General features: G+C 47.3%; 4 protein-coding genes and 1 non-coding gene across 27 annotated transcripts in view; 4 read left to right on the top strand and 1 right to left on the bottom strand.

Moving 5' to 3' along the window:
• Window positions 1-1552: 1552 nt before the first annotated feature.
• On the top strand, window positions 1553-41856 carry MECR (mitochondrial trans-2-enoyl-CoA reductase). 6 transcript variants are annotated; one of them, XM_040229814.1, is made up of 11 exons: window positions 1559-1769; window positions 18162-18259; window positions 18708-18839; window positions 26870-27013; window positions 29174-29276; window positions 30515-30617; window positions 31890-31963; window positions 34476-34536; window positions 34666-34738; window positions 39825-39952; window positions 40055-41856. In XM_040229814.1, the coding sequence occupies exons 1-10, from the start codon at window positions 1591-1593 to the stop codon at window positions 39923-39925; spliced, it is 1068 nt and encodes a 355-aa protein (XP_040085748.1). In that variant the 5' UTR covers window positions 1559-1590; the 3' UTR covers window positions 39926-39952; window positions 40055-41856. The 6 variants fall into 6 exon arrangements, with proteins under 6 accessions (XP_040085749.1, XP_040085746.1, XP_040085748.1 ...); XM_040229815.1 differs by lacking the exons at window positions 39825-39952; window positions 40055-41856 and adding an exon at window positions 36082-36440 and having other exon boundaries at window positions 1553-1761; XM_040229812.1 differs by lacking the exons at window positions 39825-39952; window positions 40055-41856 and adding an exon at window positions 36082-36440 and having other exon boundaries at window positions 1554-1769.
• LOC120855269 lies at window positions 3016-3119 on the top strand. Its single transcript, XR_005719231.1, has one exon. It is a non-coding gene; the product is annotated as a U6 spliceosomal RNA (small nuclear RNA).
• Window positions 41857-42556: 700 nt separating the features above from the next.
• On the top strand, window positions 42557-68382 carry SRSF4 (serine and arginine rich splicing factor 4). 5 transcript variants are annotated; one of them, XM_040229799.1, is made up of 8 exons: window positions 42667-42904; window positions 53286-53469; window positions 54132-54296; window positions 58760-58902; window positions 59788-59900; window positions 62765-62979; window positions 66513-66602; window positions 66862-68382. In XM_040229799.1, the coding sequence occupies exons 3-8, from the start codon at window positions 54232-54234 to the stop codon at window positions 67673-67675; spliced, it is 1440 nt and encodes a 479-aa protein (XP_040085733.1). In that variant the 5' UTR covers window positions 42667-42904; window positions 53286-53469; window positions 54132-54231; the 3' UTR covers window positions 67676-68382. The 5 variants fall into 5 exon arrangements, with proteins under 5 accessions (XP_040085731.1, XP_040085733.1, XP_040085735.1 ...); XM_040229801.1 differs by lacking the exons at window positions 53286-53469; window positions 54132-54296 and adding an exon at window positions 59222-59370 and having other exon boundaries at window positions 42671-42904; XM_040229797.1 differs by lacking the exons at window positions 53286-53469; window positions 54132-54296 and having other exon boundaries at window positions 42557-42904.
• A 27555-nt stretch (window positions 68383-95937) lies between these two features.
• On the top strand, window positions 95938-100351 carry TMEM200B (transmembrane protein 200B). The gene is made up of 2 exons (XM_040229825.1): window positions 95938-96000; window positions 97979-100351. Exon 2 carries the CDS (start codon window positions 97999-98001, stop codon window positions 98920-98922), a length of 924 nt encoding a protein of 307 aa, XP_040085759.1. The 5' UTR covers window positions 95938-96000; window positions 97979-97998; the 3' UTR covers window positions 98923-100351.
• EPB41 (erythrocyte membrane protein band 4.1) overlaps window positions 99767-123200 on the bottom strand; it is a 183549-nt gene continuing 160115 nt past the window's right edge. For 8 of the 14 annotated variants that reach the window (XM_040229750.1, XM_040229735.1, XM_040229736.1 and 5 more), the window contains 5 exons: window positions 115004-115132; window positions 107529-107630; window positions 106316-106396; window positions 103393-103497; window positions 99767-102754 (listed from right to left, as the gene is read on the bottom strand). In XM_040229750.1, coding sequence (XP_040085684.1) covers window positions 103399-103497; window positions 106316-106396; window positions 107529-107630; window positions 115004-115132 — 411 coding nt within the window. In that variant the 3' untranslated portion in view covers window positions 99767-102754; window positions 103393-103398. Of the gene's footprint in view, window positions 102755-103392; window positions 103498-106315; window positions 106397-107528; window positions 107631-115003; window positions 115133-116266; window positions 116717-123200 lie in introns of all 14 variants that reach the window. The other 6 variants (XM_040229739.1, XM_040229743.1, XM_040229731.1 and 3 more) reach the window with 1 other exon arrangement.

Below are 123200 nucleotides of genomic sequence, written 5' to 3'. Positions count from 1 at the left end.
CATCATTCCTTCCAAAGAAATCCCAGGGCTGATCTCCTTCAGAATGGACTGGTTGGATCTCCTTGCAGTCCAAGGGACTCTCAGGAGTCTTCTCCAACACCACAGTTCAAAAGCATCAATTCTTCAGCGCTCAGCCTTCTTCACAGTCCAACTCTCACATCCATACACATGATGTTAATTTCTGGGGAATCTAGATGAAGGTATAGAGACAATGTGATTATTTTACAGATCTGAAATTATATGAAAATTAAGTTAAAATTTTAAAAAATATGTTAAAAATGTAGTTTCCTGGATCCCTCCCCAAGATTCTAATTCAGGTCTGAGATGGGACTTCAGGTGGTTTTCATACATATTGAAGATTTTGAGTCACAGGACTGTCTCCAACACCACCTCCTCCAAGAGCCCCCGCCCCCACCTCAGTCCCAAAACACCTCTCTCCTTCAGACTCCAGAAGTGCCCTCTGTCATGCCCTAATATTCAACTAGGGTTTTAGTTATGCTTGTGTCTTCCTTCCACAAATAATGTGATAAGCATCTTTCTTGGGTTACACCTCTTTACACCACATTTCCACAAAGGTCTGCTTAGTCAAAGCTATGGTTTTTCAAGTAGTCATGTACAGATGTGAGAGCTGGACCATAAAGAAGGCTGAGCACTGAAGAACAAATGTTTTCAAGGAGACCAAAACAGTCAATCCTAAAGGAAATCAATCCTAAATATTAACTGGAAGGACTGATGCTGAAGCTGGAGCTCCAATACTTTGGCCACCTGATGCAAAGAGGTGGCACTCACTGGAAAAGACTCTGATGCTAGGAAAGAGTGAGGACAGGAGGAGAAGGGGACAACAGAGGATGAGATGATCAGATGGCATCATTGACTCCATGGACATGAGTTTGAACAAACTCCAGGAAATAGTGAAGGACAGAGAAGCCTGGTGTGCTGGAGTCTATGGGGTCGCAAAGAGTTGGACAGGACTGAGTGACTGAACAACAACAAGGAATGAGAAAGCTGTCTCACAGTTTCAATCGTTTGCCCGAGGTGGCCAAGCTAACAAGCGGCAGGTCTAGGATTTGAACCTGTCATCTTAACTCCAAACCCAGTAATCGTACCTCCAACATCTACTTACATCTACTCTACTTAGTGTAGGGAAGTAAGGTTTGCCACCAGACGCTGTTAGAAGACAGCTGGGATTAAATGAAATAACGCCTCATTTGAACACAGTGAGCGCTATGTTCACTGTGAGGAGAAACTGAGGCCAGGGGAGGGGAAATTGTCTTCCCCCAAACCAAACATCAATTGCAGACTTTAAGCCAGTCCCAGCTGTAAGCCAATTTCTAACGTTCATTGTTAGGAGTTCAACCCTGGGAGGCTCAGAGTCCCCGAGACTCCCCTAACTCCCTCCGCCGACTACTCCTGGTTTCCCAGGGAGTTTTCACCTAGCGCCAGCGCCAGCGCCAGCGGCGGAGGACCGCGACAGCCCTTTAAAAGGAGCGAGGGGCGTGGTCACCCGGGGGGCGGGGCCAGGTGCAGGCGAGCGGTCGCTGGAAGATGACGCATCTCGCAGCGTCTGGCTCTGAGTTGACTGGAGGAAACATGTGGGTTTGCGGGGCGCTCTGCAGGGCTCGAGCCCCGGCCCAGCTGGGGCAGAGGCTGCTGCTCCCAGAGTCCCGCCGGCGGCGGCCTGCCTCCGCCTCCTTCTCTGCCTCTGCCGAGCCTTCCCGGGTCCGGGCGCTGGTCTATGGACACCACGGGGACCCAGCCAAGGTCGTCGAGTAAGACACGGCGCCAAAATAGGGGAAGGGGACTGGGGTTGGCAGGTGGGTATTAAGATGGGCTGTGGGGAAGGAAGACTGGAAAGGGAAGGAGGGTCAAGGCCAGAGGAGGAAGGCAGAGAATAATAGGAAACTGTTGTCCAGGTGTGGTAGCTCAGAAAGTCCGTGCTTGAGGAAGTTGAAACCCTGGCAGGCACAGTTACGGTCACAGTGGCTGACGTTCGCTGATCCTGTACTCTGTGGGCCAATCTGTATATAAATGGATGCTCTCATTTAATCGTCACAACAACCCTTTGGTGCGGATACTTGGTTTAGCCCCATTTTGCAGATGAGAAAATGGAGACATGAGAAGTAAAATCACTTGTCCAAGATCACACAAGCCAGTAAGTGGCAGAGTCAGAATTTTTGAACCCCAGCTGTCTGACTGGCCTACGTGAATTCCTATGCTCTATTGTTTTATGGAAGAATTTTCAGAATACTTTTTTATCCATTTGGATCTTCACTTCTCATAGTGAAGTAGATCAGAGATCATTGCTTCCCGTTGCAGAAGGCAAGGGACTTGTCCAAAGTGATTTAGCTAGTAAAAATTGGAACAGAGACAGGAATTCTTGGCTTCTGAATCCTGTCTCATGTGATTTCCTCTCCAGTACACTGTGTGTGTGCCTTTAGCTAGTTAAAAAGAGCTCCTGTTTTGGAGCCATACAGACCTAAGATCAAATACAGGCTTGGCCTCTTAGTAGCTGTTTGATCTTGGACAAATCACTCAGCCCCTCTGAGCCCTTGTTACTTTTGTGATTATATCCTAAAATTCTGTTGGATCTTAATCCATGATTTTTGCATGTGGCTGAAAAAAACAGTATGTGAATTTTCAACAATTATACATCCGCACATAAGTGCTTATAGCCATGCAGAAGACCTAGTGAGGTCCACTAGTGGTACGAGGGTAGAAGCACGGATCTGGAAATGAGAAGACTTGAGGTCAAGTTCTTGCCCTCCCTGTCCTAGCTGTGTGTGTTTAACAAGTTACTGAGACTCCCTGAGCTTCAGTTTCACCACATTTAAAAATGTAGTTATAGCTCATAGTGCTAATCAGCTTCAATAAAAGGAATGCTCTTCACCAAAAAGTACCTGCATACTCTCTCGTAGTCCCTTGTTTAAAACTATTTGATTCCCAGCAAATGGTTTGATTGCTTTCCAAATGACAGACAAACAAGGAATTATTTTTATGATTCAAATTCAGGCTAGAGTGCTGGCTTCAGCAGCTCAGATATTAAAATTGAAATGATACAGAGATTACCATGGTCCCTGCACAAGGGTGACACGCAAATTTGTGAAGTGTTCCATATTTTTACTTAAAAAATACAAGCTAAATGTTTTCACAGCTGAAGAGGATAAGCCTCAGATATCAGTGCATGGTCATGTACTCGATTAGAGCAATTGAACTTTTGAGAATATACATCAGTCAGTAAACCCCAGTTTGTATGTTGATCATAGGTGATAAATCACCATGTTGGGAAGACATCCACTGAGGACTGCTGTCATGAGTTGGTAAAGCTCTGATGAACACTCTTTTTCCAGGAACACACCCCTAGTGAGAACGAGGTAGTGCCTCTCACAGGCTTGCAGTTTTTATGTGTCTGCTTCAGGGCCTGCCACAGAAAAGGAGCTCCAAAAATGTTAGTTGAATCTGAATCTAGTTTCTGTAATAAGTGTACCTTTCCTTGAGTTCTGTGGTGATGAGGCAGGTGTCTCTGATGTTCAGGGACCCTGAGAAAGGCATGGGAAGGTTAGGGAGCCAAGCGCAGCTGCCTCCTGATAGATTCCCACCCCTGGAGAGCCAGGGAAGCTGTTATAGAACAGACTGATCTGGTTGCAGATACCACTTAGGAAAAAGAGCTCCTCTTATCTCCTTGTGTGGAACCCTGATCATTTCCCAGAAGTCCAAAGCACGGTCTTTCCACGAAGCATTGTGTTATTTACCTGGCTGTGTTTGGTCTTAGTTGTGGCACATGGCATCTTCATTGTGTCATGCGAGATCTTTCACTTCAGCACACTGACCCTCTAGTTGTGCCACATGGGCTCTGGAGCGTACAGCTTCAGTAGTTGGCAGTGCATGTTCTTAGTTGCTCCATGGCATGTAGGATCTTAGTTCTCCAACCAGGGATCAAACCCACATCCCCTGTATTGCCAGGCAGATTTTCAACCACTGGACCACCAGGGAAGTCTCCATCATCTGAGTTTTTAAGGCGACTCTGATGCCCCAGCCAGGGTTGAAAACCATTGTCCTGTGGGTACAGACTGAGGCAGGCAGTAATTCTCTCTGCCCCTAAAGGACAGCCTTCCCTTCTGACCCAGATTCAGGCGACCTAAGCATGGACTGAGGCCAGAGACTGGGATTCTCCTCCCCACTGCCCTGGCAGGTGGTCTGGGGTCACCACGCTGCCACGGAGTCAGGGGTCCTTTAAACGTCCCGGTGACTGGATGTGTCAGGTCACACTGAGTGGGGTCACAGTGTCTGAGCAGAGTCCCAGCAGAGTGTTCCCCGACCTGATGTGACTCATAATGCTTACCCTGTGGGCCGAGTTCTGGGCACAGCAAGGAGGAAGAGTGTGCTCAGGTCTGAGTCAGGGGCAGGACTCCTCAGAATGAGGCCTCCAGGGACCTCCTGTTCTGTCAACATTCTGAGTGTCCCTCTCTTTATTCCTCTTGCCCCCAAACATTCCAGTTGTTCTCTGCCAAGGCCTTTTCCTTTAGTCTCTTAGTAAGTTTCTTTTACCCCCAAATGAATCCCCTAAATAAGCACTTGGGTCTTTTTCATGTAAAGAATTAAACTGCTGATCTAAATGAAATAAGACTGTGGGAGAAAATGACAAACATGGGAGAATTACAAACATTCCAGAAATTTCAGAGGTCCCCATGACCATCACCGCTTGTGCAGAGTTCTGGATTCTCTATCAGATAATTCCCAGAAACTCCCGTGGCCACTTTCCTTTATTTCCTGCAAGTCCCCTTTTAAAACTTGCCATTCTCTGGATCTTGTGGTAATGACAGCTCTCATTTACTGTGTACCTACTAAGTGGCAGGAACTGAGCTAAGTTCCCCACATATGTTATGGATTTTTAAAATCACAGTAACCCAGTTTTGGCCATTGCTATCACCATTTTACAGGTAAGAGAAGTGAGGCTCAAGACACTTGAAAGTCACTTGCCCAAGATCACACAGCTAGGATGTCACTTTACGAACAGCCCATGATATAGACATAGACCTGAAGAAACAGTGACCGTCATCTCAAATGCTTTTTGAGCATGAGATGGAGTATAAAGTTGGAAATAAGATCAGAAGAGAAGGTGAAATTATTGGTCATTCAGGTGACCCCAAGTCTCTGCTCTTCATTGGAAGGACAGCACCCTCCTCCGCACCCCATCCCTGGGGAAGATGGTGGGAGTGCTGTTCTCTGTCTCATCCGCTTTTCAGGATCCTGAAGCTTTCATAAAACAGCATCGTAGTCATCATGGCTTTCTCACCTGCCTGCTGCTAGCACAGAATGAAATAAAGCTGTGAAGCCTTTGGACAAATACCCATTCTGTCTTAGCCAGATGGAATTAGGGGGAGCAGGTGGTGGGGACCCAGGCTGTGTAGGTAGTGAGTTCTCACTCTAGGGCACTGTTTACTCTCAGGGGATTTCTTCTTTTTTTACAGTTGATGTCAATGTTTAAAACTGAAGCTCTATGCAAGTGACTTGGTTTTTAAACCAGAATTACAGTAGTTTGAAAAAAAATTTAGCATTCTCATTTGGCACCCTGTTGAAAGAACTTGGATTTGTTTGCTTGTTTGTTGGTCTCCTGGAGCTCTTCACTGTGGTCGTGAGTGAAGACGGAGGGGACAGAATTCACTGTGCGCCTACAGTGTGAGCCAGCATTTGTTCTTTGAGAGCCTACTAAGTGCTGGGTACTGAGGTGAATAATCCGTAGACTTTGCCCTCCAGGAGCTCACACTCCAGTCCAAGAGATGGTCCAGGGGTAAGTGCTGTGATAGAATCTATGGACGCACAGAAGAGGAACACCCAACCCTGTCAGAGTGCTGTCTCTGGAGACACAAGGTCTCAGCTGAGTCCCCCAGAAAATCTGGGGCCGTATACACGGAGTGAAAATAGAGGAGCCTGCATGGGCAGAAGCCCAGAGGAGAGAGAAAATGTGGTGTGTCTGACTGATGACATGCCTTGAGTGCACTCAGTACGTGGTCCTTGAGGGAGGGGTCTGCAGAAGGAGGCCCAGAAGGGACGAGCCTTGGTCACAGGATTCAGACCCCAGCTGGATTTCGTATCCTGTGACGCACCCTACATTACCTTCCTCTGGACTTCACCCCACGCAGCCAGGTTTAGGGCCCAGTCCTTCCACCCCCGTCTCCTCACTCCTGCCTCTGACAGTCAAAGGTGGCGGCACACCTCCAAGGAACTGTCCCTAGACGCGGCCCGGGGAGCGCCGAGTTCTTCTTGTCCGGCCTCTCCTAGCAGCTCCTGTGTGGTCCAGGCCTCTCCCAGCCTGAATGGTGGGAAGTGTCTTCGTTTCAGAGAAGCAAGAGCAGAGATAACAGGAGGCCAGCCTGTGGCTCGTGGTGTGTCTCCGGGACCACTCTCGAGAGCACTAGTCCCAACCCCGCCACTCACTGGTAGAGTAAGGATGTCACGCCAGTCTCCCTTCTTTTCAGTTTTGTTGTTCTTGTTTTGCTTTTGTCTCGGGGCGGGGGGGGGCGGGGTTGGGTTGGTTTCTTTAATTGAAGTATAGTTGATTTAAAATGTTATGTTAGTTTCTGGTGTACAGCAAAGTAATTCAGTTTTATATATATATATCTATCTTTTTTCATATTCTTTTCCATTGTGGTTTATTACAGGGTATTGAATATAGTTCCCTGTGCTATTCCTTTTTTTTTTCCCCAGTTATTTTCTGATAAAAGAAAGGGATTGACCAAGGTCAGCTGTAGTAAACATGGGCCTTCATGGGACTACCCTGCGGTCCAGTGGTTAAGACTGAACTTCCACTGCAGGGGGTGTGGATTTGACCCCTGGTCAGGGATCTAAGATCCCCACATGCTATGCCATGTGACAAAAAAAAAAAGGCATGAGCGCCATCCCCCCACCCTTGTCTTCTGTGTCAAAGCCAGTGACAAAGCTTCATAGCTCCTTTTCTATGTACCTCAAAACCTACACTCCTCTTTGCCTCATTCTCCCCAAACAACACTTTTTTTCTGCCAAGACAAGACAAGGCCTCAGCATCCTTTTCAATGTAATCCTGCATCCATGGAAATGATTATGAGGCTGGAGTCCTCTGATTCAACAATTGTCCAGTTCTGACGAGTCTGGGAAGCTGAAGCAGACAGCCTGCTCACCAGGATTTGCTCCGGCACCCGTCCTGGGAGCAAGGGTGTGGCTTGAAATAAGGGGTCCTGGGCACAAGATTTCACCAAGGGGCCCCTTTGCCACCAAAGTCAGCAGCCCACCAGGCAGGGGTTGTGTTGTCATCATACCCAGCAAAGAGACAAGCGGCTGCAGGCTGTGGCCCCATCTTCCTCTCTGAGGCAACACAGAGAATTGTTCTTCAGTCACTCAGTCATGTCCGACTCTTTGTGACCCCATGGACTGCAGCACGCCAGGCTTCCCTGTCCTTCACCATCTCCTGGAGCTTGCTCAAACTCATGTCCATTGAGTCGGTGATGCCATCCAACCATCTCATCCTCTGTTGCCCCCTCTCCTCCTGCCTTCAGTCTTTCCCAGCATCAGGGTCTTTTCCAGTGAGTCGGCTTTTCGCATCAGGTGGCCAAAGTATTTGAGCTTCAGCTTCAGCATCAGTCCTTCCAATGAATGTTCAGGATTGATTTCCTTTAGGATTGACTGGTTTGATCTCCTTGCTGTCCAAGGGACTCTCAAGAGTCTTTTCCAACACCACAGTTTGAAAGCATTAATTCTTTGGCACTCAGCCTTCTTTATGGTCCAGCTCTCACATCCATACATGACTACTGGAAAAACCATAGCTTTGACTAGACGGACCTTTGTCGGTAATGTCTCTGCTTTTTAATACACTGTCTAGCTTGGTGATAGCTTTTCTTCCGAGGAGCAAGCGTGTTTTAATTTCATGGCTGCAGTCATTGTCCACAGTAGTCTTGGAGCCCAAGAAAATAAAGTCTCTTCCCATTTCCCCATCTGTTTGCCATGAAGTGATGGGACTGGATGCCGTGATCTTAGTTTTTGGAATGTTGATCTTTAAGCCAGCTTTTTCACTCTCCTCTTTGACCTTCATCAGGAGGCTCTTTAGTTCCTCTTCACTTTCTGCTGTAAGGGTTGGTGTCATCTGCGTATCTGAGGTTACTGATATTAGCCCTCAGCAAACTAAGCAGCAGACCCTCTGCAGCTTCCTTCAGGCAGATTTCCTGATGTTAGCAGGTGTAGAATATTGGAGGCCTGCAAGCTATCTGGTAACCTTAGTGGAGGCAAAGAAGGAGTTTGAGAGGATAGAGAGAGGATTTCTTTGTCAGTCCTGAGTAGAACCTTCCAGAAGCTGCCCTCAGTCTCTGATTCCCTTCCATTCAAAGTAATTGTTCTTCAGAAGAAAAGCCCTGAACGGTGGGAGGGCCAGAGGACTCTGAGGTGGGATCACCAGAAGAGGCACAGGGAGGCAGGCGGGAGTGCCCGCACACCATGGAACATGGTGAGCTTTGCCCCCTGAAAGGCAACTTCCCTGAGAGCCCAGGACTCCATCCGAACCCCACCAGCTGCAGCCACCAGCATCTCCTGCTGGGGGGCAAGCTGGAGAACTTCATTCCTCCACGGTGGCCCAATTGTGCCCTGCTTATTAATGGTAAAATCAAATCCCACAACAGTGTACCCAGAACGCCTAGCACCTTACTAAATCACAGAAGGTGGCACGCGTGTGACTATGGGGATTGGAGACAGACCCGGGAGAGCCACAGAAGACATTGGTCACCTTCACTCAGCGCCCTGTGATGGAGCGCACGTTCTTGGCTCTCTGTGACGAGCAGAGGAGAAAGTCTCCCTGACCCAGGACAGCTCTTCCTGCAAAGCACTTTGAGGTGATGGAGTGGAAGATGCAGGGTAAGGACAAATGGTTGCTAATTAAATGCAGAAGGCGGGAAAGATATCTTAACAGAGCTGGCTGGTGCCCATCCAACACAGCCAGCATAACCGAGCCAGTCCCCAGAGTACTGGCCTCTTTTCCCCGCCTCTCAAAAGGCTCTTTCTTCTGCCTGCTTTTGTTTCCCTTGTAGTTCATATGGCATCACAGGTGTACAGCCTTGGCCTCAAAGGAGCCATTGTGAACTTATCCCGTCTGGGATCTGTCAAGTGAAGGCCGAGGCAGCGCTCTGAGTTGCGTGGCGCCATCACGCTCGTGGGGGACGGCACTGAGCAGTCTTGGGAAAGTGACTTGAGATCCAGCCAGGCTATGTTTGGGTGCCTCGCTTGCACTCCATAACACAGCCACCCACTCCTTTGGTGAGTTGAAAGATGAAAAACAAGGAAGAAATTGCTATCATTACACTCAAGGTTCAACTCCTGGAATTCAGACCCAGCCCGGTTTTCCTTCCTGTCTCTGCAGAGCGGTGTCCTTGACGACGCAGTTAGAACTGTCTGCAGGAACAGCAGTGTCTGGCATTGATGGCATTCCGTGGAGCAGGCTGGGGCCGGTCTCCCCGGTGCGCGGCAGCTGGACCAACACAGCTCTCCCCCAACCCCCGCCTTCCCCCTGGGTGAGCAGCCTGTGGCAGGCCCGTCCCCGCCCTCAGCCACCTGTGTTTGCAGCTTCAACTTTCCATCTCCTGCCCCTCGCCCTGCCCCTCCTGCCGCACAGCTAGGCTCCCACAAGACAAAGAAGAGAGCTGGGAGTGGGTTGCAGCGCTTTTTAAATTGCCATTTGGAGGCAGATGGTTCCCCTGTGTGCTGTGAGGGTAGAGTTCCCGTCCAAGCTAACCCTGGAACACAGGAGGACGCAAAGCCATGTGGGTTTCTTCCCAGGAGGACTTTTCAGAGCCTTCGTGACTCTAATGTGCAGTCTGAATCTTATAAAGGGAGTTTAGTAGGCAGCGTTGCCCAAAAGTATTGTGCCCCAAGGAATACCTATAGTATCTCCCAGGACAAAGATTCCACAACCACGGTGTAGGGAGTACCGGCTTAGCGTTGGACAGTCTGAGCTTTGGGGTCAAGCTTAAAATCAAGTCTTGCCACTTACTGTTAAACCTTGGGCAAGTTACCTAACTTCTCTGACTTGCAGTTCCCATCTGAAAATTGGGGTGATAAAACACTGTCCAGATATTTTAAGGACTAAACATTGTCTTGTATATAAAGCTAATAAGCACAGTATCTGGAGCTCAAGAAGCTGTTAACATTGTAGTTTAACTGTCCAGACAGATCACCCAGAATAAGTTTATCTACTACCCTAGGTTCCACATACACACAGCTGCCTCCCAGGCCCAGGCAGCCAGCACAGAGTACCTCTCCTCCACAGCACACTTCTGGCCACCTGCTTCAGGCTGCAGATGTAACACCTTCCTCCTCACTCCAAGCCACTCTTCCTTGCCCCTATCTCAACATCCGGTTGCCCAAACCAGAAGTCTGGGAGCCCTGAAAGATCCTCAGCCACTCCATGGAATCAGTCACCCAGTGACATCAATGCTGTTTCTTATTAAAGGGATTCCAGGTTATCAAATTCTTCTCTCCATTTCCACAGCTCCAGTCCAGACTGCATCTGGGCCTGGCCCACAGTCAGGTTAGACTCTTTGCCACTCCTACTGGCAGGAATATTTCTTTCAGTCCACCCCATAAACTTTTATCCTTGAAGTTCCTGCTAGGGTGTCACACCTTCCAAAGTCCCTTTGCTAACCCTTTGCTCTTCCTCCAGCCAGTCCCAGTGTTTTCAAACGTTGAGTCCCCACGCCATCAAGCTCCTGGGCAGGAGATACTTTTTTTTTTTTTTCATCTTTAAAGCCCTTGGCACAGTACCTGGCACTTAGTAGGACCATCAGTAAATATTTGTTGAATTAAATTTACTCAGATTTTCCAAAAAGTTGCCTTCTTCCTTTGAGTGACTCGGTGATTATTTTTCCAGAGGTATATAGCCAGCTTTTTCAAAGATTTCCTTGGATGTTCCCACAGCTGGCAACAGCTGCCATTTATTGGCCTCTGCTGTATATCAGGTAGTCTAGCAAGTGCTTTATGTCTGCAACTCATCTAATCTGTGAGCTGACTTCTAGTGTGCTCCCATTCCACGGATGACTACTGTGAGGTTCAGCCGCTGCTGCTGCTAAGTCACGTCAGTCGTGTCCGACTCTGTGCAACCCCATAGACGGCAGCCCACCAGGCTCCTGTCCCTGGGATTCTCCAGGCACGAATACTGGAGTAGGTTGCCATTTCCTTCTCCAGGAAGGTTCAGCTAGCCAGTCAATAACCAAGGTAGGGTTCACACCCAGAACTGCCTCTTTAACTCCATATCCATGTTCTACCCTTCATCTAGGAACTGAGATCTCGTTGTTGTTCAGTCGCTAAGTCGTGTCTGATTCTTTGTGACCCCATGGACTGCAGCAGCACACCAGGCTTCCCTGTCCTACACTGTTTCCCAGAGTTTGTTCAGACTCGTGTCCATCGAGTCGGTAATGCCATCTGATCATCTCGTCCTCTGCTGCCCCCCTTCTCTTCCTGCCCCCAAACTTTCCCAGCATCTGGGTCTTTTCCAGTGAGTCAGCTTTTCACCCAAGTTTTGGAGCTTCAGCATCAGTCCTTCAATGAGTATTCAGGATTGATTTTCCTTAGGATTGACTGGTTTGATCTCCTTGCTGTCCAGGGACTCTCAAAAGTCTTCTCCTGCACCACAGTTCAAAAGCATCAATTCTTCAGTGGTCAGCCTTCTTTATGAGATCTACTTATATTCTTATCTATGGTCATCTAGATTTTTAAGAATTACAGTCTTAGTACAGATTTGATCTGCACTTTCCCTTGAGGAAAAGAGGTGTGGGGTTTTGCTTAGATTGAACTCCCTTAAGGATAATATCCATTTTTATTTGTACCCATCCTACACCAGTATTTTCCTAAACAGCCCAGGACTAAAAAGAGTAAATACCGCCTTAATAGCTAAGTCCCTGTGCTGTGAGCTCTGCCCATGATTCCCTAAATGTCTGTTACCTTTACACTACATTTTCTCACTTAAGAGGAAAATAAGATTATTTCTTTAAGAAGCATTCTCCACTGTTTTGGTCCCAGACACTGCTAAAAACTGCATGAGCTTAGTTAAGCTCATGCCCCCCATGAGCTCACAGTCGAATAAGGAGACAACATATATTCTGACTGTAAAACTCAGTGATAAGTGGAAAGAACCCTGAACTGAGTCTAAAAGACTTGGATTTGCATCCAAATTCATATCCGCATTCCAAAATTCAGAAAGTTCTGAAAATCAACAGTTTGGTTTTTTTTTCATGACTCTTTTGGAGGCAAAAGCTGATCTAAAGTGAAGTTTTATATAGCCACTATTTGACCCACTTCACGTGCATATGCCTACGTTTTGCTGCAGAAACAATGTCTGTTGGGAGTGCTGCCCATCCCCCAGGGTGGGTTGCAGATAACACCTGAGCCTGAGCTCTGGAGGATGTCTAGCCCCAGAAGTTGGAAAAGGAATGTGAACTTACGCCTTGTTGTGATGGGTTAAAGAAAATGCTTGAAAAAACTTCGTAAAGTAGAAAGCAATGAACTTGTGTAAGATGGTCTTAAATGGTATAGACAGTCACACCATCCATGTAATGGGAGCACTCAGAGTGGAGCAAGTGATTTTTATTGCTGCTGAGCCTAAGAAGAGGGTCAAAGACGGCTTGAAGGAAGTAAAATTTCCTCCAGGTCTTAAAGGGTGAGTTGAATTTCTCACTTCGGAAAGAAGCTGTGGAAAAAAGAATCCTGGGCTGAGGGAGAAACATGTAGAAAATGTGCAGGAAAAAAATGTATTTAAGTGGCTTGAGTGCACAGACTCTGTCAGCTTACAGAAAAACTCTGATTATTTGTCACAGTGCAAGAGAGAAGCAGTGTGGATAATACAAAAGGACAACGAGGCCACGATCCATTTGCTCTGGGCAGGATTTTTCTCTGGAATTCAGATTTCTACATGTGTTCGGGCTGAGGCCTTCCTGCTTATCCTGGGAGGGGAGGCTGGCCCCCTTCGTCTCCCCAGGCAAGGATTGAAGACACCTACCACTCCAAACTGGTGCTCCTCCTACAGCCTCCTCTGCCTGGTCTGGGGTCAGCCCTTCATCAGCTGGCTTCTCCAATCTCACATTGCCAGGTTCAATTCAGATCAGCCACTTACTACTTCAGGGGGCCTTAAAAAAGTTATCTACCTCTTTGGTGCCTTTGTTCCTCAGCTATACAGTCAGAATAATAGTATGAAAACTCGCATGGAAAGCACTTAGCTGAGCGCCTGGCTGGTGCGCACTCGAACAGTAGTTATTATTGTTACAAGGACTCTCCCTCCTCCAGATATGTATAAATACATACATTTCTTAACACTTAACCTACAAGGGGGAAAAAAAGCCCTTTCTTTATTCTCTCTGCCCTAGTCATCAACTTCTTCTTAGTTAACTATTTTCTGTAGAGAGTGTTTCTACATTATTTTGATAGATCGCAGCTGTTTTTCAGTCATGGTAATAACCATCTGGTGATGTCCATGTGTAGAGTCTTCTCTTATGTTGTTGAAAGAGGGTGTTTTCTATGACCAGGGTGTTCTCTTCGGCAAAATTCTGTTAGCCTTTGCCCTGCTTCATTCTGTACTCCAAGGCCAAATTTGCCTGTTACTCCAGGTATCTCTTGACTTCCTACTTTTGCATTCCAGCCCCTTATAATGAAAAGGACATCTTTTTGGAGTGTTCTAGAAGGTCTTGTGGGTCTTCATAGAACCATTAAGCTTCAACTTCTTCAGCATTACTGGTTGGGGCATAGACTTGGATTACTGTGATATTGAATGGTTTGCCTTGGAAATGAACAGATCATTCTGTCATTTTTGAGATTGCATCCAAGTACTGCATTTCAGGCTCTTTTGTTGACTATGAGGGCTACTCCATTTCTTCTAAGGGATTCTTGCCCACAGTAGTAGATATAATGGTCATCTGAGTTAAATTCACCCATTCCAGTCCATTTTAGTTCACTGATTCCTAAAATGTCGACATTCACTCTTGCTATCTCTTGTTTGACCACTTCCAATTTGCCTTGATTCATGGACCTAACATTCCAGGTTCCTATGCAGTATTGCTCTTTATAGCATCAGACTTTACTTCCATCACCAAACACATCCAAAACCGGCTGTTGTTTTTGCTTTAGTTCCATCCCTTCAGTCTTTCTGGAGTTATTTCTCCACTGTTCTCCAGTAGCATATTGGGCACCTACCGACCTGGGGAGTTCATATTTCAGTGTCCTAACTTTTTGCCTTTTCATACTGTTCATGGGGTTCGCCAGGCAAGAATACTGAAGTGGTTTGCCATTTCCTTCTCCAGTGGACCACATTCTGTCAGACCTCTCCACCATGACCCATCCGTCTTGGGTGGCCCCACACAGCATGGCTCATAGTTTCATTGAGTTAGACAAGGCTGTGGTCCATGTGATGAGTTTGATTAGTTTTCTGTGACTGTGGTTTTCGTTCTGTCTGCCCTCTGATGGACAAGGATAAGAGGCTTATGGAAGCTTCCTGATGAGAGAGACTGACTGAGGGGACACTAGGTCTTGTTCCGATGAGCGGGGGTATGTTCCCTCCCTGTTGTTTGAACTGAGGCCAAACTATGGTGGAGGTAATGAAGGCAATGATGACCTCCTTTAAAAGGCCCCGCACACGCACTGCCATACTCGGTGCCCCGACCCTGCAGCAGGCCACCCACCCACGACGGGTCATGGATCACCGTGGATCATGGTGGATGATCATCGTAGATGATTGCTGGATCATCGAAAAAGGAAGAGAGTTTCAGAAAAACATCTACTTCTGCTTTATTGACTACGCCAAAGCCTTTGACTATGTGGATCACAACAAACTATGGAAAATTCTTCAAGAGATGGGAATACCAGACCACCTGACCTGCCTCTTGAGAAATCTGTATGCAGGTCAAGAAGCAACAGTTATAACTGGACATGGAACAACAGAATGGCTCCAGATCAGGAAAGGATTACATCACGGCTGTATATTGTCACCCTGCTTATTTAACTTCTATACAGAATTCATGATGCAAAATGCTGAGCTGGGTGAAGCACAAGCTGGAATCAAGATTCCTGGGAGAAATATCAATAACCTCAGATACACAGATGACACTACCCTTATGGCAGAAAGTGAAGAAGAACTAAAGAGCCTCTTGATGAAAGTGAAAGAGGAGAGTGAAAAAGTTGGCTTAAAGCTCAACATTCAGAAAATGAAGATCATGGCATCCGGTCCCATCACTTCATGCCAAATAGATGCAGAAACTGTAGAAACAGTAGCTGACTTTATTTTTCTGGGCTCCAAAAGCAGATGGTGACTGTAGCCATGAAATTAAAAAACACTTGCTCCCTGGAAGAAAAGCTATGACCAACCTAGACAGCATATTAAAAAGCAGAGACATTACTTTGCCAACAAAGGTCCATCTAGTCAAAGCTATGGTTTTTCCAGTGGTCATGTATGGATGTGAGAGTTGGACTATACAGAAAGCTGAGTACCAAAGAACGGATGCTTTTAAACTGTGATATTGGAGAAGACTCTTGAGAGTCCCTTGGACTGCAAGGAGATCCAATAAGTCAATCCTAAAGGAAATCAGTCCTGAATATTCATTGGAAGGACTGATGCTGAAGCTGAAACTCCAATACTTTGGCCACCTGATGCAAAGAATTGACTCATTTGAAAAGACCCTGTTGCTAGGAAAGATTGAAGGCGGGAGGAGAAGGGGACGACAGAGAATGAGATGGTTGGATGGCATCACCAACTCAATGGACATGAGTTTGAGTAAGCTCCAGGAGTTGGTGATGGACAGGGAAACCTGGTGTGCTTCAGTCCATGGGGTTGCAAAGAGTTGGACACGACTGAGTAGCTGAACTGAACAGTCATGTTAAAGCATGTCCTCCCTTGTGTGTGTGCTGTGCTCAGTCATGTCTGATTCTTTGTGACCCCGTGGACTGCACCCCACCAGGCTCCTCTATCCATGGAATTTTCCAGGCAAGAATACTAGAGTGGGTTGCCATTTTCCTCCTCCAGGTGGGGTCTTCCCAACCTAGGGATCGAACCCACATCTCTTGCATCTCCTGCATTGGCAGGCAGATTCTTTACCACTAGCACCACCTGGGAAGCCCATGGCCCCTCTTACTTTGGTCATAATCCAGTACAAGGATTCCCAGGGTGGGTCCCTGGAGGTCTTTGTAGGCCTTCAGAGGGATTCCCATGCTAATTTCAGCTGCTGGATTAAAGCAAGGTAAACAAGAGCACCTTGAAAGTAGATGAGCCCCACCCTGATCAATTCTCCTGAAAGTGAAAGTGAAAGTTGCTCAGTCATGTCTGACTCTTGGTGACCCCATGGATTATACAGTCCATGGAATTCACCAGGCCAGAATGCTGGAGTGGGTAGCCTTTCCCTTCTCCAGGGGATCTTCCCAACCCAAGGATCGAACCCACGTCTCCCACGTTGCAGGGAGATTCTTTACCAGCTGAGCCACAAGAGAAGCCCAAGAATACTGGAGTGGGTAACCTATCCCTTCTCCAGGGGATCTTCCAGACCCAGGAATCAAACCGGGGTCTCCTGCATTGCAGGCAGATTCTTTACCCACGGAGCTATGAGGGAAGTCTGGCCAATTCTTCTACTGTGTGTAAATTTCATCATTTCCAGGAGCTTTCATTTCCTGCTTGATAAATTGGGAATATTTATACTTTTGTCACAGGAATCTTAGATTATGCATTTAAATCCTTCAGCACAGGCATTTCCCTGGTAGACCATGGTTAAGATTCCATGCTTCCTCTTCAGGGGCACAGGTTAGATCCCTGGTCAGGAAACTAAAGATCCTGAATACCAGCCTGACTCTGCCAAGAAACAAAAGTTAAGCCCTTACCACAGGACCTGGTGTATAATAAACACCTCATAAATACCTGTCACCTTTATTACTACCAGTACAAGCCATTTCTTGGAAATCACACTTTTAACCTTAGCGGAGCCTCAGGTATAATTAAAAGGTCAGATTACAGCAGGAAGCGGGTAGAATTACATCAGCTTAGTGAAGTGACACTGTTGCCTAATGCTAAGAACCTCTGGTTGGCTGTTACATGTGCCTTCAGTAAGTAAAAATAAGGAGAATTATTATTTAACGAGTACATTTGGGAAGAGAAAAACACTGTGAACAATAAGTCTTAGAGGTGTAGGGAGAGACAGAAAAGGATTCTCTAATAATTAAAAGTCATGAGGCTCAATTGGTCTGTTAATAATACACAGATCAGCCCTTTCTGATTGGAAGGTCTCCTTTTATTAAAAAAAAAGTAGCACGTGGCATTGCCACTGGGCAGGTTTTAACCATTAACCAACATTCCAGCGGATACAGACCGTGATGTCTCGGGCGTAGACATTATGAGCAGAGGCAGTTACCATACAGACTTGAAATGGAAAGAGCCCTTGGAAGGGATCGAGTGCACGTGAAGGTGATGGTGACATCACCCCCATTTTACCAATAAACGGAAGCCTGGAGCAGGGGAGACATGTGCTCTTGGTGACAAAGCCGCCTGAGGTGGAGTTTCACACTGAAGCCAGCAGCTCTCCATCCAACATCCTTTCTGACAGACCAGGATCCTTGTCATGAAGGGACATCTCTCCAGGGGGCAAGCTACAGTCACCCAGGGAGTTCTTTCCCACCTCCATGAGCCATCTCTTTTTCCCTCACCACTCTGCAGCTAATGGAAATGTCTTCCCTATGTGTGTTGGAGCAAAAGGAAAAATTGGAGAACAAATGAGCCATGCAAGGGTATCCCAGTTGTTCCTTGGCGTGCCCCTTATCTGGAGGTTCTGTTTCAGTGGGTCAGAGCTGGGGTCTGAGAATCCATAAGATTAGTATACCAGGTGAATCAAGCAAGTTTGGACCACACAGGGCTAACCCAGGCCCACAGGAGTTTTAACCATTTTCTGCCCTGGAGTGGGTGGTGGGGTCAAGAGGTCACCAGGACTGTCCACTTGCAGTTAATGAGAGTTAACCTGTATCCTGTGTGAATTCCTTCTAGCTCCTCTCTCCTAACAAAACCCTCATCCCTGGGGCACACAATGGTAGGTCAAAAATGTTGCTGCCTGACCTACTTTGGGGAGATGATCTGAGCAAAAACTCCCTGTCTAGCCTGGGTGACATGAACATCTCTCTGGCTTTGTGCTTAGACTGAAGAACCTGGAGCTGGCTGCTGTGGGCGGATCAGACGTCCATGTGAAGATGCTGGCGGCCCCTATCAATCCATCTGACATAAATATGATCCAAGGTAACCTTGGTTTCTGTGGCTTATGCTAATTGGCTTTTTTGCTTAGCCGCCACCTCGTTTTCATTCCTCCCCAGGTGTGGGTGTGAAATTCCTGTGATTAGCGGCAGCTGTTCTCCAGATGAGGCTGTCTGCACACTGTGTGAGCCCTCTCTGGCCTCCCCTCCCTGGAATGTGAGGCTTTTCTAGAGTTAGGAAGATTGCGGTGGGGGAGCAAACCAACCATTGTGAAGTGCTGGCAGTATGCTGGGCTCAATCGCTACGTTATCTAATCTCATAATAACCCGTGAAAGTGAGGGGTACATCCCCCTTTACAGAAGAAGAGGCTCAGGCTCAGAGAAGTTGGTCAGTCACACAGCTGGTCAGATCGGGCTGAGGTCCGTCTGACTCCGAAGCCCAGACCCTCACCACCCAAGCTTCATGGATGACCCTCTGTGCTCTTCTCCCTTAGGAAACTACGGCCTCCTTCCCCAGCTGCCTGCTGTTGGAGGGAACGAAGGTGTTGGACAGGTCGTAGCCGTGGGCAGCAGTGTGACCGGGGTGAAGCCAGGAGACTGGGTGATCCCAGCGAATCCTGGTTTGGGTGAGTCTCTGCAGGTGTCTCCAGCATGTGTTGTTTTAGATCCTATTTCACAGACATGGTATACATTTCCTCCTTGTCTCAGTGTAAGAAAGCAGCACGGGACTTATTACTAGGTCCATACACCCACCTCCAAGGGGGATGGAAGCTGGACCAGGAGAGCAGCATCTCTGTTTCTTTTGCTCAGGAGACAGTGCATCAGCGCTCAGCACTGTGCACCCATGTTGACTGGAGCTCTTATATCCCTGGGGAGCATAGGGTGCAACGGGGAATCAAGGCAGCCCCTGCCCTCCGGGAGGTTAAAATCTAACTGACGAAATCTCCAAATCAACAGCCTCCACAAAGGGAGTGCTGCGGGTTCACGGAAAGCAGAGGGCACCTCTGGCAACTGTGTGTGAGAGAAAGACAGTCTCGAGGGCTTCAGGAGGAGGCTTCATTGGCAGGGACCTCTGATGGATGTATTTTGGTAGGTGGAGATGAGCCCTAAATGGTGGCATTTGGAGAACACAGATGGAGCAAAGACACAAAGGTGACTTTTGGAAATGGAGGAAAACTCGGTGTAGCCTCAGCAGAGGATGTGCCCGTGGGAAGGGCCTGCAGAAAAAAATGAGGGGGGAGGTCAGAAAGTGGGTGGGGCCGCCTGGAAGGCCCTGCATAAGCCACCCTGCAGGTGAGGAGTTTCTTTGATACGGCATGAGGAGTCTTTGGTGAGATGTGTTTTTTAGCATTTGATGGGTTTTGAGGCACAAACATCACACAGATGGATCCTGGCAGCAGCCACGAGAGGGAAGCAGGGCTGACGTTCACCCCATTGGACGTATGAGGAGCTGAAGCCTAAGAAGAAGCCCTTGTGCAAACTTAAACAGCAGACTGCCAAGAGAGCCCCCTAGACTCTGGTCGCCTCTGTTTTTCCCACTTCACTCCAGCCTGAGGACTCTTGAGGTTATAACTTGCAAAGAGTCAACTCAAGCTTGGTTTGCCAGAAAAGCAGTTAATTGGTTTGTGGAACAGGGAGGTACAAGAGATGGAAGGCTTCAGGCACAGCTGGATCTAGAAACCCCAGGGCTGTGAGAGCTTTCGCTCTTGTTCTCATTAGCCCTCTGATGGGATCTGTCCCCACAGCAATGTAGAAATAACAACAGATATCGACCACTCCTTTTGTACCAGGCACTGTTATAAGCACTTTACCTATATGTACTCATATGCCCACAGCGTGAGGTAGGTATTGTTATTATTCCCATCTTGCAGATGGGACAGCAGTAAATGTAAAGGATTAAGCAACTTGCCCGAGTTCACCCAGCCATTAATTGATGGAGCTAAGATTCACACCCACTCTGATACCTACCTTTAATGGACAGTCACTGGCAGCCTGAGGTTTGCATCATCCTGAAAGCAATCAGAAGAGCATGTCCTCCACAATGTGGCCAGTACCACCGTGTCCATCCCCCAGAAGGGCTCTGACCAGCCCTGCCTGGGTCTTTGCCCATCCACGAACCTATCACCAGGGGATGGGGCTTTGGCCACTCATAGTTGCCCCGGCTGAGTCTCTTGCCGACATCTGTGGTGTAGGGAGGGGGGCCTTCTTGCAGTTGACAATCCCAGAGGTTAGGAGGGAGCTGTTCTAGAAAGAAGAATGTACTGGGCAGGAAAAAAAGTAGTATCAGGAGTCTACAAAGCTCTTTCCTTCTGTGAGATCAGGGATGCTTCCAAGAATGGCCCCACCCTCTCCTATACCCCTCTTCCCCGCTCCACCACCCCACACAGTGAAAGCATAGCCAGGTGAGCAGATTGAGAGCTGCCAAGATTCACAGGCTACGAGTGGCGCTTCGGGCCACACACACCCACTGTGCGGATTGAAGGGCCCCCAACGTGGGTCAGACACAGTCTCTGCCCTCCACGTGCCCTTGGCTGGGGTGGGAAGACGGCACTTACTACAGTGCAGCATAATGAGTGCTCTCATCCCAGGAGGAACACAAAGGCAAGAGCTCCCTGTCTTGGGGAGCGTCAGGAAGGGCTTCCCAGAGAAGTGAGGCTTGACCTGGGTCTGGAACAGGGGTCCCCAGCCCCACCCCACCCCTGGGGGGCCATGGACCCAGTCCCAGTCTGAGGCTGTTAGGAACCAGCAGGAGCTTCATCTGCCGCTTTCCCACCACTCGTATTACCACCTGATCCTCCCCCCACCCCACCACTGCTGCAAAAAAATTATCTCCCACAAAACCAAAAAGGTTGGAGACCGCTGGTCTACAAGACAGGGGAAACACAGCCAGGGGCAAAGGTGTGGCGATGGGAGAAGGCACAGCAGGCCACTCAGTGTGGCTGGGTCATGGTGGGGGCAGGGAGTGGGGTGTGCAGAGAAGCAAGATCAGGCTGGAGAGGTCGACTGGCCATGGTCATGGAGAGCCCACATCCAGTCAGTGTGTGGAGGTGGGGGGCGCTGATGAAGCGTAAAGATGAGGAACAGTTTGATCAGATTTGTACCTTACAGAGAACGGTCTGAAAGGGCAGAGAGTGGGGGGGCAGGAAGCCAGTGAGGAGGTGGCCGAGCAATCCAAGCTTCAGATGATAAGGGTCTGAACAAACGGTGCTCTGGCATTGGAGAGACCGGTGGACAGAGAAGCTGGAGTAAGAGGGCTTGGTGATTAGATGGGAGAGAAGAAAGGACGTGGACCAGGTATGTGTGGGCAATTGCACGTGTGTGGTGCTGGCATAGCCAGAGCTGGGATTTATCCCCCAGAGAAAGGGTGACTCTTTAAACCAGGTGCCGGTCGGGGAGGATGAGGGTTCTATCATTGTCAGGACGATAATTAACTCGGTTTATTCAGTAAACATCTTGTGAGCATCCGTGGCATGCGGGGCTCTAGCATGTAGCACTGAACAGACCGTCTTTGTTCTGGAGAAGACTGCAGTTGAGTAGAGTGGCCGTCATTAACCAGAGAAGTCCTCAGCTGGCCAGATCTTGGTCATTTCTCATGCTCTGAGCTGCTCAGCTGTTGCTGTGCCTCTGGTCAGCCTTTTCCCCAGACCCAGGGGAGGCAGGGCCAGAGAATGTGCAAACTGACTTGCCCATTGGAAATACTCAGACCCTGCTGAGGCACCTCAGGGCCTAGCAAGCACTGGCCTGGGAGTCAGATGCAGGCTCTCCTTCCACCACCAACGCTACCACCACCGCCCCATGACCTTGTTTAAATTACAGTGACCTTGAGCCTCAGTTTCCCCAACTGAGGGAATACATACAGTGGCCTTTGCAAACACTAGATTTCCATATGCATTAGATGGGAAGTTGGCAAACTTTTTTCTTAAAGGGCCAATGAGTATATATTTTAGACTTTGCAGCCCATTCCACTTCTGCTCAACTCTGCTGTTGTAAATAGCCATAAACAATACATTAAAAAGTGGGCTGTGTTCCAGTGAAACTTTATTTACAAAAACAGGTGGCGAGCCAGGTTTGGCCCATGATCCATAGTTTAGTGACCCCTGCATTAGAAGATGGAGACACTTAAGGCTTGGATGCACGTGAGTGGGGACTGGGAGCCCTCAGAACTCAGGCTTGGGAAATGCCGATCAGAAAAGGAGCCCATGGGGGGGCTCCACACCTGCTGTGTACCGGGCACGGTGATAGTCTGTGCAGCCTTCACTCTGTGACAGGAGTGTTGTCCTCTGCATTTCATGGATCAGGAAAACTGCAGCTCAAAAAGGGTGACGTGATCAAAGTCACAACTAGCGAGCAGCAGAGCTGGGGTTTTTAAGCAGCCTCTCTCCAACTCGAAAGCCCAAGGGTTTCTACTTTCCCCTGAAAGCCCTGGAGGCTGATGTGGAAGCTGCCCCATCCCACGCAGGTTCTCTTAAGAAGAGGATTAGCGACTGCCAAGCCCCAGAAATCCGTGTCAAGGGCTGGATTTCCATTGTCCTGCCATTAAGAGGAATTAGAAAACACCTTTGATTTCATGCACAGAGAGCCATTCACTAAGTGTTTGGCACAGAGTAGAGTACTGTAAATGTTGACAAAGATGAAGGGGGTGATGATTATAAAGATCATGCTGAAATCTGAAAACTAGGCTGCCCAAAGCCCAGAGAAAGGCAAGACAGCTTCTGGACTTCAAAGCACCCCTTCAGTTTTTCAGTCTTATTTTCTCAGCCAGCAGTCTTCTCTGGGGCTGACACAGCCTTTAGTAAAGAGTGTTCCTGCCTCCTGACCCCATTTCCTGGCCCCTAAAGCCCACCTTGTTTCTCCCCTCTTGGAGCACACCTAACAGCCTGCCCCCTGCTCCCCAGCCTGGACCACAGTAGAGCCAGGGCAGTGGGTCATGAGCTCACAGTCAAGAACTTCAGAAGGATAGGCTGAGGAGCCCTGAGACACCACGCCAGCAAGGCTCCATGTCGTTTACGGTGGCCCAGCAAGTCCTCCGCAAGCAGGGCTTGAATCTGTGTATGTCTGACTCTGCTTTACGTGGGTCCCTGCCTGCAGGAGTGAGGACCTGTCACCCTTCACCCAGTGCTTCTCACAGCCTGTTGATTCTATCTTCAAAACATAACTCGAATCCATCTACTTTTCTTCATCTCTGCTACCAAAGTCTAGGCAACCAGCACCTCACTTCTGGGCCCCTCCAGTAGCCCCCTGATTAGCCTTCCTATTTCTACTCTGCCGTTTCCCCACATCTTTACCACATAGCAACAGAGTGATATTTTTTTTAATTGAAGTATAGCTGATTTGGGGCTTCCCAAGTGTCCCAGTGATTAAAAATCTACCTGCCAATGCCAGAGATGCAGGAGACCCAGTTTCAATCCCTGGGTCGGGAAGGTCCCCTGGAGGAGGAAATGGCACCCCACTCCAGTATTCTTGCCTGGGAAAATTCCATGGACAGAGGAGCCTGGTGGGCTGCAATCCATGGGGTGGCAAAGAGTCAGACATGACTGAGCACACAACACATACTTGATTCACAACGTTGTGCCAATCTCTGCTGTGCAGCAAGTGACTCAGTCATACATACACAGACATTCTTTTTTTAATATTCTTTTCCATTATGTCTTATCATAGGATGTTGAGTATAGTTCCCTGTCCTGTACAGTAGGACCTTGTTTATCCATTCTAGATATAAGAGTCTGCATCTACCAACCCCAGACTCCCAGTCCATCCCACTCTCTGACCACCTCGCCCTTACAGCCATCGCAGATCTGTTCTCTATGTCTGTGCGCCTGTTTCTGTTTTGTAGATAGGTTCATTCGTGCCATACTTTAGATTCCACATATAAGTGATATCCTGTGGTATTTGTCTTTCTGAGTTACACTTCACTTACTGAAATAATCTCTAGCTGCATCCACATTGCTGCAGATGGCATTGCTTCGTTCTTCGTTCTGGCTGAGTAGTATTCCATTGTGTATGTGTACCACGTCTTCTTTACCTATTCCTCTGTGGATGGACATTTAGGTTCTTTCCATGTCTCGGCTGTTGTGAGCAGTGTTACTGGAAACATAGCAGTGATGTATCTTTTGAACTATAGTTTTGTCTGGGTATATTCCCAGGAGGAGGATTGATGGATCATGCGGCAGCGCTATTTTTAGTGTTCTGAGGCACCTCCATACTGCTTTCCATAGTGGCTGTACCAGCTTACATTCCCACCAGCAGTGTAGGAGGGTTCCTTTTTCTCCTCATGCTCTCCAGCGTTTGTTATTTGTCGACTTTAATGATGGCCATTCTGACCAGTGTGAGGTGGTACCTTATTGTAGTTTTGATTTGCATGTCTCTAGTAATTAGTGATGTTGAGCCTCTTTTCACGTACCTACTGACCATCTGTACATCTGCAGCAACAACGTGATCTTAAAGCGTAAATCCAATCACCTCAGACTTACTTTTAAAATTAGAAGCTTCCTGTTCACTAAAATCCATTCCTCACGCCCTGACCCAGAGTACAACACGTCACATAGAGTAAAAGTTAAGTATTGTTCCATGAAACTTTGGCTTCTGTTAGGTGTGTGTGTGTGTATATACGTAAATGGACTGGAGTTAGAGTGTAACACGAAGTTACTGTGGGTCAAGACCTTGAAAGGGGTACTTCCCTGGTAGCTCTGATGTGTCTGCCTGCAATGCAGGAGACCTTCAATCCTTGGGCCGGGAAGATCCCCTAGAGAAGGAAATGGCAACCCACTCCGGAATTCTTACCTAGAAAATCCCATGGATGGAGGAGCCTGGTAAGCTACAGTTCATGGGGTCGCAAAGAGTCGGACACGACTGAGCAGCTTCACTGGTCCGTGACGTCCATCCAGCCAGTGCCACATCAGCCGCATCTCCAGCCAGTCTTCCCACCATGGTTTCCCCGCCAGTGCGTATTTGTCCTGCTCTGCTCCTATTTCTGTCCTGCCTCAAGAGTCTGCGCTTCTTACTTCATGGGAATGTTTGCGGACCGAGTGGCTGCATCTCTGGACTTCACCTCTCAGCCTGTCCCCTCCTCAGAGAAGCTGTCCCTCACTCCTCATGTCTGAAGTCATTTTCTGCCCCTGTTTCTCTCTCCCTGTATAACTTACAGCGCTCATGCTTGCTCATTCATATCTCTCCTGTTCTGCTCCACTGGAGCGAGTGCCCCGTGAACACCAGGAGCACACTGTTGTTCAAGGGCCTGGCTCACAGCTGGTGTAGGATGAGTATCTGCCCAGGGAGCCAGGTGACTCACGGCAGGTCACAGCCTCGGTTCCTGCCCTCTTGAGTGAGGCATTTAAACTGGACATTTTATTATTCTTTTGTCTGAAACTGGAATGTGGGTTGGGGGTTCAGTTCAGTTCAATTGCTCAGTCGTGTCTGACTCTTTGTGACCCCATGGACTGCAGCACACCAGGCTTCCCTGTCCATCACCAACTCGCAGAGTTTACTCAGATTCATGTCCATTGAGTCGGTGATGCCATCCAACCATCTCATCCTCTGTCATCCCCTTCTCCTCCCGCCTTCAATCTTTCCCAACATCAGAGTCTTTTCAAATAAGTCAGTTCTTTGCACCATGTGGCCAAAGTATTGGAGTTTCAGCTTCAGCATCAGTCCTTCCAATGAATATTCAGGACTGATTTCCTTTAGGATTGACTTATTGGATCTCCTTGCAGTCCAAGGGACTCTCGAGTCTTTACCACAGTTCAAAAGCATCAACTTTTTGGCACTTAGCTTTCTATATAGTCTAACTCTCACATCCATACATGACTACTAGAAAAACCATAGCTTTGACTAGATGGACCTTTGTTGGCAAACTAATGTCTCTGCTTTTTAATACGCTATCTAGGTTGGTCACAGCTTTTCTTCCAAGGAGCAAGTGTCTTTTAATTTCATGGCTGCAGTCACCATCTGCAGTGATTTTGGAGCCCCAAAAGATAAAGTCTGTCACTGTTTCCACTGTCTCCCCATCTATTTGGCATGAAGTGATGGGACCAGATGCCATGATCTTCGTTTTCTGAATGTTGAGTGTTAAGGTTGGGGGTTAAGGGGCCTCTTTTCCCCAGTTTACAGGATTGTTTCATTTCCTGTTTATCATGTAACCTGTGCAGCATCTCTTGGGGAAACCACCCAAAGCTCTTCTTGCTGGTGTCATCTGCGTATTAGAGTAACCAGAACTCAGTCACTGTGCTCAGACTAGCAGACCAGCAAAGCCAGGGCCCACACCTAGGCCTTCGACTTCGACCTGCATGCTTTTTCCATAATACATCCCGAGTCACCCTGCCTTAGGTGAGAATGAGGCCCAAGCGGGAACCTGGGGCTTTTGCCGCTTCTCCTGCCCCGATAATGACGTGGTTCTCTCACCCTCGGAGCCCAGTGGTTTCAGATCCTCCACGTCCTGCTGTGTGACACCAGCTCCGTCTCCCGGCCACTCATGTGGGTTAACAGTCTCCCTCACGTAATTATCACCAGGGCTCAAAGACATTCAGAAAGACCTCAAGGGTTTCTTTTTTTCCCTCCAAGGATTCCTAAAGCCCGCTGTCCTCAGCGCCCGTCCACCAAGGAGAGGGAGCTGGGGTTGGGCGTGGAGGGGTCCTTCCTTACTCCCCTGGCCTCCCCCCAGGAACCTGGCGGACCGAGGCTGTGTTTGGCGAGGAAGAGCTCATCACAGTCCCAAGTGACATCCCTCTTCAGTGCGCCGCCACCCTGGGCGTCAACCCCTGCACAGCCTACCGGATGCTGGTGGACTTTGAGCGGCTGCAGCCAGGTAGGCGCCGCGGTGGGCCAGCAGGCCGGGCTCTCCCGACTGGGGTGTGACCCACGTCCTGACCCCTGAGGCCTGGGAACTTATGGGTGAGGGCCCACGAGGAAGACGGCCCGACCTGGGTGAGTGTGTCTTTTGTTGCTTTAGGTGGAAGGATGTCAGCTTAGGTCCTGGAAAACAGGCGGAAACCCCACGGAGGAGCACACCCTGGAAAACCGCTGAGGGGTCACATTCCCTCGAGCTCGGGGTGGAATTCTGTCACTCAGCAAAAATCATGTGGCGCTGTGCTGAGCTCTGGGGCTGCAGAGCTCAGACAAGACAGACACAGTCCCTGTGTTTTCAGTAAAATGCTGAACTTGGCGTTAGTCTCGCCACTCAGCACGGCCAGAGCACTTTCCAGTCCACATGCGTGCCCTCCCGTGCATCACCCGTCAAATGCACTGGGCCGCCAGAGTGGCGAGCTGAGGGCCCCGGTCGGCCTCACCAACTGGCAGCTGACCTCTTGGATCAGCAGACCCTTCATCCGTGAAACAGGGAGGCAAGGTTCTGAGTGCTCACAGAGACCTGCCGAGCAGCCCTTAGCCCAGGGCCTGGCCTACAGCACGGTACAGGGGCGCCCCTGGTACCATCTTCCCTCTTGATAAAGGAGGAACCTGAGGTCCAGAGAGGTAAATTATTCATCCAAGATCACTCAGTGAGGGAATGACAAAGCCAGGTGTTTTATTCAGGGATTAGCCTAAGACAAGGACTGAGGGCAGATGGTTCCCTGGGGAGGTGACCCCAGGAAGCAAGAGTGAGGGACTGGGGCCAGGGACAAGGAAGGGGGAAAAGCCAGTGAAGGCTGGTTCCCCCCATGGGCGGCCAGGGCCCAGTTCTGCTGGGGAGCCTCCAGAGACCCTCACAGAATCCTCCTCAGAATTAACCTCCGAGTGACAGGAGGCTGGGCTAGTTACCCACCACCTCCCATCCACCATGGTTGCAGGGTTACCCTTCACACCACACATATCCGGGAGCAGGCAGGGCCCTAGAGATCGCCCAGCCAATCTCTGTCACGCTGACAAGGCTACTGAGCCTTTTTATTCTATTTTCCTCTATTTTATCCTATTTTCCTCAAATTTAACCATTAAGAAAAAAAAAGTTCACAACCCACTAGGTTGGTTTCATAACCCCTGGATGGGTGACAGTCTGTAGGCTGACCCTAGCTAAGAATGATGAGCCTGCTTCTTCCAGAAAGTCCTCTGTCTCTAGCATGAGGTCCCTGCTGCCTCTCTAAACCTAGCTAGCATTTCAGGGGACTGGAGCCCCTCCCTAGACATGATGGCCCTGGACTCTAATGAGGAGCACCCCGGTGGTTGCTCCTGGGACCCTTCTTATGGAGAAGAAACTGAGGTTCAAAGAGGTCAGGGCTTGCCCCGCCCCATTCAGTTCTAGTTACAGTCAGTAAAGAAGCTGGGACTCAGACCCTGGTACATCTCACTCCAGAGCCCATGCTTTCCCAGCACAGCCCACACCTCCCTACTCAGCTCAAGTGCAAAGTTAGGCCTGGGCTTTGATCACAGACCCTGATTCTGGAGCTGCCAGTTTCTCCATTGCCGCTCTAATCCCATTCTGAGGCAATAGTGCATCTTCCCTCAAGAAGCCACAGGCTGTAGATAGAAAGGGACTGAGCTACAAGTCGAGGCTGACCATGAACCTTAACAGAGTTGGCTGCAGAGTGCCGTGGGAGGGCACGGGGGCAGAATCTAGGAAGGCTTCACATAAGAAGCCACACAGGTTGCCATTTCCTGTGCTTTTAAGGTATACAGGATTTCAAAACAATGGGAGAGAGAGGAGACATTGCAAACCAAAGAAAGGACCTAAGCAGACTTGACCTAAGAGCTGGGAGGATGATGAAGGATACAAAATCACTGACACAGCAGGGGCTAAGTTGCATCCAGCGTGAACTATGAGTTGCCGAATCCTGGCAGGCATCATGGGTGCTGTAGAGGCTTGGGGCGCCCTGGGAGGAGACAGCAACACTTCCAGCACTGAGAAGGTTCAGCAGCCAGTTCCTGGGTCCCTTCAGAGTCTGAGAACTCCACCTCTGACCCTCTAATAGGATCCTAGGCTGAAAGCCCTTGACCTGTTACAGATCTTGACTTGAGTCTCTTCCCGGCCCCACAGGGGATTCCGTCATCCAGAATGCATCCAACAGTGGAGTGGGGCAAGCGGTCATCCAGATCGCGGCCGCCCTGGGCCTGAGGACCATCAACGTGCTCCGGGACAGGTGCGTGGGAAGGCCTGATCCCAGCCTACCACTTGGGCCTTTCCAGCCTGGCACACGCAGGTGCCCAAGTCTCCACCAGGTGGCGCCCTTGCATAAGCGGTCCTCCTTTCCTGCAGCTGCTGCTCGCCAAGGGCTGTCAGCCTCCAGCCCTGAAGTCCAGCGGTCTGGGGCTATAAGATGGTTTAGTCACTAAGTCGTGTCCGACTCTTGCGACCCCATGGACTGTAGCCCGCCAGGCTCCTCTGTCCATGAGATTCTCCAGGCAAGAATACTGGAGTGGGTTGCCATTTCCTTCTCCAGGGGATCTTCCCGACCCAGGAATCAAACCCGGGTCTCCTGCATTGCAGGCAGATTCTTTCCCAGCTGAGCTATAAGGGAAGCCCCAGGGCTATAGGATGAGTGACTGAAATGTAAAGGGAGGGCAGGAAGGAGGTGGAGAAGGCCCTCATTCCCAACCTGAGTTTTTATGATGCTTGACTTCTTATAAGCCTATGTTTTCAAAACCACAGTTCACACTTGGGAATGTTTAAAGCTGTATTTCTTTCTGTGAACTGACTAACCCAAGGCCCCTGTTTCCCTTGCATTTGTGTGATGCCTTGAAGTGCACTAAATACAGATGTAAAGGAGACGGGGCAGGTTCCATCAGAGAGAGGAAGCCACTTGCTCAGGAAGACACAGCAAATCAATGACAAACTTAAGTTTCCTGACTCTTTCTCCATCGTATCATCCAGCCTCCTTAAGCCTCACTGTCCACATATGTGGCTGTGTCCATCAGGGAAGTCCAGCCTCATTAGGAGAACTGATACTTGCTCCAGTTTCCCACCCCCTTAGTTGTGCTAACAAGAATTGCTCTGTTTGCTTTGGTAAAGAGGCACAAAGCCACTCGTGGGCCAGGGTATGTTTGCACAACACTCTGAAGAGCCTCTTGAAAAGACAGGGGGAAAGGAAGAGGAGTTTGTCGTTTAAATAGAAGAAGTCAGGAAGTGAACCGACTCCTCCCCGGGCCAGATGGCTTCTAGCATCCTTGGGACAGCAGTAGCAACCACCCAGCACTCTCTCACACCAGTGAGAAAACTGAGGCCAGGAGATGCTGGGGTTGCTGAGGCTGGGTGGCTGGGCCCGGCTTCCCACAAAGAGAAACTCGGGTTCTCACACCTGTGGCAGAGGGGTCCTGGGAGCCTCTGGTGGAGAAAGTGGGCAGATGTGACCGAGGACCCTGGATTGTGTTTGGTTTCCAGACCTGACCTCCAGAAGCTGACCGACAGACTGAAGAATCTGGGGGCTGACCACGTTGTCACAGAAGAGGGACTAAGAAAGCCTGAGATGAAAAGCTTTTTTAAGGTACCAGTGAAAAGGGACCAGGCTCATCCCGCTGAAGAAAGGCAGTCACTTGAGTTCAGAAAGCTGGGCACTGGCCACTCACTGATCGTCTCCAAAATCCCCCCTCCATCTCCTTGTGGCTGGGTAAAGCCCATTCCCTCAGCCAGGGGACAGCACACAGTAAGTGCCCAGGGGCTGTGAGGGGACAGCGTAGAGACAGACAAGGTCTAGGAAACCCCGCCTGATTTGTCATTTTGAAGGTTTCTGATGGGCTCCATCAGCCCACACCGCCGACGTGAGTCTCAGAGCTGGGAGAGGGGCACAGGAGGGCAGAGAAAGGGATGAAGTCACGTTTATGAGGCACCTGCCGTATGTTTTTTACCTGAAAATCCCCACAGAAGCTCTACAAAGTAGGTGCCATCTGTTTTATAGATGAGAAAATGAAGCTTGGAAAAGACAAAGGACTTTACCGAGACCACACAGTCAGAAGTAGTGAGGAGTTTACCCAGACTGCACAGTCAGACGTGGCGGGGTCAGGGCTGGCCTAAGCCTCTCTAGACTCAAAAGCCCCTCAGCCTGCCCGCACACCTCACAGTGACCAAACACATCCCAGTCTCCTGCCACTGACCCCTGGCGGGGCAGGACACACACTCACCTGAGAGCATTCTGAAGCAGTAGGTCAGCATGTCTGATACAGACCAACCTGTAAGTGCCGAGGAGAGGGGACATGAAGTCTGTCAGAACACAGCACAGATGCCCTCTGTTTGTTCTTTCCCAGAGGTGAGTTTTGAACAAAATCCTCCCATGGACAGAGGAGTCTACCGGGCTACAGTCCATGCGGTCACAAAGAGTCTGTCACAACTGAGCGACTCAATAACAACACTGTTCATCCATGGGCTTCCCAGGTGGTGCCAGTGGTAAAGAACCCGCCTGCCCAGGCAGGAGACGTAAGAGACGCGGGTTCAACCCCTGAGTCGGGAAGATCCCCTGGAGGAGGGCATGGCAACCCACTCCAGTATTCTTGCCTGGAGGATCCCATGGACAGAGGAGCCTGCAAAGAGGTGACTGAGTATGCCTAAAACAGATAACAAGATTAAGCTGGTAAAGAAAAGGCCCTCCCCAGACTGAGTTTGAAGGCCTGAGGGTCCTACTTTTTCACTCCCTCCAGACACAGCCCTTGGGCCAGGGAAGTGTGGTTTGCAGCAAGCTTCAAACCACTCTCCCCTTCACCCCCTCCACACACACTCCACCCCACAGAGGGGTAGCTCACTCACTGTAGATCTCGTTTCCCAGGACGTGCCCCAGCCACGGCTTGCTCTCAACTGTGTCGGCGGGAAAAGCTCCACGGAGCTGCTGCGGCATTTGGCGTAAGTCCCTCGGCCCCTCGGGTCCAGTGCGCCGGCGCCCTCCCGAGCTGTAGCCAGGAGGACCGCCAAGGCCAGGTCAGCACACCCCTGGGTAGGAAGACGGGACCCTTGTCCCATCCCAGTTATCTGGACCCGCCCCTTCTCAGCCTTCTTTACAGATGGCCCAGAGGACCCCAGTAGTAACTGCTGGGCGCTCTGTGAAAGGGGAGCAGTTAAGGGTTCATAACCTAGGGACATCTGCAAAAGTCCTAGCATATTAGCTTTTAAAAACAGATTTTTAAAGGTAACGTTATGCTATTATTACAAAACATCTTGAAAGCATGTAAAAACACAAAGGAAAAGTTAAGCACAAAACTGACCTACCGTCCCGCCACAGAGAAGGATAAGCATCGACAGTGTTTACAGTGTACGTCCTTTCATCCATTTTTCCTTTCATATAAACTTCTCGAACGGAAGGGTGCCTTAAGGGACACCTCCCAACTAGAGCACCAATGTTTGTTAACTCCTGTTTGCTAGCACTCACTTTAGCCAGGGGTACCGAGATGACTGAGCCACCGAGGGAACCCTCTAGAACGCACAGGCTGGGTGGGAAGATGGGTCATGAGATCAGAGAGCTGTGGTAACAACCACAAAACATGAACCGCGCACCAGACTGTGCAGAGTGTGTGACGTACCCCTCCCCCAATCACCTGAGCACGGTCCCATCCTCATCCAGACAAGGCCCGGAGAGGGCAGGCAGCTTGCCCGTGTGGCTGTGAGCCCGAGCACACCTCTTCACATGACTCCGGGCAGCCTCCGAGGCCAACCGCCATCCCTGCGTGGCCCGTCGTAGGACAGAGTCTTGCTCAGGGGTCACAAGTGTAGGCTTTGGAGTCAGAAAGGCTGCTGCTCACTAGCTGGGGATCTATGTGATCTAGGCAATACATGAAAAATGATCCAAGCCTCAGCCTCTTCATCAGTCAAATGGGGGGATATAAACCTTTTCTACCTCGGAAGGTGAGTATAAGGGGCTCTGAGGTCCGCACAGGGTGCTGTACAAGTGAGAGGTGGGTCCCCGCTTTCTCGACTGTGAAAGAGGCATCATCAAGGTCCTCCCTTGGGGTCACCCTGAGGATCATTGGCCAGCACGTGTGAAATGCTCAGACCTGTGCCTGGCACATAGTAAACACCCAGTCAACAGTTGTTTCTGATTTTTAAAAAACAACAACTATATTTTGTACTGGGGTATAGCTGATTAACAATGTTGTGATAGTTTCAGGTAAAAAGCGGACTCAGCCATACATGCATGCACGTACACGTATCCATTCTCCCCCAAACTCCCTTCCCACCCAGGCCATAGACGGTAGCCATTCTGATTAAACCAAGTGTAGTGCTGGTCCACAGAGGGAGGGCTCAGCGCCGCTCCCTGCCACAGGAGCTACTTTTCAGAGCCGGGTGGCAGATGAAGGACCTGAAGGCCAAACTGGCCCCCAGCCTCAGGGACAGAGAGTTCCCCACCCCTCTCAGCAGCTTCTGCCCTTCTGGAGTTCGCCGAGCCTCCCTGGTGGTGTCCCAGAGTGAACCTTGGCTCATCCTGCATCAGCAAACTCCTGCAAGAGCTGGGGGAGCAGGGAGGGGCACACAGGTTAAGTCAGGCACGTGAAGACTTAGCTTAACATTTTGTAAATGACACAAGCCCCTCTCTCCTGTATGACCACCGGGAGTGTCAGACAGCAGGTCCTGACACTCACCATCGTCCTCTGCACCGTCCACAACATCCCTTAGCATCCCGAGCTGCTTCCATCTCACTAGTCCTTTGACTGACAGCTCAGTGGTCCTTTGAATGAGAGTGCCCAGAGAGAGAGGCGGCGTGACCCACTGCCTGCTGCCCAGGGTCACGCAGGCACACAGGAAACACCCAGTACACAGTGTTTACACCCAGTAAACAGCCAGAGCAGAGCCCAGCTGGCCTCAGGTCATGAGCTTTGCTTAGGGAGCGCTCTTCCTGCAGCTCTTCCTCAAAGCCTGGGCACGAGCTGAAATCAGTGGGCTCCCCACCCTGGTCAGACATCCAGGTCATCTGCAGGGGTGTCTGCTTGCTTCTTTGTTTTCTGTTGTTTTTAATATAGATCCTTGCCCTGATCCACTGGGTCTGGAGCAAGCATGGGAATCTGTTTTTTTTTTTTCTTTTTGAACCCTTCCCAGGAATTCTGGGGGCTTCCCAAGTGGCATTAGTGGTAAAGAACCTGCCCGCCAATGCAGGAGACGCAAGAGAAGAGAGTTCGATCCGTAGGTCGGGAAGATCCCCTGGAGGAGGAGATGGCAACCCACTCCAGTATTCTTGCCTGGAAAATCCCGTGGACAGAGGAGCCTGGTGGGCTATATAGTCTATAGAGTTGCAAAGAGCCAGACACGACTGAGCACGCATGCACGCAGGGCTTCTGAGAACAAGATTCAGGAACCAGGGTTGGAATAGATGGTGCTGTAACTCTGCTTCTACCTGTGACCACTCTGTTCTCTCTGGACTCCCCAGGCCTGGAGGAACCATGGTGACCTATGGGGGAATGGCCAAGCAGCCTGTCATCGCCTCTGCGGTAAGCTGGGGTCTGAACACCACAGTCCTCTAGACTCGGGCAGTGCCCCGCCCCTGGGGGAGTCTGTCCCTTAAGCCTGAAGTTCTTGCCCTCAGAGCACCTTAGTGTATGTCCTTCCTATTTCCACAGAGCCAGCTTATTTTTAAGGATCTCAAACTTCGGGGCTTTTGGTTATCCCAGTGGAAGAAGGACCACAGTCCAGGTGAGTGGATGATAGTCCTGTTACCAGGGGTCACACGAGAGGGCAGTGCCTACTCAGAAGTGACCAGCAACTCTGAGCCCAGAAGAGGCGATCAGACCCCCCACCCCAACCCCAAAACAGGATAAAGGATAACAGCCTCTAGAAACAGCTACAGTCAGCAAATAGTTTTAAGCTAAAGTGGGCTTGTCCTCAAAGGGATCACATTGAACAGGACAGCTCCTGCTGCCCTCGCAAGGAGCTGACAGTGAGGAAGACTGCCATGGAGGACAGCCCAGTAAAGAGAACAAACTCTGGATCCAGCCTAACTGGGCTCAAATCCTGCTTCCACCATTACTAGCTATAGGTTCGGCCGAGCCCAGCTATGGGACATCAGGCAAGTTACTTAACCTCTGCCTTGGTTTCAGTGTCCTAATTGTTGGGACTTCCCTGGCAGTCCAGTGGCTAAGACTCCCCTGCAGGGGGTTGTCGTTGTTCAGTCGCCAAGTCATTTCAGACTCTTTGCGACCCCATGGACTGCAGCACACCAGGCTTCCCTGTCCCTCACCATCTCCCGGAGTTTGCCCAAGTTCATGTCCATTGAATTGGTGGTGCCATCCAACCATCTCGTCCTCTGCCACCCACTTCTCCCAGCATCAGGTTTTTCTCCAGTGAGTCAGCTCTTCCCAGCAGGTGGCCAAAGTATTGGCGCTTCAGCTTCAGCATCAGTCCTTCGATGAATATTCAGGGTTGATTTCCTGTAGGATTGACTGGTTTGATCTCCTTGCTGTCCAAGGGACTCTCAAGAGTCTTCTCCAGCACAGAGGTCCAATCTCTGATTAGGAAACTAAGATCCCACATGGCCTCAAGGCTCAGTCAAAAACAAATTTTTTTTAACAGTCGTAATTGTTTAAACTATCGTTAGCAATGTTTGACAGAGGCGGAAACTGAGGTTTAGAGTGGCTACGTCGCTTGCCCCAAGTCACCCCCACCTAAAGAGTGTGCAGCCAGGATATGAACAGCCAGTCGCTCTGACTCTAGACCCTGAACCCCCTCTTCCTCCTCTGGCTTCCCGCCCTCGCACCATTCAGGACTCCCAGCTATACCCAGTCAGGTTCTGTGGGTCTGAGCCTCTCAGCCACCACTCTGCCTGCCTGTCAGCTCCCGGGGCCGCTGCCTGCACCCTATCCCCACCCCAGCTCTCACTGTCCTGAACGCAGGCGGGAACCAGGCCGCTTCCACAGCCACCATGCCCCGGCCAAGCCCGGGCCTCTCGCCATGGGGCAGGCCTCCCTGGAGCCTGGCCCCAGCTCCCGCCGGCAGGGAGGCCCATGGGTCACCTCCCCGGCCCCTCCAACCTCCCACAGACCAGTTCAAGGAGCTGATCCTCACGCTCTGCGATCTCATCCGCCGAGGCCAGCTCACGGCCCCCGCCTGCTCCGAGGTCCCGCTGCAGGACTACCCGTGTGCCCTAGAAGCGTCCACGCAGCCCTTCGTGTCTTCAAAGCAGATTCTCACCATGTGACATGATAACCCCAGAGCCAAGCAGGAGGGGAGATGGATCAGCAGGACTGGTTCGGGCCCTCCCCCCACCCCCGAGTTGGGCCTCCACCGTCCACAGGCTGCACCTCTCCCCACTGTCCCTTCTGACTCAGAGAACTGGCGGGCCAACCTCAGGGTATTGAATAAAGTCTGAACTTCCTAGGAGGAAAAAAAAAACCACAAACCAACACAAGTCCTCTCTGGAGAAGGACCATCCCCAGGCACTCACCATCTCCCAGCACGAAGAAGCCGCCCTCTGCCTGTGCCCCAGCAGCGTGGCCCTGTAAAGCCATGCCTGGGCAGGACGGGCAGGGCACAAGAGCCAGTCAGACAGATCTCTGCCCTCCAGCCGTGCCAGCCCACTGAGGAGAACCTTCTAAAAAGGAAGGTTTGACTCATTCTCAGGTGGCCTGCAGCTCTGTCTGGGGCAGGGGGAAGGATCAGCTCCAAAGAAGAGCAAATGCCAGGCTGAGAAATCAAGGAAATGGGGTCTCTCTCAGTCGCTGGACCATGCCCGGGGCACTTCCATTCTAACTAGGGAGACAGGCACATCAGTGGTTACACGTGAGGTCATTTTACGCCCAAGGGACACTGGATTGTCATAATTGAAGGGCTGCTGCTAGAGTCTTGTGAGTAGAGGCCAGCAATGCTGGCATCCTACAGAGCACAGCACAGTCTCCGTCAGCAAGGGCCCATCAGCCCAAGTGTCCACAGTGCCACCGTGGAGAAACCTCGCATCACACCACAGGTCCCACAGTGGTTGTCATAGCGATGCGCGTGCTAAAGAAGACCCGTGTGAGGTGCTGTGAGCACCTAACCGAGGTCCTGTCCTAGACCTTCCTCAGGGGAAGCTTGAGAGCAGGCCCTGGGCAAGGCATTGCTTTATTCAGACAGTGAAGAACTTGACACGACTTTTTGGTGTTTTGCTTCGTGATCCACTCACCCACAGCAAAGCACTAGAGACTTGAGGGTGTCTCCTTCATCACCCGGCCTTCTGTCCCTGAGCTCTAGAGCCTCACTGGGGTGGACTTACTGAGAGCCCAGTGCGTGCCTGAGGCCAGGGCTGCCTATGAGTGGTGTGGGACTGGCCAACAAGTAGCTTTATCTACTCATGAGGCCACTTTACGGAGGTGTTCAGAGGGCCATGGGGACACAGCAGCTCTGCCTGAGGGTTTAAGGAAGGCCCCCCCACCCCGGAAGAAGTATGGTCACAGCCAGTCTCTAGGCCCAGCAGAAGGAGGTGTCCCAAGCAAAGCCAGCAGCACACGAGAGTCTGGAGGCCCAGGAGAGCCTGCCCATTGCAGAACTGCCAAGGGGCGAGTATAGCTGCCACCTTGGATGTAGGGGTGTCGGAAGACTGAGTTGGGAGCCCTCCTTCACAGCAGGAAGGCTCAGGACTTGCCCTCAGGACACGGGGAGGCACTGGAGGGGTTAAAGCAGTGGAATGGTGGGGAAACTGGCTCTGAAAGCTATGGGACGCTCCGGTTTAGTTGCACTCCAGCACGTACATGGGCCTTGGCGTCATCCTCCTGTCTTCAGGAGCATCGTGTGTGTGCTCTGGAGAAAAGGATTCGGCTTCAGCCTGGGATTGCAAAAGGTCTGCAGGTGCTCTCTGGGTAAGATTTGCCACCTTGTACACCTGGGCTCAGAATCAGCCCCAGTTCACCCAAATCTCTCCTGTCCTTGAGGTTAGTGGGAGATGATTTGTGCAACTGGTCAATGTGGGCAAGTGCAGAAAGTCTGAGGGAGGGGGAGGCCACCCAAGGCTACGGGAGTGAAGGTTAGGATGAGGTCCGTCAGGGAGACCCCACAAGCTTTGGCTTAGGGGCTCTGATGAGCCTGCAGCCGTGGAGATGGATCTGGCCCCTAGTAGAGACTCGGGGGCAGACAGGAGGGAGGAAGGTTCATAACACCACAGCACAGTTAGAGACCTCGTGGGTGGGGGAAGGGTGTGCAGAGTCCCCTGAGAGTAGCACCTCTGGGGGTCTGGAGATGATCTGGGGCGGGGGGTGGAGGGGGCTACACCGTGTGGCATGTGGGATCTTAGGTCCCCAACCAGGGATCGAACCCATACTCCTTGCATTGGGAACATGGAGTCTTAACCACTGGACCACTAGGGAAGTCCCTGGAGCTGACATTTGCCCTGGGTTTAAAGGATATGTTCTCAGGCAGGGAAGGGAGACAAGCATTACAGACCAAAGGACAGGTTTAAGTTAAGGCAGAACATTTATGTCAGAATCTACTCTTTTACCCCCAATACCATTCTACTTCTAAGAATTAAAGACTGATGACTTTTAGGTGGGGACATAGGAGGCTAGAATAAACACTTTCCCCACCTCCCTAGCAGCTGACAAGATCTGGCCCATGTGATGTAAGCAGAGGTGGGAGGTGTCTGTTTCTTGAAGTGAAGTGAAGTGAAGTCGCTCAGTCATGTCCGACTCTTTGCAGACCCCATGGACTGTAGCCTATCAGGCTCCTCCGTCCATGGGATTTTCTGTTTCTTAGGAACCTCTTTAAAATAAAGCTGGCATCCATCCTGTACCTTTTCCTTCCCCTTCCACTTTCCCCCTCGCCAGGAAACAAACATGGAATTTGCATAGCCATCTTTGACCATGTTGAGAACAGAACAGCAACAAAATCAAAGGAGCTTGGGTCCCTGAGACCCAGAAACCCTGACTGCCCACCTCAGGACTTGAGAAATAAGCTTCTGTGCTATTTAAGCCCCTAGTGTTTGGGCTTCCTCTGAACCTACTCCTAACTGATACATATTGTCTGATTTAATTTATATTGAAATCATGTCAGACCATCTGAAGCTGAAAATTTTCACAAAATCACAATCTGAGCAGTGGCAGTTTGTGATTACCAGCTAAGGAATTTGAACTTTACCCTGTGGGCAGTAGGGAACAAAAGATTTCTGAGCCAGATGATCAGAACTATGCTTTAGAAAAATCCCTCTGGCAGCAAGTGGGAGGACAGTTAGAGGCACTAAAGAAAGATAATCAGAAGCTCCCAGATAAAGACAGTCTCCCTAAATTCTGAAGACCAATATAGGGATTACCAATGTTTAATGAGGCCAGCAGAGGAAAGGAGCCTAAGACAAAACAGTGTCAGAAGAGAATGGATCATCTCTTACTTACTTAACAAGCACGGGGGGTGGCGGGAAATCTAGTACAGGATATTGTTTTTCATTTTCAGGGCATGTGGAGTTGGGACAACTCTTCTAGCCCACCAAATAAACAATATCCTTTTTAAATGGTGGAAGGAGGAAACTTTGGCTCCAGGAGACTAAAAGATGGCAAACGGTCATGACCTAAACCACAGCCTGGGCACACCTGAAGCTTCATGCCTGGCTCTCCCTGTTGTCTTCCAGTAGCATCCACCCTGCAGCTGCCTACAGCCACGCCATAATATTGAGGACTGTCTGGCGTGTTGGGACACCAGTTAATCCCGCTTTCCTCCGGGAAAGACTGAGGCCCAGAAGGAAGTTTCTTGCATTAACCTGTGGGCGTTAGGCATCTCAGTCCTGGTGCCTCGCAGCTCTCATGCTCAGCCCCACGGTCACTGGCAGGTTCCATGCCCTGGGCAGGATGCTGGGCCCAGCCAGGACAGCTGGAGGAAATGGTGGAAGCAGAGAGACTCGGTCCTGGCACAGCACCTGCCTGCAGGTGAAGGCAGGAAGATCCTGGGAAGACAGAGGTGAGCTGACACTTGTCTGAGGGGGAAGAAAGGTCTCCCCGTGTCCCTGACATTCTGCGATGTTCAGACATTTCCACTCGCACTGTCATTTGATTTTTATAGCTTCCCTGTGTCATTGAGGTTTTACTATCACCACTTTTCCAGAAGAGAAAGAGAGGAGGTGAGCTGCTCAAGGCCGCACATCAGGAAGCAAGCTGGCACCACAAGCCAGGCCCCCTGACCCTATCCGGTCACTGGGCCAGTCAACCCCCGTTCCTTTGGCCCCACAGTTGGCCTGAGTTCCCTCTTTTCTCAGGACTCCTTGATTTTGTTCAGTGATAAACAATATGTCACCCAGTTTCCCTGAGTCTACGTCTCATGGAGAAGCATGAAAAAAAGAATAAGGAGGCCATTGAAGCAGTCCAGTTGAGAATTCATTCAGTAAATATTCTGAACACCTGTTATGTAAAAGGCACTGTCGAAGGTGCTAGGGATACAGCAGGAGACAATAAAAATCCTGGCCCCTGACACCAGAGAGTTGGGGGAAGAGAAAGCCAGTGAAGACGCGAATAAGCCAGGTGATTACAGAGCACGGCAAGTGCTGTGGGAGAAAAAACTACAGTGGTTTCATAGTGGCAGGGATGGGGGTGGGGAGGGGGGAGGTACTCGAGAGAAGGTGGGCAAGGAACATCTGAGCCCTGAATAAGTCAGCCAAATTTCCAGGATGGGGGAACAACATGTTTAAAGTCTGATGTCTGAACAATATGACGAGGCCTGAACTGGCTTAGTAAGTGGGAGTGGAGAGGAGTGGATTCGTGAATACTTACTTGGAAGGAATAACAGGATAGAGTGAATGGAGTGTCCGAATGGAGTGGCACCTTGCTGGAAGGAGGTGCCCAAGTTAGGGAGCTCTTAGAGCGTGAGGGTTTTAGCGACAGGCCTTTCGCCTCTAGGGGGCGCGCTTCCCATCTGTACAATAGGTTGAGCAGATGATATAACCAACCACCAAGGTTAGCACTTCAGAATACTATGATCCTCACACTTTCCTAAATATCAAATGGATCAAAATTACAACATAAAAATCAGTTCTAAAAGTAACAAGATAGGGACCTCCTTAGGGGGTCCCTAAGACCCCAGTTAAGACTCCAGGCTTCCAATGCAGGGGGCAAGGTTGGTTGGATCCCTGGTCAGGGAACTAAGATCTCAAAATGCCCTGTGGCATGGGGGGAAAAATTTTTTTAAAAAAAGAATAAACCATGGGAAGTACTTTTAAAAAATTTTTCTAAGCTCAGAGTGAGGAAGGCCTTTCAAACTACAACACAAAATCTAGAATCAAAGTAAAATAAAGGATAAATTAGATCCCATGAACATCTGGTGGTTTTGCATGGCAAAAAGCACTCTAGGCAAAGTCAAAAGTCAACAAACAGGGAAAAAATATTTGCAACTCATTTGACAAAGAGCTAGTGAACTATAAACCTGTAAGAAAAATGGGCAGAAATATAAGCAGACACAGAAAGACACAGCAGAAAGAGAAAATATATCTCTTAAATATATGAGGCTCACCGCACTCAACTGCAAATTAAACTACCCAGAGATAACCATTTCTCAGCTAACAGACTGACAAAGATCATAAAGTTTGATAACGTGTTGATGAGGAAATGGAGAAAGCTCCTTTTGTACTCTAATGGAATGATTTTCAAATTATCAGTCTATTAAGTGCAGAATTGTATGTATAGTACATCACCATTTACTTTGTATGTGTAAAATACCTCTAAAAGGACATTTACAAACGGATTACATTGCCTCTAGGCCACCAGAGGTCAGAACTGGTTAAGGTTTTTCACTGTATACCATTTGAACCAGTTAATGAATTATCCGTTCAACATATGATTTTTAAAGTAAATAAAAACAGTAAAGAAACAAAACTTCTTTGTGGTTCTAGGTAAATTGGATTAGTGAAAAGAGACCCAATATTTATCGAGCTTCTACCACGTTCCAGATACTGTCCCAAGCTCTTTCACATCCACTTTTCGTTACCCTGGTAGTCCACTGAGATGGGATAAATTATTCTAATTTTACAAATTAGAAAATGGTCCAGTGATGTAGCCAGTATCAAGCCTAATCCAGCTCCATAGTTCCAGCCTTCTTCACTTTCCACGTTGCTTTCATTAAAACAAGTCCTATTTTTAAAATAATACTGGTGTTACTTTATTGGGCACTTACGATACGCTGGGATGTCCTATACTTCTCAGAACAACTCTGGAGGGTTGCAGTTACTCTCCCCTTTTATAGAGAAAACAAATGGGACTCAACGAGCAGGGCGTAACGAGCCCAAGGTCACAGATATTTAGATGATTAGAAGCCAGGTTTAATTCCAAATCTGCTCGAAAAGTCGAAGCCACTCCCGCTGCAAAGGACAAAAGCAGAAACACTGGCAGGATTGTGGAGGGAGGCATGGACGCTTCCGGGGGAAGCGGCGAAGCCAGCGAGCTACGCTGCGCGCCAAGCTCGCGAGAGAACGTGCTGGGGGGATTGAAGGCCCAGCACCCGCCCGCACCGCCTGTCGATCACCTGGCCCCGCCCCGCGCCGGCGCGCCCCCGGGCAGGCCCCGCCCCCGTCCCTGGCCGGGCGGGAAGCGAACGTGCTCTCTCCCTCCCGTTACCCTCCGCCTGCGGGGAGGCGGGAGGCGCGTGCTCGCGAGCTGCGTGCTCGCGTACGTCACCGGGTTCGGCTACGTCCGTCCCGCCGCCCGCCCGTTGCCGCCGCCGCCGCCGCCGCCGCCGCCGCCGCCGCCGCGCTCTCGCTTCGCCGGCCGCCGCCTAAGGGGGGCTGGGGCCGGGCCAAGTAGCCGCCGCCGTTGCCGGGATGCCACGGGTGTACATCGGCCGCCTGAGCTACCAGGCCCGGGAGCGCGATGTGGAGCGCTTCTTTAAGGGCTATGGGAAGATCCTGGAGGTGGATCTGAAGAACGGGTGAGGAGGACTGAAGAGGGGCCTGCCATGTGGGAACGGGGCCCCCGGCGGTGGCGGGAGGCCATGGGGACGGGAGAGGGACGCCTGCCCCACTAGGAGCTGCTACCGGCCATCTCCGGCTCCGCCATAGTAGCGGCGCCTCGGGGGCGCGGGTAGGCCCCAGTTCCCACTGCGCCTGCGCGGGTGGGGGTGGCGGAGGGATAATGGGAGCGATGGTGAGCCGCTGAGTGGGACGGGGGGGGAGGAAAACCCGAGTGGGATTGGGGCTGCGGGCGGGAGGGCACACAGCTCCAGGGCGGCCTGGGTTTTTCCTTCTCGGGCCCTGGGACCGGGGCCTGGTTCGTCTCCAGCAGAGACCAACCTTTCCCGCTCTGAGGGCTGCTGGAAACAGATTTCCTGCTTCCTTTTCACCTCTTACCCAGTTTTATTGGATTAGATGGTCACAGCGCATCTCTCCCAGGGACGGGAGCTCTGAAGGGACACCCCCCCCCCCGCCTTCTTTTTTTTAGATTTGCCATGTGCTATTCTTTTTGGGGGCGGGAGACTCTGGTTTGAATAGTCTAGGGACGGTTTCAAAAGTATCGACTTGCGGTTCTGAAAGCCTTCACCGTTCCCTCTACAAGGGTAAATTAAAAGTCTTAGCCAGCTATCCTTTAAGACTGCGTACAGTTTCCATGCTGGGGTTTCCGTCCCTCAGCTTGCCAGGAAATTGCTCTGAGGTTGTCGAATTTGTTGGAGAATAGTGGCCACCATGAGTAGTCAACTCGTTGATGTAGACGGAGACCTACAGTTAGAAAATTGCTGACTTCCTATACGGCTATGGTCTGTTACTTGTATTCTGATCTATCTTGGTAGAGCAGGGCCCACAGGAGCTACAAGTTTCACGGATAACAGATGAGTCAGGACTGGAGAAGATATTCAACAGGGAAAACTGAGAACCAGGAAATGTTAGGTAGGACTTCAAAGACACGGATATTAAAAAAAGGAGTAGGGGAAATATTTTAGGGTACTAAACCTTGGATGTTAGAAGAACTCTTGGCTGCCGCCCCCCCCCCCTTTAAGACCTGCTCTGCAACAGGTCTGACATGACTAGAGTTTATTCCCCAAAGTAATACTAGCAGCTGACGCTTGAGAGGTTTATGACGTTTTAATTGAACATTGGAGAAAATCGGAAGCTAGAATGTACTCAAACTGTTGGCTGGGTTTAAAAAGTCATTTCAAATTGATTGTTAGGAAGAATCACCTTCTTATTAAGGGAAATGTCCTCCATCAGGTGTTCGTTATGAATGCTAATTTTTTTCAAAGTAGAAGGCTTAGGACATTCTTCATTTTGTACATTAGAGCTTTCAGCTCTTAAATTGGGCAGGGGGTTGTCACTGTGATAAATATGTGTCTGAATGATTAAGTTCAAACTCCCAGTTTTCTTCGGAGCCCAACCAAGTTGACAGAATAATTAAATTTTGGGGAAAGCATGGGTTTTGAAAGCAGACAGGCCTGGGTCAAACCTGTCTTCACTACTTACTTTCTATGAACAAGTGACTTCTCTGAGTCTGAGTTTCCTCATCCACCAGGAAAAGGAAGATTAGAGATAAGAATTGTAAAGCATTTGGCTTATAGCTGTAAATGGTGTTTATAATCAAAGGGATCTGTCCATGATCATAAGGAGACAGCTTGTTATGTGTTTAGTAACATGAAAGCGTATTTGGTTAGGTCTGTTCTCTAAGGTTACTGAAGTGATAGCAAGAAATGATGTTGATACTAATGAGAAAATAACTGATGGAAACTAATTAATGAAACAAATATGTTGATAACAACCAAGATGTCTGTTGATGTGCTAAATGAAGGAAGGAATCAGAAAAACAATTCCATTCTTGAGTAAATTGAGTGCCTACATTTGAATTAAGAAATGCTTGCTCTCTGTTTAAACTCAGAGAGTGAAACTTGGAGTGGTTTGTTTGAAATAGGCTTTGAAGTATGGATTGCCGGCGTCTTGAAGTGAAGTGTCTGGGAATAGTGTATGTCCTAACTGGTGATGGTTGAATGAGGAAGAATTTTGAAATATAGTAAACAGCCTAGCTTGTATGAGTCTCACAAATGATCTAGAAGTTTAAAAACATAAATCAGAAACAACTATAAGGTTTTACACTAAACATTCAAAATCACGTGCTCTGGAGGGAACAATTGAGCAACCTGAGAAATGGTGATATAAGAGGAAGAACTACTGCTACTTCCAGGACCATATGTACATGGGTCTCTAAGGGGAACTATTCATTTTTGCAGTTGTGCAGCTAAACCATGGTATGGATGAAATCTGCGGTTGAAAGTCAAAGGAATGAGGGATGGGAAGTCATTCTAGGGATTTGAAGGCAAGTGTGACAGACACCAAACTGGTCACCTCCTGGAAGCATTCAGGAATCATTGCAGGGGAAAATGACTTCTGAACAAAGTAGGTAGATGTATTTCAAACACAAATTGACTGGATTAGATGGCAGTAGTGCAGAGGAGTTTAAAAGGATGGCATAATTTAGCAACATATGTAAATTTATAGTCCTGAAAACTTAGGAAGCATAATAGAGCTCCTTGAGAATCATTTTTAACACATCTGGATTGTGATTATTAGTATCTCTGAGACTGAAAAGCAGAATTTGGATGGTTAGGGCTTTGAAGATTGCTGAAGAGTTGGAAATTTGTAGAAGTGAGATTTATCGGTAGACAGTAGATAAGTTGAGCTGAAGGACTGTGGGTCAAGTTCAGAATTAAATAGGCATAACGCAATGGTAAAAATAGAAAGTTTGACCAAACCAGGAAGCAGATGAACTCTCCAGAGGAGATTCAGTATCCAGGAGAGCATTTTATGGACCCTCCTGGGATCAGGAGAAGGGAGATGTATACAGGAGTGCATTGCCTGCTTTTATTGTACCAGGTAAGCCTAATCTAGATTGCCTTTGTTTTAGAGGACTCCTGGAAAGATGGTTCAGTTTGGGACCACGAACACGTGCTGTAAATCCCCTACGACCATGTAGGCCTCTCCAGACCCCCTCTGGTCTCCTTCCTCTGTCTGTGCCACACTGACCCCAGCAGGAGTGCTGGGGACCAGGGGTCAAGGGAGCGACAATATTAGCACCTGTTAGAGCCTTCCAGCCCTGTGGTAACTTTTGCTGTCTTTGATTATTTGTGAATTTTGTGAACTTTCTTTTTTGTTAGTCACTTTTTTCTTTTTTCATGTAAAATGCAGATGGTTTTTTTTAATCCAGTATTCTGCCACACAATGTTGTAGTCTTGCTCATAGATCTTTATATTTTAATTTTTTCCATATTTTAGTTAGTGAATGAGACAGATCATATCCTAGGATTATTTTATTTGCCTAGTAGCTGGACAGGTAAACCCCCAAACCATTGAGGAGTTGGGGGGGGGTTGGTTTTTTTAGTTGGTTAAATGTGTGAATTAAAACTCTCCAGGGAAACTTCGCTATAAATTTCAAAACCTGTGTTTCATATTACAGTGAAACTGTGAACAGCCAGAATTTTCAGAGGTGTAATTGGATTTTCGTGATATCTAAGTATTACCAAGAAGTTTTTTGTTTTCACCGTTTGCTTAAAATTCCTTCAAGTAGAAGATACCTTAGTTAATTTTTTAAATGTATTAAGGCTTCAGTGAGTTGCATCGTTTTCCTGTTAGTCCCTGAGCACTGTAGGACATTGTTAGGCCTGAGATACTGGGATAGAATCTCTGCCAACCCCAGAACCTACACAGGGATGTTCTCTTTTGACTAAATCCTTAATGAGAGCTTGTTTTTCGTCTTGTTTTTTAAAGAGGCAATAAGGAAAATATAATTGAATTTGAAGTTATTGGTTTCTGGCTAATTGAACTATTAGTTTATTATTAAAAACGCATTCTTGGGAATTCCCTGGCAGTCCAGTGGTTAGGACTCAGCGCTTTCACTGCTGAGGGCCTGGGTTCAGTCCCTGGTCAGGGAACTAAGATCCTGCAAGCTGTGAGGCATGCCCCACCCCCATCCCCAGAAAAAAAGCCCATACTTAATTTGTATGACATTTCAAAATACTGTTTTATTTCTGGATAAAAATTTTTCATATTGTACAATTTTTAAAATATGGAGGACAAAAAATTAAAAATGACACTGTCTGCACTTAGACTTTGCCTTTTCTTGCATGCACTTCTTCAGCCTCCTCACCTCCCTTTTTCACAAACTTGGATTCATACTCTTAGGTTCTGTTTTGTAACCTGCTGCTACCTAAGTCTGATCCTCTTCTTTGTCATTGAGTGATCTCCTGCAGCCTAGTTCTTAAGTGCTAGGTAGTATTCCCACATGTAAATACTGTTCAGTATAATGTACATAAGCAAAACCACGTTGTACAACAAGGTGATTGTCTTTGGTCTTCCACTGTTTTGTACATATATAAATATCTTCCATATAAATATGGCAAATATCCTTTGTGTAAATCTTAGGGCAGATTCCTGAAAATGGACTTTGGAGACAGAGTGTATACCATTGTCCCTCAGTATACTCACAGGATTGGTTCTGGGATCCGTTGCAGAGACCCAAGTCTATTAATGCCTAGGTCCCATAGTCCACTCCCCACACCCACAAGTTCAGTCAGCCACAGATGTGAAGAACTGACTATACACGTTTTGAACTTTGGCTACCTTTTGGTTTCCATATTTATTTATTTATGTTTTCACTTGCCGTATTTAAGAGTTCCTAGTTTTCTGAACTTACTCTTTACCATAATGTTTTAATATTACGACTTTTTAAATTAGAATATCTAAATATATGTGTTAGGAAGTTATCTTGCAGCCTTTAAGCCTTATCCATTTAGCTTACCAAGCATAACAGATTGAAGAACTTTTTTTAAAAAGTAACTTTTTGACTTAATGTTGAATAAATACAGAAATAAATATGAAAATAAATACAGGTTCATTGTAGATAATTTAGACAATACCAAAAGCATAAAGTAGAAGTTATCATTAATAACCCTTTTAACATAGACAAGGTTTTATGTGCAATTTTATGTCCCTCTTTGTATGCTTAATTTTTCTCACATATTTTATTCTGTTACATTAAAGTCTTTCACATAAACATCATTTAGTGGCTACCTAAAATCCATTCTATGGCTGAATCATGCTTTACCCAAGCATTCTTCCTAGGTTGTGTCTAAATTCTTGCTGTTGTGTGTAACCTTGTGATGGATGTCATGTGTATAAAACTTTGTTTACATTTTTAATCATTCCTTAGAACAGGTTCTATGAAATAAAATGCATGTCACAGCAGGCGTGAATACTTTGAAAGCTCTCCATGGGTATAGCCAAATAAGTGTCCAGCAAAGCTACGCCAGTTACACTTGTATCAGCAGTGCATGGGCACACCCATCACGGCAGCTCATCAGCACTGAGCAGTTGTGTTGTTTAAAGTCTTTGTTAGTTTACCAGGTGAAATGGTTTCAAGTGTCTTACCAAGAGCTTTTCTTAAACGAATAAGAAATCATGAAAAAACAAGACTGTGGATTAAGTAGCATTCTGTCACTGTTTTGTTTGTAATGTAACTATTACAAATGTGACCAAGTTGTTTTTGTACCGAAGTCAACATACCTCCAAAAATATATATATTAAGTATATATATATATATATTTTTTTTTTCCCTTAAGCCGTGGGTAATTTTTAAATTTCTGTCTTTTTAAAAAGTCAGTGCCAAGAAATCATACCATGCTGTGATTTGACCAAATGTTACCTACCACCTTAAACTGCCCTGGCTTGAGACTTCCACTCCTTGTTCCTGCTTTCCCAATCAGTTTGTGAAAAGAATTGACATCTTCTATAGTAATCTGTCCAAGACATCTTAAATCTCTATTCTCACTTTAATAGCTTGCTCCTCCTTTCCTGATTGAGGTATCAAATGAATACAAGGGGCCACGTGAAATGTTCTTCCCTTCTTAAAAGGTAGGCACAGGATGTAAACTAGATAAAATGTGGTTTGGGCTCCCGGGATTTTTTTATTCTTCCAAGTAGCCTAAACAGAAGATTGTATTTTGAGTTCCTCAGAAGAAGGATGCTCAAAGCATCTGAGAGAATACTCTTGGGGATAGTATTTATGAATTTATAAGTTAACACTGAGATTTTAAAATGAACAAGTGTCATGTCTAGTTTGTACTGACAGGGAAACTGAGGCACAGGAATTTAGAGTGACTGGTCCAAGGTCACAAAATGAGTTATTAACAACTCTGGAAGCTGAAGATCTTCTTTATGCACATAGCAGATACAACATGGGCTGTGTAAGTCAAAGCTGCTCTCACGCTGTTCCAGATGGTTCAGTCCTGTCCTTTGGGGCCTTGCCTCCAGGGTGAGAACATAGTTCGGGTTCCACCGCCAGAAGTCCGTAGTCTCTCTGCACCAGCTTCCAGCAGACCGACAAGTTACTGCCCAAAGTGAGATAGGGGGTCTGTTTTGTTTTAATGACATTGGCCCTGGGCAGAGACTGCTCCTGATTCTCCTCAGGCTACTGTTTGAAGAGCTAAAGGGTGGTGTCAGCTCGGTGATGGCTGAGACCCAGGGTAGGATTTTGTGCAGGTATAAGGCGTTGTTGTGTTGTCATTGCTAGGGCTGGTCTTGGAGTATCCTGGAGGTGAGGGGTGGTTTGTGCCCTGGATTTGCATGCCTGTGTTTTGAGGAAGTGCCCTACATGACTTTTGCTGTATGTGGAGATGAAAGTCTAGAGGTCCTGGAACGGCACCTCTGGATTCCTGAAGAAGCACTCAGGACCCTTCGCCAGGGTCCCCAACCATGTCTTGTTCCTGGATGCCAGAGGCAGGCCTTCATGAACACCGGTCTCCAAGACCCAGGGTGTGTGGGAGGACTGGAGGGAAAGAGGTGAGCAGGAGGCTCTAGCAAGGGGTTCAGGAACCACAGACCAGATGAACTGACTTTGAGAAAAATTACTTCATGTGGATGAACTGAAGCTATTGATCCATTAATGTTTAAGGAATGTGAAACATGCATTAAAATATTAAGTGAATTAAATAATTTTCATGGGAAAGGCATCTCCAGGGTAGCATGGGGAGTGGCATCTTTAACCCAAAACAGAGACTGTGAGGCGGTTATGAGGGACGTGGAAAGAGCCAAGATGGTCCCAAGAGGCATAACCTCTCAGAGGCTTTAACGTCTGTTACCCTGCTTGTAGTGTCGTTTAGAGGTAAGTACAAACTGGTTTTGTTTGTAGCTTTGCTGTGGATCCAGATAGTGTTGTCTGCTGAGTGTACACCTTTGTTTCATTAACTGCAAGTAACAGTGATTCTATCTTACATTCCAAGAGTTTTATTCTAAATCAGCAGTACGACTTTCATCTCTTTGAGTTCTTTTAAACTGTTTTTAATTTGTGATCGAGTCTTCATGAACTTCAAGTGTGTCATCAGAGAATAAAGTTAGTCTCTCAAGTCGTGTCCGACTTTCTGTGACCCCATGAACTATACAGTCTGTGGAATTCTCCAGGCTAGAATACTGGAGTGGTAGCCTTTCCCTTCTCCAGGGGATCTTCCCAACCCAGGGGTCAAACCCAGGTCTCCTGCATTACAGGCGGATTGTTTACCAGCTGAGCCACAAGCGAGGGACAAGAACACTGGAGCGGGTAGCCTGTCCCTTCCCCAGTGGATCTTCCTGACCCAGGAATCAAACTGGCGTCTCCTGCATCACAGGCGGATTCTTTACCAACTGAGCTGTCAGGGAAGCCCCATCAGAGAATTGTTGACCTCTTTTGAGACTTCTTAATTTCATTTACCCCTAATGTTGATAAGTGTCAGGAAATTGAAATGGATGCAGGTGTGATTGTGTTTACCCTCCCTCCTTTAAGGAAAGCAGCCCTGTTGACCTTAAAGGTCACAGTCATACATTTCATTATGACAGAGGGGTTATGGTTGTGATAGATTGATCCACAAACTATTTACAAGTATGTTGCTTTCTAGGGGTAGTCCCATTTTATAGGTACGAATATGGGAACTGCATAGTGAAAGTGAATTTTCTTAGTTCGTTTTTGAAATAGTTTGGATAGTTGAAAAAAATGGTAAATAAGCGCATCGACCGGTTGCACAGTAAAACTAGATTTGAATTTCGTTATAGATTCCCCTCTTCCTCCTGCTTTCTGAAGGAATTTTGTATTATCACTTAGTTTTTAGAATAATGAGTATTTCTGTTCTCTTTTCCTCACTCCAGTATGTGAATATTCCCTCAGAGAAGGGCTGGTGTCTTCTTAATGACTATCATCTTTCTGTATATTCGTTGACTGGTGTTGAAATTTTGATAATTGACATATAGGTTTGGTTCCACTAGTAGCTTAGAGAATGTTCACAACTTACCAGTATTAGTGCACATCAGATGCAGAAATGATATTCCTTGTCATTTAATATTTCTCATAAGATGTTAATATTCATGTGGGCGTTAGTCTTCCACAACACATAATTTGATGTAGCTGGTTTTCTGTGCTAGAGCTTATATTTCTCAAAATGTTTGCTCTATGGAGCACTTCTTTGCACTGGCATGGAGACAGTAGAGCATGGCGATGGAGTGTTGATTTTAGGTGAGGACCTAGGTCTAAAGGACCCCAGATACTGGGTAGCCTTTATTTAACTGTTCTAAGTCTTCATTTCTTCATCTGTGAAATTATCAGGAAAGCTCGGAGTTGTAAACATTATTATAGGGGATAATATATTATTATATGAAAAGGGAAAGAGGTGGGCTAGAATAGTCATGTTAATAGTGGTTTGGAAAAAAAAAAAACATCAGTGGTTTGGAGTTAAATTATAGATTCCTGTCATCTGCAGAGTATTTTTCTAGTTGCTGCTATAATCATTGTTTAATTAAAAGTCTGTAAACCTTATCATATTCTTTGATTTCTGGTCTGTTTTTTTCCCCCACCATTCATGCTTATATTTTTTGGTCCCAGTCACCATTCCTTACAAAACTAATTAAATGCATCTTTAAGTACATGATACTGTCAATGTCCATTCACATTTACCACCTCTAGGCCCAACTTTCCATCATCTCTATGCTGGTCTAGTTTTTGCTGAGCCTTAAAACCAAAGACCGATTCCAGGGGTTAATATGGGGCCTCCAGAATGGGGACTGCACAGAATAATCTTATTTTTCCTCTATTCTTCTAGTCTGTTATGTTCTGAACCCACACATGTTTTCGGAAGGACCAGATGGCTGACACTGGCTAATGGGAACCAAAAGAGGAGTGAAAGTAACCTGGTTGTCACATACCCCAAGCTTAGAGGTTCTTCACCTTCCCTAACATCAATTTCTTTTTTGCTCTGGAGAATTTACCTGACTGTATCAAAAAAAATGTTAATACAGCCTGGCTTATCTGAGATTAGATTATCAAGCCAAGCAGCAGCATTTGTTGAATTTGAAAGAATTATACTCAGGACTGTGGGAGAGAAGAAACACCTGCCTTTACAAAGGCAGTGTGACCTTGTGGCTAAGAGCTTGGGTTTTGGAGTCAGATGGACCTGGGTTCTAGTCCAGCTGTGCTGCCTAGGAACTCCTTGACTGTGCAAATTGCCTAACGTCTCCCAGCTTCATCTTCTCATTGCAAAATGGGGGTAATGGTAGTGCATTCTTCACATATCATATGAAGAATGAATGAAATATTATAGATGAAGTATTTACTTGTGCCAGGCACTATTTAGATACTAGCGTTTGTTAAAGAGCTCATAATCAAATGAGAAGATAAGCACAAAGGAAAAAGAACAAGGCTTGACATTTTTTACTGTTTCAATTATATTTTAATACTGAAAGAAATAATGTGAGACCTAGTCAATTCTGCCTTGATTAAAACTTAATTCCATTATATTCTGTTAAATCTGGTGGAAAAGAAAAAAGAACAAGGCTTGAAAGGTCACCAAAACATCATGTAAAACAAAAAATTGAATAGAAGTGCTGATGCGAGTTTCTGGGACTCTCGGAAGAGAATTCTCATGTCTACAGAAGACGGTGGCTCTGATTCACCTTGTGTAATCAAGGCATTTCAGAGTTAGAGAATGGATCAACAAAGATCTTTAGGAGTCAGTATAGACCTCTGAGCCAAAGAATGATACAGCAGCTGGCTTTCCCTGCTACATGTAAACAGACAAGTTGACTAAGTAAAAGTAGCCACATTCTAGAGCGAAGTGAGGTGAGACCCTACTTGTCTGCCAGAGAGGAAGAGAGCACCCTGAGAGCCCAGCAGAGGGAGCACACTATGGAGCGAGGCAGTGCACTGAGGGGTCACCGGGGGAGGCAGGCAGGGGCGATGATGACAGGGTGGTTAGGAGTGAATCTGACGGTCGGGGGACCGAGAAGAGAGGAATCATGAGGTAGGTTTTCTTCTTTGAAGGTGGGGAAAGATCAAGTGCAGACTGAGATGTGGCCAGCGTTTGCAGACCAGGAATCCACACCAGCTCTAAGCAGAGAGCTCTTGGTGTGCGGGAACTGCCAGTGTGCCGACGTGAAAAGAGCCCCAGACTGGGTACTGGTGAGCCCTGAAGTCGCACCCCAGCTCTGCCACTCAGTGAGCACGGGTAAGTCATCCACCTTCCACGGGTGGCCGTGATGGCCCTCCCTCCTCGGAGGCTAAAGAGAGGGAGGCCGGAATGCCCAGAGCAGCCTCCTTCCTGTCTCAGGATAGAAAGGATCTCAGGAACCCACTTTGTGTGGTAGCAGCTCCTAGCAGTGGGTTACATACAACCCCCAGTTACTGGGGTCGCCAAATTGCAACCATAATCTGTGACCCAGGGCAGTGAATGGGACATTGGTCAATTTTACTTTGAGGGCCTGACCACTGCTTCCCTGGAATTTTGCAGACTTTTGATATTGGGGATAATAACACAATTGTCACAAGCTTTCTGAGTTGGCCTCACCTGAGCACTAGAGAGTTGGTTGCAGAAGTGCCTATCTGCAGTTTTCCCAGCACTTTATGCAGAGAGCAAGAATTTCTGTTTTTTTATTACAGTCCTGTCTGTGTGCCCCTTTTGCACCTCGTAACACAAACTGACTGGAGCATAGGACCAACACTGAGTGCTTTGAAAGAGAGCTGTTTTGATTCCTGTTCACTGAATGCCATTTCTTTCAGGGTAGATTTAAGGGCTGTGCCCTTAAAGTACATTGCTTTTGACCCTAGTTTCAGGGTTCAAGCCACCCCATGGGTTAACTTCAACAGATGAAAATTTTTCCTTGGCTACAGCAACATCCCTAATCCTGACCAGCCATGGAGAGGTTCGGTTCTTGCCAGTGAATGTGGGAATGGCTCACCACATTGGGAAAACAAAACTCACATCCTGCTGATGTTGGCTGAGGACTGTCATGTCCACATACAAAGAAAAGCATGTGGCACAGTTTTAGGACAAAGGTGAGCAGAGATCCACCGTGGAAAGGGGCAAATTTTTCTTATAGAGTGAACATCCAAGGCGTGCCCCGCGGTAAGCAGCGCTGGCGGGTGAGGGCAGGCACACGCATGGAGGCTTGCTTCCCCTCGCCCCTCGGCCCCACTCCCCGTCAGTCAGCTGGTGGTGCACACCCCCTCAGTCATCCCCATTCAGGGAAGGTGTTTGGAAGACAGAGGTGGCCCTAAGCCCTCCCTAGAGGGGTAAGGCAGACTCCCCATCCTCTTCAGTACGACATACAGAGTGGTATTGGGGACCACTGGTGTAGGTTATTAGGATCAGGGGATATGCAGCAATATCCCCACCTCGGGTGGTCATTTTTCTTAGGTGAAAAACTGATCAACTTTTCGAAAACTGAAGTCTTGGAGTACTTCAGTTTTAAAAGCATGTCATTCCAGCTCTAGCATTTCAGAGTTCTGACTGACAGTCTGAGCAGTCCGTTAGCTGTTGAATGGGGAAGACCCAAGCATTGGCAGTGATGTCAGAATGGATTGAGGTTTAGAACAGCCCACGTAACTCAGAGGCTTTTGTAGTGTCCCGATCACCTGTTAATATTCAGTAAGAATCACTTTTCTTAGAAAATGGCAGGGATTCCTCTTCCTTCATTTTTTGACTAAATTTGTCAGGATTAAACATATTCTAGAGGAGAACAGTTTGGGAAAAGGCAGTTGTAAAAGAACTCTGAAGAATTTTTCTTTTAATCGGAAAGATTTGCATTTAATAGGTAGGCCAGGCTTTTCCTTCTTTTACACAGGCATAGAGAGAGAGGGCAGATGTAACATCTGAGAGTCAAGCCAGAGGAGGCATACTGGTGGGGTTTTGGTTTGTGTTTTTATCAGTGCCTGCCTTAGAGGGATTTTATAATCTGTCATAGGTTCATTCTCCCAAATTCCTTCATCTTCATTCTCATATTAGAGTTACTGAAAGATGGTCATTTGGAAGGATGTCTTCAGCTAGAATTAAGAAATTTATCTGCTAGGTTGTGACCATAAGTCTGTGTACAGGTCACTTTAGCGGTATGTCTGAGTACACGCATGCCAGCTCATAGAGTCCATGCATGCATGTGTGTATTTTGTATCCCTACTTTGGCAAAGAATTCAAGAGGAGAGTACTTCAGGGGAGAGGAGATCAGTTTCATGGGTTGTTTTTTTTTTTTTTTTTTTTCTGCAAAGCACAAAGGAATTTTAAGATCTGTTTAGAAAGATTCTCTGATGTTACCAGGGAGAGCTTTACTTTCTTAAAGGCACAAAAATTTAATTCAGAGACAAACTATTTAAATAAAACTAAAATTTTGTCCCATCGTTAAGCCAGAGGAGGACTAACTTTATCATACTTTTGATGTTAGGAGAAACCTGAGAGATACGTAGTATAGCTCCCTAGGATTCAGAGAAATAAAATTATTTTAATGTGCTTTCAGAATTGGTTTGCAGTGGAACCCCTACTAAAATCCAGGCCAGTTCCTGCTGCTCCAGTCTTAATGGCGTTCTGAAGTCAGGCTGCAGTCTGAACATCTGTTTTAATTGTTAAATGTAGTGTGCCTCAGTTTCCTCGTCTGTAAAACAGATAACGGCACCTGGTTCTTGGGTACTGTATTTATTAAATAAGTAACGTTTAGTACATAGAAGTTACTTAATAAATATTAAGTACCATTTTTTTGTTGCTATCTAGTCTTCTGCCTGATTTGGGGAACTCATTCACTCCACTTAGTGAGGTCATCCTTTCGGTAAAACGGACCTACACGAACAGTGATATGGTGGAAGCAACCACACACTGATCTGATCTTTGCTTAGAGAACAGGAATCATACCAGGCATGGTGTATGGTGCAGGAGGATATTTTGCTTCGTCTTCCAGGCCCACCCAGCAAGTCATTGACAGAGAGGAGTGACAGTCAGGTCCTGATTTAATCATTGGACTGGACTTTGGCATTAAAACATTACAGATAGATTTTGTGGCTTTTCACAGAGTGGTAGCAAAGATTTTTCTGTGGGATAAATTATATCTTAAGTCAGCTGTTTTAATAAGTGGATAAGATATCCCCAAAATGTGGCTACTAAGTAATCTGCTCGCTCGGACTTCTTAGAAATGTAGTAAATACTAGCGAAGAGCTGCAGGGGTCATTTTCTTCTGACGACACAGATCGCTGCAACTCAGGAAAGTTTTACTAGGAAGATGTGCCTTGCGTCAGCCTCAGCTGCAGAGGAAGGTTGATCACTGAGCATTGTTGTTGTTGTTATCTTTTTTTAGATAACTGTGCCTCCACGTAGCAGATTGTCATCTTCCCTCAGAGGGCAGGATGAGCTCTTAGTGTGCACAGGGTGATCCTGGAGTCTGGGAGGGTGCTCTGCCACGGGGTTCTGACCTAAGCCTCGCTTGTCAACACGCATCTGGCTTTCTATTGCAGGTTACTTGCAGGGCTTGGGGTCTTGCATTCTCTGACTCCCAAGTGGTTGTAAACCCTAATTGTTTTGAAGAAAACAGGTGTTCTGTGATGTCTTTATATGATCCTCGAAAGTCAGCCATAGTCCTTCTGACATCACATCAAATGAATTAAGGGCATTGAATGGTGCTGAGCCAGTGAGAGGGGGGAGGCCACTTCATCATGCCCGTGTTGGATGTTTTCTCTCATCCCTCTGTACTTGGCATCTGGGCAAGTTGGCAAAGCAGACCTGTGACCAGTCTTGGCAGTTCAATTAAGCAGTGTACTTCCGGGGGCAAGGAGGTGTTTGATTATCTATTTAGAAATAAACCAAAGTAGAAAAAATTTTTTAATTAGCTCTTTAATTTTGTCTCTAAAAGTAATAGTGTAGCTTTCCTGAAGACCCACTCTACTTGGGAAAAGACAGCTAGCTGCAGTGTATTTTATCTTTTAGAGATTTTTTATGATCATAAAGCACTTTTTAACATAGTAAATTACTGATTTGGAGAGGTTTTACTTGCTGTATCAACTGTGACAGTCATGGTCAAAACCATTCTTACTAAGCTGCTGGGCAGTTCAGCTCATGGAAGGGTGAACCTCACTTTAAAGTCTCCATAATCCATAAGCTGAGCCAGGTGTTTTCTGAATTCTGTTCCTGCAGAACGTTTCCCATTAAACACTGGGTGTTTCTGTGTTGCTTTTCTTTAATGGAATTGAGCTTCAGTGATTCTTGAGGTTTGAATGCCACTCACAGACATTTCAGCATAACAAAGTTTTTAGCTGTATATTGTCACCTTGAGAGACTCTTTAGTAAAGGAAGATGTCCTCAGTTTTGGTTCTCTTAACATGTTGCTGAGTATAGCATTACCTGCTAAAGAAAGTGGAATAATTTTGATCAGGCTGGATGAACTTTCGGCAGGTCTTATAACTTGTTTTTAGTTTCAGTAGGTTTAAACCCAGAGGAACACCAGTCAGTGTCTGTGTACATAGCTCTGTTAAAAGTTTAAAGGTGTTGATTGTAATTTGTATGATTAAGATGGTTTTGGTTTTTCAGTATAGGCAGTTCTCACAAAGCTAGACTTTTCACAGCTACATCAGACCAAACTAAGTTTATTGATAATATAGTTTATAGGGCGTTTGTTTGACTTTGCTTATAAATATCTTACAAATTTTGCATTTTGGTTTTATAAGTTTTTCCCTTCAACACGCATTAATAGGATTGGGATAGGGGGTTGTTTTCTTTTGGATCTATGTTAAACCACCAAAAACCTGTTTGTTTGCTGGGAAATTCCTAGCAGTACTATGTAAAAGAAGTTTGCACAGTTGTATATAGATTTTAGAGAATTTTAGCCTACCTATAAAGCTCATGGAAGTGAATTTGGAATATCATGAAGAAGAGAATAGCTCCAAATTTTTTTCATTGGTAGTTTTTAGAATAGTCAATTCACCTGTGACTTGTTTAAGTGGAGAAAAGGGGACTTTAAAAGCTTTTTTCTTTCACTGAGGAGAATTAAATACTTTTTTTTTTTTTAACTTGGTTTATTACTTCAAGCATGATCTAACAGTTAAGACACAGTGCCTGAATGTAGGTCTAACTACTCTCTAAGATACTACTTTGAGGCTAAAGCTAAAAAGATGAGTTTTTACCATGAGTTGAAAGAGCAAATATTCAATCTTGTAGGGTTACATATTTTAATACCTTATACCAAGCATCCCTGTGGAGGTCTTTGCAGTTGCCACCAGCTACTTGGGGAACAGAAGAAATGATCTCTGTATATTTAGGCAGCCTCCTACTAGAAATACAGGAGTCAACCTTGAGAAGTCTCCCTGCCCTTTTGCGTGCCCATGGACACAAAACTGAATGGTTTCAGCTAAAGGGAAGAGAAAGCTGAGCCGTAGTTTGCCAGACCTGCCTAACCTTTGCTGAGCATGAACCTCAATGCTTTCTCTTTAATGTTAGTGAAACTGGTGTCAGAATGGTACCAACCCGGATTGTGTTTGCTCTTTTCTAGATATGGGTTTGTGGAGTTTGATGATCTGCGAGATGCAGATGATGCTGTTTATGAACTGAATGGCAAAGACCTTTGTGGTGAGCGAGTAATTGTTGAGCATGCCCGCGGCCCACGACGAGATGGCAGTTACGGTTCTGGACGCAGTAAGCATTTAAAAGGCATTTGTATCGGTGACATGCCTCTGTTATTAAATGTTAATTTTTAAATTAATTAATTGATTAATGTTACATTAAAATGTATTGATTATTTAAGCCATTTGATTTATAAATTATGTATCTTTTTAAATGTAAAATTGTAAATAAACATCTTTAATAATGTTTAATTTTAATTAATGACATAAATTTCTTGTTTTAATACTTTATAAACATGTTTAATGATGTGTGTTTGTGTTGTTGTTTTTTTTCTCTGTAATGCAATTGTTTAACATAGATTTAACAAAGACCTCAATGTTTTAATTAAAAGAATCCTTTGAGGCTAAGATGACTGCCTGTTCCATTTGCTGACCTTGGGTTACCTTTCCATGCGTGGCTCTTTGAACCATTGTGGCCCTTGGCTGACCAAAAACAGGAAGCCATGTGACGACCGCAACCTTTCCCCATTAGACCTGGGTGGTGAGGATCCCAAGGGTTAGACACAGATGAGATTAAACTGAAATAGGTGCCTGAAAACTTTTTTTTTCCATATAAAATATTCACAAAAACTTTAATCACTGTGAGTAACACCAGTAACCAATTTAGTAATTTGGTTACTTATTTCTAAATTGTTAATAATTTGTAATTTATGCATGTTAATTTTAAATATAAGTATTAATGAATGTATATACTTACAACTTTGTAAATTAAATTAAATTTTCCTGTTAGCTGATTGCTTATTTTAATCTAGATTAGAATTAAGGGTGGGGATGGAGTTAAAATATATATATTCTTTGGGGTGGGGGTAGATGGTGTATTTAATAAGGGGAATGTGTGCTGTGTTGTTTTTTCTTTTTCCTCCACTGAAGTAATCTCATCTATTTGAACCTTCCAAAGGTGGATATGGTTATAGAAGAAGTGGCCGAGATAAATATGGCCCTCCTACACGCACAGAATACAGACTTATTGTGGAGAATTTGTCAAGTCGGTGCAGCTGGCAAGACCTAAAGGTTTGGGCCCTGTTAACCTTCTGGGATACAGTTGGGCAGGAGTTAAGGTTGGGAAAGAGGTCATTTTATACAGGCCCAGGCACACCGAGAAAGCTTTCCCAAAGTATCTGAAAATTTTCTGATGAAAGTTTCCACAGGAACACAATCAGAATCTCACTATCCTGTATGTTACAGGACCAGCATGCCAGGGACAGCCTATGTTAATGAAGCTTGCTCTGTGGAGAATGTTACAGAGAGATTACAGTGTAGTTTTGCCCTAATGAAAGAAAAAATTACAACTAACCGTGTTTCCTGCAATATTAGTTGTAATATGCAAGTTTGTGTCAGCTTCCAACATAGAGCCTCACTGGTGAAAATAACTATCTGACCCATGTTCTTTTCTAAGATTTGTTTTTCATCGAATTTGTTTACTTCCGTTATTTTTTTTGGCCACAGGGCTTGTGGGATCTTAGTTCCCCTATTCCTGCTGAGGATCGAACCTAGGCCCACAGCAGTGAAAGCTCGGAGTCTTAAGCACTGGACAGCCAGGGAATTCCCTATCCTGAACAAGTTTTAATCTCAAAAGGGAAAAAACCTTATTGAGTAGTGTCTTAACCTGAATGGTCTTAGGAGGGCAAATGTAAAGGAGGATTGGAGTTTCCTATCTCACTTCTTATTAAACAAGTCATCTCTAGCAAAATGAGTGAGTATACTTAGGTTCAGCAAAACACAGTTAGGAATCCTTCACATTCAGGTAGTCTTAACGTATCAGTGCTTTTACATCTTTTTTTTTAACTGCTCTTAACAGTCTTTAGCTAACAAAGATGAAATACAGGAAATGTTAGTTCACAGTTGGTCTTAGCAGAAGAGCTGGGATTAAAACATATGCTGGTATTTTTTTCTAGCACACTGTTGGTTGTCAGTATTACAGCAGGCCCTTACTCATTGTCTGCCAGCAAGACTGTGTTCCCCGAAGAAATGACTCCAGTATTCTGAGAATTAAGAATTGAATATTATGAATTAAAACTAGAAAGACTTTAAAATTTGGGGTTAAAATGGAGCCTAGCCAACATCCTCAGTTGGTATTATGCTTCCATGCTCTTGGCAATTTAACTCAGGAGAGGAGAGCAGTTGAGTTGATTTCCTAGGAAGTCAAGGGAGCCTTCAGAGCAGGACTTAGGAGCCCACCTGCCTGGGTGGATTCCCAGCTCTGCCACTTACTGGTTATTTTACTTAAGTAACTTACTTTCCTCTTGTGCCTCATACTCCTGAACTATAAAATAGGATTAATATTCACATCTGTTGACAAAAAAACTAATGCATTTTTATATGAAAAATTGGAATGGTTCCAGGCACAATAAATGCTAGCTATTAACCAAGAAAATGCAAAATAAGCGAAAGGAATACTGTCGGTTTTTAAAATGTGTAAATGCATGCTACCCACTGGTGATGTTGAGATGAACTACAGAGAATTGGTTGTTTCACCCACAGTGTGGGTGGTACTAAGAATTTACGTTCTGAAGTCTGGATGTTATGTTCAGATCCCAGCTCCTTCGCGTAATATTAATACCTGAATGATCTTGAACAGTTTGCTTAATATCTCTTGTATTTCATTTTCCTGTAAAATGAGAGTAATGATTGTATCTACCTCGTGACTGTGTATAGGACTGCATTAATTAAATCCTACTTATCAAACAACAGTCAATATGTTAGGAGCTGTTATTAACAGTTTGGAAGTATGGCAAGATCTCAACTTGCCCAGGACAGTCCCAGGTGTGGCATAACGTAATAACATTTTCCTTACTCTTTAAGATGTGTGCCAGTTTGGATGATAAATCATTGATATATGGGCCTTGTGCCTTTTGCCCAGAATCACCACTCCTGCAAATAATTCAGTTAAAGAAATTTTTGTATGAAGATGTTCATTGCTAGATTATGAATAGTAGCAAAAGACTATATGTAAAACCTAGAAGTCCCAACAGTTAGGAAGTATTGGACACAATAATTATGAAGAATGTAGGCTATGTTAAGACATGTATATGTTTTATGACACTGAGCAAAGGAATAGTTATCAAACAGCATATATTCAGTGTTGGTAACTTTGTAAAATATGGAGAGGAAAGCAATAACAAAAACAAATTGCTATGGGATATTTATGTATTGATTCCACAGATACTTATTTTGGGGTATATATTATGTATGAACAAACATGGGGAAATTGGCCACAATACCCTAAGTTTTAAATTTATCCAGATTTCGTTCTCTTTTTAAACACTAATCACATCTCCTGTGTTCATCTGGCATGTTGGTTGTATTCTCTCCAGCTAACCAATTGCATTATAGTAAGTCCTCAGAGAGAATGAGCAGAGAGCCTTACAGTAGTCATTGCAGAAGCCAGGGCTGGACAACACTGTTGTCTTCTTGTCTTTACTAATCCATTATGATTTTGTTTACATTTTACCTTAGATATTTATCAACAACTATATGTGTTTTCAATAAGAATTTATAATGAAATGTAAAAGACTTGACTTAAATGTAGTAACTTGAGTTTCTAAAGCTTCTGTAATCAGAGAACCTACCACTAAAATAATTGGGAAATGGTGGCTAACTAAAAAATTTTATATTCAATTGTAAAATTTATATTCAAAACAGTTTAAAGGAACAGTTAAATATTTATTATCTCTACTACCCACCTAATGTCTGATGCTTTAAAGAACCTCAGTAAATAGTTGGTGTGTAGCTGGAAATACTTAAGGTCAACTTCATTCTGAGAAACCTGGCATTTCTTCTTAAAGGCAAGGGAAAACTTTCATGTTGATGATTGTGTTAGGTATTTTCATAAAATGTGTCTTAACCTGTTCTGGGATTTTGTTTTTTTTTTTTAGGATTATATGCGTCAGGCAGGAGAAGTGACTTATGCAGATGCCCACAAGGGACGCAAAAATGAAGGGGTGATTGAATTTGTGTCTTACTCTGATATGAAAAGAGCTTTGGAAAAGTTAGATGGAACGGAAGTCAATGGCAGAAAAATCAGATTAGTTGAAGACAAGCCTGGCTCCAGAAGACGCAGGTCCTACTCCAGGAGCCGGAGTCACTCAAGGTACTGTTGATGTCTTCAAGTGTTAGAGCTTGCTGTAAATTCATTAATGAACATGTGTTGTTTAGTCGCTAAGTCGTGTCCTGCTCTTTGTGACCCCATGGACTGTAGCCCACCAGGCTCCTCTGTCCATGGGATTTCCCAGGCAAGAATACGGGAGTGGGTTGCCACTTCCTTCTCCAAGGGATCCTCCCAACCCAGGGGTCAAACTTGAATCTCCTGCATTGCAAGTGGATTCTTTACCATTGACCCATCTGGGAAGCCCCAAAGAGCACATAGATAATCCATTTTCATTGTCCTGTGGAAGTCTTCAGTACTGTGGTTCTATCTGCTTCAATAACTCAGAACTTTGACCTGAACATTTATTTGTAAAACTCTTGAACACTTTTGTCATGAGTACAAATAGAAGTAAAGTCCTTTCTCTGAGGCAGGTATCAGTGACCTCCTTTCACATTTATTCCTGAGTCCCCTAGATTATACCATTACTGGGGGCCACATGACCACTGGCCCATTGGCTGCTCTCCCAGATATTCCAGCTATTCAGGAACGGAGACTTTGTCTTATTCAACAGCTGCTCTGCAGATGGACCAGACACTTGTAAATAAGACAGATACGGTCCACGCTCTCATGAATCTCAGTCTAGTGGAGATGACTGGCATAGCAAATAATTACCATCGTGCTCAGGATGTTAAAGGAAAAGTATACAGCCCCCCTCTGAAGAACTGGCAGAGGCTTCCCTGAGAACATGTCATAGAAACTGAGCCCTAAAGGCTATGTTGGACATGATGGGCAAAGAGAGGGGATAATGCCTTTTAGGCAGGGAAGACAGTGTGTTTTGAAGGCCCTGCTGGGGGAATGGACAAAGCAGAGGAGAGCAGCTTGTGAGGAGATAGCAGAGAGCCGGTTCCTGCTGAGCCACAGGCCGGATTGAGGGTTAAGAGCAGTGGGAAGGCATTAATCTAAGCCTTCCAGGTTTTGTTATTTTGTTTTTTAACTTTTTATTATGGAAAATATTAAATATATAAAACATCAGAGAAAATATGAACCTCAGCCCCCTTAAACTTATTGCCCATCCAGCTTCAACACTTTTTATTTTGCCAGTCTTGCTGCATCACCCCCTCCTGCAACACTGCTCGAAGGCAAGTCTAGAAATGCTGTCATTCCGTCTATAAGTACTTTAGTGGGTATCTAGCCTTTTAAATAAAATAATGAAGCCACATCACAACAACACATCTGTGTTCACCTTTCCCCAGGTGCCTCAAATACATGTGTATATTTGTAGTTGGTTCATATTAGAATCCCAGTAGGTCTACACACTGCAATCAAATAACATGTGTCTCAGTTCTTTAAATCACAACTATCTCCTTCACCCTCCTTATTCTCCATGCATTTAGTTGTGGTAGAAACGGTGTTCCGTTTTGAAGATTTTCCACAGTTGAAAGTTTGCAGATTGTATTTTTCTGGTGGTGTAGACACATCCCTCTATCTTATCCCCTGTGTTTCCCATAATGTTGTAGTTAGATCTTGAGGGCACTTAGAGTAAGGCCAGGATTTTAGCGGGTGCTTTGTACTTCTGTTGCATCCCTTGTGTGGGGTCTGGATATCTCACTTTGAATGATGATAACATTTATCGGCGTGAGCCACCCATTATACAGTTCTGCAGCAACAGTCCACCCCACGGTGTCAGTGTCTGCTGATAGTCATTGCCTCAAACCATTCAATAGCAGTTGTAGCATGATGACTGTCTAATTTTCTCATTCTTTGTGCATTTAAAGACCTTAGTTCTGTGAGGGATGATTTCCCTCTTATACCCTTTTGCTACCACCCTAACAAAATATTTGTATAAGAAAAGGAAAATCAAAGTTGATATTTTTATTTACCAGTTTCCAGAATATTGAATGTGCCCAGCAACACCCACAAGTGGTGATGAGGTGGTTTGGCATCATTTTGAATAAATTATTGGATCTTTGTATATTTAGTGTTTGATGCATTGCAGTCAATTTTTTATTGACTCAAACTATTCTGTCTTTGGTCATTGGAAGCCCTTCAAGCTGGCTTCTCTGTCTTTTGGTTTTGTTTGATTTCTCTGTGAATGTGCTTTACTATTTACCCAAATTTTTCATTACAGCATTTTTAAACATTAAATGTTGACAGAATAGTTCATGAGCATTCATGCCCTCCCTGTAGCTTCAACAGTACTGAAAGTTTGCCTTTCTCTATGTTTATAGACACACCCTATGCATTTATTTTGCTGTACCATTTAAAGAGAAGTTGTAGAAATTGACACTTCACCCCTAACTACTTAATAATATGTCTCCAAGAATGAGATTAACCACACTTACATTTTTTTACCTAACAACGTTCATGGTGATTCCATAAAGTCATCTAATGTCCAGGTCATATTCAGGTCTCCCCAGTTGTTCATTGATGGCCTTGGAGCTGTGCTTTCTCCTGGCCAGGATTGATCCAGTCATGTGTTGCAAGGAATTGTTGGGTCTCTTCAGTCTGAAGTAGTCTGCCTGTATCATTCCCCGCCCCCACCCCACGACGTTTACTTTTCTTAGTCTCTTTTTTTAAAATACTGCCCCACATTCTGAATTTATGTTTTCTTTTTATATTGTTGAACTTATACTTTATTCCCTGAACTTCCATAAACTGGAAGTTAGGTCTAGAGGGGTGTGGTTGAGATACAGATTAAGTATTTTGAGCAGTTCTTTCATAGATAATAGTGTCCAGAAATCTTTGAAAGTCTCTGTCATGGTGATAAGTCCCATCTTTGCTTTTCCTGCAAAAGAATTGGTCATTTTCCCCAAGGAACCCTGGTTGCTTTTGGTAGGCAACAATAGAGTCTACAGTCTTGGTACTAAAGGTTTTTTAAACTTGAAGTGTGCAGTTGACCCTTGAACAAGTGGGGGTGGGGGCGCCTGCCATTCATATACAGAGTTCCCACACCCATGGATCCCACCAGCTGCAGACTGTGTAGTGTTGCAGACCACACTTACTGAAGAGAACCCCACGTGTAAGTGGACCCGTGCAGCTCAAACTCACGCTCTTCGAGAGTCGACTGTGGATCTCAGCGAATTGCATGACTAGGTGGAAGGCAGGAGTGTGTGCAGGAAGGCCAGTGAGGGGTCTTTGTGGGAGCAGGAGAGTGGTGGTGGCTTGCAGGGGGCGGCCGACTTAGTTAAGTGGAGAAGATTAAGAGGAGAGTCGCCAGTGCAGAAGAGGGTGAAGGAGGGAGACAAGTCCAGGATGGCTGTGGTTTCTGGTGTCAGGAGCTGGTGAAGCATGGTGGCATAAGTGGGAGTAAGGAAGAAACCCGACAAAACAGCAGGTGTGGGGGAGACGGGCGTTCGGTTTTGGAGGAGTGTCTGCAGGTGACTATCTCTGGGCCCAGAGCGTGGGAGAGACTTCGCTTTCAACTTCATGTCTGGAAACTGTCAGGGTCATGCATGTTTGATTGAAAAGATGTCTTAATTGACTTTTCACTCAGTGTTTTGTCAGCAAGTATTAAAAATACATATTTGCTCCCCTAGGTCTCGCTCTCGAAGCAGACACTCTCGTAAGAGCAGAAGCCGGAGCGGCAGCAGCAAAAGCAGTCATTCTAAGAGCAGATCCAGGTCCAGGTAGGCGTTCCTGGGATTCATGCAGGGCCCACCTGCACCTAGCCCCGCTTTGATGGTCACTGTGTTCCCAGCCTTCCCTCACCCCAGTTTTCTTAGCTCTAGGACTGCAGTCGTTGGGGTTCGGAAGGCAGTCCTGGGCCAGAACGAGCCGGGCCTTCTCTTGTGGGGCAGAGCTCCACAGGTAGCTGTAGTCCGTCTCCTCTGACGGGGCCTGAGGTTTGAAGTCCCACGCAGCGACCCTGTCCCCCTGTCTCACCAGGTCAGGCTCCCGTTCCCGGAGCAAGAGCCGCAGCCGCAGCCAGAGCCGCAGCCGCAGCAAGAAGGAAAAGAGCCGCAGCCCCAGTAAGGACAAGAGCCGCAGCCGCAGCCGCAGCGCCGACAAGCACCGCAGCAAGAGCAAAGACCCGGTGGAGGAGAAGGTGCAGAACAGCGACCGCACCGGCAAGTCCAAGAGCCGCAGCCCCAGCCGGCACAAGAGCAAGAGCCGCAGCCGCAGTCAGGAGAGGGGCGCGGAAGAGGCGCGGGGCAGCGCGAGCAGGAGCCGAAGCAAGGAGAAGAGCCTGCGCAAGAGCCGCAGCCGCAGCCAAGGGGGCAGCCGCAGCCGGAGCCGCAGCAAAAGCAAGGACAAGAGGAAGGGGAGGAAGAGGAGCCGGGAGGAGAGCCGCAGCCGCAGCCGCAGCCACAGCAAGAGCGAGAGGAGCCGGAAACGGGGCGGCAAGCGAGACAGCAAGTCGGGCAGCAGCGGCGGGAGCAGCAGCAGCAAGAAGAAGAAGAAGGAAGACGCGGACCGCTCGCAGTCCAGGTCGCGCTCCCGCTCAGGCTCCAAGGAGCGGGAGCGTGCCAAGTCTGAGTCCGGCCAGAGGGAAGGCCGAGGGGAGGGTGAGGATGCCGGCGCCAATCAGGAGACCCGGTCCAGGTCGAGGTCCAATTCCAAATCAAAACCAAACCTTCCGTCAGAATCACGCTCCAGATCAAAGTCCGCCTCAAAAACCCGGTCTCGGTCCAAGTCTCGGTCCAGGTCTGGGTCCAGATCGCCTTCCCGATCTAGATCCAGGTCTCACTCGAGGTCCTAACTGGCTGCGGCCACAGCTGGAACTCCCCGAGATGTCTTTTTGTACATGTTTGGTAGCCGTAGCACAAGTGATTGGAGTAGAACATACGTCACTACTGTACATTTTTAATTCCCCTAATGGTGTGTCTACAGTTGTTAAATCTAAGTGCTTCCTCTCCATAAAGCCTCCTGGGCCCAGGCCTTCCTGCTCGACTGAAAACAATCTTCTCTTTGAAAACCCCTTTTACTCATGGCCCACGGTAGAATATCCAAAATGCCTTGGCTTTCAGGCCTGGCCTTTCCTACAGGGAGCTCAGAACCTGGATGGCTTTAAGGCTGGAATGATGTCATAGGTAGGTATGGTGAGTTCAGCCATTTTGCCCTTGAATTGATGCCCTTTGATGTATGCCATTTAGTGAAAGTGCTAAGTCTTAAGTTTCCTACCACTTTGGTTTCATATTTTTGGACTTAACAAAGTTGTGAATAGCAAGCACAGTCAAGGAAAATTGATACCTGCAGTAACCCATAGGAAATAAACTGTAGAGTTCCATATTCTGGTATTGTGATTATATTGTTTTATATTAAAAAAAGAAAAGAAAAGAATTTTTTTTAATTTTATTTTTCCCCGTCTTGCAAAGTATAGTGACCCCTGTTTCCATTAAATTTGAATAAAGACTATTTTTGCTTGACAAAATTTCATGGTGCTTGAATTAAAGTTGTGTTTCCTGATCTTTCTTGATATCTTTTTCTTAGCATAAAAAGTTCATGGTATAATTGCTGTTTTGTTCCTTGAGATCACCCACGGGTAGGAACCCAACACTTTGCCTGAAGGATTTTTCTCACCCAACAGAATATGGTCACATTTCCTGGAAATTTATAATTCCTTCCTCTCAAGACACTTAGAGCCAAGCTGATGAGAAGAGAATCAGTTTGGCAACTCAGCATCACTGGATGAGCTCTGAACAGAGTTGTCTCTTCTGTGCCATTTGTTGAGGGTCTTGGCCGTGATCCATCTGAAGCATAGTACATCGTCTTAGAATTGGGCTTAATCAGAACCGGAAGAAAAGCCATTCAGGAATTTTGTCCCATTTGTCCTCTGCATCACTTGTCTGACCCGTCTCTAGAGGAGCTTCCAGAGATACAGTCTGGCCTCCACCCTTGAGGGGCTGTAGAAAGGCATCCGTCAAAGCTGGAGGGCCTGTGTGCCTCTGCACCGAGCTTGGGAGGAGAGCACCACTTTGCAGACTGCTGCCTGTGCATGCACTGGGGGCTGTTCCTAGGCTTAAAATACTGCCCTGGGCCTATTAGAGACCACACCCTCTACGACTCACAGAGAAGACCCCGTCAGTGTTTCTTGCCCTCCTGGAGTTTGGTTGCAAGTGGTAAATACCACTGGGGTAAAGCAGGCACTCGGAGAAGGGAGTTGGAACTTCGCCTAGCTTCAGAGACGTCCGAGAAGGAGACAGCCCTGAGGCTGAAACTTTGGAGACGGTGAGTGGGGTCGGAGGCCTTCTTAACTGAAGGAAATGGCTGTGAGCAAAGCCATGCAGCTGGGAAAGCATTGTGTGGGGCACACAGTGTGGACTTCTGTCATGGGGAATAAGAGGAGGAGGTTTGTCAAAGTGGATCAGGTCAGAGGACTTGTAAATATGTGGGGGAGGAACTAGGCCTTTGGGGAATGTAGAAGATGCTTGAATAGAGAAGGCAGGTTGTAGAGCGGTGCTGCTGGAAGGTGGGCCTGAGGGCTTTCCCTGCAATCCTGTGTCATCCTGACAGTGAGGGCTCCGGCCATAGACCTCCCGGTGCCTCAGGTCTCAGGTTGGCCTCCAGTTGTCGTTCAGTCACTAAGTCGTGTCCCAACTCTGTGACTCCAGTAGATGGCAAGGATTCAACATCCCTTAATTTTATCCCTGTAAGGTTGTGAACATCTGTTTGAGGGGGTTTTTTCCTCCAAATTTAAATCTTTTTAAGCCTAATTTTAAAAAACATCCCAATTTTACAATCTCTAACAACTTTCTTTCCCCAAATTATCATTGTTCATACTTTTAAACAGTTATGTTGTGTTCATATAATGAACTTTGTCATGATGTCCACCCACCCCCAGCAACTGCTAGGTTAACATTGGTAGCTTCCATAGAAGACCAATCTCTGTTTTTGCAACTGCTGTGGTTAAATTTAAATTGCTCTGTCACTTCATCAAGACTCAAAGGCATGCCTGGGAGTGCCCATTTGGCCAAACCCAGGTTGTCGTCATCCCAGATCCTAGATGCCAAAGAGTGGTAAAGACGGTGGCTCATTTTAGTGTCTATGATGCAGAGCAGTACATTCATCCCCACAAAAATGCATTCAGTAGGGAATTTCCCCAAAATTGGAAGCAGCGAAAGAAACAAATGCCCAATATAAGTCAACTTCAGGATGCTCAAAATCCTGAAGTACCTTTCTTTCCATAGTTAATCTTCCTCTCCCCTGCCTCCTAAAAAGAGTGAAAGACAAAAATAGGAACAGAGAACCAAGGTAATGGTTAGAAAACTAGCAAATGTGGTAGAAAACTGTCAGTAATCACTTCAAATAATATTCTAAGTAACTGGGTTAAAAAACAAGACCCAACTATATGTTGTCATTATTATTTAAAATGGGTTTCCTGCAGACGTAGTAGGAGTAAAGGTGTACAGGAAGATAGCATAGTAACACGAACCAAAAGGTAGCTCTATTTCAAACAAAGCAGACAGAGAGCAAGGAAAATTATCAAGGACAAAGGCACTACATAATGATAAAGAGGCCAGTTCTCCAAGAAGATAGGGCTAATGCGTATGCACCTAACAGCAAAGCATCAAATATATGAGGCAAAAACAACCATAAGGAGAAAGAGATCCACTATTCAGATCAACGCACAGACATAGTTGAACAGTGCCATCAATGACTGGATCTCATTGACAGTGATACTTCCACCTACCAACAGCAGAATACACACATTCTTAAGGTTTACATGGAACATTCACCAAGATCGGCTACATTCTGGGCCATTAAACATATCTTAAATTTAAAAGAATAGAAATCATTCTAAGAATGCTCTCAGACTACCGTAGAATTAATCTAGAAAAGTCAACAGAAAGCTGGAAAGTCCCAAAGTGCTTGGAGAGTAAACAGCACACTGGTGTTTGTTTTTGGCCGTGCCGTGTGCCATGCAGGATCTTAGTCGCCCGACCACACCCCCTGAATTGGGAGCACAGTCTTAATCACTAGACCATCAGGGAAGTTCCAAGCAATACACTTCTAAATAACACATAGAGCAAAGGAGTCTCAAGAAAAATACTGTTGAGCTAAAGGAAAACATAACATCAAAATTTGTGAGATGCAGCAAAATCACCCCTTGGACATTTATAGCATTCAGTTCAGTCATGTCCGACTGCAACCCCATGAATCACAGCACACCAGGCCTCCCGGTCCATCACCAATCCCAGAGTTCACTCAAACTCATCATGTCCATCGAGTCCGTGATGCCATCCAGCCATCTCATCCTCTGTCGTCCCCTTCTCCTGCATCAGTCTTTTCCAATGAGTCAACTCTTCACATGAGGTGGCCAAAGTACTGGAGTTTCAGCTTTAGCATCATTCCTTCCAAATAACACCCAGGACTGATCTTTAGAATGGACTGGTTGGATCTCTTTGCAGTCCAAGGGACTCTCAAGAGTCTTCTCCAACACCACAGTTCAAAAGCATCAATTCCTCAGCACTCAGCTTTCTTCACAGTCCAACTCTCACATCCATACATGACTACTGGAAAAACCATAGCCTTAACTAGACAGACCTTTGTTGGCAAAGTCTCTGCTTTTCAATATGCTGTCTAGGTTGGTCATAACTTTCCTCCCAAAGAGTAAGCGTCTTTTAATTTCATGGCTGCAGTCACCACCTGCAGTGATTCTGGAGCCCCCAATAATAAAGTCTGACACTGTTTCCACTGTTTCCCATCTATTTCCCATGAAGTGATGGGACCAGATGCCATGATCTTCGTTTTCTGAATGTTGAGCTTTAAGCCAACTTTTTCACTCTCCACTTTCACCTTCATCAAGAGGCTTTTTAGTTGCTCTTCACTTTCTGCCATAAGGGTGATGTCATCTGCATATCTGAGGTTATTGATATTTCTCCCAGCAATCTTGATTCCAGCTTGTGTTTCTTCCAGCCCAGCGTTTCTCATGATGTACTCTGCATAGAAGTTAAATAAGCAGGGTGACAATATACAGCCTTGACATACTCCTTTTCCTGTTTGGAACCAGTCTGTTGTTCCATGTCCAGTTCTAACTGTTGCTTCCTGACCTGCATATAGGTTTCTCAAGAGGCAGGTCAGGTGGTCTGGTATTCCCATCTCTTTCAGAATTGTCCATAGTTTATTGTGATCCACACAGTCAAAGGCTTTGGCATAGTCAATAAAGCAGAAATAGATGTTTTTCTGGAACTGTCTTCCCTTTTCCATGATCCATTAAATGCATCTATTTAAAAAGAAGAGCTGAAATCAGTAAGATTCTGCTTCAGGGAACTAGAAAAAGCAAATTAAGTCTAAAGGAAGCAGAAGGAAAGAAATATTAGAGCAGATATCAATGAAATTAAAAGCAAGAAATCAACAAAAGGAAACAAAAGCTGAGTCCTTGAGAAAATTGATAAAACTTCTAGGCTAACCCATAAAAGGCTATGGTTTTTCCAGTAGTCATGTATGGATGTGAGAGTTGGACTGTGAAGAAAGCTGAGTGCTGAAGAATTGATGCTTTTGAACTGTGGTGTTGGAGAAGACTCTTGAGAGTCCCTTGGACTGCAAGGAGATCCAACCAGTCCATTCTAAAGGAGATCAGTCCTGGGTGTTATTTGGAAGGAATGATGCTAAAGCTGAAACTCCAGTACTTTGGCCACCTCATGAGAAGAGTTGGCTCATTGGAAAAGACTCTGATCCTGGTAGGGATTGGGGGCAGGAGGAGAAGGGGATGACAGAGGATGAGATGGCTGGATGGCATCACGGACTCGATGGACGTGAGTCTGAGTGAACTCCGGGAGTTGGTGATGGACCAGGAGACCTGGCGTGCTACAATTCATGGGGTTGCAAAGACTGAGCAACTGAACTGAACTGAACCCATTAAAAAAAAAAGAAGAAGAAGAAGACATGATTACTAATATCTGAAACAGGGATTTAGATCAAGATGATAGAACAGGACATTTTAGGAGCTCACCTCCCCCCATGAACACGTCAAAAATACATCTAGATGTGGAACAGTGCTCATAGAACCACTCACTAAAAACTAGCTGAAGAACTCCTATACAACCAGAGGTGCAAGAAGGATTTCCATGTAACCAGGTAGGACAGACAAAAGGTGCATCAGGACCTCCAGCCTTGGGAATGGTCTGAAAAGGAAGAGAAGGTCTGCATGAGTGGACCCTCATCCTGGGGGAACATGCGGGTCAAGTCACAGACTGGGTAGCCCAGTCTGGGGTCCTACACAGAGGAGACAAGCCCCTTTGGCTACTTGGAGAACTGCAGGGACTAAGGGCTGGAGAAGCCTAGACTACTCAAGGGCGCATGGGTGCTGGGTTGCCAACAATCAGAGCAGAGAGAGCTCTGCACTGGCAAGCTACCACCTTGCCACACTGCAAGCAGGGTGAACACCGCAGCCCCACCCACCCCACACCACAGCTTGGTGTGGGACCTGGGCCAGACAGGTGCTGGGAAAGACCCAGAGGCTCCTTGGGGGCCTGGGGTGTGGCCCGAGTTGGGTGGCAGAGGCTGCAGTCACCACTTACTCCTGCGACAACACCACAGGAGACAGCATGATACGTTCCAGCCTAGAAAAAACTCCAGCCCCACCCAACCCACCCCACACCACAGTTTGGTGCTGCATCTGGGGCAGACAGGTCCTGGGAAAAGACGACCACAGAGGCACCCCAGGTCTCTGGCAACAGCACAGCCATCTTGATTCCTGCAGCCACAATGCCCTGACTGCCAGCCTAACAAACACCCTAGCCGCTCGCTCTCCATGCCACAGCCTTGCATTAAATCGGGTACAACCACAACAGAGAAGTGACCTTGGGCTACATCTGAGCTGAGCACGCTGTCGCTTCAGTCGTGTCTGACTCTTTGAGACCCCATGACTGCACCCCACCATCCTCCTCTGTCCACGAGATTCTTGAGGCAAGGATACCAGAGTGGGTTGCCATGCCCTCCTCCTAGGGATCTTCCCAACCCAGCGATCAAACCTGTGTCTCAGGTCTCCTGCATTGGCAGGCAGGTTCTTTACCACCAGTGCCACCTGGGAAACCCTGAGCTGAGCCAGACACCTACAAAGGCAAGGCATTTGACCTCTGAGTGCATGGGCTTCATGTGCTTCAGCTCTCCCATCCTTTGGGGCAGGGCAGGCACTTAAGGAGAGTCATTCTGACCTTTAAGATGACCCTTAAGGCTTCTAATCCAACAACGATGGAGCAGATCCCACCCCTGACAGAGCAGCAACTGCCAAGGGAGCCAAGAGGAAGTCCCGCCTCATGCCCTGCACAGGCTTTAGAATCTCCAACACCAGCCACACCCCCTATCAAAGTGATAGCAGCCGCAGACCCAGAGGAAAGGCATGGCTGGCCTCCTGATCAAAACCAGCTCTTGTGGACCAAAGACACTGGACCGCACTGTCCACACAGGGGCGTCCCCACACAAAACACCCTTTCAAGACCACAATAGGTAACTATTTCTCCTCAATTCATAGAGACAGAGAAAGTCAAGTAAAAGCAAAGAAAGGAGAATTAGTCTCAATTTAAAGAGCAAGAGAAGTCTCCTGAAAGAACAAATAATGAAATAGAGCTCACCAGTCTACTAGATCCCGAGTTCAAAAAGGTGGTAATAAAAATGCTAACTGAACTAAGAAATAATGTCAGTATTAATGCAGAGCACGGTAACAGGGAACTAGAAACTGTAAAGATGAACCAATCAAAATAGATAATTCAGTTTCCAAGACAAAAAGCAACCTAGAGCAATGAATAGCAAACTAAATAACAAGGATAAATAAGTGACCTGGAAGATAAAATAGAAATTGCCCAATCAGAACAGCAGATAGACAAATGGGAAAGAAAAAGCAACAAACAAGATATATGGGATAATATAAAACATCTCAACCTATGCATAATAGGGGTTCTAGAGAAAGAGAGAAAGAAGGGGATCAAAAACAATATGAAGAAATTATGGCTGAAAACTTCCCAAACCTAAAGAAGGAAACATAAACAGGTATAGAAGCAGAGAGAGTCCCAAAAGGATGAACACAAACAGATCCACACCAAGACACATAATTAAAATGGCAAAAGTTAAAGAGAGATTTCTAAAGGCAGCAGGAGAAAAGGAGCTATTTACAAGGGAACCCTATAAGGTTATCATCTGATTTGTCTGCAGAAATTCTGAAGGCAAGAAGGGAGTGACATGATATATTCAAAGTTCTAAAAGGGAAAAACCTGCAATCTGAGATATTCTACCCAGCAAGATGATCATTTAGAATAGGAGAGAAAGAATCTCTTAGACAAGCAAAAGTAAAATAATTCAACAGTACTAAACCTATCTGAAAAGAAATATTGAAGGGTCTTTTCTAAATGAAAAAGAAGCAAGAATCTGTGGGAAAGAGAAAATCCCAATAGGAAAGGCAAATATATAGTAAAGACTGATGATCACTTAATAAGACAGTATTTAGATTACAAAACAAACAAAAAAATTATAAAATTGAATATAGCTTCAATAAAGAGTAAAAAGATAAGTATGAAGATGTAAAAACAGGACATCAAAACCACAAAATGTGGGATGGAATCTACATCTGAAAATGTAAATCTTTTAGAATGCATTTAAACGACTATCAGTTGAAAGCAAGTAGACGTGATTAAGGGTTGGCACAGATGAAGCCTGTGGTGATCACAAATCAAAGAACAGATTCACAAACACCAGAAGACAGGAACTCAAGCGCACTCCAAAAGAGGATCGATTCCCGACAGGAAAACCAGAAAGAAAAGGGAGCAAAGAAGAACTGCAAAACAACTGAAACACAAGAAAGAAAATGTCAATAAGTACATACCTGTAATAATTAAAGGCCAATGGGCTGGGAATTACACTACATGAAGCAGATAAACCACAAAGTTACTATACAGCACAGGGAAGTGTATTCAATATTTTAAAATAACTTCTTATGGAATATATTTTTTGAGCCACTATGCTCTACACCTGAAACTAACACAATATTGTAAGTCAATTATACTTCAATTAAAAAAAAGAAAGAAATGAAAGGTGCCATTACCACTGATCCCATGGGCATTATAAGGAAAATAAAGGAATATTATAAATAACTCTGTCTCCACAAATTTGATAATATGCATGAAACGGAACAATTTCTTAAAAAACACAATATACCAAAACTAACAGAAATAATCAAACATGCCTATATCTAGTAAAGAAATTGAAGCTGGGAATTTCCTGGCAGTACAGCAGTTAGGACTTGGCACTTTCACTGCCAGAGCCCAGGTCTCATCCGTGGTCATGAAGCTAAGATCCCACAAGTTGCTCGGTGCAGCCAAAAATATTAAAACACATTTTTTGGGTTTTTTTTATGTAGTGATAGGAAAAAAAATAAGGAAACTGAGTCAATAATAAATTTTCAAAACAGAAAGTTCCAGGCCCAAATGGCTTATAGTGAATTCTACCAAACATTTAAGAAGAAATTATGCTGCTGCTGCTGCTGCTGCTAAGTCGCTTCAGTCATGTCCGACTCTGTGCAACCCCATAGATGGGGGCCCACTGTCTCTGGGATTCTCCAGGCAAGAACACTGGAGTGGGTTGCCATTTCCTTCTCCAATGCATGAAAGTGAAAAACAAAAGTGAAGTCGCTGAGTCGTGCCGGACTCTTAGCGACCCCATGGACTGCAGCCCACCAGGCTCCTCCGTCCATGGGATTTTCCAGGCAGGAGTACTGGAGTGGGGTGCCATTGCCTTCTCCGAAGAAGAAATTATGCCGATCCTCAAAAATAGAAGCACAAGGAATACTTTCTAACTTGAGACCAGCACCAAAATCAGACAGACATTATAAGAAAGGAAAACTACAGAACAATATTCATGAACACAGACACTAACATCCTCAACAAAATATTAGCAAATAGAATCCAATGATATAAAAAAATTATACACCATTATCAGGTGAAATTTATTCCAGGTTATGCAAGACTATTTCAACATTCAAAAATCAATTAATGGAATTTATCACATGAACAAAAAAAGCGACATGAGCATATCAACAGTTGCAGAAAAAGCATTTAACAAAATCCAACACTTGATAAAAAAAACTCTCAGCAATCTAGAAATAGAAAGGAACTTCTCAACTTGATAATGAAATCTACAAAAGGCCTACCACTAACATCGTACTGAATGGTGAGAAACTAAATGCTTTCCCCTAAAATCAGCAATAAGACAAGGATGTCCCCCCTCAGCACTCCAATTTGACCTCACTCTAAAGTCCCAGCAAATTCACTAAGACAAAGGGAATAGAAGGTACACAGGCAGGAGAGGAAAATTTTTTAAATGGTCTCCATTTAGAAATAGCATGATTTGTGGAAAATCTCAAGAATGACATCAAAACTCCTGAAACTAACAAGCAATTATAGCAAGTCTCCAGGATACAAAATTCACATACAAAAGTCAATTGCTTTCCTATGTACATCAATAAAAATTAGAATCTGAAATGAAAAACAATACCATTTACATTAGCACCCCCCAAAATTAAATACTTAGATATACATCTAATGAAATTTGTACAAAGATCTCTGGTGAAAGAAATCAGAGAACAAAAATCAATGGAGAGATATTCCATGTTCACAAGTAGGAAGACTCACCATTGTTAAAAAAAGTCTGTCCTTTCCAAATTAAGCCATAGATTTAGCTCAATCCCAGCAAGTTATTGTGAGGCTATTGTTACCAAACCAGGTTCCCTTTGCTGGACATGCAAGCAAGCCAAAATGCTGACACACCGAGGTTTGCAGCAACAAGAGGCTTACCTACAGGACAAGGAACTTAGGGTGTTTATGGGATTAAGAAAAAAGAGGCAGAGTGGTCTGAGGCACCAGGGCCGTGGGCCAAGGTAACTGGGGAAAGCTGCAGTGAGTGTCATTCTGCGCAGGTGTAACTAGGTTACAGGCCTCAGTGAGTTCAGAGGGTGGAGTTTCTGGCCCTCTGATGGCAAAAAGGGGACACTCACACGTGCCCTGGCGGAAGGGTCAGGGGTCCTAGCCAGTCTCAACTAACTAGAAGCAGCTGACTCCAAGTTCCTAGACAACAACTCAGGCAAATGTGTGATCATGTAGGCTGGTGCCACTTGGAGGTCACGCCAGTCTTAACCTCGATTAGCGAAGGCAGGTAAAATGGATTTAAACCACGGCTTCACTATCGACAAACTGATTTTCAAGTGTACACAGGCAAGCAGAAAACCCAGAGCAGCCAGCACCGAACTGAAATTAAACAAAGTCAGGGGACGTATACGACCCACCTTCAGGACTTACCCTGAGCTTCAGTCGTCAAGACAGATTTGTACTGGCTAAAGACTAGACAAAATAGATCAATGGGACAGAATGAAGAGCCCAGAAATAGACCCACTGGTCTTTGGCAAAGGAGCAAAGGCGATGGGCAACACAGAAAGGAGTTTGTTCAAAAACAGGTGCTGGAAGGGACTTCCGGGTGGCTCAGTGGTTAAGAACCGCCCCCCCCCCTTGCCAACGCAGGGGACATGGGTTCCATCCCTGGTCCAGGAAGATTCCGCAAGCCCCAAGGCGACTGGGCCTGTGCCCCCCGACTACTGAGCCCAAGCCCCAGAGCCAGGCTCCACAACAAGAGGAGCCCCCACAAAGAGATGCCCCCACACCACAACGGAGAGCAGCCCCTGCTCACCGCAACTAGAGGAAGCCCGCTTGCAGCAGTGGAGACGCAGCACAGCCAGAAATCAATAAATGTTAAAACAGGCGCTGGAACGACAGGACCTCTACATGGAGGAAAACGAACCTAGATACAGCCCTTACAGTTCTCACGAAAATCTTAATTCAAAACGGATTGTACACCAAAATGTAAAACACAAAACTGCTACAAGATAAGAGAGGAGAAAGTCTAGATGGCTTTGGGGTTGATATTGACTTTCCAGCGTAAGACGCTGATAGAACAATCCATGAAAGAAAAACTGGTCAGCTGGACTGATCATTAAAAACTTCTCTGTGAAGGGAACTGCTAGGGAGTGAAAAGAAAAGCGGCAGGCTGAGAGAAAATATTTGCAAAACACATATCCAACACAGGACTTGAATCCAAAATATATAAGGATTGTTTTTTAATTGAAGTATAGTTGATTTATGACGTGCCAATCTCTTCAGTGTCAGCAAAGTGACTCAGCTATACATATATATATTCTATTTTACATTTTTTTCCGTTATGATTTTTCACAAGATATTGAATGTAGTTTCCTGTGCTATATAGTAGGACCTTGTTTATCCCCTGCACACATAATAGTTTGCAACTACCAACCCCAACTCCCAGTCCGCTCCTGTCCCTTTCCCCTCCCCCTTGCCAACCGCAAATCTCTTCTCAGTGTCTATTAGTCAGTTTCTATTCTGTAGGTAACTTCTTTCGTGCCGTGTTTTAGGTTCCACATACACGTGATATCGTATGGCATTTGTCTTTCTCTGACTTTCTTCTCTTAGTATGATAATCTCTGGTTGCATTCATGTTGCTGCAAATGGCATTATTTTGCTCTTTTGGGGGGCTTTCCTGGGTGGCTCAAATGGTAAAGAATCTGCCTGCAATGCGGGAGACCCAGGTTCAATCCCTGGGTTGGGAAGATCCTCTGGAGAAGGGAATGGCAACCCACTCCAGTACTCTTGCCTGGAGAATTCTACAGACAGAAGAGCCTGGCAAGATGCATGCAGTCCACGGGGTCACAAAGGGTCAGACATGACTGAGTCACTGACACACACACATGGCTAAGTAATATTCCAGTGTATACATATGCCACATCTTCATTCATTCATCTGTCAATGGACATTCAGGTCTCCATGTTTTGGGTACTGTGAACAGTGCTGCAATGAGCATACGGGTACGTATATCTTTTTGAATTCTAGTTTTATACAGGTGCTTCCCTGGTGGCTCAGAGGTTAAACCGTCTGCCTGCAATGCGGGAGACTCGGGTTTGATCCCTGGGTTGGGAAGATCCCCCGGAGAAGGAAATGGCAACCCACTCCAGTATTCTTGCCTGGAGAATCCCATGGAGAGAGGAGTCTGGTAGGCTACAGTCCACGGGGTCGCAAAGAGTTGGACATGACTGAGCAACTTCACTTTCACTTTCACAGGTATATTCCCAAAAATGGGATTGCTGGGTCATAGGCTAAAAATGCAACATTCAAAAACCTCAGATCATGGCATCTGGTCTCATCACTTCATGGCAAATAGATGGGGAAAAAATGGAAACAGCAACAGACTTTATTTCCTTGGACTCCAAAATCACTGTGGACAGTGACTGGTGCCATGAAATTAAAAGACACTTGCTCCTTGGAAGAAAAGCTATGACAAACCTAGACAGCGTATTAAATTGCAGAGACATTACCTTGCCAGCAAAGGTCTATCTAATCAAACCTATGGTTTTTCCACTAATCATCTAGGAATGTGAGAGTTGGACCATAAAGAGGGCTGAGCGCCAAAGAATTGATGCTTTCATGCTGTGGTGTTGGAGAAGACTCTTGAGAATCCCTTAGACTATAAGGAGATCAAAGCAATCAATTCAAAAGGAAACCAACCCTGAATATTCTTTGGAAGGACTGATGCTAAAACTGAAACTCTAATTCTTTGGCCACATGATGCCAAGAGTCAACTCACGGAAAAGACCCTGATGCTGGGAAAGACTGAGGGCAGGAGGAGAAGGGGGTGACAGAGGATGAGTTGGTTGGATGGCGTCACCGACTCAATGGACATGAGTCTGAGCAGGCTCCAGGAGATGGTGAAGGCCAGGGAGACCCGGCGTGCTGCAGTCCATGGGGTGGCAAAGAGTCAGAGACAACTGATGTAGAAGGGTTCCTTTTTCTCCACACCCTCTCCAGCAGTTATTGTTTGTAGACTTTTTAATGATAGTCATTCTGACCAGTGTGAAGTGATACCTCATTGTAGTTTTGATTCACATTTCATTAATTACTAGTGATGTTGAGCATCTTTTTATGTGCCTACTGGCAATCTAATGTCTTTTTTGGAGAAAAATCTATTAAGGTCTTCTGCCATTTTTCGACTGGGGTATTTGTTTTTTGTTGTTGTTGAGTTGTAAAAGTTGTTTGTATACAAAATATACAAGAAACTTTTCAACCTCAACAATAAGAAAAATAAGCCAATGTATTCATTTACTCTTTGGCCACACTGTGCAGCATTTGGGATCTTAATTCCCAAACCAAGGACAGAACCAGTACCCCCTGTATCAGAACTTACCCCTGGACCGCCAGGGAAGTCCCCATTTAAGCTGATTTTTTAAAGGAAGTTTCTGCAGGCCACCTGTTATGAAACTACAGAGCAATCATAGTGTTCTTAGTGCATTAAGACTCCAGCAGAAACTTGGGACCCCTACTGGATGCTGGGTGAGCATCCAGGCAATTCAGGACAACCAGCAGCAAGTTCCAACCGGCCGGCAGAGGGGGATCGAGTTCCCGAAGATTTGGAGAAAGGGGCGTGGCACTGCCTCCTCAAGACGCTCTATAATGGGGATGGCTCCCCTAAAGTAGAAGGAGGAGGCTGGGAGGAGGGCGGTCAAACACCACAAAGTTCTGCTGCTGCTAAGTCACTTCAGTTGTGTCCGACTCTGTGCGACCCCATAGACGGCAGCCCACCAGGCTCCCCGGTCCCTGGGATTCTCCAGGCAAGAACACTGGAGTGGGTTGCCATTTCCTTCTCCAATGCACGAAAGTGAAAAGTGAAAGTGAAGTCATTCAGTCGTGTCCGACCCTCAGCGACCCCGTGGACTGCAGCCCACCAGGCTCCCCGGTCCCTGGGATTCTCCAGGCAAGAGCACTGGAGTGGGGCGCCATCGCCTTCTCTGCAAAGTTCTGCTACCTATTCTCAAAATCTGGTGTCATGTCCTGAGGAGGATTCAAAGATGAAGCAGAGATGAACCAGGCGCGGGATTCATCTTCAAAAAGCTTCACAACCTAAGTGCCCATTAACAGATGAGCGAATAGGAAGAGGAATGGCATACGGCAGCGGAACACTGCTCAGCCATGAAAAGAATGACGTCTTGCCATTTGCCGCAACATGGATGGGCTTAGAGAGGGTTATGCTAAGTATAATGAATCAGACAAAGACAAATACTGTCTGACATCACACAGCAAATACTTCACGATTCCACTCATATGTGCAATCTGAAAAACACAGCTAGTGAATACAGCCACAAAAAAAGGAGATTCACAGACACAGAGAATAAACTAGTGGTCACCAGTGGGCATGGGGGGGGGTGGGGGGGAGGGGCAAAATGAAGTAGAGAACTCAGAGGTACAAACTATTATGTATAAAATAAGCCACAGCCAATGTTTAATAATAATTATAAATAAAGTATAACCTTTAAAAATTGTGAACCAAGCATTCCCTGGTGGTCCAGTGGTTAGGACTCCACCCTTTCACTGTCAAGGGTGTAGGTTCAATCCCTTCCCAGGGAACTAAGATCCCGCAAACTATGGCAGTGAGGCCAATAACATAAGTAAATAATAAAAAAATTTTAAATAAAATTGTGAATCACTATATTGTATACCTGTAACTTATATAATGTTATACATCAACTATAGTTCAGGACTTCCCAGGAGGTAAAGTGCTTAAGAGTCTGCTTGCTAATGCAAGGGACACAGGTTTGATCCCTGGTTCTGGAAGATTCCACATGCCTTGGAGCAACTAAGCCCATGCGCCAAACTACTGAGCCCAAGAGCTCTAGAGCCTGAGCTGCAACAAATGAGCCCACTCCCCACAACTACTGAAGTCCATGCACTCTAGAGCCCAGCACAGCCAAAACCACATAAACAAATAATTTAAAATGTTGTTCAACACAAATTTCCTAAATGAGACTCAAGAGTTCAGAAAGCCTCATTTTTAATGCTAAAATCCAAATTTAAATTAATCCATGCTTGGTGCAGGAGTGCTAGCTGGATGAGGCAAAAATGCCAGGACATGAAATGTAGAATGTTTCGTTTCAGCTAACACCCTAGGTAAATCAAAGAAAAGCAAAGTCACACAAGAAAAAAAGAGAGAGAAGAAAAAATAAAAGCAAAGCCAGCACCTGCACCTTTGGTGCGGACCTGCCAGCAGTAGGCAGGTACAGGACTGTACTTAGCAGCTTTAAAGAAAGGGCTGGAAACTAGAAACAGCCCCAAAGTCTTTTCAGTAGGAAAGTGGACAAGCCATGGCGTGTTTCTGTAACAGAGGCCCTCGTGAATGAATAGGAACGCAGAGGAATTTTACAAACTAGAAAGGCCAGACACACAGGTGAACACGACCTTAACCTTGTGTACATAATACTCTTGCCTGGAGAACCCAATGGACGGAGGAGCCCGGCGAGCTGTAGTCCATGGGGTTGCAAAGAGTTGGACACGACTAAAGTGACTAAGAACACACAAACACACTTCTACAACAGCCCCAACTACACTGTAGCTGTTTAAAAAAAGAAAAGAAAACTAAACTGTAACATTAGAAGTCAGAACAGTGAGTACTTTGGGGCGGAGGGAAGAGGAGGTGGTTGGAAATGGCCTCCTGGGGTGTGTCTGGTGGGAGTTAGGTGGGAATTTGCTTCAGGAAAGTTTATGGACCCTCAGGTTTTATGTGCATTCCTGGATGTGTGTTATATTCACAATGAGTTTTACCAAAAGGCAAGAGGAGATTGATTCAGGTCCATGGGAATCAAAATTCCTTTTTTCCTAGATAGGGTCCTTATCCTTATTTCACACTTTGCAGGAGACCCTGGTGTTTCTTAGAGAGTCTGTTAAGAACCTAAAGATAGCCCTAAGAAAAGCAAATTTGAACAACCATTGGTAGTGTGTTTGTCTGTATCCACTATGAACCCCGGCTGTGATTCCAAGTGGGCACTGGGGGGGAAGCAGGAGGGAAAGCGCTGGGACTCCTGATCCCAGGCTTTCATCCTGAGGCGACAACTCAAAGAGCTCCAAGTGTTATACAAAGGTATTTATACTGGTGCCATTTATAATAAGAAGATGTGAGAGAACCATCCACGTGGGACAACAAGGCACTCCCCACAGCCTGTGTCCTAAGTCCCCTCCCAGGCCATTTCATAGCCCCCCACCCTTAGAAGAAAAGTGATGACCAACCTAAATAGCATATTCAAAAGCAGAGACATTACTTTGCTGACTAAGGTCCATCTAGTCAAGGCTATGGTTTTTCCTGTGGTCATGTATGGATGTGAGAGTTGGACTGTAAATAAGGCTGAGCACCGAAGAATTGATGCTTTTGAACTGTGGTGTTGGAGAAGACTCTTGAGAGTCCCTTGGACTGCAAGGAGATCCAACCAGTCCATTCTAAAGATCAGTCCTGGGTGTTATTTGGAAGGAATGATGCTAAAGCTGAAATTCCAGTACTTTGGCCACCTCATGCACAGGGTTGACTCATTGGAAAAGACTTTGATGCTGGGAGGGATTGGGGGCAGGAGGAGAAGGGGACGACAGAGGATGAGATGGCTGGATGGCATCATTGACTCGATGGACACGAGTCTGAGTGAACTCTGGGAATTGGTGATAGACAGGGAGGCCTGGCGTGCTGCGATTCATGGGGTCACAAAGAATCGGACACAACTGAGCAATTGAACTGAACTGAACACCCCAAATCAATGTGCAATTCCCTCCCTCAGTCCTGAGTTTATGTCTATGAAAAATCTTACAAAGGCTTAAGAATCAAATATCATTCAGTGAATCACCATTATTGGGAAGGCTTGAATTACTTGAAATGGACAATTCACACACATCACTGGCTCTGATATATGCTATCTTTGTCATTTAGCCACCATTCGTGTTGACTGTGGGGTCTTTCAATGACTTTTTAGCCATTTTAAGGTTTTCCCTCAAGCACCTCTTGGCAAGAAATCTGAGCAGTCTCTTGGAGCATCAGCAGCGGTTCTTCTAAACCAGAAACGTGTGCCAGAGCCAACAATGTCACAGGCGAACAGCGAGTGCCCCAGACAGCGGCATCTTAGCTTGATGGCTGGAGGCACCAGCATGCCAGTGAAAAAGCTCTGCCGGGACTCGCGACTGTCTGAGGACATCGTCTCCTCCTCCTCTTGGCTATCTCTTCTTACTGGAATACGATCTGGGACATAAGGCTCCCGGGAAATAACAGTAGGGGACCAAGTGAATGATCTAATGCCACCTGTGTGCCAGGCGCGGTGGGGGGGGGGGTTGGTTACCAGTCAAGTCACCAGCTCTGTAAGGTCCGCGTGCTGTCCAAATTCTACAAATGAGGACATGAGAGCTGCTAGGAAGGTGGGGACTCTCATTACTTTCTTGCTCTGTGAGCTTGGACAAGCCTCTTAAACTCTCTGGGCCACAGTGTCCTCCTCTGGGAAACACGAATAATTCATATCCCCTATCTCCCAACTCAGTGTGGAAAAGACTCTGAAGTCAGACAGACTTGGCCCAGAGCTCTGATCCTGCTCCATACGCTGTGTGACTTAGAGGATCGGAGGTCATTTCACCCGTGGAACCTGGAAACCAGAAATAATCCAGTCCCTGCTACTCTGCAGGGAATGAGGTCAGTGGCCTCCTGCAGGCCGGGCGTAGAGCGCTCAACGAGGGAGGGGTTTCCTCCAGCCGCAGGTGCCTTTCCTGCACCTTGAGAGCTGGCCTCACATCAGCTCCTCCACGGGGGCTGCCTCCTCCGGTCCCCACCTCCCGGCTTGGAGTTTCGAGGTTGGGGCTGGGGAGGTGCGGGCATCGGGGAGGGCTCTGCAGCCCCCCACGTCCGTCCTCTTCGAATCATCTGTAAAATGGGCAGCAAAGCTACGCGGATGCGGGTGCCCCCGAGGCGAGCTGCTTTCCACACCTCCCGCATCGGAAGTGAAGGCTACCAGGGCAGGGGGCCTCGGATGTCCCCTCTGCGATGGGAAAACTGTCACTATAAATGTCAAAGGACGTGCGGCCTGTCTGATTTTTAAAAAGCCAGGATCTGCAGGCCAGAGCTGCGCGGCCGAGCCAGGCACCCGGCCAGGGACGAGCGTGGAGGTGGGCAGGGACGCAGGCGAGCCTGGGGCAAGTAACCCAGGGCTGGAGTCTGGGCTGAGAGCAGACAGTACTGGGGGGCCCACCCAGCCGTGTCGGTACCATTTCGTGTCTCCGAGCCGATCGCAGGGCTGGGCTGGGCCAGCGCTGCACTCCCTGGGCCGTTAGGACATCGCAGGGGCTCCCATTCCAGGCGAGTATGACTCCAGCCTCCATCCACCCCACGGCCACCTCTGGCTTTGTCCCCTGCGACCCGGCCCCGTCTCCCCCGACGTCCCCGGAGGGCAATCCTTTCTGTCGCCTGCAACCTGCAGTTTGCTGCGAATTCATCCGCGAGAGCCCAAGGCCGGCGACACCGGGTTCGCAATGACCGCCAAACACCGACACCTGCGCGCCCAGGATCCCCGCGTGGGGAGTCTGTGGAGAGACGGGATTGGGCCGCAGCTTTTCTATTCCGAGTGCGGGGGCGCGGCGACCCCTCGCGGGCCTCGGCGGGTTGGGTGCAGTGCCAGGGACTGTCCGCCAGGCGGCGCCCGCACGGGCCCGCCGCGTCCAGGCTTCCCCAGGCAGCCGGTCCACAGGCTCCCTGGCTCCACCGCTGTGTCCGTGACGCGTTTTTCGCCCCGGCCCTGCCTCCGGCCTGGGGGTACCAAGGCTTCTGCATGGCCCGGAGGCAGGGGACTGCTGCCTGGAACTGGAGTCCTGCCTCACTGTGATAGGAGAGGGTGAACTGGGATGACTTGACTCTTCATCTTTCAGTTTCCTATCTTTTTGCCTTTTCATGCTGTTCATGGGGTTCTCAAAGCAAGAATACTGAAGTGGTTTGCCATTCCCTTCTCTAGTGGACCACGTTTTGTCAAAACTCTCCACCATGACCCACCCATCTTGGGTGGCCCTACACAACTTGGCTCATAGTTTCATTGAGCTAGACAAGGCTGTGGTCCATGTGATCCATTTGGTTAGTTTTCTGTGATTGTGGTTTTCATTCTGTCTGCCCTCTGATGGAGAAGGATAGAGGCTTGTGGAAGCTTCCTGATGGGAGAGACTGACTGAGGGGGAAACTGGGTCTTGTTCTGATGGGTGGAGCCATGCTCAGTAAATCTTCAATCCAATTTTCTGCTGATGGGTGGAGCTGTGTTCCCTCCCTAGAAAACTAAGATCATGGCATCTGGTCCCATCACTTCATGACAAATAGATGGGGAAACAGTGGCTGACTTTATTTTGGGGGGCTCCAAAATCACTGCAGATGGTGACTGCAGCCATGAGATTAAGACACTTGCTCCTTGGAAGAAAAGTTATGACCAACCTAGGTAGCATATTAAAAAGCAGAGACACTACTTTGCTAACAAAGGTCTGTCTAGTCAAGGCTATGATTTTTCCAATGGTCATGTATGGATGTGAGAGTTGGACCATAAAGAAAATTGAGCACCAAAGAATTGATGCTTTTGAACTGTGGTGTTGGAAAAGACTCTTGAGAGTCCCTTGGACTGCAAGTAGACCCAACCAGTCCATCCTAAAGGAGATCAATCCTGAATATTCATTGGAAGGACTGATGCTGAAGCTGAAACTCCAATACTTTGGCCACCTGATGTGAAGAACTGACTCATTTGAAATGACCCTGATGCTGGGAAAGATTGAGGGCAGGAGGAGAAAGAGACGACAGAGGATGAGATGGTTGGATGGCATCACCAACTCGATGGACATGAGTTTGAGTAAACTCCGGGAGTTGGTGATGGACAGGGAAGCCTGGCATGCTGCAGTCCATGGGGTCTCAAAGAGTCAAACTCGATTGAACGACTAAACTGAACTGACTCTTCATCGGGCTGTGTGACCTTGGACATGTCGCTCACCCTCTCTTGGCCTGTTACTTTATCTTTACAGTACAGAAAGCAGTTCATTCAAGATCTCTGGATTCTGGCACTTGACCCCATGTTGTAGACAGAACTGGCACCAGTTCAGGGTTGCAGTGTGGGGGTCGGAGAAACTGGACTGTATGGTCTGAGAGCCTGAGAGCCGCTCTCTGGGGGATCAGGGTGACTGATAGGTAGATGGACAGATAGAGAGTCCCCACTGGTCCCTGGCTTTTTTGGCACAAAGGATGGGAGGATGCCGGGCTGGGCATGCTGCCAACACCAGGGCTCCCCTGACCAAGGGGCCTTGCCCACAGGATTCTCATCTTGAGAATCCCAGACTCCAGAGGGGCCAGCCCTACCCCCATCACCAGTGCTGTGGCACTCCCTGGCTCGTCTGCAGTGTGACTTGTCACCCCGTGGAGGTGCCACACCCCTGCTCTTTCTGTGGCGAGGACTCCTAGCCGTCTCCCGGCATCCATTTCCCAGCCTCCCTCGGAACTGAGTGTGGCCATATGCCTAGTTCTGACCAGTGGGAAAGAAGCATTCCATTCTCCCTGGTTGGTCTGCAGACTCAGGGACAGGCGATATTGAGCATCTTCAACTATGAAGACAGGGAGGGTGCTGTACCCTGAGGATGACAGAGCAAAAAGGCGGAAGGAGCCTGGGTCTCTAACTCTGCTGGGGGGGGGGGTCTCCTTATTGATGCTGCACAGCTGGTGCCCCAGCTGTAAAGAGAAATACATGTTTAACTTGCTTAAAACCTTTGTTCTTAACTTCTGCTCTAGCAACATCAGCAGTTTCCTTGTTCGGTCATTGAAATAAGACAATCATACGACTGCTGCGGCTGCTGCTAAGTCACTTCAGTCGTGCCCGACTCTGTGCGACCCCAGAGACGGCAGCCCGCCAGGCTCCCCCGTCCCTGGGATTCTCCAGGCAAGAACACCGGAGTGGGGTGCCATTGCCTTCTCCAATGCATGAATGTGAAAAGTGAAAGTGAAGTCGCTCAGTCGTGTCCGACTCTTCGAAACCCCATGGACTGCAGCCTTCCAGGCTCCTCCGTGGGATTTTCCAGGCAAGAGTACTGGAGTGGGGTGCCACTGCCTAGCTACTATTTAACAAATGCTTACTGCACCAGGTGTATTAGTCAGCTTTCACTAGGTTTTGCTGCAGTAACAAATTAGTCCAATCCCAGTGGTATACAACAAACACAGGCTTCCTGATGGTGTTACATGTTGGCCGTATGAGTTGTCTGCAGCCCTGCTCCACTCGAAGACATGCCTCCCCGAACAGTGCTGCTATTCCTAACTTCCAAGGGAGGAGGGAGAACATGTAGGTGTCATTTTCTTGGGTGAGGTTTCTTGCTCTGAGGTTCCTACTGTGACCTGTCTGCTGTGAGCCCTCCAGAGGGAACAAAGGGGAAAAAAATCTCCGCTGGGAACCTCCTTTGCTGGGCACATGTCATGGCTGAGGCCATGGGTGGCAAATAGGTGCCCAAGGTCACATTTCTGGCCAGCAAGAAATCTTGCTAGGAGATCACTCATCTCCCAAGGTCCCATCTCTTTCCCCTAGCCTGGCAGTCAGGACCTAGCACCCTCCACCAGGCTTCAGAGAGAATCTACATTTCTAGCCCCATGCGGACCTCCTGACCAGTTTCCCACTTCTAGTCCTTAGCTGATTGGACCAGGGAGAGACACCTGATCCAAGCTGAGCCAATCCGAATATTCAAGAAATTGAAAAAGGACACAGAAGATGAGATAGAATATTGGAACTAAGTTAATAGCAGTAGAAATAGTAACAGTGAAAATAACGGCACCTAAGGTGTATCAGGCACTTCTGGGTAGGATCTGTGAGTGCTTGACAAGTATGAAATCCTGGTAATTGGCGGTAGTCGGATGAAGAGATCTGAGTTTCAGAGAGGGGAAAGGACTGCCCTGAGGTTATCTGGGCACGCAGACCTCTGTCTCCCCTGGGATTAACCTCTTGAACAGGGCATTCCAGGATTTTCAAGACCTGGTACCAGATCCCCTTCTACCCCACCCCCCCTTCCCCCAGCTTTCTCCAAATGACTCACAATTCCTTTCCTTCCCGCCTCCGTGCCTCTGCCCTTGCCGTGACTTCTCCCTGATCTTCTCCAAGTCCCTGCTCAAATACCTCCTCTTCCAGAAAGGCTTCATCATCTCTCTCCTCCACTGCAGACGCCCTGGGCCCCCAGCGCTGGACACAACCCAGAAACCACAAGTGGCGCTCCCTTTGTGTGTCCATCTTCCCTGCAGATTGGCCTCCTTAAGGGCAGGCCCGCTTCAGGTGGGTACCAGGAGCTGAGCCCTCTTGTGCCTGTCCCACTTCATTCTCTTGGAGCGCGGGATTACGTATATATCACACCACCACTTTACAGAGAGTGAAAAGGAAGGCTCGGGAGCACAGAGTGACCTCCCCTGGGTCACACAGCCTGTTAAGTGGCTGAGCCACAGTTCCAGCCTCGGTCTCAGATGCCTAGGTCTGGGCCCTGATCTAAATCACTTCCTTCTCTACTTTCCTTCACTCCTGCCTCTGAAAAAGGAGGCGAGGAGGGTCCCAGGGCAGGGGTGAAGCAAGGGAACTGGGAGGGGTCTGGGTGGGTGGAGGCCAAAGCCGTTGGCTTCAAAAACAGAACCATAGGGCCTGGGAGATGGGGACTGCTGCTTCCACTTTTCCCCTGGCTTCCTGGGGCCTCATCTCCTTCTGCAGGTGGTAAGTTTCCCCACCTGCTCCTGGGTCAGCCCCAGCTCCGTATCACGCCACTGCTCTCCTGTGCTCTCGGAGAAACAATTCAGGTTCCACACCGACAGTCTGTAAAGTCCTGCCCCAGGTACACAGGGATCCAGCCTCTCCTCTGTTTTCAGACCTCCAAGGGCTCGCAGTGCCAGGGGGCTGAGCCCCAGATTTTGAGTCTCCTGTTTGAGGTGCTCTGTAGTCTGGCCTTGACCCCGTTTCATGCCATGCTCTGCTCCCCTCTAGCACATGACTCCCACCCATGTCTCCAGATTGCCTGCCTGCTCGCCTGGAATGTCTCCCCACTCTGCAGCCACAAAAATACTCTGACCCTGAGATCCAGCGGGAGGACTCCTCCTCCATGAAGTCCTCCCTGTTGCCTGCCCCCGACATGGGGCCAGCTGCTGCTTCCTCAACTTTTGGTGGCTGGTCTTTTTACCACCCTCACAAGAAGCATCTGGATGGGGCCCAGGGTTGATGCCTCTCTGGTCCCCAACAGCCAGCCCAGAGGAGGTGGCTAAGGAAACACAATCGCTAGCCTCAGCTTCACATTTTATTGGTGTAAGAACCGCTAAAGGCCAGAAAAACTAGCGTGGGGCTCCATCCTCATCGTAGTCCTTTGGGGTCATTACAGCCATTGTCCCCACTTTGCAGAGGAGGGAAGAGAGGCAGAAAGCAAGGAGCCGACTGGGCCGCAGTCACGGGACTAGTGGGAAGTTATGTAACATCATGGTTAAATCCAGTCCCCAGCTGTGCCACCGACCGCCGTGTGACCACAGGCAAGCCTGGATCTCACTGTCCCTGTCTCTGTACGTGTTGACAAGGGGTGACGACGATGCCTCACTCTCACAGCTGCCTGGCACACTTAGGGAGGTAATGGGTATGAAGGGCCCGGCATCAGGGAGCTCTGCGCGATGGTGGTGTTCCTGCTGTTGTCTCTCTGTCTAGGGGCTCAGGTAGGAGGCTGGCTTCATCCTGTCCTCCCAGGGCGGGGGTCTCAGCTCCCTGCCCTTCCGGTGTCACCCCATCTCCTCTCTGGACTGCTGAGGGCAGCGGAAATGGGGAGCTGGTTCTGCCTGTGGCCCCGAGACACCTGGTGAGAAGCCCAGCTTGCCCAGCTCAGAGCTTCCCTGGGTGGGAGGAGACAGCTTTGGGGTCCATATCCCAGAGCCCTCTAAGGCCTTGAGCCCTAAGTGGGACCTGTGACTCTGGGGCCTTGAAACCCAGCTCGCTATTTACCAGCCGGGTCACCCTGGTCAAGGCCCCGCCCCTCTGGGGCTGTTGGTGTCCATTCTTGTAACAGGGAACCTCGGGACTGGGCTTCTGGACTCTACTTACCCATCAGTTCTCACTGAACGGGCAGAGCAGCCCTTTCCTCCCTGGGAAGGTCACGTTACACAGGCAGGGGCTGTGACCTGGCTGAGGGCACCCAGCAAATGACTGAGCAGCGTAATCAAACCTGGGGCTCAGAGCCAGGCTTCCACTCTGAACCAGGGTTCTGGATTCTTAGTTGAGGCTGTGGTTCCAGTGCGGGCTGTGGGGAGGGGGAGCCCACTGGCACAGGGCTGTGAAGGTTTTAGAAACCTCTGGGGCTCGGCCAAGAAATCCAGGGCAGACTAGCCCCAGGCAGATGCACTGTTCTAAAAATGATGATGAGAGAAGATGGATTCCCAGGTCCTGCAGATGTGTGGCCCCAGGGGCTGGGACATGCAGGCGGCATGTCGCTTCCTCCCCATGGTGGCTTCTGGAAAGCACCTGGAGCCTCGGTTATGCAGGGACCTCAGGGTCACCGTGTCTGTTTCTCTGCCTTCACAAGGGTCAGTGTAGCGCACCGACCACTGTGGTCCCTAGGGGACAGCTCACCCAGGTCCCTCCTGGTTCAGAAGTGGAGGGGTCCAGGTCACACAAGGCCAGGGCACAATTTGAGATCAGTGTCCCAATATTGAGACACTGGCTGTCTACACACCTGCACACCAGGGCAAAACCATCAATGGACTTCCCTCTGTGGAGGGTGGAGGGGGGGGGCACCAGTCAGTGTGATTGCGTGTCTTTGGGCATGTCTCTTTGCTCCTCTGAACCTCATCTGTAAAGTGGGCATAATATTGACCTCCCCCAGCCCTCAAGAGAATTGAAAGGGATTGTGTCCAAGAAGAAGGGCCCCTTTTTCCCCAGCCACCCCAATTGACCAGAGAAAGTTTCTCTGACCCACAAACACTGTCTTTAGGGTCTGACGCCCACGGGCAAAGGGGGAGCAGCTATTCAGTGGATGACCGCTTTGTGCCAGGGGCTGAGCACGTGGACTCTAACCTTCAAAACAACTCTGGGAGTATTACTCCCCACTTTTTTACAGATGCGGAAACAGAGTTTTATTTTGTTTTGTTTTGTTTTTTACCTCCTGTTGCCTGAAATGGGCCCCAGGGGTAGAAATTAGGAGGGGCCCAGTGGTGGGGGAGAAGGGCCAGTTGAGGGCCAGTCGTGGGCAGGCACTGAGCTGGGCACAGGGGTGAGCAAGACAGGCTGAGTCCTGCCCCTCAGAGCTCATGGCCACAGGGGACACAGACCGGAAATAGACTCAGTTCCCAAACACTGATTTCAATTCATCTGTGTGCAGTGCTGCTGCAGGGAGTCTTCTGTGTGCGTGTAGGTGGTGGGGGCGAGGAGAGGTAACAGAAGGGTAGAGGACAGGCTGGGCTGGGCTAGGGGCCCAGGGAAGCCCAGCGAAGGTCTGAAGGATGAGTAGCAGGCAAGGGGACAACCAGGGGCGTGGGAGCTCCCAACAAGGAGGGGCAAGGCACGTGCCAAGCTCGGGAAGCCAGAACGCAGAGGATCTGGGGATAGAAACAAGCTCAGCTACCCAGGAGGCAGGAGTGAGAGGGGCAGGGCTGATTTGTGGAAAGAAGAGGGATCTAAACTCAACTCCAGTCTTCTTGCCTGGAAAATCCCATGGACAGAGGAGCCTGGCGGGCTACAGTCCATAGGGGTGCAAAGAGTCGGACACAACGGAAGCGACTTAGCAGGCAGCACACAAACTACACTTGGAAAAAAACTGGGGACCCCCTGACAGGGAGCCCCTGAGGGTTGAAGCAGGGAGTGAGTGAGGAGTTCAGACTCACCCAGCTCTGAGACCTGGATTCATCTGATCGTGAGTAGGAAGATGCTTGGTGCCCACCTGCGGAGGAGCAAGGCCTGGCCTGCAGCAGGACAGGGGCACTGGGGCACTAATTCAAGATCCCTGGACCAGGGTCCACAGGGGCTTGATGGATTAGACAGAACTGGGAGAGGAAGGCGCCCCAGATGACCCCTGAAGTATCTGGCCTTAGGCTGGGTGATGGGTCCATTCACAAAGTGAGAAGACGGGAAAGAGCAGGAACCGACTGCTCCCCGCGGTCCAGGGAGATGGCTAGCTGCTGGAAGCGGCGTTCCTCCTGGAGCTTAGGATGGAAGAAGCCCCAACACTGAGGAGGGCAGAGTCCTGAGGAGGGCAGAAGGCGGGAGGAACAGGTGGTAAACGGCGGGGCAGGCGGGGCAGCGGGACGAGGCCCTGGAGACCCCGGGTTGGCCTCTGGAGTTGGTGACCCAGTGAGCCAAGAGGGGCAATGGGGTCGGGTGGGGCTTGCGGAAACGCCGAGAGGGCGGAGGTGGGGTCCGTGTGTGAGGAGTGGACCGAGGGCGAGACGAAAGGTCCTCCATCGGAGCAAGAAGCGGGAGGAGGCAGGAAGAAGGCTGCGGTCCCGGCGGAGCGCCGGCCACAGCCCAGACGCGAGCTCGGGCCGCAGCAGCCTCGCGGCCCAAGCGGGCGGCAGAAAGGCGGTCTCGGACCCGCAGGGATGCGGCTCCGGGGGGCGAGGCTCAGCCGCGCCCACTGGCGGCCTCCTCGGGACCCAGGCCTCGGCGCGGTCGGCCCACCAGGGGAGGCCCCGCCGCCGGCAGTGGCCTCGGACTCTCCCGAGGATGCTCGGTCGCCGGTGGCGGGGCGAGGCGGCTTCCGGGGCGCCTACGCCACCCCTGGTCTCCTCGGCCGAGCTAGAGGACCGGAGCCTGAGTTCGAGGCCCAGTCGTGCAGTGTGGCTCCGGTACCCGGCTGCGGGCTTGGGGGGGGGGGCCCCGAGTTCCCCCGCCTGGCCCCCCGGCGCACAGCCGGGTCTCATTACTGCCTATCCCCCTTCACGAGCGCCCTGCGGCCGGGGGGTCTCCGCGACCGGGGGAGGGGCGGGTTATAATCAATCCCAGGCCGGAAATTCCTCCCGAGGGGCCCTAGCTGGGCTGCGGGAGTGGGGGGGGGGGGGGCGGGCCGGCCGGCGCGGAGGTTGGCAACTTGCCCGTACCTCCCCGCCCCCTCCTCCTCCGCCCCCCGCATCATGGAAACTGGGCCGCCGGCCGACCCCCTGGCTCCGCGCCACATTCTTGCCTCTGGGGGCGGGCGGGACACGAAGGCCGGGCAGCCCCCTTTGGGCCCGTCCGCGCGGGGCGCTGCGGATTTCCGAACCCGCCTCCTGATTTGAGACGAGCACCGTCTCCCCACTCCCGCTAGGCAGCATCTTCTTCGGGAAGGCTAGGGAGGCCGGCGACGCTGCATCCGATTCCCTCGGCTCTGAGAATCCGGTTCTTCTCTATTTACCCTCCCCGCCAACATGATTGGAGCAGGGCATGGCCACCGACTCCAGTATCCTGCCTGCAGAATCTCAAGGATAGAGAAGCCTGGCGGGCTAGAGTCCATGGGGGTCCCAAAGAGTCAGACACGGCTTAGCAACTAAACAGCAAAGTGATTCCTCTTCCGAGCGCTCGGAGGCGTACCCCGGGCTGTGCCCCTCTAGTGTGCCCCGCCCTTGACGCCGGATTTTCACCCCTCGGCATCTTGTGAAGCAGAGACCATCACACCCATTTTACAGGTGAAGACTGTGAGGTTCAGATGCAGGAAGGTTCAGATAGTAAGGTCGAGCGGAGCGGGAACTCTGGCCGCCTCCTCGGGAAGCTCCCCGGACGGCGCTTGGCACCTGTGGGCTCTCAGTCGCCCGAGGGTCCTCTCCGGGGCGCCTGGAAGGGACGGACTGTGCGAGGCGGGGGAGGGCGTGCGGCTTCAGTCCTGGGTCTGCTCGCTCCGGCTGCGGGGCGAGGCAGGGGTCTCAGTCTTCCCACGTAGGGAGGGCACCGCACCCTCCCAGGCCTTCTGAAAGACGTCAGCCGGGGCCTTGGGGCCCTCGGATCCTCCGAGTCACCGAGCGCGCACACAGCTCTTACCTTCGAGCCTCGACCTTGAGACTCGCTGCCTCCTTCCAGCCGTGGGGCCGGGCCGGACACTGGCTGGACACCGGCCGAACTGGCCCGGGGGCTCCCGGTGGGCGGGGCGGGGGCGGGGCCGGACCGGGGCGGGACCGGGCCAGGGGGCGGGGCCGGGCGCCAAGAGTCCACGGAGACCGCGGCCGGGCTGGAGCCCAGGCGTGCGGACTCGGACCCGGACCCACTCCGGCGCTGAGCGCCAGGTGAGCGAAACTAGGGGCCTGGTGGGGTTCACCTCTCCACTTTCCCCAACTTTTTGTTTGGTCGCTCCCTCCAGAAAGGCCCTGGGGGTGAGGAGGAGCGGGAGCGGGGTTCCCTTTTTTCCCGCGGCAGGAGTGTGGACGCGCGCGGAGGCGGGACCCGGGAGTGTTAGGAATCCGGCCCCCAGCAACTTCCTGAGACCAGAGATCTTCGGACTGTGGCTCCAAGTTGCTGCCTCTCCCGGGGTCCCCAGCGTCGACTCACGCCCTCCAAAATCTCAGTGTCTGCGCTTGTCCCCATCCCTCTCTCGGCAGGCCTCCGTTTCCTTCCCTACCCGCCAGGACCCGCGGGTGGCTCGAGAGTTGGGACGAGGGCGCCAGCTCTGGGCTGGGGCGGGGGCGGTCATTTCTCCAGTTTGGGGCTGGGGAAAGAGCTCCATCCTCAGAGACCAGGCGGGGAACGGGCCTCCCCTCCTCCCAGGACGCTCCCAGGGCTGTGCCGAGAAGTGCCCGGCGTTGGGTCCTGTGTGGACCCCGCGTCCTGCGTGGCGTGCGCTGCGTGACCCCAGCAGACCCGTCCGCCTCTCCGGGCCACAGTTTCCCTCTGTGAACCCCAGGCCTTGGACGCGGAAGACGCCGGGCTCCATGCTAGGGCCTGGGCCTTCAGCGCTCCTGTCGGAGGCAGGGATGGGATGTCCTGCTTTGAGCTTTGGGGTGCCGATCGGGAGAGAGAAGGGTAACAAGGCCTCCTTCCTGGCGCCTCGGCTACGGGTTCCAGAGGTGCAGCTGTTGGGAAACCAGACTGGGGCAGTCAGGACGCACCACTGGACAGCGAGGTCCTAACCCTCCTCTCCTGCGGGACCGGGGCGCCTGGGCCGGGGCACCGTTTCCTCCCACACCCTGTCTTTCGTGGGGGCTACATCACACGTATCCCGGCTACTCCCGCCTGGCCCGGATTCAGTCCCTCAGGCCGCAGGCCGGGCCGCACCAGCAGCTGGGAAGGGCTTACACCGGGCGGCCCAGACCCTGGGGTGCAAGGGCGGTGCTGCTCTGGCCGGGAAGCGGCCACTAAGGCCTCGGGCTGAGGAGGCCGGAAAGGAGGCCAGGCGGCGGGAAAGGGGGATGATTCATCCGGAGGAGCCCGAATTGGAAACGCTGCAGCCTGGGCCGACAGGAGAGCCAGGAGAGGAGCTCACCGGCAAGGCCCGGAGCCTGGCACCCACGGCCCCCTGCCTCCTGCCCGGACCGTGGATGGGCGGCTGGAGGAGGGGAAGGGGGCTCTTCTCGGAGTTTAAAAAAATCCTGCGCAAAGTCTGCCGCTGGTTTTGGTCTGAGCGGTCTTCTCGGAGTCTAGCTCAAGTGTGTCTTGCTGCAGCTTCAGTGCTGACTGAGGAGGTCTGGAAGGAGGGGGCGGGCAGGAAGAGGCTGGAGTCCGTGACAAACCCCCCCTCCCTTCCTCTGCTGAGGTACGTGTAGCGCAGTAGGGGGAAGGGGGTCCGCGAGCGACCCCGGCGGACCCGGGCGGCCAAGTGCCCCCTCCCTCCTTTTCTATATGGTGCAGCCACGTGCGGGGGTGAGCTCGATCGCGGGCGGGACTTACCCTGCAGACGCCGCTGCCGGGGGCCCCACGCCTCCCCGAGCCCGGGACCCGCAAGCTGGCCAAGAGGGCGCCGGCGGCCGGAGCCCCGCAGCCGAAGATGCGCCAAGGAGCAGCCCGCGCCCCCCTCCCTCGTCTCCGCCCGCGGGCCCGGCCAACTCCGGCTTCTGCCGCGCGTCCCTGGCTCGGAGCTCCGCTGCGGAAAACCCGAGCAGGGGCGGCTCCCCGCCTCACAGCCCGGGAAAATCCGGGGGTGGCCGCCAGGGATCTCCAAGCGTCCTGGGCGAGGCGGCCCCATCTTCCCTCCCGGATTGGGGCCCCCGACCTGGCGCTCCGACCGTAGGCCCGTCGGTTCAGTCCCTGCCTCCCCACTTCTCTCCGCAGGGCGCCCAGACGACGGCGAGATGACGGCCGGGAGCCCTGGAGACTGCGGGGAGGTACGGAGGAGCCCCGAGGGCCGCGTCTCGCGCCTGGGCCGCCGCCTGGGCCGCCGCCGGCGCGCGCGCTCCCCTCCTGAGCCCTTGCGGGTGCGGGCGCGGCTGCGGCTGCGCTCGCCGTCGGGGGCGTTCGCGGCGCTGGGGGCGCTCGTGGTCCTGGTGGGCATGGGCATCGCGGTGGCCGGCTACTGGCCGCACCGCGCCGGAGTCCCGGGACCCCGGGCCGCGAACGCCAGCGCGCCTCCCCTGAGCGAGCTGCGGCGCGAGGGTCGCGGCGCCGGCCGAGCTCACGGCCCGCACGAGCGGCTGAGACTCCTTGGGCCGGTGGTCATGGGCGTCGGCCTGTTCGTGTTCATCTGCGCCAACACGCTGCTCTACGAGAACCGCGACCTGGAGACGCGACGGCTTCGCCAGGGGGTGCTGCGGGCTCAGGCGCTGCGGCCCCCGGACGGCCCAGGGTGGGACTGCGCGCTCCTCCCCAGCCCTGGCCCCAGGACTCCCAGAGCCGTAGGCTGCGTGGAACCAGAAAGCTGGGACCTGTCCCCGCGTCGGGGTACCTCACCCGTCCCGTCAGTGCGGAGTCTGCGTTCAGAGCCAGCTAATCCTCGCTTGGGGTTACCTGCCCTGCTTAACAGCTACCCGCTGAAGGGCTCAGGGCTGCATCCACCTTGGGGTCCGCGGCCCCAGGCCGGCCATGTGATCATCACCGTGCAGCCCTCTGGCTCCTCCATCGAACATTCCAAGTCTTTGGATCTGGGCCTCGGAGAGCTCCTGCTGGGGGCCCCAGCGGCTCGGGACTGTGCTCACCGAAGCTGGCCACGGCTGGACCGCCTCAGTCTGGGGGGTTATGCCAAGTTGGGAGCGGGAGGGGACTTGGGGGCCCGGGTCTGAGGAGGAGGGGCACAGCCTGCTGTGAGGCTGCAGCGTGGACCGTGGCACAGCCCTAGGAATCTAGTAGAGGTTTCAGTCACATCCCAACGTGGGGGATGGATGCTCCAGCCCCAACAGCTGCCAAGGCCTCCTGACTTGCATGTCGGCAAAGAAATGCCAACTGCACAAGGGTTCAAAAAGCTAGAGAGGATGTGTTTTAATGTGGACTCTGGAGACCATCATGACTCAGCCTCAGGAATTCCTTCAGCCTCCAAAAGTGGCCTTAGCCCTGGACAGATATCTGATGGGGCTGGAGGTCCAGGGGATGCATCTGGTGGGTGTCTTGGCAGACCCCAAGTGGTGGGTGAGGATCCTCAGACCTTGAAGGTAGGTTGTGGTGTTACAGGCTGGGACAGGCTCCCTTCAAGGTGGCACTGGTGCTGGGGTTTGGGCCTCTGGGAAGATGGGCAACGCTGTAGAGTTGAGACCTTCCACTGCCATCTGAGACTGAGCCTTTAACTCCCACCACCTAAACCTCTTTCTCCCTCAGCCATGCTGGGTACATCCCGGTAAGGGCTACTGCCAATGCCTCCGTGCTAGGGTCTGGCCCCTCCCCAAACAGGTCTGAGAAGCCCCCTTCTCCCCTTTGTCCTGTGGCCCATGCCGTGAAATCTTCCTCCAGGTGGCAAAAAGCATTTGCCAGTTCTCAGAAATCCTTTTATATGTTGAAGCACCCTTTTGGTCAGTGTGGATAGCCTTAGAAAATGGCTTGGATTTGGGTTTCCCTGACCCATGTAGGGGAAGAGAACTTTAAAAGTTGATCAATCTTCACAGAGTCAGGTTTTTGTGTGTTTTTTTTTTTTTGAGTTTATTGAAAAATGCAATACAAGAAGAAGCAAGACCAGACAGTATCTAAACACTACTACCACTTCTCTTACTACAAAAGGCCAAGATGGCAGACCTAAATATTGCCTATTTAATCTAAAGTTGTTGTCAATTTGATTCGGCTGCCATAGCTTCCTATTTTGTCGAGAAATGAAAACAACTACTTGATATGATTCATAATTTTTTTTTTAATTTACAAAGCTCCTTCATTTTTGTCACCAAAATAAAACATTTGAGAGAGATTTGTAAAACCAGCCAGCCCGGGGACTGAGATACGGGGCAGGTGTTTCCCATGAGCATTCCTTGGTGTTGGTCAGGCCGTAGCTCTGGCTCCATTTCCAAAGGTGGACTGCTGTCTCGCCACCCTTAGCTGCCCTGGAGAACACACGGCAGGGACTGGAGGTGGGCAAAGATTCCCTGACAGTTCCCTGCAGCCAGGCTCTGTGGGCCCTCCGCTGATAAATTCAGGTCCTGCTTTGTGGGGGGGGGTGGGTGACAGAGACCTCACGTGGCTTGGAGGAAATCTTTATTTCTCAAGTGGAATAAAAATCAAGTTGCAGCGAGAGTTGGTACTGTGGTGTGTCTGAGTCACTTTAGGAGAATGGCTGCCAAGTTGTTGACCCCGGAAATGAACTCTTCTTCCCTCTTCACCATTTCCACCTGGACAGTCTGTTTTTCTTCTCACGCACGCACGCACACAATTGCAAGAAGGAAAAAAAAAAAAATTCAAACAACTGCCAAACCCCAAGTTCGGTAACCAGAGAGGGAGGAAGGTGAAAGAGGCTCGGAAGGACACCCCTCATGTTGGCTTGTCCATATCATGGCTTTGCAGTGCCGGCAGGGCATTGGAGATCTTCTGGTCCAGTTTATAGTCAGGGAAGCAGGGAGAAGTGAAGTGAGCTGGTGACAGACCGAGGGGAAGTTCAGGCTCCCGATGAGTGGTCCAGGACTGAGAAAGCAGCCACTCTGAGCGGGCATCATGGGATATAGGGGCATCAGATTCCTGACACACGTGCCCTGCCCTCTTCCTTTGCCCGTCTCCAGTCCACAGGGGTCAGCTCTGGGCTCCTGAAGCTCTTCCAAGCAACAGAGCTGGCCACTGGCAAGCGAGCTCATCTGGCACACCTGCTTGATGTGAGCTGGATTTCCAACCTCGCCACCACTCCGGGCCACAAAGCCCTTGGCTCGGGCACCGCCCAGAAAGCCCCGTCGCTCCAGACCTATGCTCCCAGGTTGTAAGTCTGTTCCTGAGACAGGGTGCTCTCCTTCCCCCACGGCCAGTGACACATCCTACCTGAGCTCCTCCCTGTCCCTGCCCAGAGAGAGAGCTACCTATGGGTTAGTAACAGTCTCAAGGAAGGACTCAGAGAAAAACGCACACATGTGAGATCAGTTCAAACCAACTGCGTCTGTCGAGACAAAGTTCAGCCAGTGCACTCCAGGAGTGCTGCTGGTTCCCACTGCAGGGAGCAGAGGCTTGTAGCTGCCTCTGTTCCCCGCCCTGGAGCCCCCAGTGACGGCTGGGTGTGACCCACTGTCCACCTCAGGGAGCTGACCTTCTGTCCTAGACTTAGGATTCTAAGACCATGTAGGCAGATCTGTCTGCGGGAAGCGAGCTGGAAGATTAGAGAAGGCCTGCTGAATAAAAATCCCCCCCCCCCCCAATCTTTACCAGGAATAGTGGAACTGGGGACATCAGTTCCTTATTTTCAAACACAAACAAAAAAGAAACCTTAAACCCACCACAAAAATCAAGTCACACAACCGGACAGACCTCAGATGGCAAGTGGGAATGAGCGGAGCTGGTGTTTGTGCCCCTTTGTCAAGGAGGGTTTTGTGGGGAGGGAGGCCCGTGAAAGCCATTCCCCTGCTCCAGAAAGGATAATCTGCAAGCAGGTGCTGATGGTGAGGAGTAAGGTCATGGACCACAATCGCCTACTGGGTTACACTCCTTGTCACCTGAGGATTAGAGAGAGGCCCAGGGATGGTCTCCTGGAAATACGTGCGAGCAGATCTGGCTGAGGCAAAACCCCACCACGCCCCCACGTCAAGTGCACGTTCCCAGAACCAGAAAACCTTGGGAAAAAAATCTCATCAGCTTGCTTTGTCCACATCACCAGTAAAAATGTGCCGTCAGTGCTTCTGGCCCACAGTGCCCATTTTTCCGTGAGTTCTGGTCTCCTGAGATGGGAGGTGGCGGGGGAGTTCTTAGCTGAGCCACTGCTTCTGATGAGGTAAGAGGGGAGGGAGGGCGGGAAGGTGAAGGCCACGGATACGGTCAAACATTCACAGCATCAGATATGTCTGAAGCAACGTCTTATGTCTTTGATCCAAAGGGAAAGAGCGGAGGAGGGGAAGGGAAGCAACACTGTGCTCTGGGCGGAGTCTCCGCCTCAGCAAAGGGGCGGGGCCACTCGCTTAGGGCCCGTGCCTTAGGGCAGCCGCCCTGCCTGACATTCTGGTAAAGGGACATCACTGGCTCTGAGGAAGGGCTGGTTCATGAAGTTTCTGCAGTCGTCTACAGACTGTAGACTAGGGGAGGATCGGGGGGGCCCCATTAAGCTGGCTCTGTCCCCCCAACACAGCTGACAGTGTCACAGGAGGTTTCCAGAATGCTATGGACCCTGTCAGTCTAAGGGGGGAGAGGCTGGTCTGAAGGGGTTCCAAACCACCCCAGTTAAAAAAAGAAAAAAGCTCTTTAAAAACAGTCCATAGAGTGAAAAGTTGCACAATTTCTGGTATCACAATATAGAAAAAGGTATTCAAAAGGATCAATGATGTCTAGAAGACTTTCTTGGTATAAACTCCAAATAGAAAAAGAAATTGATTTTCTGGTGGTTTAGAATCAATCATCTTAAAAGTGAAGTCTAACTATTGCTGGTTAGCTTCTTTATCATTCTGCTGGTTTTTCTCTGGGATGGCAGACGGGCAGGGGGTTGGAGGTTGGGGGGAGAGGGTGGGAGAATTCCTAGAGGAAAGAAAGAAGCAAAGTTTTAAAATCTTGCAAAGGAGACCTCCCCGTCCCCCTGCCAAGTTCTTGAGGCCACAGGTGACAATCAGGGCCTGAGTGGGTTTTACAGGGCCCTGTCCTACCTGGTGACTGATGGCTTCTTCAAATTATTTGTAAACTACTTTTAGGCATGGATTTATCTGGAACCCTGGCTCCCCAAAAGTCAGCTACCCTGCTTCCAACTCTCTAGTCTGGCCCCAGGGCTTCAGCCATCTCTCTCCTACCCCCAAAAAAGCCTCCTTTCAGGACAACTAGTCCTGCTTTTCTTGGTTTTGTTCTCTTCCTCTGACCTCCCAGGTCTAGACTCAGAGAGCCCTGTGACAGCAAGAGAACACAGTAGCAGGGAGAAAGGGAGGTGGGGAAGCAAGAGGGTGAGGGATGATTCAAGAGGTGGGTGGGGTTTACATCCATGTGTGGGGAATCTCTTCCAACCCAGGACTGCTGGGGCAGGAGGACACCTAGCTGCTTTAGTTGGGCACCAGGGACTTAACAACCTCCCACACCCTCCTCCTCGGCCTTCCTCCGCCTTCAGTTGATCAAGTGCCGGTGTGGAACCCCCTTGAGGGATAGGTCCGCCCCCCAAGCACAGCCCCTACCTGAGCTCACTCCTCAGAGATTTCGGTTTCCTGATGGACGACCACCTTGGTCACTGACATATCTGGATGCTGCTCCTTTGCCTCCTTGATGGCCTGTACCAGGACCTGAGGAAGACAGAAACAATGCCCATCAGACAGAAAGCAGCCTGGCTAGTGACGAAGGAAAGGGTCATGGGACCCCACTTCTCTGGCAAGTTCAACCTTGCTGTCTGTGGAACCTGGGCCGAGGGTAGACTGAGCCACACTGATGATGGCTGAACCCATCCCATGCTACTTAGGGAGGGTGCTGGACTAAAACACAGACATGGGGAAAGCTAAGAGCTTGTCTTCAGGAAGTCAGGGAGGACTTCAGAGGTGACAGCCTGGGTGGGTCTGGGAGGATTCACTCAAGACAGGGCGTCTAAAGAACAAAGCAAAATCTGTGCTCAGCACAGGGTAACCAGGAAGCTCAGGACAGGAGAAGATAATGAAGCATGACACAAGTAGGAAGAGATGTCTTTGGCTGAAGTAGAGAAAAGAAAGGAAGGAAGAGTGGGAGGGTGTGTGACATGCCATTACTTACTATTATTTCTTGATCTTCACAACAACTCAATGAATCAAGGTAGTATCCTTAATTCCATTTTATAGAACCAAGGTTCGATGGTTAAAATGCTTAATGTTTCAGAGCTAGTAAGTAATACAAAGGGAATTTTCACTTAAGTCTATCAGACTTTCCCCTTTACCAGACTGTTTTCCAGTTTCAGCAGGAGGTGGAAGGGCATGATGACCCTATTTTAGTATCTGGAGGAGTTCTGATCATTTTAGGAAAGCAAAAGGAGCAGATGAAAAGTTAAAGAAGAGTAATGACACCACTGGGCTTCCCTGGAGGCTCAGCGGTAGAGAATCCGCCTGTGATGCAGAAGACACAAGAGACCCAGGTTCAGTCCCTAAGTCAGGAAGATCCCTGGAGGAGGGCATGGCAACCCATTCCAATATTCTTGCCTGGAGAATCCCATGGACAGAGGAGCCTGGGCTACAGTCCACAGGGTCGCAGAGAGTCAGACACGACAGAAGTGACCGAGCACGCACGCACGCACAATGACACCGCTACTCCCCTTGGGCTGCAAGTCTCTGAGCCTCAAGCTCAGAGCACCCCAAGGTGGAAGAGCCCAATACAGCCTTTGGGGGACGGCAGTATGGGATTCTCAGAGACAGCCTGCACCCCACCCCACCCCCCACCAGAAAGGGCTTGAGCTAGATTTGACTGGCTGATTGTTGAATCTGGCTCTTAAGACTACCCCTAGGAGGGATGGGAAGAAGGGAAATCCCTCTTTTGGTCTCCTGATTCCATGAAAGCCATTCCTGGAACTGCTACCCCTACAGAACCCTGCTCATCCCCCCTCATCCTGTTTGCTCAACCAAGGCCCCGCCCACGCCCTCTCTCTGGTTCCTCTGGTCTACACCTGCTCTCTCTGACAGCCTGCATCTTCTTCAAGAGCCCCCTCCCCATCCAGAGCCCGCCGTGTCATATTCCTTCCACGTGTCCCCGTGTCTCAGGGACTGGAGGACAACCAAGCACCGCTCTGAGCTAGCAAGTTGTGCACGTCCCTTTGTCACAATAACCTGAAAGAAACCTATGATTATTTTTGTTTTACAGATGGCAAACTACAGCAGAGAAGTCAAATAACTCGCTCAAGGACATATAACCAGCAAGTTACAGAGTCAGGGTTCAAGCCGGGTCTGTCTCACAGCAAAGCCAAAGCTCCTTCCCAGGCCGTCTAGCACAGACTAAGTACGTGGCAGGGGCTCGGAACACATCAGGCCGCGTGGGTGGATGCGGGCTGGTAACGCGGCAGGATCCCCTAAGCTGGGGCAAACAGGCTGCCAGGGCTCCCACCTGGGCTTCTGCAGCCTCGCTGCTGGGACCCTCAGTCCAGCGTTCTTAGCTGTAAGTCTCAACCCTGCTACCAAGGGAACGGCCAGCATTGCAGCTCAGTTTTTTGGTTTTTTTTTTTTTAAGGCACTCAGCATATCAGCATAAAGGCCACAGAACTATGGCTCCAGGCTCCTGTCAATGATTCCAGAAGCATTTGCATGCAGTCTCTTCCACCCCCTCTTCTCTGCAGCTTTACTGTTCTAACTTCAGCTCCCAGAAAATTGGGAACATTAATCCTGACCTTATTACTTGCTAATTGCTTCAAGCACACAATTAGCACCTAATTAACATAAAAGCATAGAATTTTAGCACTCACAAGGCCCCAGAAATGATCTAGATCAACCTATTCTCTTTTAGGAGATGAAACAAACAACCGAAAAAAAAAAAAAAAAACCCAGAGGTAAAGTGATTTGCCCAAGGTCACACAACAAGTTCGTGATAGGCCTGGGAAGAAAGCAGGTTCCAAGTCTCCTGAGTCCCAGCCTCTCACATGGTGTCCCCGCTGGCTGGCCCCTCCCAGTGCAGAGACCACAGGCTGGTCTGATTGCCTCTACTGCCTCCAGCACAGGTTACAGGATCCCCCCTGAACAGCGGCAGTGGCTCCATTTGCTTGGAGTCCACTGCGTGCCACACGATGTACATGTGTATCTCACTTGATTCTCATAACATCCTTGAAGGAAGATCTAGCTTATAGATGAGGAAACAGAGGCTGACAGAGTTAGAGCTAAAATCTGGTAAGAACTAGGATCCGAGCTCAAGTCTTTTTGAGTCTACAGCCCATGTTCCTTTCATTCCACTTCGCTGCTTCCTCAATCTGTGGCTCCCCCTCCCCACCCCCCGCAGGTTTCCTGATCTGATTCCCTTTGTCCTCCTTCTTAATTGAGAGCTGGAGAAGCTGAGGGGGCTCTTTGGAGATAAAGCTGTTGTCTTGTGCAAGCCAACTCTGGTATCCATCGGTCAACCCACTGGGAAACCTTCCCACATTCAGAATCTCCTTGGCATCCCCACCTGATCATGGTCAATATCCGCATCTCCTGTGATCACAATTCTCTTTTCAATCCGGGTCTCTGAAATCCCACCTTTTACAGTCTGAAACCAAAGAGAAAAGTTATCATGTAAGAAAGAAATAAAGAAAGGAAGGGAGGAAAGAAGGAAGGGAGGAAGGAAGGAAGAAAAGAAAAACCCAAACAGCAAAACAAATAACAGCAAGCAATCAGTCTGAAAACTATATTCCAAATTTTAATCTGCTGTGGGGTACTGCATAGAATAGCATTCTCACACACTTGTTCACAATTCGGACTGGATCTGCTAAAATGAGCACACCTCTGTTCCTCTGTATTGCTAAAAATTCTTAATAAGCTAAACATAATTCTCTGCAAAAACAAAACAGGTGTTTCTTTTTGCTCTTTTCCTGTATATTTTGATTATTTTCAAGAGGAAAAAAAATCAGAAGATTATAAACAAAAATGTCATGCAGCTTGAAACTAAGCTCTTTGTTTTAAAACAGTTTCCTATGACTAACGTCAAATGATCCTCAAATAATGCCCCCTATTTGACATCTGAGGAAACCAAGGTCTAGATACATGAAGTAACTGGCTTCCAGTCATCTGTGTGTTGATGAAGGAGTTTGGTCAGGAATCTAGATTTACTTACAAGAACATGCTTTTTCCTCTAGTGCCACTGCAAACATGGATTATCTCTGGTTTTCTGGGAATACTTCCAATTTTAGATACTTTGTCCCTCTTGCCCCCATAAACAATATTCTAATGATTCCAATATTTCAGCATCTGAACTATAGTTTCCATGGCCTCGATCCTCTACATGGCATAAAAATTCTTTGTGAGACCTTCTTTGTGAAACCCCAAGTTCTGATTTTTGGCTTAGAAAATACGGTTGCTTAATAATTCCAACAAAACTTGCCTTTAAACTGACCTCCCCAGCCAGACAGAGGACGCACTGACCAGGGAGACAGAGGAATGTGTAAAGAGAAAACCATGTGACTCTGAGACCTCTAAGGAGGTAGAGATGCTCAGGGTCTCCCTGGCTTTATTACTGGAGAAAAAGCAGCAGGGCCTTTCGACCTGAACATGGGGAATGGGGAATAACTTGCCTCAGTAAGGATAAAGCTGAAAATCCTTGTTTAGGGACTGGGGTTCTTGCAGAGAGGCTGCAAGCCTGGCATGCCACTCGATTTCATAAGGAACTTCTAGCTGTCTGTTACCTTGGTAATTTGAGTTGTGGTGGTACTGCTGGTGGTCTCGGATGTGATGGTCTGAGCTGTCAGCAAAACTCCTGGGTCCAAGTCGCCGTTGCTGTCATCCGTCTGCAGAAGGAGACACAACGGGTCAGCGTGCCTCTCAGAAAGCCTTGGGGGCAGATGCTGGAGATGCAGCTTTGCTCTGCAGCTGTACATCCTAAAGCAAACCCCCAATTCCCTTCCAGTGATCTCTTACTTAATAAATAAAAATAATCTCCTGGGAACAAAGCTCCTCCCAAAAAAGCTAGACGAGTCCAGTTTCGTCAGCACTGGGTCAGGGATAGAAGTGGATCAGAGACTAGAGGAGGCTGTGTGACCACAGATTCAAAACCAGTGGCAGTAACCATGCATAAGTACAGAGCATGTGACAGCTCACAAGTGACTTTCAAAATGACTTTTGCCTTTTTTGATGCTTACATGAGTCCTATCAATATGAGTAGAAAAGGCAGAAACTTATCAGCACTCCCAGATAAGACATGTGTGTGCGCGCTTCAGTTGTGTTCAACTCTTTGCAACCCTATGGACTGGAGCCCACCAGGCTCCTCTGTCCCTGGGATTCTCTAGGCAAGATTTGGGGTTGGTTGCCATGCCCTCCTCTAGGGGATCTTCCCGACCCAGGAATCTAACCCACATCTCTTACATCTCCTGCACTGGCAAGTGGGTTTTTTTTTTTTTTTTTTACCACTAGAGGTAAGACTCAGGCTCAGAAAAAGTGAATGGTTTGCCCAGGGATTCAAAACCAATCCTCTCTACAAATCTAGAGCTCTTTACACACCACCCAAGGCAAGAAGGAAAGGTACAAACTCTTGGTTGCTAAAGCAAGGCTAGATGCTGAGTCATATGCTAGAACTTTCCAGAAAGAACCAGGAAAGTTCCCTGCTGGGGTATAAGGAATCTCGGGCTATCTTCTTTGAAGATCAATATGGAAGCCTGGAGCACGTGAGATATGTTCTTCCAAGGCTAAGTCGGGGGAAATACATAGAATATCTCAATGACAATTATTGAGACCAAAACTATCATTGAAATGGGTCCTCCTCATTACAGGAGGAGTTTAAAAGTATTTCAAATGCTGGGCTACACAACTAATCAACACAGAGAACAAGGGCTGGGGCTACTTCTTGTTTCTCTGGAGCTCACTCTACTAGGACCAAGATAAATATATAATGATCAGGCTGAGAAACGACATCAGCAAAAAAGGAAGAGAAATGTTTGGCAGGAGCCAGACTCGGCCTGATGAACAGTTATCAGCAAGCATTTGGGCCAGTAGCAGACACAGAGCTGCTGACAATCCCCGACCAAGATGAAAAGAAACGAGGGGAGGAGGATGGAGGCTACCTACAGCTACAAGCTTTTCAGACAGGCGTGGTCGGAACTGCCTGACACTGTCATCATACACTGACTCAGCGGGGGATTTAGAGAACTGCAACTGTTTTCATAAAGTATCCTGCAGCAAGCAAAGTGTTGGTTACTCTCTTTCTCTGCCTCTTTACAGAAGTCATTTGTGTTATAAGCAGAGGCCTCCAACCCTTGTGAGTAAGGACCACATTTCATTGAACCAAAAATCTGAGGCATTGGGGGGAGGGCAGGAGGAGGAGAAGGGCATTAGGGAAGAGTCCCTGGCTGGGTTCCCTTCCAGGTAGGAATCTGGACAAAACAGAGGGCACTTGATGGTGTCACCTAAGTCTTTCACTCGTGCCAGCCACCCTCATACCAGGCATGTTACTGACTAGTTCACGAACACCTTCTTCAGCCCAGACCTACTGATCTACCTTAGATTCAACTAATACCTTAGACTCAACTGATATTTATTGCACTCATGCTATATGCCAAGCATATAATGCAACTGTTACCTCAATCACACCTATCGATATCTGAAGTAGATTCTATTATTATACTATATAGAAAGTTAACTTTCTATAACTTAACTATATAGAAAGTTAAGAAAACTGAGGTCCAGAGAAGTTAAATAAACTGTCAAGGTTCTATGCTAGTAAGTGTTTCAACTAGGACTGAGGGCAAAGACATCTTGTCTGAAGATTGGGGTTCGGGTCCCAGCTCAGACAGTGGCTGGCTATGGGATCTTGGTAAGTCACTCTGACTTTTCTGAGTTTTAGTTTTTCTCACTTTTACAACAGGAAATCTTGTGCTCTGCTTCCACTGTAGCTGTGAAGATCAAAAGAGATTTGAAAAATAAAAGTACGTTGTAAGTTGTTAAGAATTTGTGTCCCAACATACACACAATGGACTATTACTCAACCATAAGAAAGAATGAAATAATTTTGCCGTTTGCAGCAACACGGATGAACCTAGAGATGATCATACTAAGTGAAGTCAGAAGAAGAAATATTACATGATATCGCTTATATGCAGGATCTTAAGAAAAGATACAAATGAACTTATTTGTATAACAGAAAAAAATAACAGACACAGCAAAAGCAAGCTTATGATTACCAAAGAGGAAAGGGTGTGTAGCAGGGAGGGATACATTAGGAGTCTGGGATTAAAATACAAGCTATTATATATAGAATAGATAACCAACAAGGACTTACTGTTGGTTATCTATAACCAACAGGGAACTATATTCAATATTTTATAATAACCAATAATGGAATAGAACCTAAAGAATGCATGTGTGTATATATATATACACACACATACACATATATATATACATATATATATAACTGAATCACTTTGCTGTGTACCTGAAACAAAACACTGTAAATCAACTATATTTCAATATTTTTTAATTTTAAATTTATTTATTTCAATTAATTTATTTTTTAATTGAAAGCTACTTGCTTTACAGAATTGTGTTGGTTTCTGCCAAACATCAACATGAATCAGCCATAGGTCAATAACATTTTTAATTCAAAAAAAAAAAAAAAGAATTTGTGTGCCAGGAGGGCTAAATCTTCTTGAAGAGCTCCTCCTCTACTAAACCTGAGAATCTATTATCATCCACCTCCACCCACCCCCTTATTCCTCCTTTTCTGTCTTGAGAAGGTAGAAGAGGGAGGAGACACTGTTATGATTTCTGACTTACACTCTTCCCACATGGGACCTCTTTTCTTGCCAGTGTTTCCTAAAAAGGGTACTGTGGCTTTCACAGTTGCTTATAAAGTTAACCATTCCCATATCCTATGACACAGCAGTTCCCCTCTTAGGTGTTTACCCAAGATAAATGAAAATATGTGTCCACAGAAAGACTTGCACGTGAATGTTTAAAGCAGCTTTATTTATATTTCCCCCAAACTGGAATCAACTCAACTGTCCATCAAGAAATGAGAGGATAAACAAATTGTGGTGTATTTGTACAATGGAATACTACTCAACGATACAAAAGAGTGGACTATGGATTCATATAACATGGATGACTCTGAAAAACATCTTTAGACAGAAAAGGCTATGACTGTATACTTCCATTTATATGAAGTTCAAGAATAGGCAAAGACTGGAAAAGGCTATGAAGAAGTTTTCAGGGGTCATGGAAATGTTCTGTGTCCCCAAAATGTCTTGGTTACACAGAGAGACACATGTATCAAAACCAATCAAACCGAACTCTTATCACCTGTGCATATCACTGTATGTAAATTTACCTCAAATATGCATACATATGTATACATGCAAAAAATAAAAAACCCTATTCTGGCTCCCCACCTCCTCTCACCATATCCCAAAGTGTAGGAATTATGGACCAACTGAAATAAGGTTCCCAGGTTTACTTGTCTGGCAAGATAATAAAAAGAGGAGCAGAAATAATTATAGTAAATAGTAACAATAGCAAATAATTATCTAGTGCTTATCATGTGCCAGTCACTTTTTTCTACATATTACTTATACCATACTGTACTGTGCTTTTTCATTTACCAATTTATCATGTAGATATTCCCATTAGAAGCTTTAAAAAATAACTGTAAAGAATTACCATAATTGGATGTACTATATATAATTTATTTAACCCGTTTCCTATTGAGGGGTATTTGGGTTGTTTCTATGGTAGTGACAACTTAATCTGAAAGGCATATTTTATGTACATTAACTTATTCATTCCTTGCAACAACCCTATGAGATAGAACTATTATTAGCCCCATTTTACAAATGAGGAAACTGAGACACAAAGTGATTTAGTAACTGGACTGGATACTAGTAAGTGATGGAACAGGTTCAAATCCAGTAAATCCAATTTCAAAGTCAACACTTCCCCACCATACCTCACTGTCTAGTCAATAAGAAGTAAGACAAATTACAAGTTTTTCTTAAGCCTGGTTAAAGTGAAATAAAGGTAGATGTATGCAAGTGAAATTCACTCAGTTGTATCCGTCTCTTTGCCACCCTATGAACTAAAGCCTGCCAGGTTCCTCTGGCAATGGAATTCTCCAGGCAAGAATACTGGAGTGGGTAGCCTATCACTCCTCCAGGGGATCTTCCCAACTCACAAATCAAACCAGAGTCTCCTACATTGTAGGCAGATTCTTTACCAGCTGAGCTACTAGGTAGCTGGTAGCTGGTTAAAGTGTCTTAAGCCTGGTTAAAATGAAATAAAGGTAGATGCATAACAATATAACAATAGCTACCATTTTGGAATAGCCACTATGCACCAGGAAAATACTATCTTTATCTCAATAACCTTATAAAGGTATTTCTCAGAAGAGAAAGCTAAGGCTTGGAGATTAAGTGACTTGCTAAAGGTCACAAAGTTAGCAGGTGTTGGAATTAAGATCTAGGTTTCTTGAGGACTTCCCTGGTGGTCCAGTGGCTAAGACTCTGTACTCCCAACATCCCTGGTAGGAAACTAGATCCCGCATGCCACAACCAAAAGTTTGCATGCCACAGCTAAAGATCTCACACGCCAAAATGAAGACCCAGTGCAGCTAAATAAATAAATGACTATATATATATATTTAAAGAAGATCCAGGTTTCTCTCACCCCAGGGCCCACAGGCTTTACCTTGTACATCATGGGGCCTCTGTATTTCCCTTACATGTTAGCATATTTTAAAATGAACTTTTGTATGGGCTACACTCAAACCATACATGGGCTTCTGTGGGCAGAATGGCGCTAACAGTTTTTTAAGTAATTTATTTTGAACCATTAAAATTTTTTTCGATATGCACATGTTACAAAATTTAAAATATTCAAAATGGAGATGAAATGTCAGTGTCCCTCCCACTCCTGACCACAGACTGAAGTCCCAGGCCTCTTCATCCCAGGCCACCCAGTGGTGGGTTTTTGTTTTTGCGTTTTTGAGTACCCACTCAAGAGACAGTATATTCACATATAAGCCTTTATATACATACCTGTACATACAACCCTTTCCCCTCACATAAACAGCATATTATTTATAGCATATTGTACTGCGTTTTCTTCATTTACCAATTTATCACATAGATTATTCCCATCAGAAGCTTTTTTTAATGGTTGTACATAATTACCTTAATTGGATGTACTATAAATTACAAACCTGTTCTCTATTGACAGACGGGTAGTTTCCATGGTAGTGACAGCTTAAAGAGTTCCCTGCCATATGCAGGTGCTTCTTTTCAAAACACTCCTGGCTCACTGTGTGCACAATCTTAAAGGAACGTCCTCTGCCTTCCTCTGCAGTCCCCTCCACTGCCAAGTCCTGTTCATCCATCTCTGTCTCTCCTGACATAGCTCTTTCTTCTCGTTTCCTCAGGCTACACTTCAGTTCTTCGCGAGTATCCCCCTAAACCTGCCAGAAGCCGTATCCCTGTCTCCAGGCAGCCCCTCTTTTAATAGATTCAGCACACAGCTTGAGGAACCATCTTCCAAAACCGCTTAAATGCGGCTACTTTATCACCACTGCCAGAAAACCTGAAGCCATGGAGCAAATCATTATTTATCAAACTCAAATTCCACAGTTTAGACCACAAGAGGGAGAAGGCGGAAGCACACAACGTTAACCGAATGTCTGTGAACACACCAAGCACTGTCCAGACATCATTTCACTTCAGCCCTCCCCAAAACTTGCAGTCGTAGATAGTACTAGCCCCATTTTACAGGCAGGAAACAGAGGCTTAGAGATTAGTGATTTGTTTAAAGTTATCCAGCTAGTACATGGTTGAGCTAGGATATAAATTCCACTTGTCTAATTGCAAAGAATGTGCTTTTAATTGGCAAGTGACAGTGCTTCCCAAAGGTGGATGTCATCACCCAGTTTTTGGTGATGTGAGGATTGACCGAAAGGATTTGTGTGAAACCAGCCAGCCAGAGCTCCACGCGGCCGCCTCCTCCCCATCATGCAGGCTTCAGCTAAAATGTCACCTTTTCAGAGAGGATTTCCTTGACTATTCCAGGCCCAGAATAGCAACTCTTCGTGTTATCGTATATTGTCTGACTCTTGATCCTATTTTAGTTTCTTTAAAGCACTTATCACTGCCTGAAATGTATACATCTGTGTTTTATTGCCTGTCTCTCCAGACTAGAATGTCAGTTCCAGAGAGAAGGGCCTGTGTCCACCCTGTACATTGCTTTGGCTTAATACATAAATGCTCAAACAAATACTTGCTGCAGTAATGAATAAACAGTTCAGTTTATAGACGGGAAAGCTTTTTGCACTTTTGGCTTCTGTGAATGAAAAGGGAAATGACTCAACCTAAGCAAGACGAGTTCATTCAAATTATTAACAAGGAAGGAGAAATTTTACTAAAAGTAGGAAGTAAATAAAATTTGAAGCACTAAATTCTTATATGATTTTAATTGTAGTAAATTGATTATAATTATTTTAGCTCTTACTTACTTACTGAGACTTCCCTGGTGGCTCAGACGGGAAAGTGTCTGTCTACAATGTGGGAGACTTGGGTTCAATCCCTGGGTTGGGAAGATGCCCTGGAGCAGGAACTGGCAACCCATTCCAGTACTCTTGCCTGGAAAATCCCATGGATGGAGGAGCCTGGTAGGCTACAGTCCATGGGGCAGCAAAGAGTTGGACACGACTGAGCGACTTCACTTTCTTTCTTTTACTTACTTACACTTTCAGGTGTGGTGTTCAAGGACCGTCTTAAACAAGTTTCACGACAGAATCATGAGGTAGATACTAAAATGGTGCAGGCGGGCATGGCGAGTGGAGCAGGGCATCAGGGTTCCCAGATGCTCAACTGCTTGTTTAAATTAATATATGGAGAAGCTGGGACCTGAGCTCAAGTTTGTTTGACCCAAAGCCCATGTTCTCAACCATCACACTGGATTGTCTTCCCTAAATGAACTGGGTGGATATAAGCCATCAGATCCCAGATAATTTTGCTTTTAATAAAGTATCTGGGGACATCTTGAGATGAGTAATCTCTTCTGAAAAGGACTGCCCCAGAAAAGCCTAGCATTATTTGCAGCAAGTGATGAGAAACCCTGTGTAGAGAGGTGATATATCATGCTTACTGGATAGTCTCTGGTTCTGAAACACTGAACCATGTCCCACCTGGGCAGCCTCGTACGTGATGGTCTTGGTCTCCGTGTGGACGATAGGGACGTCTTTGGTTGGAATTTCACTTTTCACAGCATTGGCAGTGTCTGAGATGGTGACAGTCTGAGTCTTCACCAGGGGAGGCTGTGAGGCAGTAAAGAAAGAGAGTTACCGGAGTCCTCTGAAGGCTGTGGCTAGCTAATCTGACATTGATCTGATGAAAGTGATCGCTCTGATCAAGCAAAGGGCTAGCTCAACCTCTGCCCAGGACTTGGACACCATTCCAGTGTAGCCCTGCCAAGGTGTCGAATCACCAAGGACATTAACGGCCGGCACTACGGTTCACTTTCGCAGGCTCAATGGGAAGCAGTAGTGTCAGACAGCTACGCGTGGTGATACAAAACACTTCAGACGGACCTTCAGAATTTGAGTATAAAACTATCTGCCAAAGAGCAGTCGCTGCTGCTTGTCCTGGTGACTGTACAGTTAAAATTAAGGAAATCAGCCACATTTCCTCCCCTTAGTACAAGTGGTACATGACATAGCACTGGCTATGGAACACATTACCCTGGAATTCATTAACTTCTTTCAGATCAATGTCAGACATTCACTTTGGAGTTATTGAAAAGAAAACAGTATTGGGAAAAGTGGAGAGAAGAGAATCAGTTTTACCACCACCTGGTGATTTATCTCAGAATTTCCGCAGGGTGAACTTAAGCGAAATATCATCAAAGGTTTCCTGTCCATCAGCTCGCCTTCCCCAAGACTATAAATCACCCTGAAACTAGCATATGATTGTGGTAGAGTTAAGTGGCCATACACCTGAGCATAGGAGATTAGTGCCTACGATCATGGAAGCTCCCGTGAGTGCGGTCCGTGGGAGTGGTGGGATGCACTGCGTGGCTGCAATACATAAGCCATTATTTGGGGCCTGACTCCTCATTTAAAAAGTCAGTTACCCCTTTTAATTAATTAAGCGTATTTGCGTTTTGGGGGCAGGGTTTCAGAACACGGAAGGCCCCTCATCACAGAAGTCTCAGCAATTCGCCTCTTTACGAAGCCCGTTCTCAATCAAGGAAAAGAGTTTTGGGGGTGGTGTTAATGACTCTGAATACATTTCTTTGTAGTAATCAAGAACTGCAATTTTATTCTGTGATTTTGGAAAAGAGCCAAGAGGCAACTATCCTCACCACTGCCACCACCAGCTCCTCTGCAGAGTAGATCCCGGCCCTCTCCCAGAGTGAGTCATTAGACCTGCATCACTGAATCAGTTACTACCTGGAAACTTCGAATGACGGTGGGGAATTGGTTACCCACACGAGAGTCAAGCAATGATCCGTTTTGCTTTCCCAGTGGCTCTCCTGGTACAACACGTTGCTCACTACTTTCTGCCTTTTTGTCCCCAAGTTGCAGCTGGGAGGAAGCTGGTGAGACTGAGGCCTGTAAGGCACTGGCCTGTTCCTCCACTCCTATACACTCCCCACCGGGACTGCTCAGCTCTTCCTTGATATCAAGAGAGACAGCTGCCCCCAGCTCCTTCTCCTCTGTCTCCTTGCTGCTTACGGAGAGGGAGCCAAAGTCAAAGTTTTTTGGAGACTCCAGTGAAGCGGTCATTTGGCTCTTACTAGGAATTACTGAACGAGTGAGGCCCTCCCATTCAGAGTCAGGGTTGGTAGATGGCCCCGTGGCCACGGCAGCCACCTCCTCGGTGCGAATGCCATTTATGTTCTACAAATGAATGAACACACACAAGAGCGAGAAGATTAGGAGTAGGTGGGGAACACAGTGAACTCTGAGAATCAACGATGATTTCTAAGAGGCCTCGAAAACGTTAATACTAATATACACCAGGAATCTTAGCTCCTGAAGGTGGTCAAAAGGAAGAATTACTCGCTGTTCACTAAAAATGTCAGCAGCTTAAACAATTCCAACCTCATTTTGGTCATAGTTCTGCAACATGGTTAATCTGAGAAATGATTTCAATGTGCCTCACAGAGGAAGAAACAGTTTGTGTTACTATGGTCTTCTCTGTTAAAACATACTCTTCATACTCAGAGGGGGCACTGTTCCTAAATACCTAACTCATTGCTATGCACAGGACACAGTGCAATTCATGAGTCGATAAAACATAGCTGGATGAGTCTGCTCTGATTGAAAAATGTTCCATACATCTCCAAGCCATATGTATCATCATGCTGGCCCATGATGGAGAAGCTGAAATCTAGACTTTGGTTGGCAGAGATACGGGAGGTGAGTACATCCAGCACAGACAATCCAATCATGGTCAAAGAATTAACTATAACATCAGAAATAGTGAAACAATGCTTTTAAACAGAATAAACGTGACTTATCAGCAGTTGAGAAGTATTTCTCCACAGATGAATGACAATGTCTCCAACTCCTGAGAGAAATCAATCCTGGAAACACAGAGTTCCCTCTTGGGCTAAATGCCTCACATCAAAGGATAAACAGATCTAAAATAAGAACTTTCAAGAGAACATGGAAGAGAAGATAACATCACAGTACGTGGACCTATTCCTAATGTTTAAAGAAAAGTGCTGTGGTTGGAAGCAGAGTAGGAACTCACACTAGCAGGAAAAGAACATGGACCATTTGAGAAATGAACAATCTACCAGAAGCCAAAGGTTAGGAAAACTGGCATGTGCTCACCAGAGAGCTATAAAGAAGCCACGTAGGCCTGAAATTTTGGTAAAATCAATTTACCATATTACATGCCATATAGGAAATTAACAGAAAAACACTCTTTTAAAAAGGTGTTCCTGGAATAAATAACTTATGCTTGGACCAGCCTACACGTTTTAGTATTGAAATCACACTATATGTATTTTATTTTTTAAAAAAAAATCATTAAATTGTAAACCAGTCTACACTGTGATGAATATAAACCAGCGGTCTAGTAAGAGAAGAAAAGATCCAATGCACTTAAGAACTCCAGGCCAACTTTACTTCTAAGAACAGTCTAACTTAAGAGCATCTCAAAGTGGTACAAGTTGAACTGACATTAGGTAGGTCTTTCATTGACTGATCATGAATATTACTTAGGACATGAAAAATGGAATTGAAAGATGACAAGAGAAACTGTCTTTGGCTGAAGATGTATCAGAGATATATAAACTATTCATGCTAAGCATATATGAATTTCCTCATATTTAAAATGAGAATAATACTTCGTTTGACTTACAGGGTTCTGAAAGATCAAATACAATAGTATATGAAAGCACTCTGTAAATTCTAAATTACCATGTAGATTCACTTAATTCAATCAACATTATCTGAGCACCAATAATAGGCTAGGGCCTGGGGGACACCAGAATGAGTTTGTTGTTATGTTACTAACACTCTGTACTACTTTCTAAGGCACTTATCTCACCATTTCTTTCGAGTCAGACAAGCTGTTATGGAGCTGCCCAAAATAGACTCACTGGTAATAAACAGATAGGCTTTCTCAAATTGCTGTATGCTAGCTCTAATGCTGTGAACAGCATATCCAAACCCACTCACATGGAGAGGCTTCTCCAAATAATTCTGTCACAACTGAGAAGGTTGATTAATAACCAGGAAAATGCCTAAAATAATCAAGGAAGAGCCAATTTTATACCAGTCCGACCAACTGATAAGTAGTGGTCTGTCATCAAGAAGCCATTTGTGAATCAAACATTGCTGAGGCCAGCACCACCTGGCCCAAAGTTGCCTACTGCTGAGTAAAATTAGATAGACTGATCATTTTTTTCAAAGCAGGAATAGAGGAGACCAAGGGTAAAAGCTGTGGCCACAGTAATATCAATTCAACAAATATTTACTGATCACCGAATACATATTAGTCATTGGAAATAAAAGGAAAACTGATAACAGTTGGGTTGGATTACTACTTAGAGCACTCTCACATATGGTCGAATCAGCCGCTCCAGTTGGCTCTGCTGTTGAGATCTCAGGGACAACACAGCCAACTACTTACTGGACACTCTCCCAGGCATATGGGATACAATATGCCCCAAACTAAACTCATCCAGTCCACTTTAGTATGTCCCTTATCTGCTCTTCTCTATTCCCACACTTAACGTCTTCATTCAGGCTTTTATAATGCCTCACCCTGCTTACTACTAATGCCCTAAACAAAATTTCTTTTCCTTCTTCCTTTCTCATCTCAATCCTTTCCTGAACACATCCTTTATTCTGCCGTGAAAGTGTTTATTTCTAAAAATGAAACACTGAAGATTCCATTTTTCAGTTTAAAGTCCTTCAGTGACTCTCACTGACTTTTGGTTAAAGTTCAGGTCCTTTTCTAAGACACAGAAAATACTTTAAAATATGACTCTTATCTCTCTCTCCAGCTTCACTCTGCTACACCTCCACACACACCCTACTCTTTACTAACTCAAGACAATTTGCAATTCTTAGAACAGAGCATGCTTTCTTTAGCCTCTGTGCCTTTGCCAATACTGTATTGTTCCTTCTGCCTGCAAGTCCATACTCAACTCATGTTAGTTCTTCTGGAAGTTTTCTCCTGGATGCCTAAAGTATGTTTAGATATCATGACTCTCTCATTCCCATTGTACCCTGTCATTATTGATTTAGTCATCTGTCTTTTCCATTAGACTGAGCTCCTTGGGGGATGAGGACTTCTATAGTTCTTAGCTCTATATCTCTCTTGCACAGTTTTTGGCACATAATAGATGTTCATTAAGAACTTGCAGAAATTATACTAGATAAATTCAGGAGCCCTGAGAACTGTTTTGCCTCAAGCTATTTAAAAATTGGAAAGGCTCGTCTAGAAAGAACACAAAAAGTGGCTCACTTGACCAGACCAGCATTCAATGTTCTACATCAGTAAAATAAGAGGAAAACTAACATTATTGCATATTCACCATGTGACAGTTACTCTAACAAGTTTTTTCTTTTCATTTTTCACAACCTCATTATGAGGTAGTCACTATTTCTATTTTATAGATGAATAAATGGAGAGGGTAAGCAGGTGAGAGCTAGGAACTAATGGAACTAGAGTTTAACCTAGCCCTAAGGTCAGTGTCTGATTCTAAAGGCCATTTCTTCGCACGGCAATGGAAAGTATTTCTGGTAGGCCCAAAGGACATGTCGTATTACATTCAAAAGAATATAAAATAAACCTGACTTTTCTTTTGGGAAGTACAAAAATTGCCCAAAGTCCTCTTAGCAGAGTCTGATTGTAGTGGCTGACACCATACTTTGAAACATAAGCAGATGACTGGAAAGCCAGAAGAAGAGACTGGGGCAAAAAGAAGATATAAAATCCTTATGACATAAGACACCCACAATTTGGCATCTAACATGAGTAAAGAATTTTAACTGACAGTGCTGTGCCTTTGGCTATGACCATCAGCATGGACCATTGGATTATATAAGATTCTGCACAGCTCCATATACCAAACTGGCCTGGAAACTTTAAACAGATCTTCTGAAGGATAAGTCACAAGGTTGTCTAGTTGGTTTCAAGAATATGAGAAGGAAAAATGTTACACTAGTATTTAAGTGAGCAGGAACATTGTTTGACTGAAAACTCTGTTTTACTTAAGAAGTCAATAGTTCCTGCTAAGTATGATAAATCAGTATTTTCTTTGAGGGAGAAAAAACTCTTGGTTTTTTTCTGAAAATTTTTTTTTCCCCTAAAGGACTTTCTCTTGAAAATGACTTATTCAAACAGATTATGTCACAGGATCATCAAGCCCTGAGCATGTATGTGCCTTTATGAGTTATAAATAACCTCTCTCTTGACTTAGGGATTACAGATATTATTAAAAGTGGGATATGGGTGTTTTATATGTATTTTTCTGTTATTTCATTAAATGCAATCCAGAGTCTTCCTTTTTAGGTTATTTTTGAAGGAAGGGATTTATATATTTTATTGAAATAAATACAGTTATGCTGACAAGAACTTCTTATCCTATAAGCATCACAATGAAGATAAATCCTGAAATCTTTCTAAAATTTTGCTGCATAAGCAAGAGCCATATACTTTTTTTTTTTTCTGGAGGGTCTATGAAGTAATTCTCTCCATTTTGTCACTTGTTCCTTGCTTAGTAAAGTCCAATTTTACCTTTAGATGGCAATGGGAAAATAGTTCCTGTCTCTATTAAAAAAAAAAAAAAAAGAACCTCCTATTGTCTCACTTTATCTTTATATATATTAAAATCCTGGGTAGGCAGTTAAGGACCAAGTGAAGAACAGCAACTTTTTCACTGTCAACCTTGTTACATGATTCCAGGGATATACTTTGATTTCAGGACCATGATTAGATTGTTGGAATGAGGGAAGAAGGCAAAAATGCTAACTTCAAAGACTAAATCTTCCTCTTGATAATATACTATGTTTTATTTCTTATCCATTTAAGAATTATACTTTCTAATATGTGTAATTATACACATGAAAAAGACCTCAAGGTATACTAAAATATCAATAGATGTAGGACTGCAAGTAATTTAATTTCTTTATGTTTTTCTGTATTTCACAACCTTTTTAAAATGAATATGCATTACCTTTATAATAAAAATGCTATTAAATGGTTTTTCTTATGCAAGCTTTTACACTGGTTTCGTAATGACATGATCTGTAAAACCTGAGGAGTCTGGTAAACTATCTATGAAGGAAGTGCTAATAATCCTTAATATCCTCCAAGCCTTTGAAAACAGTTAAAAATAAACCTTAATGGTTTCCTAAATGAAAAAGCAGTTAATGGAAAGAATAATAAGAAATGTCAGCAACTGGTAATAGTATACAAATTCTTTTATATGGAGAATATAATATACAATACTAGTAATTTTAGTGTTTTGAGTGGGGTTTGAAAGTCAAAGTCAATGGTGATGGACTTAATCTATTTGAGTGGAAAAAATAGCTCAAATTTAAAGTGTAGCTTCATCACATTTTGTTAGAGATGGCAGTGATATTCTCAGGCATATGAATAAAAATATGGCTGTATCTGTGAGTTGTCACAGATTTTCTGTGAATGTCTTGTTAGACATCTGAAGACACACAGGAAAATGATCATTCACTTGCCAAAGTCACAAAAGCCACTGGGAATATAATATTAAAATATCGCAAGACCTAATCTGACCATTAACTCTAGATTAGTGATACTGACAATGGATAAACACGTACTTCACATCAGAATGCTTTATATTTCTTTTGTGTGTGTGGGTTTTGTTTGTCTTGGCTGAGTACTCTATACCTCAGGTTGAAATCTTCTCTTACTAAAATTAAGTACAAGACATCAGAATGAACTGACCAAACTCAGTAAATAGCTGTTTAATTGTCACCTCAGAAGAGAATCCTCTTTTAGGTGATTTTGAGATAAATAAAAGAAGGAAGTCATCCAATTTCCAGGGTACTTAGATTTAGCTGAATGAAGATATTAACAATGATATATACAGATAGCAGTTAAGTATGTCTGCATAATAAACTCGGAGCCATGTGGTGGTTGGGGCAATGATGGAAGCTTGGGGAGAAGGCAAACTTTTATCAGACTGGTCAGTAAGCTTACAGTGTCTTGCGTGTGTGTGTGTGTGTGTGCATTTTCAGGTATTATAACATGACCCTAAGCACTGAAATAAGCCAGTCAACAATGTTATTGAGTCCACCATTAGCAGAATTAGAGAGCTAACAGAACAATGTTGAAAGAAGGAAGAAAATAGAGTCACATCAGTTACAAAGCTAACTTCTAAAGAGAGCCTTGGAATCAAGGTATGTTTAAGTTTTCAGAAAAATGCTTCTCCTTCGTATTCTACTCAGTGTTTTCCAAGATCTATTTTTAGAATACCAATGAAAAATTTATCATCAAATATACACATGCATCTGCAAACAGACATTATAGACAAATTAATAAATATTACATTTGCTGAAATTATACAGGACAAATTTGAAGAGAAGGGCAATTAACAGGATAAGGTGACATTTTATTTTATCAAATTGATTAAATTGAGAAGCAGGAAACACAAATGATGACTGCGAAAGAATTTTCTTAGTCTGGCCAGACCAAAATACAAATTCTGTCACTAAATGCATAACTATCCTGTCTTAACCCACTTTACCAGGGCCATCTTAAAGAGTCTCTAACACTCTCTTCCAAATCAACAAGAGTTTCACTTTTACATATACTTAGAGGCTTAAGCACAAAAAACCAGAAATACTCTTTGATGAAGAACAAATAATTATTACAGTTATA

The sequence above is a fragment of the Oryx dammah genome, unplaced genomic scaffold (assembly GCF_014754425.2).
Source record: "Oryx dammah isolate SB20612 unplaced genomic scaffold, SCBI_Odam_1.1 HiC_scaffold_27, whole genome shotgun sequence".
Classification (NCBI taxonomy): domain Eukaryota; kingdom Metazoa; phylum Chordata; class Mammalia; order Artiodactyla; family Bovidae; genus Oryx; species Oryx dammah.
This window is presented reverse-complemented; position numbering and strand designations above follow the sequence as displayed.

What these genes read in the sequence shown, in the direction of transcription:
- MECR (XM_040229812.1), top strand. Translation starts at nt 1,591, where the DNA reads ATGTGGGTTTGCGGGGCGCTCTGCAGGGCTCGAGCCCCGGCCCAGCTG. An exon ending in GACCCAGCCAAGGTCGTCGA is followed by an intron (nt 1,770 to 18,161) that starts GTAAGACACGGC and finishes CTTTGTGCTTAG; the next exon opens with ACTGAAGAACCTGGAGCTGG. An exon ending in CTTTGAGCGGCTGCAGCCAG is followed by an intron (nt 27,014 to 29,173) that starts GTAGGCGCCGCG and finishes CCGGCCCCACAG; the next exon opens with GGGATTCCGTCATCCAGAAT.
- SRSF4 (XM_040229797.1), top strand. Translation starts at nt 42,798, where the DNA reads ATGCCACGGGTGTACATCGGCCGCCTGAGCTACCAGGCCCGGGAGCGC. An exon ending in GCAGCTGGCAAGACCTAAAG is followed by an intron (nt 59,901 to 62,764) that starts GTTTGGGCCCTG and finishes TTTTTTTTTTAG; the next exon opens with GATTATATGCGTCAGGCAGG. An exon ending in AGGAGCCGGAGTCACTCAAG is followed by an intron (nt 62,980 to 66,512) that starts GTACTGTTGATG and finishes TTGCTCCCCTAG; the next exon opens with GTCTCGCTCTCGAAGCAGAC.
- TMEM200B (XM_040229825.1), top strand. Translation starts at nt 97,999, where the DNA reads ATGACGGCCGGGAGCCCTGGAGACTGCGGGGAGGTACGGAGGAGCCCC.